Source organism: Nelumbo lutea, chromosome 2 (assembly GCF_056320005.1).
Source record: "Nelumbo lutea isolate HS-2025 chromosome 2, American lotus-T2T, whole genome shotgun sequence".
Lineage (NCBI taxonomy): Eukaryota > Viridiplantae > Streptophyta > Magnoliopsida > Proteales > Nelumbonaceae > Nelumbo > Nelumbo lutea.
This window is the reverse complement of record NC_142685.1, coordinates 10,354,577-10,498,755: the sequence shown is the minus strand read 5'-3', so window position 1 is coordinate 10,498,755 and position 144,179 is coordinate 10,354,577. Positions and strand designations below refer to the sequence as shown.

General features: G+C 38.4%; 4 protein-coding genes, 2 long non-coding RNA genes and 1 pseudogene across 8 annotated transcripts in view; 3 read left to right on the top strand and 4 right to left on the bottom strand.

Moving 5' to 3' along the window:
- The window catches only part of LOC148868506 (ARM repeat superfamily protein), a 96,827-nt gene extending 41,144 nt beyond the window's left edge, over positions 1-55,683 (top strand). For all 3 annotated transcript variants that reach the window (XM_088969289.1, XM_088969288.1, XM_088969290.1), the window contains 17 exons: positions 282-681; positions 11,199-11,346; positions 11,481-11,641; positions 12,402-12,501; positions 16,151-16,225; positions 16,412-16,546; positions 23,205-23,294; positions 24,614-24,796; positions 24,893-24,997; positions 33,298-33,456; positions 34,351-34,395; positions 34,894-35,115; positions 52,941-53,047; positions 53,154-53,210; positions 53,349-53,421; positions 53,521-53,787; positions 55,347-55,683. In XM_088969289.1, coding sequence (XP_088825415.1) covers positions 282-681; positions 11,199-11,346; positions 11,481-11,641; positions 12,402-12,501; positions 16,151-16,225; positions 16,412-16,546; positions 23,205-23,294; positions 24,614-24,796; positions 24,893-24,997; positions 33,298-33,456; positions 34,351-34,395; positions 34,894-35,115; positions 52,941-53,047; positions 53,154-53,210; positions 53,349-53,421; positions 53,521-53,685 — 2,225 coding nt within the window. In that variant the 3' untranslated portion in view covers positions 53,686-53,787; positions 55,347-55,683. The remainder of the gene's footprint in view (positions 1-281; positions 682-11,198; positions 11,347-11,480; positions 11,642-12,401; positions 12,502-16,150; positions 16,226-16,411; positions 16,547-23,204; positions 23,295-24,613; positions 24,797-24,892; positions 24,998-33,297; positions 33,457-34,350; positions 34,396-34,893; positions 35,116-52,940; positions 53,048-53,153; positions 53,211-53,348; positions 53,422-53,520; positions 53,788-55,346) is intronic.
- A 3,364-nt stretch (positions 55,684-59,047) lies between these two features.
- LOC148868504 (ran-binding protein 1 homolog b-like) lies at positions 59,048-65,455 on the bottom strand. The gene is made up of 5 exons (XM_088969287.1): positions 65,322-65,455; positions 64,722-64,995; positions 64,433-64,584; positions 64,195-64,320; positions 59,048-59,777 (listed from the first exon to the last, which is right to left on the bottom strand). The coding sequence occupies exons 1-5, from the start codon at positions 65,389-65,391 to the stop codon at positions 59,545-59,547; spliced, it is 855 nt and encodes a 284-aa protein (XP_088825413.1). The 5' UTR covers positions 65,392-65,455; the 3' UTR covers positions 59,048-59,544.
- LOC148868505 (uncharacterized) lies at positions 60,084-61,313 on the bottom strand. The gene is made up of 2 exons (XR_016107127.1): positions 61,175-61,313; positions 60,084-60,255 (listed from the first exon to the last, which is right to left on the bottom strand). It is a non-coding gene; the product is annotated as an uncharacterized LOC148868505 (long non-coding RNA).
- Positions 65,456-70,275: 4,820 nt separating the features above from the next.
- Positions 70,276-74,215, top strand: LOC148868503 (uncharacterized). Its single transcript, XR_016106943.1, has 2 exons — positions 70,276-70,715; positions 74,006-74,215. It is a non-coding gene; the product is annotated as an uncharacterized LOC148868503 (long non-coding RNA).
- Positions 74,216-82,967: 8,752 nt separating this feature from the next.
- On the bottom strand, positions 82,968-91,863 carry LOC148868502 (ERBB-3 BINDING PROTEIN 1). The gene is made up of 10 exons (XM_088969286.1): positions 91,493-91,863; positions 91,274-91,391; positions 91,020-91,104; positions 90,725-90,874; positions 90,453-90,606; positions 85,006-85,221; positions 84,774-84,910; positions 84,555-84,646; positions 84,239-84,421; positions 82,968-83,253 (listed from the first exon to the last, which is right to left on the bottom strand). The coding sequence occupies exons 2-10, from the start codon at positions 91,365-91,367 to the stop codon at positions 83,171-83,173; spliced, it is 1,194 nt and encodes a 397-aa protein (XP_088825412.1). The 5' UTR covers positions 91,368-91,391; positions 91,493-91,863; the 3' UTR covers positions 82,968-83,170.
- Positions 91,864-97,678: 5,815 nt separating this feature from the next.
- On the top strand, positions 97,679-98,529 carry LOC148868501 (uncharacterized; annotated as a pseudogene).
- Positions 98,530-104,651: 6,122 nt separating this feature from the next.
- LOC148868500 (clathrin heavy chain 2) lies at positions 104,652-121,906 on the bottom strand. The gene is made up of 30 exons (XM_088969285.1): positions 121,508-121,906; positions 120,754-120,958; positions 118,331-118,419; positions 118,132-118,210; positions 117,843-117,970; positions 116,601-116,699; positions 116,398-116,506; positions 115,953-116,032; positions 115,640-115,867; positions 115,474-115,539; positions 114,863-114,979; positions 112,455-112,652; positions 112,149-112,265; positions 111,873-111,932; positions 111,402-111,488; positions 111,132-111,215; positions 110,909-111,043; positions 110,763-110,825; positions 110,574-110,678; positions 110,381-110,493; positions 110,046-110,298; positions 109,785-109,921; positions 109,428-109,706; positions 108,336-109,338; positions 107,558-108,043; positions 107,250-107,420; positions 106,940-107,125; positions 106,025-106,147; positions 105,803-105,913; positions 104,652-105,317 (listed from the first exon to the last, which is right to left on the bottom strand). The coding sequence occupies exons 1-30, from the start codon at positions 121,550-121,552 to the stop codon at positions 105,171-105,173; spliced, it is 5,103 nt and encodes a 1,700-aa protein (XP_088825411.1). The 5' UTR covers positions 121,553-121,906; the 3' UTR covers positions 104,652-105,170.
- Between the last annotated feature and the right edge of the window lie 22,273 nt (positions 121,907-144,179).

The window sequence follows — 144,179 nt, the reverse complement described above, 5'->3', positions numbered from 1 at the left end:
ATTTGGCTTTTATTGGATTCATTTTGCTGTCTATATCTAGTTTGCATTGTGGTATCTATGCTGATTGATAGTCTTATGTTGTGAATCTTGTAAAGCTCCTGAAGGATGCCTTTCAGTTGGTCAATTTCTGTTGCAGTGGCATATCTTTATTGACTGAAAAAAATCTTAGAATTGTATCTTTGTTAGCTGCATGTAATGATTCAGTAACTCATTTTGACCAATATGAGGTGTCTATTCATTGAAACCAATTTGAATTGCTATTCTTTGTCTTGATACTGCAGATTCGTCTTTCCAAGAGAAACATCATAAATTTTGGGAGTTTACAAGGAAGGCATGCACTAAATTGATGAAGATTTTAGTGACAATACAAGGAAGGCATCCTTATTCCTTTGGAGATAAGTGTGTTCTTCCACTTGTGATGGACTTCTGTTTGAACCAGATTACAAATCCTGAGCCATCAATAGTATCGTTTGAACAATTCATGATTGAATGTATGATCATGATGAAGTCTATAATTGAGTGTAAAGAATACAAACCAAGCCTTACTGGTCGTGTCGTTAATGAAAATGGTATTACATTAGAGCAGATGAGGAAAAACATTTCTAGTGGAGTTGGTGAGATCCTTGCTTCTCTTTTGCCCAAAGATCGTGTAATACTGCTGTGTAACATATTGATAAGAAGGTAAGTGAAATTTCATCCTTTATCTTGGCTTCTTTATTTTGACCCTGGATTCATGTCTATCCCTATTTTGTTATGTACTTATTCTGGTCAGTCTTGGATCTCAAAGCATGTATAGTCTTTTGGCATTTCGTATAGAGTCTTATTTTGGGAGACACGTGTATATTTTTTACCATTTAGTATACACTTCATTTTGATACCCTTTTCCTTTTCTGTTTATTAAAGCTCTTTTATTTACTATTTGGAAAAAAATTATCCCAGTAACTTATCAAAAAAGCTCCCTTATCCTATCTTTTTATACTCTTTTCGTTTTCTGTTTATTAAAGTTCTTTTATTTACTATTCAGAAAAAAAAACTTATCCCAGTAACTGGTCAAAAAATTTCCTGGTCATACTGTTTTGGAGTATTTGGATTTGTTGTAGTTTTTTTCCTACCTATTATGGAGGCATTAAGGTTGTGATTGGAGTTGCTTTATGATTCAAATGCTGTTAAAGAGTACTTAACTGAAGCTGTGTAAATTAATGGGCTATGAGTGTTCATTGATTACTTTATGTAAAAGAGGCTTCTATACATAAATGTTTGAGCAGAAACATGAGAAATTTAGTGGTAGAAGGGGGATTCTTGGAGTATTGTTGAATGGCTAGAGGACATCAAGGAACATGGCAGTATAGGCATCCAGCGAGAGTAATCAAACAACTCTAAGGGGAAATTGTTGTTTTGGTAAATTGGATACCTAGATCTGCAAATTGATTACCTGATTCACTCACTAAGAAAGGAAAATTTGTTTTTGGGGGCTAACAATGGGAAGAAAGGAACAATCATATCTTCTGAGGATTAACTAAGTTGAAGGAAGAATTGATTGAAAGCATTACCATCAAATTAGCACATCGGGAGGAAGTTGTGGGTGCTGATAATTTTGTGATTAATGAGATTCATCAGTTGGATAGGTCCTTTCCTAGTTGCTAAAGTTTTCCTCAACGAGATGCAAATGGCCAAGAAGCTAGGTCTCTTCTTGGGAGGAGATGATTTTGCCAAGTCTGCTTTTTAGAGTTTAGCAAGATAAAGTTGTTCAATTTTTAGAGGTTGATGTGATCAATCGACAATTATCTGTCCATTGGGGACAATTTTAGTAAGTGAAAGCGGAAGTCCAGGCTTTGTTTAGTGGTAGTCTAGTGGAATCTGGATTGGCATGTTGTGGGGGCTGTAATCATTCATGGAGAGTGGGAGACGAGAGAGAGAGAGAGAGAGAGAGAGAGAGAGAGAGAGAGAGAGGGAGAGAGAAAGATCCTACTGGCTGCTGCCAGTTCTCTATTTTTATTAACTTAATAAAATAATAGAAATTACAAGTGTGCCTCCGGCGGCGCACCCTAGAACCAAACTAATAAGAAAAAAAAAACAAGTAACTAACTGATAGTATCTTAAGAAGTCAGCCTACTAACAACAACTATAAAGTAACAATTAAATAAGCCTTACAACACTCCCCCTCAAGTTGGGCTGAATATGTCTATCATGCCCAACTTGTCACATAACTCATTGTGCCCGAGTATGGAAGCCCCTTTGTGAGGACATCAGCAAATTGTTCCTTGGAGTTGACATAAGGGATGTAAATTTCCCTTTTTTCCAATTTTTCTCTTATGAAGTGTTTGTCCACCTCAATGTGCTTGGTCCTCTCATGTAAGACATGGTTGTTGGCGATGTTTATTGCAGCCTTGTTGTCATAGTAAAGAGACATAGGACTATAAATAACAACTCCAAGCTCCCCTAGAAGATTCTTTAGCCAAAGGACTTCAGCCACCCCATGTGCCATAGCTCTATATTCAGCTTCAGCGCTCAACCTTGCTACCACACTTTGTTTCTTGCTCTTCCAGGTCACTAGATTTCCTCCCACAAATGTGCAATACCCACTTGTGGACTTTTTGTCATCCACAACTCTTGCCCAATCAGCATCTGTAAAGACTTCCACCTTTAGGTGATTGTGTTTACTGAATAGTAGACCTGTTCCGGGATATTTCTTCAGGTATCTAAGAACTCTCTTCGCTTCCTCCATGTGTGGTTTCTTAGGAGAGTGCATGAACTGGCTTAGGACCCCAACGGAATAGGCAATGTCTGGACGGGTCATAGACAAATAAATCAGTTTTCTCACTAACATTTGGAACTGTTTCACATCTTTCAGAGGTTCACCAACACAATCACCTAACTTGTGGTCAACATCCATGGGAGTATCTGCCGGCCTTGCACTTAATTTGCCTGTATCTTGTAATAGATCAATGGTGTATTTCCTTTGAGAGATAAAGATACCCTTTTTTGAGCGGGCAACTTCAATCCTAAGGAAATACTTCAGGGGACCTAGATCTTTCACTTCAAATTTAGATGCAAGGAATTGATTCAATTTTTGTATCTCTGAGCTCTAGCTTCCTGTAATGATGATATCATCCACATACACTATCAATATAGCAACCTGTTCCTGACATCTCTTCACAAAAAGTGTATGATCAAACTGACACTGTTTGAAGCCCATCTATTGAACCGCCATGTGAAACTTACTGAACCAAGCTCTGGGAGACTGTTTTAAGCCATAAAGAGACTTTTGCAGCTTGCACACCTTATTTTCACTTCCCTTGGCACAGAATCCAGGGGGTTGAACCATGTATACTTCCTCCTCTAAGTCACCATTCAAAAAAGCATTCTTTATGTCCAGTTGATGCAATTCCCAGTCAAGATTAACAGCTAAGGACAGGAGAACCCTAATTGAGTTCATCTTAGCTACTGGAGCAAAGGTCTCATCATAGTCAACCCCGTATACTTGTGTGTACCCTTTGGCTACTAATCTTTCTTTGTACCTTTCAACTGTTCCGTCTGCCTTGTGCTTAACCGTGAACACCCATTTACACCCCATGGGGTCTTTCTTCTTTGGAAGATCCACCAATTCCCAAGTTTGATTTTTGTGAAGAGCATTGACCTCCTCCTTCATGGCATCTGTCCATTCAGGGCATTTTAAGGCTTCTGCAACATTTCTGGGAATAGGGATGCAATCAACTGCAGATGGGAAGGCTTGGTATGAGGGGGAAATGTGATCATAGGAGACAAAAGTGGGTAATGGGGTGTTTGGTAGTGCATGACCCGAATCCCTTTCGTTGAGCAATAGGAATGTCAATGTCATCCACAGTGGGAGTAGGGGTATCAATAGGTGCAACAGGGATTGGACCTCTTGGGAGTTTAATGGTGTTGGTTGCTCAGTGTTTGGCTGCTCCACATCTCTATCACATCGCTGATCTCTACGGCGTGTACGTTGGAAGATACTGAAGGGAGTATGGTTCGGAATAGAAGGAAGATATACCTGAACCTGCTTCTCCTCTTCCATACTACTACTCTCCCCCTGAGGAGAAGCAGGGAAGAATGGCTCAGACTCAAAGAAGGACACATCCATAGACACATAAAACTTATGACTAACAGGATCAAAGCACCGATACCCTTTTTGAGAGGAGAGATACCCCAGAAGGACACAAGAAATGGACTGAGGGTCTAACTTACCTTGAGATGGAGACAAATCATGGATAAAGGCACGACAACCGAAGACTCTCATTGGAATGGAAAATAAAGGAGACTGAGAGTACAATAACTGATGAGGGGCCATGTAGTTCAGCACTTTGGAAGGCATGCGATTGATGACATAAGCAACTGCAAGTATAGCATCCACCCAAAACCTTTTTGGAACATTCATATATGGCATCATCCCATGAGCTACCTCGAGGAGGTGTCTATTTTTTCTTTCTGCAACACCATTTTGTTGTGGTGTTCTGGCGCATGAGCTCCTATGAATGGATCCGTGGGAGACAAAGAACTCATTGAGCTCCCCATGGAAGTATTCTTTTGCATTGTCAGATTGGAAGATCTGTATTTTAACATGGAACTGCGTAAATACCATCCTCTAGAAGTCTTCGACAATCTTTGGAACTTCGTCTCTACTACGCATAGGAATTACCCATGTATAGCGAGAGTAATCATCGATCAATGTGATAAAGTACTTATATCCGCCCTCAGGGATTACAATGGTAGGCCCCCATACATCAGAATACACAACATGAAAAGGAACATTTGATCTTTTATTACTTGAGTGTAAAGTTGTCCTACATTGTTTGCTCAACTGACACGTTTGACACTTAACATGACTTAAATAAAACCGGAAACAAAGACTTCATTATTTTGAAAGAAACATGACCCAAACGACTATGCCACAAAAAAATTTGACTCTTATTTGACTGACTATGTGACTCTGAGGATGACACCAAGAAACCAGCTTTGTTGTTGAGAACGTAGAGACCATCCACTAGGCTCCCTCTACCAATCGTCCTCCTAGAAGTTAGGTCCTAAAAAACACATGAGTCAACAAAAAAGGTTACACTACGGTTTAAAGAGCTTGTAATGCTACTAATTGAAAGCAAATTTATAGGAAGTTGAGGGACATGCAATACACAACTCAGGTTAAGGCCATGGGGAAGAGATATTGATCCTTGGCTTGCAATGGAGGAAAAAGAACCATCTGCAAGTCTCACTCTATCCCTTCCTGACAAAAGGCTATAAGTCTGAAACAAGTTCGTCTTACCGGTCATGTGGTTGGAGGCTCCTGAGTCAATGATCCAAGGGGAATCCGTGGGAGTGACATGGAATGCAGAAGCCGTATTACTTGAAGTAGATGCGAATGAAGTAGAGGGAGTACCAGTGATTGAGCTGTCCATTTGTCGCAAAGCCCTACCATAAGATTCCAGGTGCTCTCTGAAGGAATTCATTATATCTTCCTTGAGGTCAAACTTATTAGGGTGGTCCCGGGTACCACCGGCAACCTGAGTATCTTGGGTTGCCACATGTGCTGCATTCTGTGTTGTGTTCATCTTCTTCTGACCTTGACTTTTACCCTGTTCTTGATTCTTCACTACCCACATGGGTTTCCCGTGGATGTCCCAACAAGTGTCACGTGTATGCCGTGAACGCCGATAGTGGGTACAGAACAACTTATCTTTATCATCAGTCTTCTTAGTGTCACTTTTCTTCCCCGTGGAGTTATTATTCATTGCAGCTAAGCAACTTGTTGCTCCCCCTCAGCTATAACCATCACACTCTGCCTGCTTTCTTCCGATTGAACAAGGGAGTATACCTCGTGAACCGTCGGCAACTCTTTGCTTCCTAGGATCTGAACCTTCAACGGTTCATATGCAGGGTTCAGTCCCAACACTAAGGCAAACACACATTGCTGAGAGACCAACTTCCTGTAGGCCTTAGCATCATCATCATGTTTCCACTCTATAGCCTGATAATGATCCAATTCTTTCCATATGGAGGTAAGGGCTGAATAATATGAAGACAAACTATGGTTTCCCTGTTTATAGGTTGAAGATTCAGCTTGTAATTGGTAAACCTTGGCATAATGCCTTTGCTCAGAATAGGTAGTTTTGGCCTGTTCTTATATCTCACTAGCGGTGTCTGCCCACATAAAGTTCTTCTTCACATCAGGTTCCATGGCTGCGAGGAGCCAAGACATCACCATACTGTTTTCTTGGTCCCACCTATCGTGTTCAGCTGTCTCACCCTTGGGTTCTTTCACCCTTCCATTAATGTTACCAGCTTTACTCCTTGCTGTTACATAGAGTTTTACACTTTTAGCCCACTCCAGGTAGTTCAGACATTTTAAAGGGGTAATTGGCATGAGAAAAATCATGTTTTTCTTCTCCCATACCAGCTGCGCTGCGGGTTGGTGTAACCCCGATGAGGTTGATTCATAATTCGCCATACGATACTGTTGAAAAACAATCCAAACACCACACAACTACACAGTAGCCACAAACAGAATACCAACCCTCAAGGAATTTACTTCTAGGATGTGAGGAAGAGAACAAGACACTGCTGAAATCAACTCTGAGATGGTTCAGTCATTAAACCAACCCGGTAATCAGTTCAACACAACCAAGGTAGACATTACTATCAGTCCGACTGCAGCTCATACAGTCTAACATTCCAACATCCAAACAAGTATATATAACCAAGGAATAAGCCCTTCATACCATTGGCCAAAGAGACAAAAACAAGAACACACCTGTCCAGCACCTGTACGAAGGTGCCAACCTGAAATCGACTTCACAGCATCGAACAGAGAGTCTCTATCAGCATCGCCCTTCTCCGACTAGGGTTTTCTTGGTATTACGACCAAGAAAAAACATAGGAAGTGCCGCCAGAAATCTGCTAGGGTTTCCGCCAATAGCCTACTAGGGTTTCTCTGTCTTCCACGTCCAAGAATTTAAAGAAGGAAACCTTGCTCAAAACAGGAGGGATTGTAGGTCTTTTACAGCCCAGAAAACCTGCTCTGATACCATGTAATCATTCATGGAGAGTGGGAGACGAGAGAGAGAGAAAGAGAAGATAAGGGAGATACGATTAAGAAGGGGAAAAAGATCCTACTGGCTGCCGCCAGTTCTCTATTTATATTAACTTAATAAAAGAATAAAAATTACAAGTATACCCCTGGCGGCACACCCTAGAACCAAACTAATAAGAAAAAAAAAGTAACTAACTGACAGTATCTTAAGAAGTCAGCCTACTAACAGCAACTATAAAGTAACAATTAAATAAGCCTTACAACAGGGGCAAAGGAATTGAGAGAGTGCTTTCTAAACTTGAAAAGAAATTTTCTAAGAGTGGAAAGGATCAATCCGAGAGCACCATAGGAAAGGTAAGAGGAGAAGTTTAAGTTGGGGCTGCTTTAGGTGGTTATGTTTGTCAACAGTTTTCTGACAAGTTGGCAATATTGATGCTTTAACGTCTTTTGGCTTTGTTGGGTGGGGTTTTAGGCTGGTTGGTATTTATCTTCCATGGCTTGGCTTTGATGTGTGTTTCTTGCAGTTTATCTAGCTTTTTCTTTTCCTTTCTTTTCTGTAGGGGGGGGGGGCATACAGTGGCTTCATAAAGGGGTGTTTTTGTATGGTTGGTTCCTTTTGATGCTGCTCCCCATGGAGTGTTTTTCTTTCTTTTTCTTGCCTTTGAGCCTAGTCCCTGGGGTGAATGTTTTAAAAGTGCACTTGTGCCTGAGGTGCATGCCTTTTTGAAGCAAGGCATGAATTTTTGACAAATTAAAAAAAAATAATAATGATACATAAGAATGCATACCTGAACATGGTGGGATGGCTGGAAAGCAACATGCAAGGAAGTGGCATCAGACAAGGTTGATAAATGGTTCTTCATGGTTTTCAGAGTTGATAAATGGTGAAGCGAGAGGCTATACTTAAAGGCTTGTAGGGGTCTCAGACAAGGTTGCCCGCTTTCCCCCTTTCTATTCACTTTAGTAATGGGCATCTTTAACTATCTCTTTGATAAGGTTATTCTCCTTAACTTGGTGAAAGGACTTGAAGTGGGAAGGGACAAGATTCACATTTCACACTTACAGTTTGCTGATTACATAATTTTGTTCTTTGATGCCTCCATAACCAACATCACAAAGACTAAAAGGATAATTGAATGTTTCGAGCTTATCACTGGTTTGAGGGTTAACTTTTGCAAAAGTAATATAGTAGCTCTTAACTCTGTGGAAGTGGAACTTTTAGAAAGCTTCAAATCTTTGTTGAGGTGTAAAGAAGAGAGTCTTCCTATTTCCTATCTAGGGATGCCTCTTGGAGGGAATCCAAAATCTCTCAACTTCTGGAGACTAGTGGTGGAGAAATGTGTGAAGAAACTATCATCTTGGAAAAAGTGTTCTCTCTCAAAAGGGGGAAGGCTTACTCTCTTGAAGGCCTCCTTGGCAAATTTTCCAGTCTACTTCCTTTCAGTCTTCCAGATTCCAACCAAAGTTATAAATCAGATTGAGAAGCTTCAAAGGAACTTTCTTTGGGAAGGAGGTGGGGAAAAGAGAAGCCACTTAGTCAGTTGGAAACAAGTATGCAAGCCTAAAGAGGAAGGTGGTTTGGGAATTGGGCACTTAAAGAGAAAAATTCTTCTCTCTTAGGTAAATGGCTGTGGAGGTTCCCTGAAGAATTCAATGCTCTTTGGATGGCTGTCATCTCAAGAAAATATGGATCAAATGTAAATGGGTGGGATAGCAATCTCCATTTGATCAGGATAAAGTCCACAAATCCTTGAGAAGGTATCGTCTCCACCCATACTTCTTTCTTTCCTTTTATAAGATATAAAGTGGGAAATGGTTCTAAAATAAAATTCTGGAAAGGCCTTTGGTGGGGGGAAACTACCCTTGCGGCCTCTTTCCCTATACTTTTTAACCTTACCCTTGGCCAAGAAGCCACTTTTTCTTCCTGCCTTCCAGACCAAACTGTTGAGAACACCCTAAACTTTCGACTTAGAAGACCCATAAGGGATTCAGAGATTTTTGAATTAATAGACTTTATTCAGACCCTTAAAGAAGCTTACATCCCCCCCTCCTATTCTGACAACCGAATCTGGACCCTGCACCCTATTGGCAAATTCTCTTCTAAATCTATGTTAAAGGTTTTGATTGCTGATGAACAACATTCCTCCTTTCCTTTTAAAGAAGATCTGGTGTAGCCACATCCCTTCAAGAGTTTGTTTCTTTGCCTGGGAAGCTTGTCCCCAGAAATTAATTACTTGTGATCTCTTGCAGAAAATGTTTTTGGGAAGACTGTCCATCTCTCCTCATGTTTGCATTTTTATGCTTTAGTTAAGGTGAATCAGCAGATCACATTTTTCTTCATTGCAAGTTCTCCCAAAAGATTTGGTTCCATTTCTTGAAAATGGCAGGTTACAGCTGGGTTATACCAGAACAAGTTATGGACTTTCTGCATCAATGGCAAGGAACAGGTTTAAGTAAACCAGGTAAAGTTTATTGGCAATCAGTGCTACATGCAGTGTTGCGAGGAGTTTGGGATGAAAGAAACAAACGCCTCTTTGACAACAAATTCAGGCCCCTGGAGGAGTTAATTCAGACATTACTTACCTTCACAACCTTTGGACGGTGAACTCAGATCTGTTCAAAGGACTCTCAGTCAATGATCTCAGTAGAGATGCTTACCCCTTTCTGTTTCTCCCTAACCTCCACCAAACATCCTTGAGACATCCCGACCCCATCCGTGAAGGAGTGATGACCCTATACTTCGATGGAAGTGCCTTAGGTAACCCTGGCTTAGCTGGTATTGGAGGCACAGTATGGGATGAAAGGTACAACATTTGTTGGACTTTCAGCGGTCCAATTGGTTTGGCTGATTCCACAAAGGCTGAAGTGATGGCTGCTCTCACAGGAATCAGAATAATAAAAAAATTGGGAATCCAGAATTTAATCGTTGCAGGTGATTCAGCAAATACTATGAAATGGTTAAGAGACAAAGAGGGAGGATGTTGGAGATTGAGTCACTATTTGGAAGAGGCTAGGGACTCTTTGGACTGTTTAAATGTAAAATTAGTTTGGATTCCTAGGGAACACAATCATACAGCAGATGGCTTAGCCAAATGTGGTGTGTATTTGGAGCATTTGTATAGCGACAAGCTTCCTCTGTAATTTGTAGGGGTTCTTCCCCTGCTTTGTACATCTTCTCATGTACCTCTTCTTCCTTTAGTGAATCCTGGTTAAATTTTCTCAAAAAAAAAAAAAAAAAACAGAAGTGGCAACACAGACATTCTTTGAGGGAGGCAAGAAATCTAGAAAAGGAACTGGCTGTTGACTTCAAATGGGTGCATAGATCAGCAAAGAGATATGCCGATCCCTTAGCAAAGCATGGGATTAATTGGGATGAACTATTCTATAGAACAACCATCTAAATGGTTTTTCTAAAAAGTACTTACAAGTTACCTTTCAATAAAATGCAAACCTGAATTTCAAAAGAAATTAAATGTTTTAAAAGGCCTATTACCTTGAATTAAACTACATAAGCATAACATATAAAACATATTCAAAGTGAATGTGGAAATGAAAGCAAACATACATGGATCATGCCAAAGTGCATCAAGCACTCAACAATTTAAGCTTGTAAAACTTTGTTATTTGAGATCCTATTTGGAAGAACTAAGGCTTTAGGTATTTGAAAGGTTCTTTTCTGTTTGTTTTAAAAGTTAGCAGACCATTACTGGTGTACAAATAGCAATCAAATGTAATTTAGAACTTGATTAACCATTTTAAAGGTGCAAAACACATAAGAATCTGCAAAAACTGACAAAAAAGAAAAGACATTTAAAAAAGGTGTGTGCCTGGGCTGAGAAGCAAGGCACACTCCTGAAAGGGACAGTGCCTAGGTGTGCACCTTTCAAAACACTGCATTTACTTGTATACAGGATTCATGTAGACAATCCTATATGGTTGGGACGAGGCTTAGATGATGATGTTGATCTATATATTTCTTCTGGTTAATAGTTTAGATAATTAGATTGTAGATTTTATATATCATTATTCTTTTGTGAAGGTTCACTGTGAAAGTGACTTTTTCTTGTTTACACAGACTCCTTTAGTTATAGGAAGCAGTTTTCTCCATTTACATATCTCTAAGGCAAGTTGTATTTTGGTGCTTCCATAACAGGTATTTTGTTTTCACAGCAAGTGATCTGGAGGAATGGTACCACAGTCCTGAGTCTTTTCATCATGAGCAGGATATGGTTCAGTGGACAGAAAAACTAAGGCCCTGTGCAGAGGCTTTATACATTGTTTTGTTTGAAAACAATAGTCAAGTAAACATATCCACTTCTTCCATCCATTTTTTAGTCAGTATTATTGTCATATTGTCAATGTATTTCTACCTAAATCCTACAATATAGTTTGGTACTGAGATGCTTTCTTATATCATCTTAATTGCTCTTTTCAGCTGCTAGGTCCTGTGGTTGTTTCCATTCTTCAGGAGGCAATGAATGGTTGTCCAGCTTCTGCAACTGAAATCAGTCCGGCAATGCTTCTTAAGGATGCTGCTTATGGAGCTACTGGGCATGTATATTATGAACTTTCAAATTATCTGAATTTTAAGGACTGGTGAGTTCTTTTCATGCATTGGCGTGTATCTTTTAGTTGCTGTTTTGATTCTTTCACAGTGTTCCATATATTTCTAATCTTCATTGTTAAAACTTATAACAGCATTTTAAAAATTTGGAATACTGTTCTTCTGTAACTGCTCATTGTTGTTTGTGCATGGTGGAAATTATAAAATAGTGTTAGTTTTGATGTGATAATAACAAACTTCATTCATTCTATTCTACAATGTTGGAGTATTCAGATTGTTATGTCTACGGGGAGTGGGAAATTGGGGATACTTTAAGGATAAAACCAAATCCCAGAACACCTATGCCTAAAGAAGAAGTACCTATACAAGGAAACTAACAATAGAAGCCTTGCTTGAAGAAATCAGAAAAACTCCAAAACCCTCCCTTGGACAATGCACCACCAACACCCAATCTTTAAGATTCCTCATAACATGCTTGGTCCTTGGAGTTAATTTCTGAGGGGACATTGTCTAGTCAGTTCAGTAATCCTATCATTTCCATTTCATAGGCTTGAAGTTCCAATTTGTTCAATGCATTCTATGATTGGCAGTTAACTCCTAATTAATCAGCAAATCTTCAGCATCTTCCTCATCATTTAAAACCATGAAACTTCAATCTATTGTTGGCAGTTCTTGTGCAAGTCAAGTAAGATGGCTTACATGATATGAAATGTGTGCCTTTAATTTTATCCTTGTTACTTCTAATTTGTATGTTAGCAAGGTATTGCATTCTTTTGAACTTTTTATTTGCAGGTTCAGTGGTGCTTTGTCTCTTGAATTCACAAATGATCATCCAAATATGCGCATTATCCATCGAAAAGTTGCATTGGTTCTTGGACAGTGGGTTTCTGAGGTAAATATGTTATCTGGTTATCTGCCCATGTTTGGTTCTTGTTTTCATTTTGGGTTCTGGATGCATTTCTGTTTGCAATCATTTTTTTACGTTATTACCTTTATTTGCTGCATCACTCATCACATAATACTTAGTAAGGGGCTGCGTGCCAATATCATCATCATCATCCATGCCTTATCCCAACTGTATTGGGTCAGCTACATGAATCCTGTTTGCCAATATGCATGGTTTTATTTTTTAAACAAAAGCAATTTTCAAGTCAGTAAAAACAATTTTTTAAACAATCATACATATTAGCTAATTACCTTTTTGTTGGGATTCCTGATTTTTGCTTCTTCCCAAGTTTGATTTTGTTGGGATTTGGAAACAGATAAATAATATGAATCCAGTAGTTCTTATTTAAAGTCTTAATATTGGACCCCCAATAACCCATCTATGGTCTTCTTGTAATCTTCTCAGACAAAACCGTCGCCATTTCTGATCTCTAGTGCCCATAGTAAGAATGGAGTCACTTCATCAAGCTCTTTGTCTGGTGTTGGCTAATTCCAGATAACATGAAAATCCCTCTTCACAGCATGGATGGCAAGAGGCTTTTCAAAAAATGGTAGAATCTTGTGGGATTTATTGTCCTTTTCCATTTGTTGGAGTCCATGGAAGGAGCTAAACACAAGATTTTTCAATTAGTAGAGCTCCCCCATGCTCCATAATTAACCTTTTGCAATTCATTAACCTGTTTTGATGGTGCACTGCCAAAATTTCTTCCCGTTTAACAGAGGACTTAATTTTGTAACCAATGAATTTTTTGATGTACTGATAAATCTTGTTGATTTGGTTTTGGAATTGAATCTAAAGCCTTTGATTAAATATTAGTCTGTCAGAATTGATTTTCTAACAATGTGCTAATCTACTCCTGTTTATGTGGTTGTAATTGATGCTTTAGCTTGTAGCATTCTTGCAATAGAGACCAAGACCTTATGGCTCATAACTTTGTGGCAACAATTTTTTTTTTTTCCTTCGATTCACAGCGTTGTGGTGGCATTGGTCATATACTCAAGAGGGATAAGTTGAAGGGGAAGATGTAAATTGGTGTAGTAGTTTCTTAGAAAATAGCCTTGTGTCCCCCATTTAGGCTTCTTAGAAAATAGCCTTGTGTCCTCCATTTAAGCTTCTCTTACCAAAAGTAGTAGTTCTTGGCTGGAAAGAAATTGGGTTACCATTGGTCTGAGAATTTGGTATCCTACACTAAAACTTTTTTATGACTGGTTTTGACTTCATAAGCACTTTGTCTGGGAGAAGCACCATTTCCTTGAATACTAGTGGAAGTTCCATGTGGCAGTAGTACTATGAGAAGCAATTCCTTGTCCTTCACGTTGGCAGCATCTTTGGTACAATGAAACTAGCCTATTTTGCAATTCATTGAGTTGAATGTATATATTATTGTGAAGTGATTGCCTGGAAAGTTCTCAATCAATAATAATTTATTATTTATAAGTAAATGAACAAAAAACATAAGAGGGCTACTGGTGCAGATGTCAATTGGAGTTTATAAAGAGAGATTGAAACCATATGTTGATTGATAGAATATATTAACATTGCATGTATTTTAGGTGCTTTCTTTATTTTTCCTCTCTTCTTTTCTACCATCAAAGTTGTTGCTAAAGTTTCTATTATCCTTTCTGTGAGTCTCAGGTGGGCAAGTGGTCTTATTCTCTAGACCTATAATTTAGTTACCACTCACCTAATTGTTAGGACAATCTTCTGCCTATCCTACATCGAATACATGCCGTGGAAATTTCAAATCCCTCGGGTCCTTAAAAGCTTCTCCTATCCTTTTCCTCAAAGATTTTAGACCATACCTATTTTAAGTTATCCGCCTTTTTTTTGCCTTTTGATCAGTAAAAGTAAGCAATTTTATCGATATAAAAGGAAATTATGAATGATACAAAGCAGAAACTAGCATTGCCTAATGCCCACAATAAAAGAAAAAGGCAGATAAGACTCGCTTTGTATTTCAATTCCAACTTTTTTTGTTGTCAATAGATACCTTTTTGTACATCTCTCTCGTCATGTATAGTGCCTTGCTGTACATGGAGGGATTTATTCCCCTATTTTGAATAGAATTTCATTTCATTACCTCCTCCCCCTTCTTCTTCTTAAAAAAAAAAAAAAACAGAACAATCATTTTGATCCCACTTTTAACCAGATACACCTTCTTCAAAGGGATAGACTAACAACTTGAACAGCATAGCATTTGATTAGTGAAGTTAAGAATGGACCTCAATACACAAGTTTCCTATTCATACTACCTGTGTCTGGCCTATATTATGAAAGGAGTTGCCTATCTCTGGACCTATCTGCTCATGTTGTTGACATTAGAAATCAGATCTCTTGCCTCTCTCACAAGATATCTTAATTTATAAGGACCGTCATTGCCATTTCTGAATAAGCCAACTACCACAGTACCACTTGGGAATACCATTCAAAATCCACATTCTGCAGCCTTAAAACTATTATAAAAAGCATTCCCTATTGCAGGGCTTTGAACTTAGACCTGTGTAGACTAGAATCACCAGAGCCAGCTAGGCCTGAGAAAGCTAATAAGATCTCCCTTGATGCATCCCTGAAAACCCCCTATAAGCCAACTACCACAGTACCACTTGGGAATACCATTCAAAATCCACATTCTGCAGCCTTAAAACTATTATAAAATGCATTCCCTATTGCAGGGCTTTGAACTTAGACCTGTGTAGACTAGAATCACCAGAGCCAGCTAGGCCTGAGAAAGCTAATAAGATCTCCCTTGATGCATCCCTGAAAACCCCCTACCCTTGATGGCCTTGGGTTCCCTAAAAGCATCCAATAAAATTTAGGTTCGTTGTCCTTACTAGAATGGGCTTTTGTCCTGGTCAGATACATGTTTTGTGTGAATGAATTTGCTACATAAGTCCATCCTTGTATCAGATGACTTATATGGGACTCTGTAAACTCATCTCAAGTCAGTAACCAATAAGCAACTTCAATAGTTATAATGCTTATCTCCTCCACCAGGTGACCCTTTCCTTTAAAGATTCTGACATTTCTTTCCTTTAGAATGGACCATAAAATGGCTTATCTCACACTCCAGACACAATTTTGCCTATTTTCTTTTCCGCCGGGGGGGGGGGGGCAGGGAAGGCTAGCAAAGAACAGGACCAAGATATCTGCTAGCTTCTACCAAAAAAATATCTCTTTCCCTGTCACAAAATCACACTAGATAAAAAGATGATGGGTTGTCTTAACATTAGTCTCACCAGATAAAAAATCTCCTAGACACTGTCACATCCTACAGGTATAAGATTTTTATGCATGAGCTCCCAAAAAAAGCTTTAATTTTGTGAGAAAAATATATTTCATGTGCATAATCTGTGCTCAGTAAACTCATGGTTGTGGTGCAGAGTAAATTGTACTACAGGGTCAAGATCAAGCTTTTCTTCTATACCTTTTTTTGGGCATTCAAGCAAATATCATAGGTTTTCTTGCTATATATTATGAGGGCAACCATATCCGCAAATTTTGATGAGGATAACGTATTTTCAATTAGGTGCTTGAATTTGACAATTCTCTATAGGTTTATGGATTATTCAACTTCTCATCATTTTCTTCCTTGCAGATTAAAGATGACACAAAAAGATCTGTTTACTGTGCTCTGATCAGATTGCTTCAGGACAAAGATTTTGCAGTCAGAGTATGATGCTTGCATCCCCGGTGTTTCTTCCAATTTATTTGCTTAATTATTGCTATGGCTGTTCTTCCTCTTCATTGCTTTCAGATTGCAGCCATATGCATAATTTGCTTCCACCTCATTTTTAGCAGAATTTATGTTGCTTTAATATGCTGCTCTTTTTCCTTAAGATTGGTTTTATTGTTTCAGCTGGCAGCTTGTCGGTCTCTCTGCTTCCTTATTGAAGATGCAAACTTCTCTAAAAACGATTTTGCTGATCTGCTACCAGCATGCTGGGATTTATGTTTTAAATTGGTAGAAGAGGCTCAGGAGTTTGATTCAAAGGTTAGTTGTTGTCAATAGTTTATGTTAATTTCCATAATCTAGGGAAGTAGTTATGATATGCCACACTGCACTTATACCTAGTCCTCTTTTGATTGGTGGCTGGGTCAGACTTTCTCCAAAATGCTAATTTGGAATTGTACACCTGTAACAAAGGTGTTAGTTCAATATCTGAACCTGACTTTAACGTGGTACAGAGCCAAGATGGCTATATTTTTTGAATTTTGGTAATGCTGTTACCTGGATAAAGCATGGACACGGCTGGTTATGGTATTGGAAATGAAATTTACACCAAGAATTGAAGTATTTGATGTGATACAGCACTATTGTACTGGTATCTGGGTATCATAGATGAAGAATTTACAGCTATCAAAAGTAAATATATAAAAATCCTTGACCAAAAGGCAGGCAAGAAGAGACAAAGAGCCTCCATTATCAATATGGGGAAAAAGTATGGTACAAATTGCTACATAGAAATGCCAGTGGCATGTAAGAATAAGTAAAATTAAAAGACCAGTATACTTTACTCTCTGCACTGCAACTATTAGTTGCAGAGATTAAAAATAAAAGTTGTTTAGTTGGTCTCCTTTAGTGCGCCTCGAGGGGTCTGAATAGTAGAGGCACGGTCCTCTGGAGTTTCCTACCATTGCTGATCTAAGATTCCTGGGTATCTGTATATGCCTAGTTTACCAGTGTTGGATATCGGATATGATACCAGATACTTCATGGATACTCCGAGGTGCTTAAAATATGTATAGGGTATGCTTTAACAGATTATACCATAAAGAAATCTGCACTTGTTAGAAATTTAATTGAGTTTTGCAAGAAATAAGTCTTGACTCTTAAAAATGACATTTTCTTTAAAAAACTATATATAAACACATGATATAAGTATATTACATGAGATACATGTACCTCTCCGTGCCCTGGAATTATTTGCTGATTTCTGGGTGGTCTGGTAGGAGGTAAACTTAAGAATTTTTTAGTCTTAAGTCATCATTCAAGGAGAAGGTTCTTTAAAAGGAAGTAGCTACTTGCCTCTCATGTTTGGAAGTTCACAATCACAGGTCCTTTTATGGTGTATCCAATCATCCATGGTTTGACTATGCAACACCGAGGCAGGTGCTGGATGGATATTTTGTGTCACTATTTTGATGTAGACTATCTTCATTGTATGGCTTGCCACTGTATACGAGCTATACATGTACATGCTTTCAAAGTTTATTTAATACAACGCATTACATAGTGCTTTAAGAAAAATATATGCATGTATATCAATTGCTGACTCCAGATGATTGGGGCAGCATTTGGTGGAGTTGTAAATCACACCTGCAATAATCTGAATTAAAAGAAAAGAAATAGGAGAAAAGAAGGAGATTGAAGTGATAGAGGAAGAAGATGGAAGAAAAAGAAGAAGAGAGAGTTGTTCTGAAACCTCTCTTCAGCCCCCAATGATCTCTTTTATTTTTTTTGTTGTAAGAAATAAGAACAATTACATGGGTGCCCTTAGTAGGGCGTCCATCACTAAAGATAGCAATCAAAATTAATAAAAAACAAGAAAACGGGCCCATAACTAAGGCCCACTACCTATTAACACAAGTCATAAACATAACTTAGAGAAAAACAAAGATGCTAAGGCCCATTCGACCCATTATCTCTACACTCCCCCTCAAGTTGAGCATGGATATTAGTCATGCCCAGCTTACTTTCACAATATTGTAACTTTGCCTTGGGGACACCCTTGGTTAGAACATTTGCTAACAGTTGCTCGAGGCAATAAAAGGAAGGCAAACTTCTTTGGAAGCTACCCTTTCTCTTATAAAATGCCGATCAACTTCAATATGTTTTGTCTTGTCATACTGAATAGGGTTGTGAGATATGTTGGTTGCAGCCTAATTATCGCGGTAAAGCATTAATCTCTTGTAGAAGTGACCTGAGCCATAACAACTTTAAAACTCCATGTGCCATTGCCTTGTACTATGCCTCAGCCAAAGACCTGACTACTATTGACTATTTCTTACTCCTCCATGAGATAATGTTCCCTGCAACCAAGGCACAGTAACCCGATGTAGATATCCTATCGTCAATACTACCATCCCAATTGGCATCTATGTATCTAACTTAATGTGTCCATGCCTAGAGAAGAGGAGACCCTTTCCTAGAGATCCCTTTAAGTAACACAAAACTCGTTCTGCAGCAGCCATATGTGTGTCTCTAGGGGCATGCATAAACTGGTTGATCATACTAACAACATATGGGATATTTGGTTGTGCCATGCAAAGGTATATCAACTTCCCCAAAAGTCTCTGGAACACACCCCTGTGTGCCAAAAGCTCACCATCATCAACTAAGAGTTTATGCCAACCCAGAGTTTTGGCACCAAGTTTCCCAGTCTCTGTGAGAAGATCTAACACATCTTTAGACCTAGCAACTTCTATTCCTAGGAAATATCTCAATTCCCTTAAATCTTTAATTTCAAATTCTAAGTTAAGGAATATCTTGAGTGCCTAAGAATTCCTTTGAATCACTTCCTGTAACAACAACATTATCAACATAAACAATGAGGAAGGTAACCTGAGTGCCTCTCTTCTTCACAAACAAGGTATGATTAGACTGGTTGTGTATAACTAAACTCATCAAGTGCAGCTTTGGATTTATCAAACCAAGCTTGTGGGAATTGCTTGAGGCCATAAAGAGATTTCTTCAACTTGCATACCTTGCCCTACATTTCCTTACCATACATACCCGATGGAAATGGCATATAAACTTCTTTAGTGAGTCTCCATTTAAGAAAGCACTCTTCACATCAAATTAATATAAGAGCTAGTTATAACTCACTGCCAAGGATAACAGAACTCTCATTGTGGTCATTTTTGCAACTAGTGAGAATGTCTCCATATAATCAACTCCATATACCTGAGTATAACCCTTGGCTACTAGTCGAGCCTTATACCTCTCAATGGTGCCACCAACATGATACTTGATAGTGAACACCCACTTACATCCCATTGGTTCTTCCCATGAGGCAAATCCACAATGTCCCAGGTATGATTTTTATGAAGTGCTTCTATTTCAGTTCTCATAGCTTCCCTCCATTCTAGCTTAGACAAGGCCTTTGTAACTGACTTGGGTATAGGCTGAGTAGAAATGGAGGCTAAGAAAGAATAATAAGATGTGGATAATAGGTTGTAAGACATGTGTTTGGAAATACAATGTGTTGTACATTTCGTCTTACCTTTTCTCACAGCAATAGGTAGGTCCAAGTGTGGGAAGGGAGGTTTTGGAGTAGGTAGTGAAGGATGAGGGGTTGAAAGTGTACGAGGCTCAATTGTAGATGAGGGAACAACCTGATCATGCCATAGCTTTTGTCTTTGGTACCGCCTCTAAACAATAGGATGAGTAATGAAAATTGGAGGACTAGTAGGAGGAGCAACAACATGAATGATAGAATTGGGAGACGAAGGCTTTGCCATTGGAAGTCTGGAACAAAAGGAACCATAGGAGACTCAACCTCAGGATCAACAAGAGAAGGCAGAGGAAGTGATGGAGAAAACAATTCAACGGAATGTTCCCCCTCAGAATAATGACCATAAAATGGAAGTGACTCTACAAAGGTAACACCCATGGAGACAAAACAAGTTCCACTAGTGGGATCAAAACAACAATATACCCTTTTGTGTGGAGGTATACCCTAAGAAAATGCAATTCTGGGCCTTAGGTTCAAACTTATGTCTCTGAGAGCTAGGGACATGAACATAATACGTGCACTCAAAGACACACAAGGGAATAGGAAACAATTCACTCTCAAGAAACAAGATAGCAAAGGGAGATTTGAACCCCAAGACTCGAGAAGGAATGCGGTTAATAAAGTAGGTAGTTGTCATCGTTGCATCACCCCAAAATCTCACTAGAACATGGAAGGCAAAAAGGATGCTCTTGGCTACTCCAACAACATGTTGATTCTTTCTCTTTGCTACCCCATTTTGTTTTGGAGTACGAGGACAAGAACTTTGATGTATAACTTAACCCCAAACTTCTCAAAGTATGAAACAAGATCATTATCAAAATATTCCTTTGCATTATCTGATTGGAATATCTTGGTGCGGGCATCAAATTGGGTAAGCACAAATTCATGGAACTGTTTTAAAAGTTTAGGTATGCATAAGATAAAGCCAGGTAAATGGTATGGCTCCCACATGTTGGAGTGAACAATATGAAAAGGAACTATAGATTTTTTATTACTTCCAGAATAAGAGTTTCTATAATGCTTTGACAACAAGCATGAGTCACAATGTAGACTTGACAACTTAGTTTCTTTAAATAAAGTTGGAAACAAAAGACTCAACGAAGAAAAAGAAATATGACCCAAACGATAATGGCATAACATAATAAGACTAATTGACTCTGACACATTTGAACCAAAAGCTACTCTCAGAGGTGATACTTGGCTTTGTCCAGGCATGTCCAGCAGGTATAACCCATTCACCTTCATGGCCACTCCCAATTGAGAGTCCATGTCCTGAAAAACATAGTAAGAAGGGAAAAAGGTCACACTACAATTCAAAGATTTTGTCAAATTACTAACTGAAAGCAAATTAGTGTTTAATTTAGGAACATGAAGAACTGAGGATAAGGTGAGGGTTTTTGAGGCTCTGATGTTTCCCTTGCCAGAGATAGGAGCAAGAGAGCCATCAACAAGGGTGATCTTATCTCGGCTAAATAAAAACTGGTAAGTAGAAAATAAATGGGACACACTAGTCATTGGTCATAGGTTCCAGAATCAATTATCCAAGAGATCCTACGATTACATGAGATAGAAGCATGAGCAATAGCACAAATACCTGAATGGGCATATGTAGATGAACAGGGAATTGTCTCTGATGAAGTAGGTGTTGTAGTAGTAGACTCTATGTGACTAATTGTTCGGTCATACTTCTCATACTCAGCCCTGGTGGGCTAGCGGTTGCTCTCCCACTGACTTCTCACCACTATGCTCCTATTCACTCTATGAGGAGGCGGTTACATTTGCATTTCCGCCTTTTACATTCTCATTCATTTTTCCATTGTTTGCATTTTGAGTTTGGCAGGTATAAGCTTTGGATGTAGTTTCCAATAGGTGTCTTTAATATGTTTAGGCTTCTTACAGTATTCACAAACAACATCTTTCTTCCCAGTGCTGTCTTTTGGCTTCATCCCAACATTAGCATAGTGATCCATTTTTGGTCCACAGATTGAACTTGTCTCTTGCTATCCTCACTACTCATCATAGCATAAGCATGAGATAAAGTCACCTCATCCTTCGCCAAAACATTTTGTCTCACAATATCATACTCTAGGTTGAGTTCGGTAAGGAACTCAAAAGCCTGGCTTCTTTCCACTAGCTTCCTATGTGTTTCAGCATCCTTTGTACACCCCCAAGCCACAATCTCTATCAAATCAATCTCCTGCTAAAGAGATTTTAGCATGGAGAAGTAAACAACCAAGGGCTTCTCCCCCTGTCTTAGATTATTCACATCATTCTTTAATTTGTAAGCCTGGGAAACATTCAATTTTTGGGAATAGATCTTCGTGACATTATCCCACGCCTCCTTTGGAGTTTCCATCCACAAGTTGTGTTGGCTAACATGTGGCTGCATAGAATTCACTAACCAACCCACTACTATGTAATTCTCTTGCATCCACGTCTCATAGTTAGGGTCATCCTCCCTAGGTTTCTTCTTGTTCCTGGTGATATAGCCCCATTTCCCTCTACTACACACATATATCTTAATAGACTGAGACCAGGCTAAATAATTGGTCCCATCCAGCTTCACAATGGTCACTGCCCCAAAAAGATTCTCCATTGAGCCCCCATGTCCAAACCCAGAATCTGTGTGATATGTTGTTTCTCCTCCAATTTGCTCCATTGAGTGAAACGAAAATCAAAATAAGTCTAAACTAAGCTAGAATTGCTATCCCAAGCAAAAAAACTACTCTTCAAACAACCAAATCTAGAGTTTCACAAGACCGGCCTGAAGGGGAGAAGAGGAGAAAGTTCAACCCCTCTAACCAGAGGTTCCAAAAACCTTCCCACCTGGGCTACATAAGCTGCTCCCTAATCAGCTGATCAATTCTCCATACACAGTGTGTATGGGCAAAGAGAGAAGAAAGAAAAGAAGGTGAGAACCTGCTCTTATACCAAGTTGTAAATCACACCTGCAATAATCTGAACTAAAAAGAAAAGAAGGAGATTGAAGAGAGAAAGAGGTGATGGAGGAAGAAGATGGGAGAAAAGGAAGAAGAGAGAGTTGTTTCTGAAACCTCTCTTCAGCCCCTAATGATCTCTTTTATTCTTTTGTTGTAAAAAATAAGAACAATTACATGAGTGCCCTTAGTAGGGTGTCCATCACTAAAGACAGCAATAAAAACAATAAAAAACAAGAAAACAGGTCCATAACTAAGGCCCACTACCTACTAACAGAATTCATAAACATAACTTAAAGAAAATTAAAGAAACTAAGGCCCATTCGGTCCATTATCTCTACAGGTGGGTTACTATCTCCTTACAGCATTTATTGTGTTTCTAGGTTATTTTTACAACGAAGTACTTATATACCCTTTCCATCTAATGCTTATTTGCTGTCATCATGTTGAGAGGTCACAATTTGATATTTATTTTCAGGTTCAGATCCTGAATTTGATTTCTGTACTTATTGCACATGTTGATGAAGTCACTCCATTTGCAAACAAGCTGGTGGAATTTTTTCAGAAGGTATTAAGTTGAATATTTATCTCCTTTCATATGGATGACTTGGATGAATAAGTTTGGAATAAATTGCTATGTCTACCATTAAATGACTTGGATGTTCTTTCTGCTTTTAGAAGTTATAGTGTATGTAATAACCACACCAACACTGTTGCAATGCCCAACATGGATATATGTGGATAGGTGTCTACAATGAGGAATCCAGTAATTTGGATGAAGACAGATCTGTTAGGGTGTTGGAGTTAATTTGTAGAGAATACTAGATAACTGTGGTACAACTTGTTTGTATTCTAAATAAGATAATATTGTGTAATGTTCCTAAAATTTCAAATACAAGTCCATGTGTATAAAGGGCTGTTTTTTGGTGAAATGATAAAATTCTTGGGGTGACAAGCATGAAAATACCAGTTTTAAGTTTTAGTTTGAGAGAAGCCGCTTTCCGTTAAAGTGTTTGAGGTTAGGTCCACATCGAGTCAACCCCTCCCAGGACCCTGGATAACTGGGACCAACATAATTTATGGCTTTATTTTTAATCTATATGTCATATGGGCAATTGCTTAGTGCAATTGTAAAATCTCTGGTTGACAAGCATGAGATTACAGATTCAAGTCTGTGAGCGGCTAGTTTGTGCTGAAAAATGCCAAAGCTCCATATCCAGTCTCCCCCTCCCAAGACCCTAGCGCTGGAGCCAACATTGGATAATGGATCTTTATGTGTATAATTGGTATATGCATTGCATGGTTATGGATTTATCCTTTGGTTGTCAGGTGTTCTAATGTCTGCCTCTCATTTATTGTCTACATTTTCAGTAATCATAGCTGTACAAGTGACATCAAGACTCCATAATTGGCATTTGTCTGTTCAGAAGTCTTGCTTAAGCATGCCCTTCTTTGATGATTGTCTACAGGACTGCACTTGCATGGTTGCATCTAGGTTAGTGTCAAGGTTCAAAATTTTGATACGTATCAGGCCGTATCGGCTGATACACATCATATCGGGAGGCCACTGATATGCCTCTGCAGGAGGTGTTTCGGGGTGTAACCTGGTTCAAGGGGTAGACGGGCCTTAAATTGACACCTCTGAACCAGTTTGAAAAAAAAAAACTAAAAAAAAAAAAGTAAAGGCGAGCAAAGATACAGGCCGATATGCTCCAACCGGCATATCAGCCTGTATTGATATTTTGAACCTTGATTAGTGTTTCCTAGGTGGTTAGTCTCCTATCCAGTTGTGTACCTGGTCATCTATGCAACTTCCTTTGACACTGATTCGTTCCGATTTATTAACTGGTGGTACTTAATTTGTTTGTTCCTTTTTAATTCAACAAGGTCTGGGAGGAATCCACTGGTGAAAGTTTACTGCAGATTCAACTTCTTATTGCACTTCGAAACTTTGTGGTTGTTCTTGGTTATCAATCACCCATTTGCTACAACATGCTCTTGCCCATTGTGCAAAGGGGTATCGATATAAATAGTCCGGATGAGCTCAACCTTCTGGAGGACAGTGTGCTGGTGGGTTATTCAGTTTGATAGTTTGATTTTGTCTATTCTTCACTATTTTTATTTGCAAATTTTCCATATTTGTGCCATTAATGGAAATTTTTGCAGCTATGGGAGGCCACACTCTCTCATGCTCCCTCAATGGTGCCTCAATTATTAAGATTCTTCCCATATCTAGTGGAAATTATGGAACGAACGTTTGATCACCTGCAGGTCAGAAATACAGAAAAGGCTAACTGGTCATTCTCATCTAGAATATATGCCTAGTAATATTTCTTTTTGTCTTCTATATTTTTATTTTTCTTAATATCCTGGCAAAAAAAGTGGTAGTTGGGTTGTTTTCCATATAGATGCTCTCTTAGACTCTGTGATACAGTTGTGATCTTATTAAGCTCTTCTATTACATGTAGTTTTTTCTTGCAATATTGGTCAACTATTATTGAATCTTGTATTGTTTTCTTTTTGCATGTACAGTAATATATAACGGATGCTGGATGTGATGTAATGTTAATAATGAAAAATCAATACTGAAAATCAATTGAGAAGAGGTTATGTGCCAGAATGGTAATGTAACTAAAATTGAGAGAGAGAGAGAGAGAGAGAGAGAGAGAGAGAGAGAGAGAGAGAGAACAAAATCCACAAAGCAAGGCTTAAAGATGTTTTGAAGTTTAACCGGTTGACAAAGCTAAAGGTAGATAAAAGGTACTTTTTTCAAACGCTCAGTGGATAAAAGAGTTGGGGCTTCGAGTAGAATATTCCGTGTAATGAGTGAAGGGGAAATGAAGAAAATTGGGAGTGGGGATAACCAAATTTGACAAAAATGGAAAGAAGTTTGTTTCGAAATTTGACAAACCCTTCCTCTCTTTTCCCCTCTAGTGAGACTTAGGATTGGTAATGAAAATCTTATAAGATTTTGGACTGATACTTGGTGGGGTCCTCAACCTTTGTTTGTTACCTACACTAATCTTTTCAGTCTAACCCTGGACAAGGACATCTTGGTGTCTGCTGTTACCTACCCTAATCTTTCCGTAGTGCTTTGTCATTGGAAACAGCTTCTCTGTATATGCAGAGGTAAGGTTACGTACATCCATCCCTCCCCAGACCCCGCATTGCTCTCCTGCAATCAGTTTAAAGGTTTCAGGTATGCTGATCTTGAAAGGAACTTAGTTGAGACTCTGCACTCATGCCATGCTGACAGTCAACCCTGTCACCCTCTCATTCCCAGTCCAGATCTAGATTTCCTCCTGATGTTTGATGGTAGCTGTAGATCTATCTCAGGCCTTCCTCCTGCAGGCTGGCCTTGGGGGTCTTATTCTGAACAGAGAGCAGTATTTTAAAAGTGAAAGGAGCACAAAAAGCGACAGGTTCCAAATGCACCTGAGGCGCAAGGCGAGGCACACACCTTTTTAAAAAATGCGTACAAAATTTAAAAAAAGAAAAACTTAAAAAATATAAAAAAAAATCCAAAAAAAAATTAAGAATGGGGGGAGCCCCTGTTTTAGTGTAAAAACAGGGGGTGGAACCCCTGTTTTCAATGTAAAAAGTGAAGAAATATTTGGAAAATAAATAGATTGAGCAGAGCCCCTGTTTTTCTGTGAGGAAGAAGAAGAAGAAAAAGGGTGTGGAACCCCTGTTTTGAATGTAAAAAGTGAAGAAATATTTGGAAAAAAAAGATTGGGCAGAGCCCTTGCTTTTCTGTGAGGAAGAAGAAGTACCTTGTCCTTGTGCCAAACTGCTTAAGGCCTGAAGACACTGCAGTTGTCGTTTGACTGAGAGATGGCCTCCTGATGATCGAACTTCGAAGGTGGCCTGAACCTGCTGATCAAAGAAGAATATGGGGGCTGAGGGGCTCTGAACTTGCCGTTCGACACTTTGACTGAAAGAAGGAAATGAAGGAAAGTTTCACCGCTCTCCTCCTTCGAATGGAGTAGGGTGTCAGGGGTAATCGTTGGGGCCCTGTGCGGCACTCGAAAGGGGCGAGTAAGCCTACGCAACAAAGCAAACACACACAAAAGGCAACAAGATGTAACACGAATTAGCAAAAGGCTATTTGTATTGCAATAATCAGTGGCAAGCACAAGCACACAGTACAGTGTCGAGGGGATCTCGTGCTTAACCTTTACACGCTTATGAGCTCACTCGACTACCTACCTCCCCTCCAAGAGTATGTTAAGCTTTTGGGGGAGTGACAATAAGAGCCATCAAAAAGGTGAAAAATCATACTACAGTATTACAATAATGCCATTGGCAATCCCTCCATACAAAAGTACATGCATAGCTTCTGCTTGAGGCTGTAGGCACGATGGTTGGCACTTGATGGCGCGGCGAAGAGAACACTTGTTACAGTCTACCCCACTCAATTCAGTCTTCGTCCTCGAAGACTAGCTTCTGCTTGAGGCTTGAACTTGTTGGTGAAGGAAGGTTCTTCAACTTCTCCACGAACAGGGTTTCTTCCAAGGCCCAGATAGGAGGTTGGGTAGATGGCTAGTGGATGTTCCGGATGGTGGGAAAACCTATGGCTAGTCCCTAAGTTAAGCCCTGCCTGGCTGCTTCGAGGTAGGATTTTGGATGGTTTCCGATGGTGGTAGGAAAATTGGTGGCCAAGGCTAGGTCAAAATGGTATTTTGGATTATTAGGGTGTTGGTTCCCATAAATTTGTCTCCAAGGATGACTCACAGGGCTACTACGAGATTTAGCTTGGGGGATGATGTGAATGTGGTCCCTAAATGGTTTGGGTGGCACTTGCTCTTCCCAGTGGTTGTGGTAGTAGATGTGGGCAAAGTTTGACACGGCCTTGGGTCTTCTATTGGGCCCACCAGTTGTGGGTGTGTGCGGCTTCTGCTGCAAAGGTGGCTTCCGCTGCTGTTGTGGCGGCATTGGCACCGATGCTGGCGCTGGCGCTGACTTCTTCCTGGAGTTGCTACGATCACTTCTGGTTGCACTGGTGGTAGTTGTAGATCTCTCTGCCATCAATGGTTGAGGTGAGGCGCCGGTGCTGCTTTTGCCTGTATCATGAAGTCCATTCCAAGGACAATATCAAAATCATCTATGTGGACGACGGAGAGGTCAATCTCTCCATCCCAGGTGCTGAGTTGTAGTCTTACTCGGCGAGCCATGCCTTCAGTAGGTTTGGCACCTGTGTTAACTGCTTTGAGCCAGCTAGGCTCTTTGGAAAACGACCAAATTAAGTCTCTTGGCCTCTGCAATGGATATGAAGTTGTGAGTGGCCCCTGTGTCAACTAGGGCCCTGGTTGGCCTCCCCCCAATGGTTACACCAACATACCTCAGTCCTCTCTTGACTAAGGAGGGTTGTTTGGAGGTAGCCCCTTTCTTCATCATGGCATTGAAAAGTTGGAGGGCGCCCACTCTTGGCGCCTGGGTACTCCGTTCCCCATCACTCTGCTCATCATCACTTAGCTTGGCAATGAGGACATTCTGCTTTGCTCGCTTTGGGCAATTCCTAGTGAAGTGCGCCTCCAAATGTAGCAAATGGGAGGACGGCTTGGTCTCCCTTGATATCTGTTGTTGTAGTAGCTTTGACTTCCTTGTGGCTGCTTCCCTTTATGGTGCTCGACTGGTTTGTGGTTGAAGGGTGGCTTCTCTTTCGGGGGACTTGGTTGTCTATCTCCCCCACTCGAATGTGTGGTAAGCGACCATGGCGGAGGCAAGGTCCTGAACGTTGCGTCGTTGGAGCTCGAGCTTGGCCCAAGGCTTTAGGCCATCCATGAAGTTGAACAATAAGTCCTTGTCTGACATATCAGTGACTTCTAATGTGAGGGCTGAAAACTCTTTGACATAGTCATGAAGGGAGCCGCCGTGCTTGAGAGTCTTCATCTTTCGACGAGTGAGGTATTCCACGTTCTTTGGGTAGAACTCTCTCTTCAGCTCTCTTTTAAAGTCAGCCCAAGTACGGATAACACAAGTACCACGTTCTATATCAACACATCTTCTACGCCACAACAACATAGCGACATCAGTCAAATACATAGTAGCAGTACGTACCTGAGTCATTTCATCAGTTACATTGGCGGCGGCAAGGTATTGTTTCATTTGCCACAGGAAGTTGTCGAGCTCTCGTGCATTGCGGGTACCCGAATAGGGAGTTGGCTCCCTAATCTTGATGTGGGAGGGAGTATGTGTAAAGGAAGTGCTGGCTGGATTAGCGATGACCCTCTTCAGGATTGCACATTCTGCTTTGAGCATGGGTGTCGGAGGAGGCACATGCGGCGGACTTCATTGAGGCCCACTCTGCTCTCACTTCATCTAGTTGGGCCTGGATGGCCATTGATGTGGAGGTGCTTCTTCTCCACATTGCCCACTCGTTCTTCATCTCATCGAGCTAGGCTTGAAAACTGTCAAGCCTGTCTTGGACCTGCGAGTTGGAGGAGCTTGCTTCTTGTTGGCGCGTAGTGCTGCAAATTTGCTTGAGCCTGCCATTGATTATGTCTCGGACCTCGTCCATGACTCCACTCAAGCGACCTTCAATCTCGACCAGTGTGTTGTCCATGACTTCCATGTTTTGATGCAGCTCGTCTATCGAGTCTCGCATCTCACCTACGGTGGCTTCGCAACGCAGCATGCGCAACTCAACGGCTGCATGCTTGTTGGAAGATTTCTCACGTTTGCTGGGCTTCGGTTCCTTGTCCTTGCCGATGTCACCGACGGGCGCATCATCGGCCTCATGGGCTGTGGAGAGTTCATGCTCGATCTCCTCCGCGATGTCTCTGTTGTGCTTCATGCTATCACTCGCGTCGCGGGTCGAATGGCCTAAAAGGAGCTCCTGCTCTGATACCAACTGTCACGAGGGTAATCGTTGGGGCCCCGTGCGGCACTCAAAAGGGGTGAGTAAGCCTACGCAACAAAGCAAACACACACAAAAAGGCAACAAGATGGAACATGAATTAGCAAAAGGCTATTTGTATTGCACAAGCACATAGTACAGTGTCGAGGGGATCTTGTGCTTAACCTTTACACGCTTATGAGCTCACTCGACTACCTACCTCCCCTCCAAGAGTACGTTAAGCTTTTGGGGGAGTGACAATAAGAAACATCAAAAAGGTGAAAAATCATACTACAGTATTACAATAATGCCATTGGCAATCCCCCCATACAAAAGTACATGCATAGCCCACCCATGACACACTTGGGCACTGGAGTGGCGGCTATAGGCACGATGGTTGGCACCTGATGGCGCAGTGAAGAGAACACTTGTTACAAGGGGGCAACGAACATTGACAGAGGAAGCCAAGAAGAGCGCATCAATGAAAACAGCCGCAGAACAGGGGCGGCAACAAGAATGGCCAAAATCGACTTCCCCATCTTCTCAGGCGGCGATCCAACTCCCTGGATTCTCAGAGCAGAAAGGTATTTCGATTACCATGAAACACCGAGGCAAGATAGGGTAGCTCTGGCTTCTGCGCATCTTGAAGGGGGAGCCATCCTTTGGTTTCAATGGTACCAAAGGGGGCACCCTCACCAAACCTGGGCAGACTTCACCAACGCCATGACTGTCTGTTTTGGGTCATCTAGGCTCGAAGATCTTGATGAAAATTTGGCAAAGCTGTGGCAGGTAGGATCAGTAAAAGAATACCAGATGGAGTTCAGAAGGCTAGCCGTGAGAGTCCAAGGGTGGACGGAGAAGGCATTGGTGGGAAGCTTCGTTGGCGGCCTAAAAGAAGAACTATGACTGGAAGTGAAAGCGATGCAGCCCACTTCGGTCATCAATGCGGCAGCACTAGCAAGATTGTATGAGGACAAGTTTAGTCGAGCAAGAAAGGTGCAGCGACCATGGGGTCCAAAAGCAAGAAGGGAGCAAGAAAGGACGACAGCACCAAACAAGGAGGAAGGAGTACTGGGCCCAGGCCCACTGGTTCCTTTCAAACGGCTGACCTGGGCAGAGATGAGACAAAGGTCTCTGTTACAACTGCGAAGAGAAATTTGAGTCGGGCCATCGCTACAGGAAACAGCAAGCGTTTCTCCTACAAACAGATGGCGAAGAGGAAGACGACATCACCGGTTGCACAGAATCTAACCCAGAGTGGGAAATACAATCCAATGGCACACCTAGAATATCCTTACAAGCCCTTACGGGACTTGCGTTCCCTCAAACAATGAGAGTTGCAGGGCTGATTCTAGGACGCCAAGTGTCAATCCTCATAGACAGTGACAGCTCCCTTAACTTCATAACTCAAGTCTTGGTGGATAAAATGGGACTTCCGATGCAACCAACAATGACCTTTACGGTTCATGTGGCCAATGGTAACAACCTATCTTGCAATAGCATTTGCATGGGCCTACCACTAAAGATTCAGGGTCATCAGTTTGCAGTGGACCTATATCCTCTCCATCTCAGTGGAGCAGACGTGGTGCTAGGCATTCAATGGTTAAGGCAGCTAGGACCCGTGGTCTGTGACTGGGCCCGTCTCACCATGGACTTCACATCAGGAAACTCTACAGTCCATCTACAAGGGCAGACATGCAAGGGCCCAAGGCCCATCAGTCTTGCAACACTGACAAAGCAAAGAGGAGACCCAGATCAGCCCATATTCATGCACATGGACTCAAATTTTCCTACTTAGATCTGCAATCAAATTTCCTACATTAGACCTTGAGGGCAAGGTCACTCTAAAGGAAGGGGGGATTGTCAAGACTGTTGGAACAGACCAACAGAAGGCAGTTAGTCAGTTTTACAAGAGGAGGCCACATCAGCTCAACTAACCAGCCAGTTGTAATAACTGCCATCCAATTGTAACAACTGCCATCCAATTGGATTGTCAAGACTGTTGGAACAGACCAATAGAAGGCAGTTAGTCAGTTTTACAAGAGGAGACCACATCAGCTCAACTAACCAGCCACTTGTAACAACTGCCATCCACTTGTAACAGCTGTGACAGTCAAGATTGTAGCACTATAAGTAGTAGAGCAGAAATGGAATAGAGGAGGACTCTTTCAGCATTAAACTCTCTCTCTCTCTCTCTCTCTCCTTCCAAGAATTCAGGAGGTTGGCCCCTCGAAGAGCCCTGAGTTAGGCAGGTTCCTAACACTTGCCTGTTGAGAAAATTGCTGAAAGAGATGTAGAGATTGGCAAGAGGATTGGCCTGTTTTTCTGGAGTAGTGAGGGGTTTTCTGGGAGAACCTTTGAGGATTTTGAGAGAAGGAAAGAAGAGAGGTTGGAAAAATTCAAAAGCTATAATTGGGGAAGGTGGTGAGATTTGGAATGAGGATGATGAAAGGGCGGGAAGAAATGTTCTAGGGGGAGGACTAAGGGGTCGGCTTTTGAAAAGTGTTGCTTGGCTTCGGTACAGGTGGAGGTGTGCGGGATTCTTTGGGCTCGAAGGTTTGGAGTGATTCAGTGGTCCTTGGATGAGGCTTGTGACATCTTGGTTTTTTGTTTCCTTGTTTAAGTTTTGTTATAAGATTTCAATAGTTGTTTTTTGTGTCTTAAGCATCTATCTTTTTCCCTCAGGTGATAACTTATCACCTTCTTTTTTTTTTTGGTGATTTTTTTATTATACAAAAAAAGAAGGGCACTCAAAAATTGATGATTAAGTTAGTTGTAGTAGGATCAGGAAAAAAAAAACAATATACTATTTTCAGTAATTTCTAGTGTCTTTACAATATATTAGTTGTAGTCGGATCCGAAAATGTTGGTAGAGTTGTTTTAGGAGTTAAGAGTCCTTATTTGAATGTCCCTATGGGTTACCTATTTGCTTTCCTTGATTTAAAAGTAAATAGAAATTTAGAATATTTTTTGGGTCAGTTTCCTAGTTTAAGTTGGAGTCTGCAAATGGATAGCCTAGCTCTCATGTTTAGTCTATAATTAGGGTCATAGTTATTTGAATTTAAGAGTTGATATATTGGAATAGAGGTTTAGTTTTAAGCTATCTACAGGTAATAGTGTGATATTATTTCTCTCATTTCTTTTAGAAGTGCATTGTTTCTTCTCTTTCTCATTTGTGTTCAGATCTGAATCTCTTCTATAGTGGATGCCCGCCATATGTATTGATGAAATTTAGACCATATGCTCATATCAAAGTTTATCCTATAGATAGATATGTTATAGTGCATATGATAGTACTTGGAGAATCTTACATCTCTTCAAACAATGCACGGCATAAGAGCAAACTCCCTTGCAATGCAATCAATATGGATTAATGGTAATTCAACCCTTGTTACTAGGGAATTTTTTTTTGTGGATATCAGAGAAATTGTAACTATTAGTATCACATGCGGGTGCCTCCTAATTGAGGTTGGCTTATTGTTCCTTACATTTTCTTCCACTCATTTCTAATAAAGTTCACCTGTTATTGAAGAGAGGGAGAAAGAAGACTGCACATTTGACCTGCCAAATCTGTTGTTGGAGGAATATTGAGCATGGTTAAATTTGTTGTTGGTTGACATATTTTTTACTTACATTCTTTCAGATCATTAATTAGTAGTTCTTTATTATGACTTTTTACTTTCTATTTCATATTAGCATCATGATGTCAACACTCTGTACTTCTTAATTATAGGCTGCTGTCAATATCATAGAGGGCTACATAATTTTGGGTGGAACTGAGTTCCTGAACATGCATGCTTCAAGTGTGGCTAAGCTTCTTGATTTGATTGTTGGAAATGTGAATGATAGAGGACTGCTATCAATGCTTCCAGTCATTGAAATTTTAATACAGGTGCTGCTTTAGTTTTATTTATTGTATACCAATGAATTGTTGTAGGGTTCTTGCATTTTGATATTTGGTGAATCCTGTTAGAAGTCATATTTTAAGTTGCAACGCTTCTTTCTTTATATACATTTTGTTGTCAATATAGAATGATAGGCTTCATGATGGACCTCCCCTAATGCAAGGCCAAAATATTTTTGGATACTCTTATTTGATGTCACATTTTTTATGTGTTTAGTTACCATAGTACTTGCTCTTATATAATATATTTTACGCTTGTAATCTCATTGGGAGTGACTTGAATAGTATTTAGTGAAAAAAAGAACTTTTTTTGTGCTTTTTTTTCTTTATAGAACTATAGATATATTTTAGTTGGTAAGTTCTGGGGGAGTGAAATTTCAGACCTGTGTTCAAACCATCATAGTCTACATTTTCTCATTTTATCACCTATTGGAGGCTTGGAGCTACTCCTAGGTTCTTTCAAATGACTTCATTTCTGACCCTGTCCTTAAGTTTATCCACTCATCCATGTCAGCATACACATTTCTGCCATGCTCATTTTACAAAACTTTATATTGCAACTACATTATTATCATTTGGTTTCTAGTTAGCTAAGCTCAAACCTTGGCCCACTAAAATTAAAGAAGACTACCAAGAATCCCCAGGCTAGACTACATATACCCTGATGTGCCCCTTTGATCAAAAGGTCGAACTTATTCTTCATATGATTGCTAAGAATGCCCTTCCATTTCTTGAATTGATTTAAATTTTTGGCATAGGTAGTAAATACATTGAATTATTACAACATTGAACATAGTTGCATGAAATATCCACATATGCTTGTCAATGTCCTCAATTTAGATATTAAGAACAACAGTTGATTATTTGGTGCTGCTTTTGCAGTGTTTCCCTATGGAAGCGCCCCCATTAATTAGCACCACTCTTCAGGTATTTGAATTTCTTAGCCAAGTAGAATTTGATGGAGGATGTTCTTAAGACTCTATTTGCAGTGCAAATCCGAACTGGGTGCAAATTATGCACCCTTTCAACTTGGAGGTGTTTGTTTGTAGTGAAGCTTTGCACTCCTACCTGATGACTGGTGTAGAATTTGCAATATTTGGTGATGCAAATTTTGCATCCAAAAACTGGTGCAAATTTTACACCACTTTGTCCCACCTTCATTCTCTTCCATATGATGTAGAGACCACATAATTTTACTGCACATTTTACTCAAACAAATCAAAATTAAACCTGAAGCAAAAGTGAACCAGAATTTGCACTTCCATGCAGTTGCATGACAAATAGAGCCTAATCTCCATAGTAGCCAATTATTTGTATACTTATTTAAGACGGCTTCATTGTTTCACCTTTCCTTTTATTTCTTCTTTTTATTTATTTATTTATTTTTCCTTTTGTTTGGGGATGGGTATCTTTTGATGTTGATAGAAATTAGTTGTAATATGTTTGAGTGGAGGGGATGATCGTGATCCTTCTAAGACAGCAGTCAAAGCATCTTCAGCAGCTATTCTAGCAAGGATCTTGGTTATGAATAGCAATTATCTTGCCCATTTAACGTCAGAGCCATCGCTTTTGCAAACACTCCAACAGGCAGGCATTTCTATGGAAGAAAATGTCCTACTCAGTCTTGTTGATATATGGCTTGATAAGGTAATTATATGACAAGCATTAATATGTGATAGGTTCTTCTGAAACTTGTTGTAACCTATGTACTTTTAATTAATTTAACGTTTTTACTTGCATTTATTAGTCATAACTATTGGTTATTTTGAGATGTATTTGCTTACAGTTTTATGATTCTTATTATATATTCTAGACATGAATGCATACTTATATTTGATGCATAATGTTTGACATTCATATAGCTTACCAGTCTAATGAGAGTTTTGGAATAAGGAATGTATATTTTTATATGATATGTGTAGAGAACACTGATGTGGGCTCCACTGCAGTGGTCCCCACTGTGTTCGTAGGACAGCATGTGTAGTTATTTGTTCCAGTTATAGTAGTGTCAGTTTGAGTCAGTTTGTTAATCCAGTTGTTATTTATTTCAGCCTTTATTTACTTTATTTTTTATGTAAGTACTAAGGGCAGATGTGTCCTTTCCATTATGTACTAAACATAACCTATAAATAATAAGAAAGTGGCGGCGGCAGATTAGTTAGAATCTGTTTCTCCTTTCAACCACTTGTGTTCTCCTGTTTCTCTTCTATTCTCTCTCATTTCTCTCACTTTTCTTCTATTTTGTAAACCTAAAACCTATTAGTATTCAAGACTGATTACAGTCTTGATCTTCTACTTGGTATTAGAGCCTATCTAGGGTTTCTCATGTGTGTCTAGTCCAGCTGACCACATGAGGACTAGCTAGGGCTGGAAGCTTTGAAGAAGTATTCGGTGGCTGAATCTTGGAGATTACCAGGAGAGGTTCGCAGCAGTTGAAGACTTGTTGCGGCTTGCAGAGAGTTGGTAATCAGGAAGAAGCAGTGAAGGTTAGGGTTCAGGTAACCCTAGAAGACAGTAAACCGAGGTACATAAGTAAGTTTTTTTTAAGTTTCAGAGACTGCAATCAGTCGAGATAGGTTGGACCTATCTAGAAGTACGGGTCGAACTGTGTTCAAGTTTGTTTGTAAGTTTTGACTTGCCGAACTGTGTTTAAGTCTGTTTTTAGGGTTTGACTGTTGGGCCGAACCCCTTCCCTCTCAAAGGTGATTAGTTTTAGGGTTTCATATTGCCCTACGACAAGTCCCACTTGTGCGGACTGCTTGGAGAGTGCAGATGAGCACTTATTTCAGACCCACAGTTGAAACCCTAATTTTGCTCTCGCAGCAGTGGTCCCCATAGTAGTGATTTCAGAAAATAGCATCTTAGATTGACAGGTTGCCTGGTACTGTGCATGCCGATTGATTTCAGATCAGATTTGAGTTGATTCCTTGCCTATACTGTGATAGGCGATTGATTTCAGATCAGATTTGGGTTGGTTTCAGATCAGATCATATCAGATTTGTGGTGGTTTCGGATCAGTTTTCAGACCTGCTTGTTTGACTCAGTTTTCTTGTATGGTGACTCTAGCAGTTTGTAGCCACTGAATCTTGATTAAAGATGGAGTTTAAGGGTCAAGGAGAAAGTAGTTTTGGAAACCACAGTTATGGTAGTGTATCTGAAACCGGGTTTCAGATTACAACTATGAGATTTGATGGGTCAAATTATTTGGAGTGGCCTCAATCAGCCATGATGGCTATTGGAGGAAGGGAAAAACTGGGTTACCTCTTGGGGGATGTGAAAGAACCTTCCAAGGAGGACCCAACATACACCAAGTGAGTTCAAGAGAACTATTTGGTTATGGTGTGGCTGTGTAATTCTATGCAGCCACATATCAGTCGAAATTACTTGTGGGCAAAGACAGCCAAAGAGATATGGGATGTTGTGAAAGAAACATATTTCCAACCCCTTAATGTTGCCAAAGCCTATGAACTGAAGTGTGAGGTGAACAGCCTTAAACAAGGAGAGTAGCCAGTTTTTGTCTACTTCTCTACCTTGAAATCTTTATGGCATGAGATTGACCATCTAGAGACCCTTGAGTGGGAGAGTCCCAAAGATGCACAGACTCACAGAAAGCAAGTCGAGACGAATAGGGTATTTGAGTTTTTGGCTGGTTTTAATTCAGAATATGACATTGTGCGACAACAGATATTGACAAGGGATAGTGTGACCCTTTCTCAAGCATACTCCCTGGTGCATAGTGAAGAGACAAGGAGGAAAGTCATGATGCAGCCTCAGCCCTCTTTCCCAACCTTGACAGCTATTAAACCTAAGCCAGGGGGTGACTCAGAAAGGGACCGGAAGAAGGAAGATAAACAGGATCTGGTATGTGAATATTGCAAGAAACCCAAGCACACAAAAGATACTTGTTGGAAGCTACATCCTCACTTGGTCCCCAACAAAACTAAGATATAAGAAGGGTAATGCTCATGTGGCCATGAACACTGATTCAACATCCTCATCAGGCACTCCCTAGAGACTTTAGCTGTTGTTCGAGCTGCCTTCATACAGTTGGAAAAGGAAGTTGGGAGTTCAGCTCATCCATCTCAGTCACCATCAGCTCCTACCACATCTGCATTTGCACATTTAGGTACTCGAGCCTCAGCTTACCATGCTTCAGCTCCAGGTAATACTGACCACTGCTGGGTAATAGATTCAGGTGCATCTGACCATATGACTAGCTTGCCATCTTTGTTCACTTCTTATCACTTGTCCTCTGGCCTCATTGCTGATGGCTCCCTTGTTCCCATTTCGGGCAAAGGGGACATCAAGCTATCGGATACTATCTCTTTATCTTCTGTCTTGCATGTTCCTAAGCTTGATACTAACCTGCTTTCAGTTAGTAGTATTACCAAACACATGAACTGTTCAGTAACATTTTTCCCTGACCGATGTGTTTTTCAAGATTTGGAGACTAGGAAGGTGATTGGGACTGGCCGTGAGACGAACGGGATCTATCTGCTTGGAGAGAGTTCTCGTCGGGAGGAGTCAGTGGATAAGAAGTCTTTTGTTTCCCAGTCTGTGAGTTCGGTTATGTTTTGGCATAACCGATTAGGTCATTTGTCTTTTAAGTCTTTGAAGAGTATGTTTCCTGCTTTATTTGAGTCTGTTGAGTTATCAAAGTTGAGGTGTGAGAGTTGTGAGTTTGCCAAACATTGTAGAACCTCTTATTCTTTAAGTAATAAAAGGAGTAATTCCTCTTTTGATATTGTGCATACTGATGTTTGGGGGCCATATCATATCTCTTCTATGGGTGGGTACAGATATTTTCTACTATATGTTGATGACCATACCCGTTTTTCTTGGGTCTATCTTATGTGTTCTCGGGATGAGGTTCCTGCTCTGACCCAAAACTTCCAACAAATGGTTCTCACTCAGTTTGGGACCAAAATCAAAGTCCTTAGATCTGATAATGCAAAGGAATACTTTGCTCAGCCATTGACCTCCTACCTTCTTAGCCATGGAGTTATTCACCAGAGCACTTTACCTCCAATGTACCTATTCGCTTCTGGGGTGATGTTATCCTCACGACAGTTTATCTCATTAATCGAGTTCCTTCCCGGATTCTTGATATGAGAACCCCCTTTTCCCTTCTATACCCAGACGAGGAGTTATTCATTGTTCCCCTTAAAACCTTTGGTTGTACTTGTTTCGTTCAGCTTCTCGGGCCTCATCATTCCAAGTTTGAACCTAAGGCCTCCAAATGCATTTTCCTTGGTTATGCACAAACTCAAAAGGGTTATTACTGCTATGATCCGGTTTTAGGGAAACGGTTTGTCTCCATGGATGTCACCTTCTTTGAGGAGACACCCTATTATCCTAGGGTTTCTCCTCAGGGGGAGAGTAGTGAGAGTGGGGTTGTTTTGAGTTTCTTTCCTCAGGGGGAGAGCAGTGAGAGTGGAAGTGGGGCTGGTAGAAGTGGGGATGTTCCTTCACCTATTCCACTAGATAATGAAGGCTGTAGTGGTGAGGGTGGTTAGAGAGAGCCGGAGTTGAGAGTCTATCACAGGCGATGCAGGCAGGTTGATCCTAGTCATCAGCAGTCCCGGCCAGTTCCAGTTCCTTCCGCGGCTCCAGATCCAAAGCCTACTGAGATACCTCCCATTGTTGCCACTTCCCCTCTTGTGGATGACCTTGATCTCCCTATTGCCATCAGCAAAGGGAAACGACATTGCACCACTTCTTCAGCTCACAGCATCTCGCAGTTCTTATCCTATGATTGTTTGTCTCCATCTTACCGGTCCTATCTCACTTCCATTGCTGATGTCCCTATTCCAAGAACAGTGCAAGAAGCCTTATCAGTTCCAGAATGGAAAGATGCAATGCAAGTCGAAATGGATGCCCTGTTGAAGAATAATACTTGGGCACTGGTTGACCCACCAAAAGGAAAGAAACCGATGGGATGCAGATGGGTGTTCACTGTGAAGCATAATGTTGATGGCTCTATTGAAAGGTATAAAGCCTGGCTGGTTGCAAAGGGGTTCACTCAGACTTATGGTATAGACTATTTGGAGACCTTTGCCCCAGTAGCCAAGATGACCACCATCCGAGTTTTGTTGTCCCTTGCAGCAAATCATTCTTGGCCCCTGTTTCAGATGGATGTTAAAAATGCCTTTCTGAATGGAGACTTACAGGAAGTGGTTTACATGCGGTTGCCTCCTGGATTCTATGATACAGAGATAGGTAAGAAGGCTTGCCGATTGAACAAGGCATTGTATGGTTTGAAACAGTCACCTAGAGCCTGGTTTGATAGGTTCAGATTAGCCCTTGGAAAGTTTGGTTATGTACAGGCCCAATTAGATCATACACTATTCATCAAGAGGGTGGAGTCCTCTCTGACACTACTTGCAGTATATGTTGATGATATTGTGGTGACAGGAAATGACAGTCATGGAAGTCCCTTAAACAGCTCTTTCATCAAGAGTTTGAGGTGAAAGATCTTGGTGCACTATGGAACTTTTTGGGTATTGAGGTTGCTAGATCCAAGCAGGGGATTTTTATCTCTTAGAGAAAATATGTTCTAGATCTGTTGGCGGAAACTGGAAAGTTGGGTGTTAAGCTGGCTGATACACCCATCGAACAAAATCACAAGATTAGTGCAGAGGGCGGGGAGCCTTTTGAAGACAAAGTTATGTTCCAATGGTTGGTTGGAAAGCTCCTATATCTCTGCCTCACTCGACCGAATATCAGCTATGCAGTTAGTGTTGTTAGCCAATACATGCACTCCTCTAGAACTTCTCATATTCTTGCAGCAGAGAGAATATTACCATATTTGAAGAGATGCCCGGGTAGAGGTATACTGCTCAAGAACAATAATCACATGAGGGTGGAAGTCTATACAGATGCCGATTGGGCTGGGAGTGTTGATGACAAAAGGTCTACCTCTGGATATTGTGCCCTTGTGGGAGGTAACCTTGTCTCTTGGAGGAGTAAGAAGTAGAGTGTTGTTTCCCGCTCCAGTGCTGAAGCGGAATACAGGTCAATGGCTAATGGAGTGGCTGAAATCTTGTGGCTGAGGTCACTACTTGAAAAGTTGGGTATTGACTATTGATAGAATTCAGGTCTGCCTTAGAGTTTGGCCTGACTGAGTTCAGTTATGTAGAAGAAGAGAGAATGATAGAGAAAGAGAGAAAGAGAGAAAGAGAGAAAGAGAGAAAGAGAGAAGAGAGAATTCTGGTTCGAACTGAAAGAGTCAACCTATCCTCTCCCATTCGGCCAGTAAGAATTTATATTAATATTAAAACATAACTGAAAAGACCTATGTGCCCTTAAGTTAAGAGCACATATTTCAACACAACATTACAGATCAGCAACATCAATCAAGGTATAAAGACAGAAATACCCCTACGCTAACACTCCCCCTCAAGCTAGTGAGTATATATCATCATATACTCACCAGCTTGTTACATATGTAGTCCACTCTTCCCCGACTCAAACCTTTTGTAAATAAGTCAGCCCATTGATTTCCTGTATTAACATGTGTAGTGTCTAGCTCTCCATTCAGCACCTTCTCCCTCACAAAGTGACAGTCAACCTCAATATGCTTGGCTCTTTCATGAAACACTGGATTCGATGAGATATGAACTGCAGCCTGATTATCACAGTAGAGCTTCATTGGAGTGTTAATGTTGTACCCTACTTCCTGTAGAAGGTTCCTTAGCCACACTAACTCACAAGCGGTATGCGCCATAGCCCTATATTTTGCCTCTGCACTGCTTCTTGCCACAACCGTCTGCTTCTTACTTTTCCATGTCACCAGGTTACCTCCCAGAAACGTGCAATAGCCTGTAGTAGACCGCCTATCAGACATAGAACCGGCCCAATCAGCATCAGAATACCCTTCTATTTCAAGTTTTCCCCCACTCTTGTATATCAGACCACGACCCGGGGCCCCTTTTAGATACTTCACAATTCTCAGAACCGCATTCCAATGAGGAGTCAGAGGTTTTTGCATGAACTGGCTTACCACACTAACTGCAAATGAGATGTCTGGTCTGGTAATGGTTAGGTAGTTCAGTTTGCCCACAAGTCGTCGGTATTTGCCAGGGTCTTCAAACACTTCACCCATATCACTGCTTAGCTTGGTATTTGTGTCCATGGGTGTTTCAGCTAGTTTGGCACCCAACAAGCCTGTTTCGTCCAGCAAATCAAGCACATACTTCCTCTGGCACAGATTAATCCCATACTTGGATCTCGCTACCTCTATCCCCAAGAAGTATTTTAGTTTACCCAGATCCTTTGTCTGAAAGTGATCCTGCAAATAAGTCTTCAGCCTATCAATACGAATGTTATCATTCTCAGTAATAACAATATCATCTACATACACCACCAACAGTATTTTTCCTCCCTAAGAGTCATGACTAAATACAGAATGGTCAACCTTGCACTGTTTCATGCCAAACTTCTTTACCACCTCATTGAACCTACCAAACCATGCTCGAGGAGACTGTTTAAGCCCATATATAGCCTTCCTTAGTCGGCACACCTTACCATCCTCCCCTTGAGCAACAAACCCTAGAGGTTGCTCCATGTAGACCTCCTCGAGTAAGTCACCATGCAAAAAGGCATTCTTGATATCAAGCTGATATAGTGGCCACTCATACATGGCTGCAAGAGAGATCACAACACGAACTGACCCGATCTAAGCAACCGGTGAGAAGGTCTCTGTGTAGTCAATGCCATAGGTTTGGGAGTACCCTTTTGCAACTAATCGCGCTTTCAGGCGTTCAACACTATCATCAGGCAGGTACTTAACCGTATAAACCACTTACAACCAATAGCTTGCTTCCCAGGAGGAAGAGCAGCGAGGTCCCAAGTATGATTATGATGAAGGGCTGAGAGTTCTTCTTCCATGGCACGACACCACCCTGGAGAGGCAAGGGCTTCCTGGACATCTTTAGGAACAATAACTGATGATAACAAGGTAACAAACTAGCGATGGGAAGCGGAAAGGTGAGTAAGAGAAACATAATTAGAAATGGGATGAAGGGTGCAAGTACGTTTACCTTTCCACAAAGCAATGGGTAGATCAATCTCAGATGCCAAGTGGGGTTCTGGTGTCGGATCCGTCGACGGAGATGTTGCTAGAGGAGTAGTAGCCGATGCACGTGGGCGATGTGTATACACATGACGAATAGGTGGGCGTTCAACGGGTGGTGGCACCGGAGGCAAGGATTTGGTCACAACTGGAACAAACTGAGGATCGACAATGGGAAGTGGAAGGGGAGGAGGTGATGAGAAGGAAAGAAGCATCACCAGACCCCAAAAAGAACGGAGTAGACTCAAAGAAACTGACATCAGCACACACAAAGGACCGTCGAGAACCAGGATGGTAGCACCTATACCCTTTCTGGGTCCGAGAATAGCCAAGGAAGATGCACTTGAGAGAACGGGCATCAAACTTGTCGTTCCCAGGACCCAGATGATGGACAAAACAGACACACCCAAAAACTCTCGGCGTAAGAGGGAACGGAGACAGAGGGAAACAAGACCTGAAACGGAGACTGACCATCAAGGATTAACGTGGGCATCCGATTAATCAGAAAACAAGAGGTAAGCACTGCATCACTTCAAAAAGGTTTGGGAACATGCATGTGATGCATTAGGGATCTTGCTGTTTCAAGGAGATGGCGATTCTTTCTCTCAGCCACCCCGTTTTGTTGTGGGGTGTATAATGCCGTGTTGGTCCAGGTATTCTTGAAATGATGAGGATAAATATTCGCGGCCATTATCAGAATGAAAAACTTTGATATGGGTACCAAATTGGTTACGAATTTCAGCATAACATTTTTGGAAAATGGTAAACAATTCACTTCTTTCTTTCATTAAATAGAGCCACGTCATCCTTGAAAAATCATCCACAAAAATGACAAAATATTTGTATCCATTATATGACATTACTTTATAAGGACCCCAAACATCTGAATGAACTAAAGAAAAAGGACTTCAAGACTTTGAGCGACGGATGACCAAATCGGCAGTGCCACTGGAGAGGAGAAAGAGATGACTGGAGAGCTGTTGAAGTTCTACCACCACCACCGTCAAGATAATACAGTCCACCTGCTCATGCCCTCCACCAATCTTCATCCCCGTCTTGAGATCCTGAAAGACACACATAGAAGGATAAAAGTTAATGGAGTAGTTAAGCGATTTGGTCAGCTTACTAACAGACATAAGGTTAAAAGGCAATTTAGGAACATACAGAACTGATGAGAGGGATACAGGATCTAGGTCAACATTACCGACACCACAAATTGAGGATGTGAAACCATTAGCAAGGGTGACAGACTGTGATGTTGAGCAATGAGACAAGGAGGAAAACACACCTGGAGTTCCAGTCATGTGATCGGAGGCTCCAGAGTCAATGATCCAGGGATTGGGTGTAGATGCCAGACAAGCCATACCTGAGTGAGCAAAAGTTGTCGTGTTCTGTTGTGATTGGATAAACCTCTCATATTCATCACGGGGAACACTCACCATCTCTTTCATGGGACCATCTGTGGATGTAGGAGGCAACTGGTCAAATGAATGATTCTCCTGTTTAAAGCTTGAACTTGAGTCACCGGTCGCGGCATGATTGGCCCAGGTTGAGGGAGGGCCATGTAAATCATAACAATAGTTGATGGTATGTCCATCCATACCACAATGAGTGCACTTCCTCAGGCCTGAGCTACGTCCTCTACCACGGGCTCCCCCTTAATCTCTGCTCCCAGTACGACCACCACCACGATTATAAGTAGACCCACCATTGCCACTTCGGCCATATGCAGAATCACTACCAACACCACGGCCAAACTGAGCTCCCCAAGCTCCACCTCTACCACCACGGCTTCTCGATGCAGCAAAGGCCGATCTATCTAAGATATTAGAGTTCTCAGTAGATCCGATAGAAATCCTCCGAAGTCGAGCAAATACCTCTTCCAGGGACGGAAGAGCTGATCCCCCTAATATCTGAGCCCGTACTGGTTCATATTCAGACTTTAGTCCCACAAAAAATCTAGTCACATCAAGCTGCTCTCTCTGTTGTTGCTGAATCTTGACATCAAAAGTGAGAGGATGATAGACATTCAACTCATTACGTATGTTCGTCATGTTGGCATAGTACTCCTCAAGACTCTGATTGCCCTGTTGCAGATTAAAGTACTCTTGATAAAGCTGATAAACTCTAGTTGTATTGTCCTGCCCCGAATACAATTTTTTTGCATGGTCCGACACGTCTTTGGCAGTATCAAGGAACATGAAGTTCACACTAATCCTAGGTTCCATACTGTTCCACAACCATGTGATGACCTGAGCGTCCTCTTGCTCCCAATCTTCATACTCGTGAGAGTCAGAGGAAGGTTTCTCCTCTCTGATATGTTTTACCTTCTTCTTTGCCTTTAGAAAGACTTCAACGGATTTAGCCCAAGGCACATAATTCTCTCCATTTAACTTAATGGAGGTCATCTGAACATTCAGGTAGTCTGTAGGCACCATCACACTAGGTTTATAATCATTACTGTCTCGCATTATGTTATCACCAATACTGCACACTTGCTGAATTCTATTATCACTAAGATCTGCACACTACACACCACTAGGTCATACCTGTCACACTAATTGCAGCACTAATTGTTGTTGGAATGTGTGCTCTTTACACCACAAACCCTGCTCCTACAACTACCTGAAATCTCACCACTACATGATCATATCTCTTCCTTCAACATGCGTAAAGAAACTAGCATAAACCCTAGCACTGACTGGCCGAAACACTAGCAAATGATCTGAAACACACCTCCTATTTAATCCATAAACCAGAACTGAAATCTCTTACCTTATCGCTGAAGTAACACCCATTCGATCAGGAGAGCAGTCCACACACAACAGCCACACACAGTTCGACCCTCTATTCCTCCTCTACTAGGAGAGGGCGATCTCAGAAATCACAGCAACCGACCACATACGACCTGATTGGAGGCATAGAGACCCCCAAGGGAAGAGGGCGATCACTCCTTTTCAGCCCTTTCCCTTATCTCCAATCGAACACAGAAAAAAAAAAAGAAAACCCTAGATAGGGTGCGCAGAGAATGAACCCTAAGCAAGCAGAAATCTAGGCAGATTTAATCTGCTCTGATACCATGATAGATATCAGGTCTGCCTTAGAGTTTGGTCTGACTGAGTTCAGTTATGTAGAAGAAGAGAGAATGATAGAGAGAGAGAAAGAGAGAATTCTGGTTCGAACTGAAAGAGTCAACCTATCCTCTCCCATTCGGCCAGTAAGAATTTATATTAATATTAAAACATAACTGAAAAGACCTATGTGCCCTTACTTAAGTTAAGAGCACATATTTCGGCACAACATTACAGATCAGCAACATCAATCAAGGTATAATGACAGAAATACCCCTACGCTAACAACTATGAAAACCTCTTAATGTTGTATTGTGATAATCAGGCAACTATTAATATAGCCCACAACCCAGTGTCACATCACAAGAAGTGTGTCTTCTGTACATCACATCTAATATGCAGCTCGCGGATATCCTCACCAAGGTTGTACCAAGGAAGAAGTTAGAGACAGACCTATCCAAGTTGGGAATGATAGATATCTACTCCCAACTTGAGGGAGAGTGTAGAGAACACTGATGTGTGTTCGTAGGACAGCATGTGTAGTTATTTGTTCTAGTTATAGTAGTGTCAGTTTGAGTCAGTTTGTTAATTCAGTTGTTATTTATTTCAGCCTTTATTTACTTTATTTATTATGTAAGTACTAAGGGCAGATGTGTCCTTTCCATTATGTACTAAACATAACCTATAAATAATAAGAAAGTGGCAGCGGCAGATTAGTTAGAATCTGTCCTCCTGTTTCTCTTCCATTCTCTCTCTTTTCTCTCGCTCTTCTTCTGTTTTGTAAACCTAAAACCTATTAGGATTCAAGACTGATTATAGTCTTGATCTTCTACTATATGTAAGTTAAGTAATAATAGGAGTGCAAATCAGGGTACTTAGGATTGGAAACTGTTGAGTTTGGGCTGATTTTAAGTTATTGGGCCCAGCTTTGTTTTATTTTTGTTTAAGTTATTTAGTTAGGAAGTTATTGGGCCGTAGGCCCATTAGTTTCTGTTAATTTTAAGTTGTGGCTGTTCAACTACTTAAAGTAGCCACCCTACTAAGGGTATCTTTGTAATCTTTCATTCTTTTATTTAAGTATATAAATCAAGAGGGGTTGGCGGCCAGATCTATTCAATTCTAGCTACATCCCACTCTCTTTTCTACTTCTCTTTCTTTCTCTCTTGTTGAAACCTTTCAGCTTCTTCTACTTTCTTCACAAATCATATATCTGAATCAATTATCAGCAACTTCTACTTGGTATCAGAGCAGGCCGAAGGTTTCTTAAGTTGCTTCGTCATTCAGCCCTAGATCGGCCGACTGCATGATGATTTGAGAGGCTGATCGAAAACCTCAGGTAAGCCTAGTTTTTGGATTTTTTGGTGGATCTATTTTGCCTTGTAGCTGGTCTAGGGTTTCCTATCAAATTTAGGAAGAACTGGAGAAAGGGGGAGAGTCCTATTTTTGTAGGACTTCAATTTTGACCTAGGAAGTGGCACCCTAATTTTTTAGGGTTTCTTGGAGTTTTCTGAAGGCGGTGGTTCAAGTCCCACCTGTTTTGGAGGCCTCTAGAGGGAGCAGCTGCTTCTTCTCTCTCTTCTCCTACTCCCGCGGAAAGGGAATCTTTTGTGAGAGGACCATCTAGGGTACCATAAGGGTGTTTGTGGTGCTTGAAGGGAATCATTTCATATTTCTTCATCTCAAAGTGATTTTCTAACCCTTTTTTGGCAATAATGGAGGGTCACAGAGTTGAAAACAATGGGACAAGGGGGAGAAGGTGTTGGAGACCTTTTCAGGGTTAGGACCATCACTACAATTTAAGTTAGATGGTACAAACTATTTAGAATGGTCACAATCTGCAAAGATGGCCATTGGTGCTCGTGGGAAGTTGGGATATATCACTGGTGAGGAAGTGAAACCCGAGACTAACTGCTCCCGGTAGGTACAGGAAAATTATATGGTAATGACTTGGTTGTGCAACTCTATGCTGTCCCATATAAGTAAAAACTTTTTGTAGGCAAATACAGCTAAGGAAATTTGGGATGGGGTTGCAGAAACCTATTCACAGAGTGAGAATGTTGCTAGGGCCTACTAGTTGAGGAACCAGGTTATTGCTACCAGACAAGGAGATAAACCTATTGTTGTTTATTTTTCAGCCCTTAAAACCCTGTCAGGAGATTGACCGTCTAGAGACAATGGTTTGGGAAAGTAGTAAGGATGCAGCTACCTACCAAAAGCTCTTAGAGAAGAGTAGTCTTTGAATTTCTTCCTGGCCTTAATCCCGAGTATAACATTCCAAGGCATATCCTTTCCAGGGTTAGTGTTACTCTCTCTCAGGCATATGCCTTTGTATTAGGGGAAGAGAGTAGGAGGAATGTGATGATGAAGAATTCGAGTCTTGAGCATTCAGGCATGGTTAGTACTGTGAAACCTAAAAAGAGTGGAGATCGAGGTGGCAATGAAATCAGGAAGGAAGATAAGAAGGATTTGATCTGTGACTACTGTAAGAAGCCTAAACACACGAGAGATACTTGCTGGAAGCTTCACCCTCACCTTGTGTCGAATAGACTCAAAAAAATAAGGGAAATGTTAATATGGCAGTAACTGGTGACTTACTTGGACCCCCTACTACAACTACTTTGGAGTATATCGCAGCTGCTGCAGTGAGGACCAAACTTGAGAGATATGGGCAATTACTTAATCAGCGAGATACAGTCAGCCCTAATCCGTTACCAGGTGGATAGCTAGGTACAGGTGGATCTGGTGGTGGACATTCTATTTCCTTTACTTATATAGGTAGTTCACATGCCACTGCAAACTATGTTTCTACTACAGGTAAGGAGGGACCTCCTTGGATTATAGATTCTGGAGTCTCAGAGCATATGACCCATAGTTCCACTATTTTCTCCTCTTAACAACTCTGCTCTGGTAGAGAGAGTTTCCACATCCGAAGGATCTCATGTTCCCATTGCTGGAAAGGGGTCTGTCAAGATAACTGGTTCTATTTCCCTACCCTATGTTCTCCATGTACTCAGATTGAGTACTAACTTGTTATCTATTAGTAGTTTGACTAAGAACTTGAATTGATCAGTGATTTTTTCTCCTAGCCATTGTGTTTTGTAGGATCTGGTTTCAAAAAGGACGATTGGGAGTGGTCGTGAGGTGAATGGAATCTACTTTCTGGATGCGCTTCCCAATCATCAAAGTTATCATGTTAGTAGGGATTTTGAGTCAGAGTCTGTGGGTCAGATTATGCTTTGGCATAATCTTTTGGGACATTTGTCTTTTACTTCTTTGCGTTTCTTATTTCCAAAGTTATTTGAGTCTGCTAATTTGTCTAGCTTAGAGTGTGAAGGTTGTATGCTTGGAAAACATTGTAGACATTCATTTAAAACTAGTAATAAAAGGTGTTCATTTGCTTTTGATGTTATTCATATTGATGTGTGGGGACCATACCATGTTCCTTCTATGGGTGGCTACCGATACTTTATTTTATTTGTGGATGATTTTTCTTGGTGTTCTTGGATTTACTTGATGAGATCCTGTGATGAGGTACCATCATTGGTTCGACAGTTTCATCAGATGGTGCTAACACAGTTTGGGGTACAAGTGAAAGTGTTCAGATCAGACAATCCAAAGGAATATTTCGAAAAGAATCTTGTTTCGTATCTATCAGAGTATGGAGTAATTCATCAGAGCAGTTGTTCATATAGTCCACAGCAAAATGGTGTAGCAGAAAGGAAGAACAAACACATTGTTGAGATTGAGAGGAGCATGATGATCACATCTATTGTTCCAATTCGATTTTGGGGTGATGCAGTTCTCACAGCAGTCTTTCTGATTAATAGGGTGCCTTCTCATGTTCTTGGATTTCGCACCCCATTCAGCCTCCTTTTTCTTGAGGGGGAGATGTTCCATATTCCTCTCAAGGTTTTTGGTTGTGTTTGTTTTGCTCATGTTCTTGGTCCTCACCGCTTGAAGCTTGATCCAAAAGCAAAGAAATGTGTTTTTCTTGGGTATGCAGAAAATCAGTAAGGGTATTGTTGCTATGACCCAGTCTCTGGGAGTCAGTATGTTACTATGGATGTCACCTTTTTTGAGTCCACATCTTTTTTCCCGAAGGGTTCTTCTCAGGGGGGAGTGTTTTGGGGACGGAAGTGAGCAGTCTATTCCTCTTCCGGTTTCAGTCCCTGTGTCCACTCTTGTGTTTGACCCTCCCATGTCTAATCCTCCTATATCACCTACCTTACCACTTCCCTTGTGTCCTGTTTCTCAGTGTTACTCACGGCAGTGCCTATGACTTCACAGGGAGGTTGATTCCACTACAGAAGAACCCACACCACTTACTATCGATTCCTCGGAGACTCCAAATTCGGTTGACACTGACTCAGGTATTCCTCTTGATCCCTCTGGTGTTTCAGTTCCTATTGATTCCACTAACCCCATTACACTCAGATGACCTGGACCTTCCTATTGCACTCAGAAAAGGGAAGAGAAAGTGTACTGCTCATTGTATCTCACAGTATCTCTCCAACAATGGACTTTCTCATTATCGAGCCTTCCTTTTTTCCCTCGCTCCGTGTTTATACCCAAGGGTATTAGTGAGGCTCTCTCCAAACCTGAGTGGAAGACAACTATGCAGGAAGAAATGGCAGCTTTAATTAAGAATTAGACGTGGGAGATTGTGGATCTACCAGAGGGCAAGGAGACTGTTGGGTGTAGATGGGTTTATACAATAAGGCAGATGGAAGTATAGAAAGGTATAAGGCTAAACTGGTTGTGAAGGAGTACACTCAAACCTCTGCATTGATTACTTAGAGACTTTTGCACCAGTTGCAAAAATGACTTATGCTCGGATTCTTCTCTCTCTTGTTGCTACATATTCTCGGCCCCTTTTCCAACTTGATGTAAAAAATGCCTTTCTTAATGGGGACTTGCAAGAAGAAGTATATATGGATCTTCCTGTTGGTTTCTACAGTGATGCTAAAAAGGGGAGGGTATGCAGATTGAAGAAGTCTCATTATGGTTTAAAATAGTCTTCCATAGTGTGGTTTGACAAGTTCAGGGAAGTCTTGATTGCTTTTGGCTATACTCAGACTCAATCAGACCATACTTTGTTTATGAAGCGAAAGGGGTCCCTGGTGTCAGTTTTGATAGTTTATGTGGATGACATTGTAGTTATAGGGAATGACCTGAGTGAGATTGACAGTTTGATGAAGAATTTGCATAGAGAATTTGAAATTAAGGATCTTGGGGATCTGAGGTATTTTTTGGGCATTGAGGTCACAAGATCAAAGCATGGAATTTTTATTTCTTAGAGGGAAGTATGTTCTAGACCTTTTACAAGAAACAAGGAAATTTGGAACAAAGGCAGCTAGTACTCCTATTGATCAAAATCACAGAATTAATGCATCAGAAGGTGAGATAGTGAAAGACATTGGAGGATATCAGAGACTAGTGGGGCGGTTGCTATATTTATGTATGACAAGACCAAACATCTCTTATGCAGTGAGTGTGGTGAGTCAATACATGCATGTCCCATGAGTCCATCATTGGGAGGCTGTTGACAGGATTCTTACTTATCTAAAGGGACACCCTAGTAGAGGAATACTATTTGCTGACCATGGACAGTTGAAGCTAGAGGCTTACGTAGATGTTGATTGGGCAGGATGCCTAGATGACAGGAGATCTACATCAAGAGTTTGCACTTTTGTTGGAGGCAATCTAGTTTCGTGGAAAAGTAAGACAGAGACAATTGTGGCAAGGTCAAGTGCAAAAACTGAATACAGAGCCATGGCACATGGAGTTTTAGAGCTTCTCTGGATCCGTTCCTTGTTAGGAGAAATTGGTATTGAGGCAGAAGAACCTATGATGTTGTATTGTGATAATCAGGCAGCAATTAACATTGCCCACAATCCAATTTAGCATGACAGGACAAAGCACATTGAAGTGGATAGACATTTCATAAGAGAAAGGGTGACCTCGGGGGAAGTTTTTCTTCCATACATTGCTTCTGATTTGCAGCTTGTTGATGTTTCTTACAAAAGGTGTTACAAGAAACAAGCTAGAGCGTGATCTACACAAGTTGGGAATGTGTGACATTACTCCCAACTTGAGGGGGAATGTTGAGTTCCGGCCGATTTTTCCCAATTGCATTACTTCAATTAGCTAATGTGATGTTAAAAATTACGCATTCTTGATTATACGAGCCGCCTTTATACCAAGCCCCTCGAGGCAAGCCCAAACAAGTCCATATTAGGGTCTTCAAATTCGCTCACTTTGCTTGTTCACCGAAGCTCTAAAAACCCCATATTTGCCAATGTTTCTCATTCATTCATCTTAATAAAAGATATTTTTAGAAGACATTTAAGACCCTAATATGGAATTATGGACTTGTTTGGGCTTGCCTTGAGGCGACCAGGCACACTCCTTTTGAAAATACTTCGCCTGGGACCTAGACGAGGCACATAACCCTAAAATGCGCATTTCATGTACACATACCCTAAAATGCACCTCGTCTGTGCACCTAGGCACACCTTTTAAATCACCAAATGAAATACTAGCAGATGATATCTTCATGTTCTGTGCTGCATTAAAGATCATGCATCAGAATGCCCTCTCCAGTCTCCACAACCTAGCTTTCATTAGAGTTAAGTTCAGCAAATCCAAAGCAAAAAATATCACCTAAAAGGTTTCCATTTTCATGAGGGACATTATGGCATTTGTCTAAACATTTTTTGGTAGACAAGGTGCACTCTTTTGTGCTCTTGTTCAGTTGTTTTGTGACTTGGCAAATGATCTATTCTATGGTGTCTTACTGATGCTATATATTTGTTTTAACTGTTTATTAAATACTAGAGCACTTTATCCCTTGTTTATCAATTTGAAGTGCCACACAGCACTCTCCAGAGTGACTCTGGCTATAGATAGGTCAACCGTGAAGGAAAATTGACTTCCTTGAAATTTCATTAGTCACTGAGATTCAACACACCTCCTGGTTCCAACTCTGGCTTCAGGACATTGCTCTATGGGTCCCCACGGTTGGACTGGAAATCTAGGAGAAATTTGTACCCTCATCTTAGTGTGTTGATGTAATAGCTTATTTGAACTTTATCTTTCCAGCTCTATAAGATATTTTTTGTTTCCAGTAAAAGATAAGAAGCTTCTTCAAACTTAGTTTTCAAGCTCTATAAGACAAGAAATTCTGCATATGCTAATCCTGATAGTTGAGTTACATTTGATTGTATTGATGATTCATCACTCTTGACTCCTTAATTCGTCCTGTGTTGGATTGTTGATACCGATACCAGTATCATTGAGTTCTTGTGTTCTTTTCTGCATGGACACAGGTTGACAATGTAACATCCATTCAGAGAAAAACTTTTGGTTTAGCTCTTTCAATTATTTTGACCTTGAGAGTACCTCAAGTCCTTGATAAACTTGATCAGATCCTCAGGTATCACTTTGATGCACTATAACATGCCATGAGTTAATTAATTATATATACCAGCATTCCTGTTTTTTAATTCATGTAGTGTCACTTACCAAAGCAATTCATGTAGTGTCTGTACAAGTGTGATATTGGGTGCAAGTGAAGACTTTGGTGAGGAAGAGTCAAGGTGAGATCTCCTGCATAGATTCTATCTTTATCAATTGGTATACTTCTGTAAATTTTAGTGGTATTGAAGGGTTAACAACTTCACTCTTTCAACCTTTTAGTTATAATATCTTTTTTTTTTCTTTGTTCTAAATGACAGTGGTGATAACATTAGCTCTACTGAATCTCATTGTGAAGGCACCATTTCAAGTAAAGAACTAAGGAGGAGACAAGTAAGATTTCTTGGATCTTTTCCTGACCTTGGGGGTTATAGGTCAATGTCCTTAAACTTTTCTTACTATAACTTTAAATGATTTTTTTTCTATCATCAGATAAAAGCTTCAGATCCTATCAAACAGTTATCACTGGAGAGTTCAGTAAGAGAGAATCTTCAAACCTGTGCTGCTCTTCATGGAGATTCATCTTTTAATGCAGCCATCAGTAGAATGCACCCTGCTGCATTTGCACAAGTACAGAAGGCACTGAAGATGCCATAGGCAAGCTTGATTCCATATGTAGCTGTTCTTTCTCACAGCTTGATCAGATTTTTCTTGTGGTACAGATTATTCCATCTTTCCATAAATTGCAAGTATGTGGAGGTAAGTTACTTGGAACCCTTCTCATGCAGTCATATGATTCGTAAGTATATTAAGATATATAAGTAGCTTTACTAAGTGCAATGTAGTCTCATCCAGACCATACAGTCAATAACTTACCCACTCTATGGATCATAGTTCATCGTCACACCATATGAGTCTTGCCTGAGCTATTTGAATTGGCTATGTGAATAATGTTTCATTGTAGTCGGTAGTCACTGTAGGCCATGTCTCATCTTGAAACTTTTATTGCCCAGATACAGCAAGGGCACAGCTTGGCAAAGTGCCAGATATTGAATTTACACAGTTGATATATCTGACATTTAGTGGCACACTAAAATAGGTAGTCGGGTATAGCTTGAAACTTTTGTCTTGAAATATATTCTCTTGCCTCAATAAATGTCTTATAGACTGCACTCCTTTTTGACGTTTTAGTGCCTTCAATCCTGAACCTGTTCAATCCTTGTTGATGCATTATTAGTCTCCATTGTACACAACAAAGCCATGTCACCGTTTTCTCCCTTATTATGTTACCCAAATCTTCTCCTAGTGTGATTCCTTTTTCAATCAAATGAAAGATCTTTATCAAAGAAAAATTGTGGAGATTGTACAAGTGGACCAAGGCAGTGATAAAATTAGTAGACAATGGGATCCACCTAAACATTATGTTCACTCTAGATGTCGGGCTCTTGCCTCCCTCTTATTATATGCCTTATACTGTGGGAACCTTCGATTGTTCAACAGCCTGTCAGACTTCTGGAGAGATTAAATTCTCTAGGGTTCATGTTTATAAACTAAGAAAACAAAGTCAAAAGAGAACAAGCAGAAACCCAAAACATTTACAGCTTCTAAAGGGTTCCTTGAATCAATCAACTTCTACCCGTCCCCCCAAAAGGCCAGGTATTTTGGTAAGAGAGACTTCTATATATTATTACAATATTGCCCCTCTAAGGTAAGTAATAAGATGAAGATACTATGTTATAGGAGTGTACTAATATTTGAGGATGTAATTGCATCTATATATAGCCCCTATTTTCACTCTCCCCCTCACTGATGTGGTGACATAAGTTTATCAGCATTAAAGGCATGTCTGGTTCACGTGATCATGTCATTGTTTAGTACTTAAATTTATTAAGTGGGGGACAGGAATCATATCAGTAGTCTTTTGCCATGTAACATGAGTTGCTAAACTGCATTCAAGAATGCCCAACCATGTACGTTAATCATTTTAAAAAATAAGATAAAAGGACGAAACCAATTGTTTCCCTTCCACATGGGGCTATTGGCCTAAGATTAGAATATTGGGAGAACTACTGATATAGGGATGCGAGGATTGAATCGAATTGGATATAGTTATATACAAATTTGATACATTTATATTCATATTTATAAGGGGATCTTATCCAGGCCATTTCGTTGACAATGCTGGAAAGGGGGTGTTTAAAGATTAATATGACCTGACCTGTGCGGGAGACCTAGTCTGTGCACCCCTTCCCTTCCCATTCATTTGTTAAATGTTGATCTGTTTCTTTATTGCATCTAATCACTGCATGTTTTTCCAGGTAGAGAACGTTCAAAGCGTTATGCCCTAGAAGGTTGGCTCTGAGATGATGAAGGTTGGATTCTCTCAAGGATTGATGTTTTGGTTGCATATTATGTGTTTTATTTTATTTTTCCCCATTTCGGTAATGTGGTTTATTCCATTTTTTCTAATTTCAATTGTTGAAAAAATACTGAAATGAGTGCAGCCTTGATGTGGTAAACTCTGTAAATATTCGGTTGACCTTCTGCCCTGGTATTTAAGGCTTGGAGGTCAAAAGGTCACAGGTGTTTTACGGATGAGTGAAATTTTGCCCAAAACAATAAGGAATCAGGAGTTGGCTTTGCTGCTTGTATCAAGTACGCTAGGTCCTATCTTTTATCAAAAAAAAAAGAACGCTAGGTCGTACCATTATTGTGAACCTTCCAATTCCACCTCCGGTTAGGGGTGTCAATTGAATTGGGTTTAGTCCAATCCGATCCAATCTAATGCAAGTCCATTTATAGATCAGGTCCAATCCAATCGAATGAATGTTTTAGACCAATTTGGACCAGTCTAATTAAATGTCTGGACCGTCCAATCTGTTCAAATTCATTTTGATTTAGATTGGTTTTAACCCAAACTCGATCCATTGACACATATTCTTATCTTATATTAATAGACCAGATATTTGCTTAATCCAATCCAATCCAATATAAATTTGTTATGGATGGACCAAGTCCAATCCAATCTGATAAATATTTTGGACCAGATTGATCTGATCCAATGTCTTGTTGGTCCGTCCAATTCATCCATATGGGGCCAATCCAAGACTGGTCCATTGACATCCTTACTTCTGGTGCATAATGTGTATATGTACACAGCGACTTCAAAATCTTTTTATAGGGGTGTCCATGAAAAATAAAAAAATTGAACTGAACAGAGAAAACCAAACCGCAAAATGCGGTTAATCGAACTAGTTGGTTTGGAATTTTTGAAAAATCAAAGGATTGGTTCGATTTTTGGTTAACCTATAAAAAAAACCGACAAGTATATAAGTTAATGATCTATTTTTAATGTCATATTTTCTATGTATTTTATATGAATATATACTTATATTATATTTATAATGATCTATTTACAAAATATATTATATATTTTAAAAATATTTATAATATATTATATATCATTTATTATTTATAATATAGTATTATACATATATTTATATAATATATATTATAAATATAAAAAAAACTGAAAAACTGTATTCTAATCGGTCAAAATTTGAAACTGGCGGATCGGTTAACCAGTGGTACCAGTTCGGTTTCGGTTTGGCGAAATGAAAAAAATTGGTACCATTGGTTTGGTTTACAAAAAAGGGCCATGGTTCGGTTAATTGATCCATGGACATCCCTATCCTTTTATGCTAGTAAAAAAATGAGAACGTTGGGGATCATCTTAGTTATGTCAATGTCTGTAGAGAATCCAAAAAAAGGAATTGGGATTTGCTCCTCACACAGGGTTCTTCACAGGCACATCCCATCATGTATTGGGGACATCTCCCATAAATAATAACATATAAGTACAAAAGATGTTCCCAATGGTGGGATATGCTTACGCAGTTGGTGTGAGGCATCATGTGTGATCCAGTCTCTAAAAAAACAAGATGTGAACAATATCACAAATGAATCAGGCAGTTGATCTCATGAAACATGTTGGATCTCATAATAGATGTCTTGTTCGAGTGAGGTGATATCAATAATTTAATCTCTGCACTTTTTTGTTCGCTTTGCAGATGCCAAAGATGGCTTTAGTTGACACTATTACCCTAATAATCATTTTAAACCATTTGATCATCTACTAAGAATTATGAAATGAAAAACCAAGGTTCAAAATTTCGCAACATATTGGACTATATCAGTCGATACGTATCGTTCCGGTATAAGTCCGATACAAGGAACGCATAGAAATTATTTGTAGTGTTCCTTGTATGTATTGGTCTTTATCCGACTGTTTCGGGTTTGTATCGATCGATACAATTCCAAAACAATCTGGTACAGGCTATTACAAGTCCACTTCTCTCTCATTAATTTCATTAAATTATATTTAGGATCGAAGTACCTCTCATTAATTTTATATTTACTCCTATAGTTAAGTGCAATTTTTTTCTCATTAATTAGTTAATTACTCGTGTAATTAATGCATAATTTTAAATTTGAATTTCAATTTTAACGCCTAATTGGAATTCTCTTCTCATTAATTCTGTTAATTAATAACCTTCTTTCTCATTAAATTCGTTTTGTTAGTATAAAACTACAAACTTAGCAATAGAAAGATTCAAACCTTGGATATTAGGCTTTAAGCCTTTAACAACTAGAGATTCACCACTAAGCCGCACCCATTTGCTAGTTATAAGTTTATGCATTTATTTTTATATAAATTTTCTTTTTTTTAGTGTATACTTATCAATAAATGTTAAAATTAATTATTAAAATTTATGTATTAATAAATATTAAAGAAAAATTATATTGATTGTTTTAAAACTAATATATATCAAATATACATTTTAGTTTTTTTTTTCACGTTTTAGTTATTCCATCATTTGTGAATAGTTACTAAGTGTGTCCCAATACCTTGAATTTTATATAAACCATTAAATTATAGTCTTTTAGTTTTAAATAACTTATTTAGAATCATATAAAACATGTAACTATCATTATTAATATATTTTTAAAATTTATTTGAGTTTTTTAGCATAGTTATGGGTATCTTGATTTTTCGCCCGTATCTATATATATCCAAAGCGTATCCCAATACATCTCTTAAAATTATCTTTCTAATACAGCTTGCGTTTCCGATACCTTATACCCTTGACAAAAATAGAATCAATCAATAAATCCCTTTTTTCTGAGCTTTCTTAGTAGTTCTAAATCAGTGGAGATAAAGTTCAGTTAGAATCTTACAATGGGGGGGCTTACTGGCTTAGAATTGAAATCTGCTCCTCACACAGGGCACCTCACAACGACCTCACATGCATATCTCACCATGTATTGGAAAATCCCCCGTAAATAATAACACAAATACAGGAGATGTTCCCTATGTACGTTGGATGTGCCATGAGGTCAGTTTGAGGAGCAGACCCAGTCTCACTAGTTTTATAGGATATGTGGTTCTTACCATCTACAAGACTTGAGAATCCCATGGTGAAGCAATTGTTTTTCTAAAACAAATGAAGTACGTATTTTGGAATTGTTGAAGTCATGAACATTTTCATCATCTTTTCATCTGGGAGCCTGGTCTTTTATTTTTTTTTTGGGGGGGGGGGAGGGATCTGAAGCCTGCAGTCCCAGTAGTTAAATAATAATGAAGAAAAGCATACAAGATTGGCATTCTTCTGGGAAATTTAGGATCAACACGGTCTCATTACCCAGCGGAGAACGGACCTTTTCACCTGTAAGTAGTAGCTTAAAAAAAGTAGAAAAAAGCTCTACCCGCATGACGGCACGAGAATGGAAAATAGGATCAGAAACCGGCCAGGAGGATCGATGAGCCTATTGGTACATCCGGCATTACTTGTGAAATCGTGTGTTGAATGGTTTTCACGAATTGGTGAATGGTAATGGACCTAATAGTCCCTTAGGCACATCATCCAAAAAGATATTATTGTTTACATGATTTCAGTCCAAAACATCGGAAACGGCATGGCATGCTGAGATTAGCGTTTTCATCGGCTATGGCAATAGCTAGAGATTAATCTTAGTAATGTTTACCATTTAGAAATATAATTTTAGCGCAGACAAATTGCAGACCTAACTCCTAAGCGGCCAAGCCCTTTGGGAGGGGGGAAAGAAAACACCATAAGACCAAGTAACGAACTATCAAAAACCCTAACCCAATTGCCGAATCCTCTCAATCTCTCATGAAACTCTCACAGGAACAGCGTAACCCAGACCCCCGACCCTGACATGCATACTGGACCCCAGTCCGATGACCTTGATAAAACTTATGATCGACTGACACCAGTTCAGAACCAGATCCCTTGACTTGACATGCATACTGGACCCCAGTCCGATGAACTTGACAAAACTTACTGACCGACTGACACCAGTTCCACTTTCACCTACAGATCCTTGTCCACTCAAAGCTAGCTCTTCTTTAAATCGGACAATTTGTATGGAAAAGTGGACAAAATCACCACCTCAGAGGGCAACCCAAAATATGCAAACTCCCTTCCAGCAGATCTAAGCCGAAGAAATCGGCTCTTCTTTCTTCTTCTCGTCTGGTTTCGCATGCTCACTATCATCTTCCTTCTCCTTCGATGCATCAGTTTTTTCTCCAGCTTTATCCTCAGTTTTTTCCTCTGCAACACTTAACTTCTCAATAAGTCCAGCAGTTGCAGTTGCTTCTTCGTTCTCCTCTTTCTTCCCTTGGGATTCAGCAACCTCTTGAACCATTTCCATGAAGGTCTTACAGTCTGCAATAAAAACATGGCGTCACTAAAGTGTCTAATGTGCATACAAACAGAACTCTAACGCTGATTAAAAATATGGCACCATGATATGATTCACCAGAATAAAAGCAAGCATGGCACCATAATACACTAGAAATATAAAGAATTAAAGAAATTACATAACTCTTTTCACACCTCATCCTGAAGGCTTTCTGGCATTTTTTTTAACACCAGAAAGTTTCCAATTTCAATGGATATTGTTTTTAACGTGTCTAAATGATAAACCCACACGCAACAGAACAGCCAACTCGATCAAAGTACAGAAGCAAATAGGACTAATACTTCAAAAGTTTTTTTATTAATACAACCTGATTTTAACATGCTGGACAAAGACAGTATGTATACTCTCATAAGGATTTGAATAATTGGATTTCCACTGATTCTATATCCCCAATAAGTGGAATAGGTTTCAGACGAGTGCAATTGTTGAGCCCTCCTAACCCTACATGACCAATCAATCATTAAAAGATTAAAAAATAAAGAAAATAATGCCAATGGAACGAAGAAATGTTAAAAAGTTCAATAAAGACGGAAGAGCAAAAATATTGCTTGAACAAAATTGTTTTGGAAAGATCCACAATAATACAAAAAATAAAGACAATCTTTTGATGATGATAAAACCTTTAGATAGAGAGAAAGAGAATCAGGAAACAAGAAAAATATTATTGGAACTTTTTAACCCAAGACCCTTTAGATGTTAGGCCATAGTGGGTGGAAAGGGGGAGTGAGGCCAAATAACAGAAAAAGGATCCATGATCCACCCAATCAGATTTATGGCACAAGCTGGCCCACCTGAGAAGTGGAGGGAGGGAGGGAAAGGCAAAAGTTGGATTCACAAAAAGTTGAGGGTAGGCCGTTAGTATGACGTATAGGAATAGAAGGGTATATTTCAATGATTTCGTCTTGGTGCAACAAAATATACAACCTAGCTAACATGCATTTATAATGGTACAATGGTCAGGCTTGTAGAATATTATGGTCAAGTTCTTGATGTTTCAGATTGCTAAGAACTCAAACAAAGCGAAACTTCATTATAAATTGAGTCAAACTTCAACAACCAAAACCTATCCTATCCATGGAAGACTAACTGCACATAAATTGTTCACACTAGAAACAATCAAAATTGCACCAACAATTGAAACAGACTGTGCCCAGAGCCAGCTCAATCCTAGCATATCTAAGGGTAGAACCAGATCTTCTGGGTTTGAGGAGATATTAGAAAGTAATAAGATATCAAGGGATTTTTTCTTTCTTTTTTTTTTACAAAAGAAGGGAAGGGAACTACACGAGGAGATTACAATCTGATACGGCAAAGCAGCAAAAACTAAGTAAAAAAAAAAAAACAGGAAAAGAATCCCTACCCAAACCAGATTTAGCCAAAAGATCAGTCATGAACTTCATGTAGGAGATAGGCGAGCCTCCATGGACCTGTCTCATCAGATTTAGCCTAAGCAAACGCATTCCTGGAGTACCCTCAACCACAATAGAAGAAGCCTGAATAAAGCAAGCAATCCGCATTCCAGTAACAAGCATAGTTGTCAAAGCAACGCCTAGGCAACAATGCACCCTTAGAGGCTCGCCTTCAAGCAGTTTTGTATGCTGTCATAAAATACTATTATGTTCTTAATATTTTGAGATTCTAAATATAAAATAGAAACTATTAAATTAAAACATTCATTTTGTGTGTTTATATATTAATTTCTTATTTGTTAGGGTTTAATCAACATAGGCATTGCTAACTGCTGTATTTTTTTATCAACTGCTGTATTGAACACTCAAGGACTTCAAAACCTGAACCAATAAAGAACTTAAAATTTTGTCTAATCAACCCCTTTTCTTTTCTTCTTTTCCTATAAAAAAAATAGGGTTTCAGCCCCTGTATTTTTTAAATTTTCTTTTCATTCTTCTTTTTTTTTCTCATGAATATGTTGATTTTCTATACTTTAATATGAAGTTTATACTTTTATGAAAATTATGGATAGTTATTAAGGAAATATGATTATGGAACCCAGGGAACTACCCTAGGATAGATGTTTTTTACATTGAAAAAGAAAAAAAAAATCCATGCGCCTAGGCAACTCTCTCTCTCTCTCTTTTCTTTGTTCTCATTCTCAGAATCTCAAACTCAGGCTCACTTGATTTGGGAGAGTTTTCTAACGAGAAATTCGATGAGAAGAAATGGATCAATGCAATCTGCCAATCTCGGCACCCTCAAGACCCAGTGTAGAAGCACTTGGCGGATCTAGAAATGAAGTTGCAAATGATGTCCAAAGGGATTGCTGCGTCTCTGGAGGAGCAGAGCAGTGCCTCTCCTTCAAGTCCCTTGTGCTAGTTGTGATGTCATTCGCCTCCGCAACGGCGCCATCTCTCTCTGGAATTCTATCACCGTCATCTTACTCAAGCTCAAAAAGGTACCCAGATCTAGTGGTGGATTCAAGCTGAGCCGAGCCAAATAGTATGAGGCTCGAGCTCGGCTCGTCAAGGTTGTATAAGGCTCAAGCTCGAGCTCAAGATCGTTTCGAGCTAGAACATTGAGCTCGAACTCGATTTGAGGAAAAATACTTTATAAAAATAAAAAATTATATATAAAAATAATAATTTTTATTTGATATTTAAAAATTAAGAATTATAATATTTTTATTATATATATTATTTTCTATAATTATATATATGTATATTCGAGCTCGACTCGCGAGCCTCATGAGCCAAGCTCTATTAGGCTCGAGATCAGCTCGTTTATTAATCGAGCCTCTAAATTGGGCTTGAGCTCGGCTCGAAGCTCAGTTAAAACCAAGCTTTTTACGAGCCGAGCTCGAGCAGCTCGTGAAAAGCTCGGCTCGTTGCCACCCCTACCCAAATCCATCCTCTATTCTACTAAATTCCTCATCTTAGTAGAATTTTAGTTCGTTTAAAATAGCAGATCCAAAGTGGAAATTTGGTGGCATTTCTCTTTGGTTATTTAACGCAAACAACCTGAATTGAATTTGTTGGAGATTGATTTGTATCCATCCAGCCCACTTTTTACAAAAAAAAAAGGTCGGGCTTCGGGCCTTTTATGAGGGTCGGGCTCGGGCCTAAAAAAATCCTATTAATGAAGAGTAAAAGCACGGCTCGACCCGACCCATGAACAGGTCTAGTGACAAGCCCCCCCCCCAATGTTTCCTAGACTCGCCTTGGTGCTTTCAAAACTATAGTAACAAGGGCTTGGACCTCTGATTCCGCAAGCAAGTATTATGAGGTGTTTCTAAAGATCATGAAAACCAAGAAAATATATTTCAGGTAAATTACAAGCACCCACCCTGTACTTAGGGAGTCATGATACTTAGCACCCCAAACATTGTTCTACAATAAAGACCCCCCCCCCAATTCTAGCACGTCGCCTTTGTTGTTGCCATTCCCTCAGTTAAACATGGAATATTCCCATGTCATTGTTATATGCAGTTTATACAAATTTACAACCCCAAATTAACCTCATTATTTTGTGAGACCATTTTTCCCTTTTAATTTAGTTTTTCTATAACCCAAACTCTTGCATGTTTCCCTTAAGCTTCTCTCAACAAAAGCTGGTAGCAACTTACACCCTTGTGGAAGTGCTGCTGATCAGGTAGTCCATCTTCAATGCTATGAACAAGTGGTTCATCTTCATATTTGGATTTATCCATAGGTAGTTTGGCATCTTCTTTGACAAGGGTTTCATCCAAACCATGTGGAAAGACAGTAACGGTCAATAGAAGATATTATTCTTTAGAATAGGTATTTTAGTATTTTTTTTTCCACTCACTGTTAGTCTATAAAATCTCAAATGGACAATTTGGTAATTTCATTTTCACCATTAAGGTATCAGAAGCAAAGTGCTGGAATCTATAAGTACAGGGGTGTCTTTGTTGCAAAACAAAGAGGGGGGGGGGGGGGGGGGGGGGCTAAGTAAACCTACCTTACCTAGGTACTAGTCAGAAATGTTAACACATGGTAAGAGTCAATAATGAGATTTCTAGCGCTTTATGTTCAGTCTATAAATATGAGTTCTTATAATTTCATTTCTTAAGGTTCTGAATAAAGTTATCCTTTGCTGAAAGATCATAACAATTAAAAAACAATCAGTCCGCTAACCACCAAATCCCTCTAATTTAATTTAGGATGAATCACAAGGAAAGGTAGCACCTAAAGACCACGTCTCCTCACGCCCTCAAAAAACTAAACCCGTAATCGAAGCCTTCTATTGAAACAGTTGTTCTGTACACCAGGCTAGATATTAACTCAAAGCAATATTTACTAATGATTAATATCTAAAATGAAAACCCACAACAGCATAAGATAAAAATAAATAAATACATAAAAACAATAGCATACAAGAAAAATACCCGATCAGAGAAAAACTTACTTTCAACGGATGCAAATCGGATACAAAAAAGTTCATCCTTCAATTCACCATCGGAAAAATCAGTGGCGTGCCAGACGCACGACTTTTCGTTCCCAGCATACTCTTGCACCGACATCGTGGGCGAAACTGTGAAGGCCACAACGAAAATCAAATATAAATCAAAATAAACCAAAAAACGCCGATCTGCAACCGAAAGAAGAAACGCAAATAATCGCGACAATTGGAGTAAGAAAACGACCTAGATGATTAGCGCAGATCTTGAGAGTCTTCGATTGCCGCATGACCAACCTGACCTTCCCCGTTTCTTTGTGCTTCAAAAGCTTTACAGTTCCAGTGCCTCTTTCTTTCCATTGACTTCCATCTTTGTCGAACCGGTAAAGCTTCGCTTTCCTGCATGTTTGTCCGGCAACACAGAAGCAGACATCGAAAGAGAATCAAGCAATCGTCATACAAAAATGAGAACAAAAAATAAAGCACTGGAAAGGAAACAATCGCAAACCCTAGAAAGCAAACAAGCGAGAGCTTACAGATCAAGAATGGCATCCTCTTCTTCTTCACCAGTGGTGATGGCGACTTCTTCGAGCTTGACAATTGGAGCAACCTGTGCCCCGGTATCTTCATCTTCGCCTCCTGCAGCGGCCTCGTCGTCTTCTCTGTGCTCGGGATCGGTACTCGCCATTGCAATCGAAAGAAAGAGAGAGAGTGGTGGGGAGAGAGAAGTTCCGCTAAACAGGGAGAAGAAATACAGGAGATATAACTGAAAGGCCGAGATTCCAAGCTTTATATAGTGATCACAAATGACTGCAGCAGAAAAAAGTTAAGTGGCAAATTTCTTAAAAGAAACCCTAAGGTTTAATTGAATAACGCTAACCTTATTGTAGGACTATTGTCTTAAGAGAAAATTAATCCTACAATTTGTTCAAAAACCCATAAAACTTTAGTATATTTTAAATTAGGGTAAAATAGAAAAATCTCCCCTAAAATTTCCGACAATTATAAAAACCTTTCGTTTAACTTTATAAAAATCTGTCTTTTATTTTCAAATAATCGATAAAAATCTTTATTCCGTTAATGATTAAGACGAAAAACGTTAAAATGATGATAATTTTTTTCAAAACCTATTTTACCCCTCCGGCTGTGATCACAATAGAGATTGTCGGTGACGGTGTGCTTCGATCTTAGGCATATCAACCCCATCTCTTCAAGTGATGGGATTTACTCCTCACAAGTGGGCTCTTCACATGTACATGTATCGTGCATTGAGAACATCTACCGTGAATAATAATTAATAAATACGGGAGATGTTTCCAATGTGTGTGAGGCGCCAAATGTGAGGAGCAGATCCGGTTTATCTCTTCAATCTATTCAACCCGGGGAGATTCCAAATGTGGGCCACAACAAACAGCAATCCCCATCTAGTCTCCTGCGAGGGAGTATAGACCGTAATTAATCTGTAAATACCCAATTTCTTCCTGTCATCAAAAGAGATCAATCACCATCAAGGAGATCGATCAATCGTTTCAATACTAACCGCGTTCTATATCTAATATCCAATGGCCATATTCTCTTGCATGAAGCGCTCGCTCATTGTCGTATGGTAGAACGTTTGTTCACAAACAGTAATATTACCATATGAGGATCTATCTACTGTACTTGCATTTAATTGCTGACACATGTCCCATTACACGTGTGATGAAACACGTGTCACAAATTAAACGCAATTGTACAACAAGTATAGAGAATCTGAAACTCAAAAAACTAAAAATGGAAAGAAGTTGGAGAAGAACTCACCACGAAGAGTCGAAGCCAAGTTGCCATTAGAAATGAAATCAAAGATGAGAAGCTTTTCATCAGAAGCCCAGTAATAAGCCCTTAATCTCACAATATTGGGGTGCTTAATCCGTCCGATCGCATGTATTTGCGCTGCAAATTCTTTATACTTTTGCCTATAGATCATCAAGCGAAGTAGATTAAAATCGCTACCAGAGCCTAAAGGCTAGAATACCGAACTAACAAGGACTTCAGCATGGGCAAACAAAGTGCTAACAGCGAACTAGTAAGGACATTGGCATCTCAGAGGCCAAGTGTTGACACCATAACAGGCCGCACGAGTGCAGTAACCCGGCCAAAAAATAGATTGGGCATATGGTCAGTTCGGAAGAAAGAATGACAACAACACTTAACCAAAAGAAAAGCATTCCATTACAAGATACTTTGTTTACATTCAAAAAAAAAAAACAATAGAAGCGAGCTCACAGGCCCGGAGGTACTTGTTCACCACCGGAAGGCACTTCAACGATACCCAAAGGTCCTGCCTCGTCCTCAGAGTCCGGTTCACCGTCAGCAGCATCGGTCATCTCCTGAGTAATGCGTGAAGTGGTTATGGCACTAATATCGAGCTCGGGGTACGTATTCCGGATCATTCACAGGCTCAGTTTAAAACCCCTTCTGTACGAGCCCACCATCAGGTCGTCAAAGTGCGGCAAGGCGATATAGTCTTCGACGGCCTTCTTCTTGGCATCCTCGATGCCTTGAGAAAAGATCCCAGTCTTCTCCTGAATGTCCTCTTGAAGGTATTCGACCTAATGCTGCAAGTCCAGCCTCATGTCTGCCATGTGCTTCACCACCACTCCCATGGCCCTGGTGTCTCTCTGAGACCTCGCCAGCCTGGCCTGTGCAACGCGAGAAGCCGCTTCGGAAGCCCAAGAAGCCACTTTGGCAGCACGGGAAACCTCTTCAGCAGCTCGTGCCTGCCTCGAGCTCCTTTCCGCTTGGGCCGCTAAGGCATGGATGGAGGAGCTCACCTACCAAAAGGAAAAATAACAAGAATGTTCAAAGAACAATAGCAAGAAAGGTAATGACAAGGAGCCCAACAAGAAGTCGTTGACTTACCACCATGGCATAAAAGGCAGCACGCCCGACTACATGGTTCAAAGGAAGCTCAGTCTACGTCGTGACCTCCTCAGGGTAAACAGGCTCCCTACTTTTTTGAAGAGAGTGGTTCGGCGACAACATGCTTCTAAACTCGCCTTGGCCTCCCGAGCCTAAAGGCCCAGCTCGCGTATAAGCAGTCTCAGTGTATGGAGGAGCCCTCGTATAAGTAGCCTCGGCATAAGGGGGCCCCGTCGCTTCTTGTACTAGACGGGCCATCTCGAGCTCCCTGGACGGATCCACTGGCGGGTAGCCCGGTACCTCGGGCTCCGCATCTCGGGGCAGTTCGGCATGAGTCCGTTTGGCAACTCGCTTCATCCTCTTCATGGCATGAAGCAGGTTCCCACCGCGAGTCTTTTCTGCGTCCATCACACCTACACAAAGAGCTCGACATCAGGAAAACGAAAGAATAGAAAGCAAAACAAAAGGCAAGCCTCTAAGCAAGGAACCTACCCGAACTCAGGCCGGCCTGGATGAGCTTGGCCTCCGTCAGACAATGGTGGCATTTTAGCCCAAGCCGGGCCCTTCGCCGTCTCCCTATCTAGCATAACACTGGGATTGGGGGCAGCCATCCCCCACCCGGTTTGGAATGGCCTCCCCATTGCACTTCACACCCCCGAAGTAGTCCCGTTTCAACGTCGGGACCTTGTTGGGAAGATCGTGTAAAAGCTTGAAACCCGGTTTGAAGTACGGGTCAAATCCACCCACCACCTCGCGAACTCCCCGCGCCAGGGCAAGCCCCTTAGCACGAGGAGTGGGGGACAATTGATGAAGGAAGATTTGGCCTGACCTGTTGACCACCCAACACGTGGCAGAAGCAACAGCTCGGCATGGCAGTACGCTTAAGGCGCGAGCTCCAAGAGGAGGAACTAGCGGTCCGAGCTCCCCAAAAGGAGCCCGAACTCTCCCTTTGACCCCGAGGCTTACAAGGAGCGCAAAGGGCAACAACCTGAACTAGCCCACCCAGGGCAGTTCGGGCCACACCTTTATCCGAACTCAATACCACCTCGCACACCACTCCAGCACTTTGTCTCCAGGCCGCCGAACTGAACAAACGTACTTGACACCAAAGGAGTCCGTACCCTGAGGCAGCGCACCTGACTGACTTAGGATCTGACGCTTGACAGCCGCACTTCAATGGCCACCTGCCACCGCCACCTCTAGTCGCAAAGACGACTCCGACAAAGAGAGTAGTGACGGTTGCCTGCCCCAATAGAGGTGATGACGCCCGAACTGGCAGAAGTGTAGAGGTAATGATACCCGACCTGACAGGAACTTGGGAGTGAGTGCGCAAAGTGGTTATAAAAGGCTCTCTTCCCCCCAAGAAGGAAGGAGGTGACAATTTTGCGTTATCTGGTTTTGATCTTGCTTTTGAGAAAATACTATCTTGAGCTTTGGAGCAATCTCATTGGGTTTCTCCCCGGAGACTACTCGCTTTCTTCCCCGTTTCAGGTACCTTTTGCTCCAGTTAGAGGCAAAATCGTTGACAGTTAGGTTCGACCGGATTGCGCTACATCAAGAATGTAAAAACTTTTTTCTCAAATTATATGATCGATGAACAGGGAGAGACAATTGTGAAAGTGAGAGAATGGGAGAGAGATTAAAAGATGGAGGGAGTGGGAAAGAAAGTGAAAAGAAGGTATCAATCATTTTAAGCACATGTAAACAAGCAAGCAACTTTTTATTCCATCTCAAAAATATTGGATACTGCAATAAGAATTCAAATCACAAAGTCACAAGCAACCATTCTGGGTTCCGAGAAAGGAGTCGAGGAAGGGTAGAGTGCCGGAGAGGCAGCTTGCTCCTGAACTTGGGTGGCCTCAAAGGATACAACCCCACAAGGCCACCACCATACGAAATTGTATGGCGTAGAAATTAGAAACCAAAGGCAGCAATCAAAGCCTTCTATTATTTGGAAAAAGTAGTATTTTGTATTATTTTGAATGTATTTATATTATAGATTTTTTATATCTATACTTTGAAAGAAATATAAATACAAATATGTAGAATGCAAAACCTTGTATTTTATATGTACTAGCAAAGTCTTGTATTTTATATGTATTTGCACAATACATATTTGTATTTTTACTCCTTACAAACTGAGCCTAATTAACAAAACTGATAAAGTGCATCACCTTTATTACTGTTGTATTTTTTCTGTTTTATCATGACACAAAGAATAGCTCCAATTGTGAATTCCATCTGCAACTTCTATTTTTCTTTTAAATTCAATCTTCTCAAAACTGCTTCCATCTGCAATCCTATAAGGCTGCAACTTTTATTTTCTCTTAAATTCAACGTTCTCAAAACTGTAAAACCAAGTAGCCTCATACCTTCATTAATCCTGTCTTTCGCTAGAAATGCCATTTAAAACAAAGATATATAAGGAAGATGGATGTAAAAATGGCAGTGGTGATGAAAATTTTTTACCCATTAAATTTTATTTTGAAATTTTAAAAAAATAATGAAGAACAAATTCCATATTTTATTTTTTTCTATTACGATTTAATAGAAGAGGAATACTTTAACAATACTAAAACAGTTGTAATATGCTTCATCAATTTCTTAAACCTGATTAATTTAAGAAATTTGCCCAAAATTAAAAGTTAAAACAGATAACAGATTACTGATTTGAGAGGAGTGAGGCCCTGGGTAATATTAGAGAGTGGGTAAATTATAATAAGTTAGGTTCTCTTCTAGCGAAAGAGTGATAACTGTTAACCCAAAAATACAGCCGCCGGGAACATATGGGAAGATGTTCCCGATGTGCGGATGGATTGCTTTGTCAAAAGTGTTTGCAGCAGATTCAGACTCTGTAGTACCTTCAAGTCTCCCTGCGCTGATTTCTGTGACATGTCTCTTGCATAATCATAATTTACCCCTGACGGTTTCCATGGGTTATATCAGCTAAGGGCAATTTTAGGATTTTAATATCAATAAAAATAGTATATTTAATAAAATTATAAAAATAAGTTAACTTTGTATTCAGAGCCGCCCACCGCAGCCTTCAATACGCTTTCGACACGCCTCCGGCAGTGTCTCCGACAGCTGCCTCCGACTGTCGTCTCCAACAATCGAGAAAGCCACCTCTCTCTCTACCCATTTTTTCTCCTCCTTCCTCACTACCTTCGACCAGCCCTGTTCACACCTTCTAGAACACCGAAATTTCAAAGGCAGTACTATCCTAGCATTCTCACACAACTCCGGCGTATATCTGATATCTCAACCATCGCTCGGTTTCATTTTCTTCCTGTATCATTTCTCCTCTTCACCCCACTGTTCAAGGCTTTTTGTAAACAATCTACGAAAGCTTTGTTCCCGGTCCTCATCATTGGTTAACCCAAAAGCTCTGTTCTCAGTCTTCATCACCGGTTAATCAGAAACATTAGCAACGACGGAAATCTGACCTTTCCATCCTTCCTTTCCATTTCGAAGGAGATTTACAGTTAAGAAGTTAAGGGTATCGTCCTTTCCCATCAAAATTTCGATCGCAAACCGTTTGGCCACCGTTGATTGAGAAAACAGTTCGGAGCTGAGCTAATTGAAATCTCTCGTGTACATCGTCCTCAGTCAGGCCAAAATCTGCCCAGGTAAGTCCTGCTTGCGTCATTTTCTTTTATATATATCCGTTTCTTCTCCTAGTTTCTTGCCATGGAGTTATAGGCATTGGACTGGCCCTCGGAACCAGTGAAGAAGCTCCCTGCCGAACCAGCTTCAGTCAAGTTTCTAACACACCCACCCCTACCGTATTTCACATACTTCATCTATGGTTAACTAGTTATTTATCTTCTTTTAGTTGTGCTTATCTTTTGCGGTTCTGAATGAATATATTTGTTAGAAGTTTCTGAGAAAGAATCAATCAGTTCTCTGCAACTTTTTTTTATCTGTTTTTGTTTTCTCTTCCGATGATGCTTTTGCTTGCCCACGGTGCGTTAGTTTTCTTTTTTTTCTTCTGTTCAAGGCTTAAACTCTGTTCAAAATAAGAAGTCTGTGAAGTTTCAAATCCTGATGTATCATTCCCTTTCAATCAGTAGTTCTATCGATCTGTTATTCGTTAGGTTTGCTTTACTTAAACTTGATACTGGCATGGAATTTACTCTGATTTTAAGAGTTATATTTCCTGTTGTGTTAGTTAGATTTAATGGTCGTTTGGTTGGATCTTTTGAGACTGAGATGAGAAGCACGAAGTCTATTTAGTTGTTGCATGTCACTGAATTATGATCTCGGAGGCGATTGTTGGTGTGATACTCCCGATTCCCATTGTTCCTTTCATCTGCCTCCGCCCACCTCCGATAACGTTGTCGGAGGCGAAGGCAGAGGCGGAGGCGTTGCCGGAAGCGGCGGCGCTGGTAAACAGATTACAAGAAAAAGGAGATAAACAATGATTTTATCCTTAACTGATATTATTTTTAAAAAGTTATTTTCTTTTAAATATTTTTAAAAATATTACTTTTATTAATATTTGAGCCCAAAAATTGTCCTTATATGCAATATCCCAAAAAAAATGAATAAGTACTCAACTTATAAAATTACAGCCCCTCATAGTAACCCTCCCCCTATAAATTGCATCATGTCCGTGATTTTGACATCAATTCATGGTTAAGATTCACGATAGAACTAAAAATTTTTAGGTGAGCTGAATATTAATTTTCCTAAAAATAATAATTTAACAAGAAATAAGAAATATTAATTTTATCATGATGGTGATTGGTGATATCTCATCATGATCAATGGCAAATTAAACTGTGACAAGGAGGTGACTTTTGATGGCTTGATTTTTTGATAAATTACTTGAACAGTCTTCGTTAACTTTTAAGCCTTAATCCTAAAAGGTTGTCATCACTGATTTCATTCCACAAGTGTATTTTATTATTATTATTAATTTCATGCTTTTAGATTTTCAATGAAATAATCATTATAATACATAAGACTGATCATTTGAAACATTCTATTTTTTCATTTATATATTAAAAAATTAATACAAACATACCAGTAAAAAATCTGATCAATTTATGATTATAAAAAAAAATTAATGTAGGTTTCTTAATCTTTAAGAAATGTTGGATTAGGCCCAACCTAAGCTTAACTTCAGGTTGGGTTGGGGTTCAGAACCTCAGGTTGGGCTAGGGTTGACCTCAACCCGCCAGACCTATCCTGACCCAATTTGCACCATTAGATTTGGTACATTATTTGTATATGTCAAATTAATTGAAATTTGGTGGTTGGGATTGATTTGCTTATCATAGGAAAAAACTTTCATACCCTAAATTTTTATGTTGAGCGATACTTATTTGGGCTAGATTGGTTGAAGTCTTTGTACACTAATTGGATGACTGATATCACTTTATTTGGCTTATATGTTAAAAGAATGGTGCACTACTTAAATAGTCTAGATTATTTCAAATTTTATTACATGATTAAGATGACTAAAGTGTCGTTTGATTGCACTTTTTAGAGGTCTGAATCTGAAAATGTTATTTTTCAAACCTCACCCCTTGTTTGGTTGTACCTCCTAAACTAGGTCTAAAATTAATTTTCAGATCCAAAAATCATAGACCTTGGGTCAACTCTTAATGTGCTCAAATGCATTTCAGAATCGGCCCAACGTCCAAAATATTCTTACAACCCCCAAACCCAAAAACATTCAACCTCTCTTTCTCTCTCTCTGCCCTGTCTTCCTGCCACCGCCACTGCAAGTTGCGGCGACTCTCTCTCTCTCTCTCTCTCTCTCTCTCTCTCTCTCTCTTCTCCTTGTCTTCCTACCACCACGGCTCTCTCTCTCCCCTTGTGTTCTCTCTCTCCCCTGTCTTCTCACCACCGCCATTGCCGCTATCTTCTCTCTCTCTCCCCAAGAGCAACTCTTTCTCTCCCCTTGTCTTCTTGCTCTCGCTCTTTCCCCCTGTCTTCTCTCTCTCTCTCCCTCCCTTGTCTTCCCACCATCGCCACCACCACTGCAACAAGTAGCAGTGATGGTTCAGTACTTCGGTGAATAATAATAATACTTTTATTAATTATTAATTATTAATTATTTTTATTATTATTGTAATATTTTTTATTAAACATTAATTGTTTTATTAAATTTACTTGTTTTATTTATTAATTATTTTTATTAACTAGAAACCTTTAATTATTTCATTAATTTTTAAAAAATATTTTATTTTTTTTGTAAATTATTAATTATTTTAATATTTTTATAATCATTAATTCTTTTTTTTTTTAATTTTAATCATTTCATTTATTAATTAGTAATTAGAATTTATTATTTTTTATTTGTATTGTTTCAATATTATTTTGATGTTGAAAATTATTTTTTTGAGATAATGTAAATTGAATTCAACATTTCCAAATTGTATGTTTTAGGAATAAAATAGTAAAATCAGCAAATTTCATATGGTAAAGGGTTGATCAAATACAAACAAACTTATGGATTCAGATCCTCTAGAAAATAGAAAAGCAAATATGCCTCTTTTCAGATTTCAGACACATTTAATATCTTTTTAACTTTTCAGATCTGAATTTTCAGATTTATCAAACGCCACCTAAGATTGATTAGTTGCCCTAAATTAATTTGATATTCTAAATTTTTGCATGATTTGGTACATTTTTAAAAGGGTTAGATTAGTTCAATCTTGATACATCGTTTCGGTCATTTGGATGGTTGATATAAATACGCTAATATTAAGAAATCATTTTGATGGTCCAGATCTTTGAATTAATTTGGTATATTATTTACATAGTTATTTTCTTATTTTTTATGAAACTTGGGTAATTTGGAACTTCGTATACTATACAATTCCCCCATTCCACGTTACTTGGATTTTCAGGATTAGTTTATTAGTATCGAGCCATGAGTTCAAAACCTTATATGTTGGTTTTTCAGATTATATTTTTCGAGGCGGAGACCGGCTTCAGTCCTTAAAAAAATTGTTCCCACACCGTCCTTATAGCTTGTGCAAATATAAATATGTATAGTATATAAGGTTTTGCATTCTACATATTTGTATTTGTACTCTTTCTATATAGAGCCTATAATGTATCTTTTCATCCACGGAAAGATGTTTTAAATGCATGGATGCAAGTGTTATTAATACGATGTGAAGATAAATTTTGTGAGATTGAACTAGTTTATTGTTTCGTTTAGTTTTTAGAGTAGGAAATCAGACTAAACTGTAAATTACAAGAATCACAAACTAAATCAAATCACAAATTTTGCTTTGATTCAGTTTGGAAGGAATACAAATACAAATATATACAATGCATATACATACAAAATAATACAAAATACAAAGTTTTGCATTCTATAAATTCCAAACTGAGCCTTTAATTCAATTCAGTTTAACTGTCTGGACGGTATAATCGACACCCTAAACACGAACACTGAAATGGGACAATATTCCTACAGTTGATGTATGGTGCAAGATATAAGAGAACATATTTGTAATTTTGTATGCCTAAAATTGCTTTATTGCCTGGTAAGTGGTAGCTAAGCAAATGCTGCTTAATTAGAGTCAAGCCAAAAGAAGCAAAAGGCAAAGGTGACCATCTGAGAGTTCAAATCAACCCCCACAAGACTGTGCCCCACAACATCTCCAGATGATGAAATCACCATTTATGATATTATCACCGGAAGATTTGAATTCATCATCCGATCCCTATACACCAATTGAAAGTCAGTTTGCTGCTGTTGTTTTTATTTTCAAAAATAAAATCAACCTTGTTATCGAACACTCCCTTCTAGTTATACATAGATATTCCAATTTAGAAATTTTGACCTGTCAGTGCATAAGCCAAAATCGTTCTCCATGCCCTCAATTCTGCTTCCGAACGTCAATTCTTGATTCGACGAAGAACACCATCCTGATTGGAGAGAATTTCCCTGGTGAGATCAAACAAGAAGCCAAAGTATCGGTACTAAGGGGGTATTCGTCAATGTGTATGGTTTTGATTTGATTATAATCCAGAAACAAAAAAAAAAAAAACACCCCAAATAAGGAAATTGATCAAGGACGTTTTTTTGGAAAGAGGGTAAGTTACAAAGTTCAAAAATACCATCTACAAGGTTTTTATACTGTGCATATTTGTATTTACATTCTTCGCAAACTGAGTTAATTACTCCTAATACAAATAAAAATTATTAAGTAAATAGTTAAAAGCTTAAATTATAATTTCTACTTCTAACAAATCACACGATTTAACAAGTGGTCATCATAAAAGTATGGATAACAGGATATATTACAGTGTCACCTTGTATATTCAAGTAGGCTCAGTTTGAAAGGAGTATAAATGCAAATATGTACAGTGCAAATATATATAAAATAATACAAAATATAAGGTTTTACACTCTACATATTTGCATTTGTATTCCTTCAAACTGAGCCTAAGTGACACTTTGCCCCCCTGAATTTTCATCATTTGTTACAAATACCCACATTATTGGGTTTAATGGTGAAGATAAAATTATGAAAATGCCCAATCAAAGTTTTGTAATCGTTTGTGTTTTTCTTCTGTACTTTCCTATTTTTTCTGTGTACAATTTGTGTTTTTTATATATCTTCTCAATTTTTTTTTTGTCATATTTTTTTTTTCTTTTGCAATCTTCAGCTTTTTTAAATTGAGTTTAATTTCTCTTTTTCTTCATTTTCTTTTGTATTTCTTTTTTTTTTTTTTTTGCAATGTCTTACTTTTCTTAATTTTTCTATTGCAGTTTGAGATTCTAGAAATGTTCAAACATACACAAGAGAATCTTTTCCAAAGTTAACTGGGAATACTGCTGAAATCCGAAAGTTTCGGTGGTAAAAGGTGAAGGCACCTTAGGGCAAATTCATTCATCAATAAACTCGGTTTACATCTCTTGTACAATAGTATTGAGAAGGAAATCAGGCACTTGATGCCAAGTTTTAACTCTTGTACAAGTAATAGCAAATTTGGCCAATTTATGTATTGCCATGTTAGCTCTTCTAGGAATGTGATAAACTAAGTAACTTGAGAAGCAACGCAACAGCTGTTTGCAATCGGCAACTAAGACACTAATAGACCATGGTGGATCCAATGAATCTACCAACAAACATCTGATTAATGTGAGGGCGTCGCTCCCAACCAGGATGCAAGAAATACCTACCTCTAAAGCCAGTTTCAAACCCTCCACCAATCCCAAAGTTTTAGTGATCAACAGGCTTTCTTTTTCGAAGGGAGTTGCTCTAGCAAAAAGTTCTCTAGCACCATTGTGAAGAATCATACCGCCACCAGAAAAATGGTTCCTATAGCACCATCTATGCTGAGTTTCACCACTCTTGCCGATGGTTTTGACCACCTAGTTGAGTTGACAATCAAAGGGGAGTGAGGCAAGTTGTGAACACTGGATTCATTGAGTGTGTTTTGGATAATCATATTTGCAAAGATCTGGGCCTGATTAATAATGGAAGGTGGGTGGAATATTGAACCCTTAGACTATGTTTGGTTTGAAGGAAAAGGTAGGGAAAGGAAGGGAATGGTATGAAAACCTATACAAGGTTTTTAAAGATTTCCCTACTTTTTCCTTTAAACCAAATACAACCTTAAATACCAAATCATTACGAGCTATCCAGATGAACCATAACAGGCTTGTGCTTCTTAGGAAAATATAATTTTCACCATTTTGTTCCTTGTCCAACTCCATCCATCGTTTTATCCAGTTAATAAGGTGGGCCAACTTCATTGTTCATATGAATATTCAACCTGGAACCCAACCAAATACAATAGATCATCTCACAACCAAAAAATAAGTGTTGAACCATTTCCTCCTATAAATTGCATATGGGGCATAATTTATCCGAATGCGGTGGAGCCTAAAGAGATTAACCTTAGTGGGTAGGAGATTAGAAACACTCTTCCAAATGAAGAGTAGAATATTTGGTGGCAGTAACTTGATCCTTCAAAATGAATTCGAACTTATGTTTTCAAACAACAAATCATTGTTAGAAGATGAAGAAAGTTCATTTAATAAGGATTTCATGCCAAATGAGGAGTAATTACCGTTGGGCATAGGGAGCCAAACTAATTTGTCGTTAAAATGAGCTTCCAGAGCAGGCAATCGAATTGAAGAATTGATTGGATAGTGTTGTGATCAAAGAAATGGGCCAATTTGTCGTAATCCCATGTTCTCCTCTCGTGATTAATGAATTCAGTTACTTTGATCTTGGAGAGGTCTTCACTTACTTGGGTCCAATCAGTGTGGATGCCTAGAATCCAGTTATCCACAAAAGCATTTATATCCCATCCTGACCCTATTAACCATCCGTTGCCTTGATGCAGAAATGATTGCAAGCCATTAAGCTTTTCCAAGTGGTAGAAGTGCTGGCTTTTGATATTGCTAACCAAAAATTTTGGTTTCTAAATATTTGGCCTTGAGAATTTTTACCCAAAGTGCATTACTTCCCTTTAAAAATCTCCAACATAATTTTGATATTAATGCCTTGTTCCTAATTTCAGTATCATCAAGACCAATTCCACCATGATCCTTGGGTTTCAACAACAATTTCCACTCCTTTTAATTGAACATTGTTTTTCCTTCAGTTGGGCCTCACCAAAAGTCTGATTGATGAGCATATAATCTTTGGTAATAAGAGAGTTTGCATATGATAATTTGGAATGACTTCTATAGTTGATTTTATAAGCACTGTACGACCAGCTTGGGAAAGAGTTTTAATTTTCCAATCTTTTGAATTTTCTCCACAATAAGGTTCCAATGCCTAAATAGCCCTCATTTTTGTTCATCTGTCTCACCCTTAGGAATATTGAAATAGATAGCTATAGAATTTTATCATTTTGTCCTGACCATCTACGGGAGAGATCAAGAATCTGCTTAAGACGATGGATTTCAGTCCAAGAGGCCTTACCAAACAAAAGCAAGTCATTAGCAAAACTAAGATGGTTGATCCTGATGCCCAATCTTCCGAATTTAATTCCATGAAGAGTATGGTGCTCTAAGTTATCACAAAGGAGAGAAGAGAGAGCCTTAATGCACATTATAAATAAGTATGGAGACGACAGACATCCTTGACGAAGTCCTCTCATTGGCCTAAATGTTTGCCTAGAAACGCCATTGACCAACACTGCCAAGCTAGGAGTGGAGATACAAGCTGAGATAAGTGAGCAGAAACTATACTGGAAACCCAGTGACTACAAAATCTTCAAGAGGAAAAACCATTCAATCCTATCATAGGCCTTAGAGAGATGCACCTTTAGCATGAAGTACCCTGTTTTGCCCTTCTGTTTCTTTAATTGTATGGACAACCTCATGTGCTATTATGGTATTATCAGATATTTTCTTCCTGGGAGTGAAAGCATTTTGAAAAGGAGAGATGATTCGAGGAAGAATCTTTTTGAGTGTCAGAGTGATGATTTTGGCAATTATTTTATAAGTTACATTGCAGAGTCTAATGGATCTGAGGTCATTTTCTTCCTCAACACTATATGATTTTAGAATTAAACAAATTGAAATTTGGTTTACCTCTGCGATTTGAGAAGGATCTCAGATTGGATAAATTGAGTTAACTCCAGGCCAATTAGGTGCCAAAAATGTTGATAAACTATAGCTTGAATCCATCAGGTCCTGGAGCGCCTTAGTAGTTCCAATGCTGAAGACAATGAGTTCGGCTGGGCTACACATCCACATGCTACAATGCGGGCAGCACTTCCATCCGCATTGTAACACCTAAATGGATTAAGTAACGTACAAAAAAAAAAGTAAAAATGGGAGTGTTAACTTCCGTTACTTATTTTTTCTACACTTTTTCAACCTAAAAAATAAAAGAAAAGCTTTAAGTTTATTTATGGTTTTTGAATCGTTGTTGAACCGGACGGTGAGACCATTTGGCCCAAGAATCGTTTAGACAACTGGTTCCGTTTTACTTCAAACCCAGTTCTTGGTCAAAAACCTTTGAATCGGTCAACGATCCGTCGATCCGTTCAACGATTTTTTACCATTTTTATTTTAACTTTTTAAAAATTTTTATGTCAAAACGGGCCAAAATGGACTACAAGACCGGTGGCCAAAATGGACTGGACTAGACCGGATGGTCAAACCAGAAAAACCATCCATTTTACCCCAGAACAATTATTTTGCCAAAAACCATTAATTTGGTTAGCAAACCGCTAACTTGGGCGTTCGAACTGTCCAACGGTTTTGGTCGTTTTTAAATTTTTTTTAATTTTTAATTTTTTGTCAGAATGGGCCATCCGTTAGATTTGAATAGTCAGACCGTTCGACTCGGACCAGGGTCCAACGAACGGGTCATTTATTTGAATCAGATAACGAACTGGTCAGGGGTCCGGTTCTTGGGTCGAACGGTCCGACCATTTGAATCAATGGTAAAATGGATGGTTTTTTAGGTCTGACTGTCTGGTCCGGTCCATTCTGGCAATCATCTTCAAGTTGACGGTTCGATCGCTTGATTCAAACAAATGGTCCATTTTGACATAAAAATTTAAAAAATAATAATTAAAATAAAATGGCCAAAAACCGTTGTACGGGTTAATGGATCGTCGACCGATTCATAGGTTTTTTGCGAGAAACTAGGTTTGAGATAAAACGCAACCAGTTGTTTGGACAATTCTCGGGTCAAATGGTCTAAACTTCTGGTTCAACAATGGTTAAAAAACCATGAATAAAATTGCATTTTTTTTATTTTTTAGGTTGGTTTTAACTTTCTTTTATACGTCACTTAAACCATCTACGTGTTACAACGCGGATGGAAGTGCAGCTGTAACATGTAAATGTGTAGCCCAGCCGAACTCAAAGACAACTTCCTTGATTTCATCAACTTATAGAAGGCGACACAAAATGTTATTTTCATGAGGGGTGATTGAGGACGTCCAAGATCCATTCTCATTCTTTAACCAATGGACTGATGTTCTTCTTTTGTTATTGGAGGCCAACATGTGAAAGTAATGGGTATTAGAATCCCCCTCACGTATCTTTGAATCCCGGGATCTTTGTTTCCAATATTCTCTTTCTTCTTTGTCCAACCAACGTTCAAGCTCGAGTCGCATAGCTTTTTCCTCTTCACCCATACCGCAAGCCACATCAAGGCTTTCTAAATAAGAGAGCTGATAGATGTGGTGGTGTAAACAACCGTATTTACGTTGGGCCCAAGAGACCATTCCTTTCTTAACCGTTTGGCATTTATCAATGAAAGATCCTGGAGCAAGAGTCCACTTCTCAAAGAACAATTGTCGTATAAGTCATTGTCCTTGAACCAAAAAGATTCAAACCGGGTGTGTCCAGTTCTTTTTTGCTTTAGAACAAAGTTGAGTGATCACTGGCGAGTGCTGGCAAATGGAACACAGTTGCATTTGGGAAAATAAACCCCGATCCAAACTAGGTTCTAGGTATTGCGACGGTTTGACCAAGTAAAATGAGGACTAGCACTCTTACTTTTGGTCTACCTCCACCGCTTTTACCGAATATTTGGTAATCATATTCAAGTCACCAATAAGGTTCATTATTGGCTCTATTGAAAGATCTAACAAAATCCAGAAAAGATCTGCGCCCTTCAACTGATGGATGCACGCAACAACAAAACAAAGAAGGTCCCAGGTGGCATAACGGGAAAAACCGTGAATTCAACAATGGATTATAGAATCAGAACTTAAATTTGTCTCAACATTTATGTTACAATCCCAACCAAACCACAAGCTTCGATAAGGCTTGTTACAGAAACGTAACAACCTTGTAAACTTGTCTAAAGAACTCTTTGTTTTATATCAAACGGGATTTTCTACTCACTTTCCCTATCAATTCTTTATTTGCCTTGGATCTCTATTTTGAATTGAGAGATATGTGACTGCAATTCACGATAGATAGAAAGTAGATAGAAAAGGTGAATGAGAAATCTGGGTTCGTTTCAGATTAAAAAAAAAAAAAAGGGAAAAACGCTCCATAGAGAAAAGTCTGTTAAAATTTTCAACTGTAAGTTGACTTTCCGCACATTTTGAATGCAGGGTAAAGTATAAAGTATAGAATGCAAATCTATATTTTACTCTTAACAGTATCCACCTTATTCGGGAGTCTTATCAGTAAACAGCCAAGATTTTCAAATTATTAAAATAAGCAAGGAGTTCTTCCTTCTCTCTTTGTCAAATTTAGTGCAGAGATAGAGGCCTTAATAATGCAATACATTATTATGTTAGAAGACTCGGACCGAACTGAATGCTCTACACGTGACGGTTTTTGACATTTTTCAGTTAACCAGATGGTTAGACTGTCGAACTCATAAAAAACCATCAGTTAATTTAGACCCAAAAGGCCCATCAACTTACGATTTTCAAGTTCGACAGTCTTACTCAATTCGAGCCTCGCAACATGAGTACGTTACGTCTATCAATTACCCTCATGAAAAAACAGAGCAAAACCTACATCATGTATCGGGAATATCTCACCTTGAATGACAAAGGAGATATTCCCAATGCGCAGTTGTCACGTCTCATGGGTAGAAATGTGGGAACATCCCGTGGGTAGCAGATCCAAGCTCGCTTTCTTCAACCAGATTAGGACCCACAAAATGGTTAAAAACATTATCTTAAAACAAAATACAAAAAATGGGTGCTTGGTTGTACAATGATTTCTTCCCATAAAGCGCATCTCGCAAGAACTATGTACCGATTGCCCTATGTGTTTATCCAATGAATAAGCAAGCCATATAAACCCCGCAAATCCTCACTGGAAAAGTAATTTGTTAACAAGATAATTGAGACGACAGATTTTAACCGGGGAATTTCGATTTGGTCCTCACAGAACCTCCTCTCTAGGAATAAAAACATACCATTACAGACATATTTCCAATGCATGGCAGAAAGGAATTGGGATCTGCTCCTCATAAGCCACTCCTCATATGAACCTCACGGCTTCCCATAAAAAAAACACATACAAGTACTGGAGGTAATCCCAATTTCATCACTGGGGGAGTTGAAATCTGCATCGATGACAGAGGTGGTAACACAGGCTTAGAGATACCTACACCAATCATAAAGGTTCACAACCATTAAACCACTATGCATTTTATGGCTAATATGGGGTATGATCATTAGTTCCACAGACGGCTACACGGATATTGCATTCATCTAATCCAAATAATGCCGAGTGACCATACTGACAACTGAATACCCGGCTTTTGACCAATGAAAAATAGGATGCATGAACTGCCTGAATCTGATTCCAACACTTGACTAAGCTTACTTGGAACATAGGTGCTACCTGTGACCTGTGTTCCAAGTTTCCAACCAATTTGAGTCAAATGGAGTGTATCAATGGTATGACAGTGGTTTCCCAGTCGGTGTAAACGTGTAATGAATATAACAGGGAAGGACGGTGCGTTGCTTTTGTTTCGAGGGGGGATCTGCTGCTGGCGACGCTTCAGCAGTAGATCACGGTGTTCAGACATGCCATTCATAAATGCCGTAATCGAACCTTTCTGGTTTATGTAATAAAGATCACGTTCTCTTCTTTTTGCCCTTACCAAACCAAAACAAAACAAAAAAAGAATCGCAGCATTCGTGTATCGAATTCACGTGTCCTTCCAGGATTACGAAGACCTGATCAGTAAATTCTTAGACCGCCTGGAAGGACGCTTGCCTGAAAGAACGAAATCCCCATGAAGCTTCAATATCAAATGGCGACCTAAACTTGTCGCTTATGTGACGCCTTGAGAAAATCTTAACTTTCACTTGATACCAAGAATTGGTATCTCAGTAACCTATTTATTTGATAAATGAAAATCTCAGTAAACCATTGTATTGACGCATGATCCGCTGTACCTTAATATTTTTATGGGTTTATTCAAGAGAGCCAACAGAAGCGAGGAAAATATAGATGCATCTCTTTGTTTCCCCATTGTTACCAATGAAAAATGTAAGAACAGGTACAGGAACAGGGAACAACATGCATGTGTGCATCAGAATCTTTTCACCGCACACACCCAACAGAGAGGGTCGTAGCCCTAATTAACTTATAAGCAAGCCAATACACGGTTTAAAATAAGGGGTAACAAAATTGGAGGAAAAAAAAAACTCATTCCTGCAATGGAGCACCATTTGATGACACATCCATAGGTTCGGCTTCAGCTGACTCCTCAATCTTGTCACCCTTCTTCCCTGCAAAATAAAAAATACATATCCATCAATGAAGACCGTTAATATATTCCCAGTTCTTTTCCAAAACACACTCGTAATAAAAACAAGGTCCAGATGAAATCCGGTTTGGAGCAGATTAAACCATTTGGCATTACTGCATTAGCATATCAAACATCTTAACTAAAATCCAATTCTTCCCTTTCTGATGATTTGTTCTTAACTCCCATGTAGTGATCGGAACATGGAGCCCAACTCTTTCCAAGATACAACGATTAAAAGGGTGGAAGCCTACTATACCAATTCCATAGTTCAGATGTCATATCCTTATGGGAGAAATCTAATGCCCTTAACGCTTTCTAGACCATTAGCCATCTCAGCTAATCAATAGAACAAAAAGAGCAAACAATTTGCAAGCAGCCAGTCTACCAAGCTATGCGTGTGGACAAGTTGATGCAACTAAACTGACTAGAACAGCTTCAAGAAATGGATTTCATTTTTTAATACATTTCAATTACGCTGAAGGTCAAAAAAAGCAATCACTTTCTGTCCACCTCGGTTCTACAACTACCAAAAAGTGTCACAATAGAATGTAGGGCTTTTTTCAAGTTTCAAATCACCTATCGAATGGCACCAACCCCACAAACAACTAAAACTGTACAAATCACAAGAAACCAGGGAAAAAACATTATCCCTATAGGCAACTCCATTCCAAGTCCAGCATAAGCCAACAATTAAAACTGATGGCTCTCTAACATCTAGCTGATGCCATGATCCCAATCAAGAACGAATACAATGAATGATAACTGGACGTAGCTTACTAAATGTTACCACAAAAACTTGGCACAGAAGTATTACTTAGCTTTTCTAGCGGGTCACACACCTTCATACACCATATGCTTTTTCCATTTTAACACCACTAGCTGGGCCAACTTCTTAAATCGCAATTTATCCAGTTAGATAAGTACAATTTAGTAGATTTTATTAACTTATCATTTTATCAACATACCTTTCTTCTTCTTCCCACCACCTTTCTTCTTTGTCTTTGTGCCCAGAGCTAACCAGGCCTTGATTTCAGGATCATCATCTATTGTCTTTGTGGGCTGCAGCTCCTGCAGAGCATGGGATGTGATGCGGTCTGACCCATTTGGCATTAACAAAACTGTGAATTTAATATGGGCAACAAAATCACCTGCAGAGACAAACATAAAGTACTGGTCATATACTATAGCCCTGTAACATCAGTATATGCATGATAATTGCTAGCGTGATGCTCAGTTTCTGAAATTTCTAAATGTCAACACGGATAGACAGATGATGCTCACCAGGTTTCTCATGAAGAACAGGGTATGGCTGCAAGAGATCATGATTTACACATTCCACTAATCCCAGCCGGGCCCGCTTCTCCTCCAAAGCCCTGATAGGAAAAAGTCCCTTATAGTACTAATTAGTAACATATAAAGGCAAGATGACTAAAAACATCATAATTGCACTAGAAGTAAACAATAGGGAAGGCTAAACAATAGGGAAGGATAGTAGCAAACCTTGCTGAAAATGGCATGATAGGGAATTTCTGATTTATTTCACTGAAGATGAACCTGGAGGATTTCATCTTCAAGTGGTAATTCTTGTCAACAGCTCTTTTGTAAATTGTTGTTTGTCGCTCATCCAACAGCTTGGGCTGTGAATTATTTTACCCCAGAAATAGAAAGTCAAGAATAAGATGGCATATCATTGAGCAAAAATAACATCATGGTCAATTGCACATTTATATACCTTACCATCACCGGTGCTGGTGACTATATCAATTGCATAGACTTCATTTTCCTCAAATTCTGCATCATCAACTCTGGTCTCCGGACTGGATACATTCAGTATGACTTTGTTTCCATCAATCACAAACTGTTTAAGTTGGTGACTGAGAACACCTTCAACAATCTTGCAGTCATACGCAGCAGCAACCTTCTGAATAGCATCTGTAACATCCTTGTTCTGCCAAACCCAGAGTGACTTGGTAAAGAATTGCAGAAAGCTTGGAAGTAAACTTGATAAATACGTGTCCGGATATAAACTCATGATGGAGCTAGCTAAGTAAAGAAATGATAAAAACATGGAAGCAAGAATGATAATAGCAAATAAAAAGAGAAAAATGGTTGGTTTAAGTGCAGACAATCTTGTGGATGCCAAGGTTATCTTATGAACTTTCTTGACAGATTAATCAACAACGATAATTACAAGCAGTGACAAAAATATCAGACCATTTAGATCCTATTATAAGCATTGGTCTTTTAAAGGATAGTTTCAGAATGTTGTTTCCTTTTCAGAAATCATCCTTTCACCATGACTGCAGAAGAAGCTTATGAACTTTCTTGACAGATTAATCAACAACGATAATTACAAGCAGTGACAAAAATATCAGACCAATTAGATCCTATTATAAGCATTGGTCTTTTAAAGGATAGTTTCAGAATGTTGTTTCCTTTTCAGAAATCCTCCTTTCACCACGACTGCAGAAGAAGCTGCATAAAAGATGACAGCCCAGAGGGATGCAGAAGAAACTGCAAGCATGTGTATGCACACAAATATACAAATATTTCAGGGCAATAAATTTAATAACATAGATAAAATCAAAAGAGATAAAAATGCACCTAGTAGCACCTACAAAGCAATAAAACATTGATATGCAAAAGCATACCTCAAGAATAAAATGAAAAGAAAATTACATCAAATTAGAAACATTTTGAGAAAAGGCACTCCTTTACCCACATTGAAACAAATAAAAAAGGGATTAACAAGAAATTGATCATTCCCACACTCTCATGCCCTAGTAAAAATTTTGTGGATGAAATTCGTATTTTCTTTGCCAGTGGTTTCTGGCAGCAGGGATCCTCCTTGTACTTTGAATAAAACTTCTAATTTGGGCTTCCAATAAAAAAAAAAAAGACATGCAATAAAGAGAATATTGAAAATATTCCATCTAGTTTCTATGCAAATATCCCACTTATGCTTCCAGCCATATTACTTTCCTCATAATTTTAACATGGCAATTGGTAGTGACCTAGAAATGCACATCATTAGGTCTTCATCTCCATGCCCTTTCAATTAAAGGAAGGAGGAAAGGCTTCTAAGGTAAACTCCACATCAATTCAAAGAACCTGACCCCATATAGACACCATGTAATTCTATTTTTGTGATCTAACCTGTAATAAGATATTTTGGCTAAAGAAGGATGTGCACAACAGCAAAGGTATCAACTTATGCACCCAAACATAGCCAATTACAATATGGGCAACAGGGAAAAGAGGTGGAACAACAAGGCAATTGTTCACCTCGGCAAAGTTGCCTACAGGAACACTGCCTCCTCCTATCTAAACAAGTTGGTTATTTCAACATGCTAATTGGCAGTGACAAAGAAATGCGCATCCTATGATTTTTACCTCAATGCAGGAAGGAAATTTTTCCAGAGCATGCATCAAATCAACTCAGAGACACTAGGCAACGAACAGACACCATGCAGTTCTATGCAATTACTCTGTAAGCTTTGACATATTTTTAAGGAAGGGAATGCACGTCTATCAAGACGCCACAAAATGCATGCAGAGATGGCCAAGTACCATATGGAAACACCTTGTGCTCCACAGAAACCATACAGATTTGTCTTTGTAATATGTAGACTTTAATAATATATGTTGGCCAAAGTAAGGAACGTACATCAATCAAAATATCAATCAATGCACCCAAACATAGCCAAGTACTCAATATAGGCAACAGGGAAAAGAGGGGGAACAATAAGCAATTGATCACCTCGGCAAAGTTTCCTACAGGGATGTCAGTCCATTCAGTCAACAGGAATACCACTTTATTGTATCTCATGGGTATAATGACATCTTTTAGTATCACCAGAATGAAAAAAAAAATACATGGCAGAGAACAAGATATTTCTCTATCTATGTAACCATAACAAAAGCTTTGTTTGGATATTAATGAAGAAATATATATGATGCTGGAAAGGCATGACACTAGAAAACTTTGGCCAATCAAACACCCCAGTCCCCACCTGGTGAATTCTGACGAATACCACCTGATTGGTTACCACTTTTATAATATCATTTATCGGTTATAATCTTTACCGGTAATCATAGTCAGACTGTATTAAACCTTTACAAGTATTTTATAAATCAGGCTAGCATATCTACTTGAAGATAGAAGAAGGTATAGGAAAAAAGATCAAGGAAAGCCAAAAATTTGAAGGATCCATTTGGATTGCACTACCTTTTTTTAGAAAAGATAATTCAGCAGAAAATAATAGAGAAGCAATAGAGACATTAGCTTAAGCCATATGTTAGTGTACTTCATTCAGCATTTACAGTGACAAGCAAGCATGCTAGGTCTCTAATGCCATCCGGAAACTACCTTTTGTGCAGAGAAGTAAATTTCATTATCCACATAACTAGAGTTGGCCAACTCAGACACAAAAAGAAACAAAAATAAGCAAAAAAAAAACAAACTTACTTCACCAAACAAATAGGGAATTGAAGGGACATGAGGTCCTATCAGTGTAACTATGACTAAAAGCTTCATCGGAGCTTGCTCCATAGCTCTGATAAGTCATCATATAGGGAAATCATGTCCACTAACACATAAATAAATAAATAATGCTACCTGGATAATCTCTCCGCAGTAAAAAAAGAAAAAAAATCCATAAGACTACTCAAATTCATCATATATGAATGAGAAAAGGCAAAAAAAATGAAGAGTATAATCAGTTTCCTCAGAAGCTGATAGCAAATTACATAAATGGAGCAGCAATTCACAAATACATTCAACAAACGCCTTAAAAGATAGCAATCAATCTCAAAATACAGAAAAGAAACAACAAATTAGTCAAACAGCAAGTATAACTTTTTAGCTTATTTCATACAAACAAAGCATAGTACTAATGAACTGTCCTTGTTTACAAAGAGAAAGGGGGATCGAAACCAAGAAAAAGCCCACACAATGGACTCCAAAAGACATGTAGGCCAATAAAGGATGCCAAATATCAATCAACAGAATATAGAATGACTAAAAGCACCTATGCATGGCCAAACAATATAGGCAACAGGGAAAAGAGGGAACCAATAAACAATTGATCGCCTCGGCAAAGTTGCCTCTACCACTTCAGTTTAAACAATTACCTGGTGGTCATGTTGTGAAATTATATGAGAAAAAGCATTCGACAGTGCCATAGACCCATAGGAACAAGAAATCAATTTTACAGTGGCAAAAGGTGAAACACCACGTTAAATAAGACGTATATACCCATTAGTATAATAAATGAAACTCAACAGAAGTAGAACCAACTGATTATCAGCAGTTTTTTGGGTAACACAATTAAATAAAGGGGTGAGGGCAGAGAGAGTACAGAAAATGGCAGCAAATTTTGACTGAGAAGGAATAAGAAGAGCACTGGGTGTGCCCATACATCTTCCCCATCCCCTCACCGCCCCCACAAAAAAAAAGGTAGAGAAAAGGGGCTCTGTGGAACATGAAATCTATCAGTGTAACTATGACTAAAGCTGCATTTGGAGTTTATTCCATAGCTTTCAATGAGTTCTCATCATCTAGTAAATCATGTCCACTGAAACTTCATAACAGAAAGTGTAAGCAAACGGAAACTTGATTTTACTTGGGGGTAAGCATCTAAAAGGCACTTAAAAGCACCTATACCCTATTTATTGCTTGAACTGCGAAATAAAATCAAACAGGTTTAATATATCAACTGAATGTGTTAAACTTAGGGTTAAGCATTTAAATGGCATTTCAAAAGCACATACACCATATTTATTGCTTGAACTGCAAAATAAGATCGAACGGGAGTAAATATTTCAACTGTCCTCAGTCCTTTGGATGGTCATTTTTTAAGAAAAATAGAATCTATTGATTGCATTCAATTTCCAGCATCTCAAACCAAGTAGAATTGAGGTTTGGCATTCATGCATGCTAATTAACATAGGCATTAGGTACCCACTGAAATAACATAATGTAGAAAATATAATATTAAAAGGTATTTGCCACATAATACAAAAGAATATTAAAATTTAGGATTGCAGGCTGCAGAACTTTAGTTGTACAATTACGGACTCAGTATCATGCCAGAGATTCTGGGTTCAAGACTTTTGAAACATTCAAGTACCATATTCAAGAAAATTATATTAGGGTAGCAGACCAAAAAATATCAACAAACAAGAATTAAAACTTAAAAATAAATCATAAGGAGAAAAATAATAAAGGGATTAGAATTTTTCTTAGAAAAAAACCTTCCCAAATGGAGCTCATAAATATTTTTAATATTTATCCTTCAATTTTCTGCTAGTTAAGGCAGTCACTGAAGACATGACGATTCCTCCCTGCTTCAATTTAAAAACAATAGGATGATCCCTCTGTCAGGGTAACTATGACATAAGCTTCACAAGGACATTGATCCATAAGCAAAGGTTCATAATACATCATTCAGATGAACCATGTCCAATCATTGAAACAGTGAGACTAGTTAAAAAGTATTTGAAAAGTCAAATGTCACATGAGTAATGCCATTTAGTGAATTTCCTCGCTCAGAATGGATGTGATAATGCAAAGACAATAGAAACCTAGATTATACAACTTTTTTTCCGATCAGCCACATAGATTACAAAACTAACAACATCAGATAACTTCAATTGACAAATTATTGAATTATAACTTGTAACTTAATGTTCCTTTTCCTATGTTGACATAGGCCTGCCACAAAAAAAAAAATACAAAGGGAAAGCTCCAAGCAAGATTTTTTGTCGAATGAACTCCTTTAGGATTAACTCACACAGAACCACTCACTAAGCAAAAATGATACATAGACGAATTCCAATTTGTTAACCATGGAGTTGGCAATTTGACACAGTAACATAAGCAATCATATTATATCATATGAAAGATATACCACATGGAATCTACAGCTAATCAACAACATATAAAATACACAAAACAAGAGGAAAACATTCAAAGAAATACTATGTTTTCTTTATCTGCTTTTCCTTCCTCAACAGGAAAGACATATCGCATCACGTATTATTGAGTGCACTCCAAAAACAAAACAAGTAAAATATAGCAGCACTAGAAAGATGATCAAGAAAATATAAGAACTGAAGCAGATGGAGAAAACAACTAAAAATAAATTATAAACTTATAACCCTAACATGTATTATTACCTTTCTTCCAGGCCTCACGAGCCTCAAAGCAACTTCAGCAGCCGTATTGGCAGCTGCCATAACATCAGCTGCCCTACCTGTCACTGGCCCTTCCTTTAGGACGTGAGTGTGCGCAACAACAGTAATAAACCCGTCAATGTGACAACCCATGTCTCTGCAACAAACCAGTAAAAATCTCACTACAATATTTAATAACTTCATTTCGCATTTAAAGAACTATGCATATGGAAAATAATGTACTCGAGGAGATGGAACTTGAAAACTGAACTTACATCTTTAGCATATCACCTTCTTCCAAAACAGTTTCATCACTGGCAAGCGGAGAAAAGTGGCAAACGGTGTTGTTTACGGAAATACATGTTGGGAAGGCGACACCCCTCTCGATCTTCCTCTTAACATTCTTGTACATGTTCCCAGTTTGCCTATATACACAACCCAAGGGCGCATGTTCTAACATAAAACCCACCAATATAACCAACTCACTTAAAATTAAGCAAAATATATAAGTAGATAAGAACAACCAAACAGATGAATAAACATGATAACCCAAGCAAAACAAATTCTTACTCCCTGATAAAAGCATCTCCCTTCTCACATATATCTACAATCTTAGCTTTCGGTTTGCATTCTGATAATACCAGCTGCAATGCCTCTGCAATTTTTCAAAATTGGATTTTCACCAATTTTCAAAAACACAACCGCCAGGAAATCAATAACAAGCAAACAAATTTTCAGTTTTCAATCTCTAGGGTTACAGAGCTAGATAAAACGGAAAAGAAAATAAAGACAGGACAAAGGGAGATATTGAGAACGATATTAACTATTGACGATCTCAGCTGCGTTCTTGTATTTGGTGACGACTTCGGGGGAAGTGAGATCTAACTCCTTCTCCTCCTTCAATTCTTCGTCAGACATCACTACAACACTTTGAATCTCTCACTGCGATTAAATGAAATGTCAAAACCAAAATTAACAAATAAATGTCTAAATGAGCAATAAGACGCAGAGATCAGAACAAAGAAAAATATATGAATACTTACGAGAAGGGTATAGAAGATGTAGGGAAACACAAAAACTGACCGAACAACACCACTTGAACCAATTACTAGGGTTTTAGTCAACCCGTTCGGAAATAGGGTTTTAGGACTGGGGAGCTAAAGCGAAGCCGTCTCCATGTCTAGATAGAGTATACAGCTTGTACATTGGGGTAACTAGGGCATCAACCCTGATTTATATAGAAGCGTTACCGGTCATGAGCCACACTCCCTTTTCTTGTTTTTACTCCTTTTCATTGGTTACTTCAACCTATGTAATAATGGGTAAACAATTTTTTTTTAACCAGAATTGATTTTTTTGGAAAACGAAAATATTTCACTTATCATCTTCATCGGAAAAAAAAAAAAAAAAAAAGCAGAATAAATCTAGACTTCCGCTAAATTTTCTGATAATTACAATTAACACACCATATAACTTGTAAAGATGACAATTTTTCCATTCTCGCCAATTACACGACCCAATAAGAATAGGATAGATACTTTGGCAGGGGTAAGGGACAGGGATGAAAAATTAATAGAGATCCCAATTTAGGGATGAGAACAATGATGGGCTGAAGTCCCTCTCCCACCCTGATCTCAATTATAGATATATTAAATATTAGGGTAAATTATAAAACCCATTTGCACTATAGAGTTAGCGACAAAGACCTCCTTGAACCTTAGCCTTTAGACAAAGACCCCGCTCTAATAGTGTTTCATCGATTAACCTTAAAAGAAATTTTCATCCAACTGTTTAAATATTCTTAAATGCAAATTATCATTTTCCAATTAATTTGGTTTTCTTTTATTTTCACAAGAATCGCCTCCCTTCTTCCCTTCGTTTAGACTCCAACAATATTAACTCTCCACCTGGAGTTTGTTAAAGTGTTAAACTATTATGTTCCCACTTGTACAATTGGGTTCACTTGCTAACTCTCTTGCCAAGTGTAAATTAGTTGGGTCTATGCTATGTAATCGCTATTTATACCCCTCCACTCATTAATGAAATACAATAAGAATTTTTCCTCTTGTCAACATTTCATATGATATCAGAGCGACAAGTTGCTTGTATCCTTGGCATCTCCTCGTTTTCTCTCTAACTCGATGTCTTCTTCATTTTTTTTCATAACTTTTACAAGATGGCGACTGAAGCAAGTATTGGCAATGTAGCCAATAACTTCTCTTATCCTTCATTTATGTATTTCCTCAATTCCTCTGGTAACCTTGGAGTTTCTCTCATTTCGTCACCATTAACCAGTGAGAATTATCCAACATGGAGGAGAGCAATGATCAATGCGCTCTAGCAAAGAATAAAATAGCATTTGATGATGGCACGATCTTGAAACCAAATCCAACCAAGAAAACAGAGCATCTTGCTTGGAAGTAGACTTGTTCATGGGTCGGGTTGGGTTCGGGTCAGGCTTTGTATATGTATTAACAGAATACACTCATGCTTGAACCCGAGCCTGGCCTGACCATCGATCCAAGGTCTTGAGCCCGAGCCTGGCCCTCATATAAATCTTAGACCCGAGCAAAATCTCGGCCATAAATTTGAAAATATAATTTTTTTCTTTTTTATTCGATAAAAAAATATTTTATTTATATTAAAAACCTTCAAAACTAAAAAATAATAAACATCTCACTATTACTTGAAAAAAAAAAGAATAAGAACATAGAAGAAATATTGTGTGTGTGTGTGTGTATATATATATATATAGTATCAAGTCGAGCCCAGTGCTTTAGGCTCGAGCCCTCAGACCTAAAATTATGACAAAGCCTGACTTATAATGGGTCGGGCCAGCCCGTCGCGCTCGGGCTACCCAGCCCATGAACAAGTCTACTTGGAAGAAATGCAACTCAATGGTCATTTATTGGATTTACAATGCTTTGGCCAAGGAATTGCATGATGGTGTACTTTACATGGGTGATGCTTAGGCAATCTGGTTGGACTTGGTGGAGCGATTCTCACAAAGCAACGAACCTTGTACCTTTCAACTAAAGCAAGAGCTATTGAGCTAGCATTGCTCAGACAGCACAATCTCTATCTCAATTTACTACACCAAGCTGAAAAGCTATTTAGGATGAACTTGCAGCTTGTGCACCAACACCAATTTGTTTTAGTTGTTCCTCCGGTATGGCTAAAGATCTTGTCACAGAATGTGAAAGGGATCGTGTCTACTAATTCTTGATGGGGCTTGGTGATTGATTCAACACCATTCGCTCTAGCATCATTGGAATGGATCCTCTTCCATCATTTAGCAATGTATATGGCTTTATTCTACAAGAAGAAAAACACTAGTTAGTAGCTGGTCAGCATTCCCCTTCAGTAGAAGCAGCAGCCTTCCATGTGATAGGTTAGTCCAAGAATTCCAAAGATTGACCAAAATTATTGTGTGGCCACTATAAAAAGATAGGACATGCTAAATAACGCTGCTATGAACTTGTTGGTTATCCTCTTGGCTGGGATATGAGAGGTAGAACTGGTTCCAAGAACGGTGGTGCTCCAAAGAAACCAAATCCATCAGAATTTTTTTTTCTTCACAAGCTTCGACATTACCTATAGATTCATCTCCAATAGATGGTTTATCAATGGAGCAATATCAACAAATACAACAACTCCAACAATATGTTTTGAGTCTTCTCAACTCAAATAAGTCTATAGCTTCATCCAACTTTGTTGGTAAGACTTCTCCCTTATGTTTGATACTAGAATCAGGATCTTGGTTACTAGATAGTGGAGGGTTAGATCATATGGCACCTCCCATTGCAGATCACATCACTCACACTTCTTCCACATCTACTAAGCCAGTTCATTTACCTAATGGTACCATGTTACCAATCCAATCATGTGGTGATCTGAAATTACCTTATGGCTTACCTTTACGGGATGTTTTATTCATACAAAATTTCAAATGTAAACTAGTATTCATAAGTAAGCTAACCTCGTAGCTTAATTGTGTGGTCATATTCTTTTCAAGTTTTTGTGCAAACAAAACTTGAGCTCCAAGAAGGTGATTGGACTTGGTTTGATGCATAACAGACTATACCATCTCACAGTTGGTACATCATCAGTGGCCTTACATATTGTGCATGAAGTCGAATCCAAAATAGTGGCACTCCAAACTAGGACATACCTCTTATCATTGATTGGCTTTGATTTTTTATTTACATTTTAGCATTCCCAATAATGCTTGTTGCGACATTTGTATGAGAGTTAAACAAACACGTTTGTGCTTTCCCCATAGCCTTACACACACTAGTAGTTGTTTTGAACTGGTGCATATTGATATTTGAGGCGAGTATCGTACTCCATCTCCTTCCGAAGCTCGCTACTTCCTCACCGTTGTGGATGATTACTCTCGTGCCACCTGGGTTTACTTGTTATAGTGTAAGTCTGATGCCTATGGTTTTTTCCTCGTGTTTTTTGTCATGATACACACTTAGTTTGGTGCCCAAGTTAAATGCATACAATCCGACAATGGGTTGGAATTCCTCTATGGACCTATATAGTAGCTTTTCACTGAAAATGGCATTATTCATCAGCAGTCTTGCATCGACACTCCACAACAGAATGGAGTGGTCAAATGTAAGCATCGTCATATTCTTGAAATGGCTAGAGCTTTACAATTTCAAGTTGAACTTCAAATCCAATTTTGGGGTGAATGTCTCCTAACAACGGCATATCTAACTAATTACTTGTCTATCCCAAATCTCCCATGAAACTGACCATACGAATTATTGTTTCAGAAACCTCCATCTTATGCACATTTGCGCACATTTGGGTGCCTTTGTTATGCTACCACACAAAAGCATGGAAGGGACAAATTCAGCTCCCATTCTAAACGTTGCATTTTTGTAGGGTATCCACGAGGCCAAAAAGGTTATTGTGTCTACAATTTGGACACAATTTAGATATTTGTATCTCGTGATGTGGTGTTTTTTTAGGATAAATTCCCTCTTTTGAATTTTGGAAATACTTCTACAATTGTGATACCTCTACTAGTTATAAATGATTAGTCATCCCCTTGGAATCAACCACATTACAAGACACTGGACCAACAGGTCATCCTCCACTTTGGGCCCACTTCAGGCTCAAACCAATTCTTAGATTTCAGACAATGTTTTGACAATTTTTGTCCATGATACACAAAATCAAAACATACAACCTCATGTTCCAGACCCATCTCCATTGCAAGATGTTGTCCACAATACTAACACAACCATCCTTGAGCCCAGGACTACTAGAGTGCATCGACCACCACGCAAACTAAATGACTTTGTGTGTCCTACCTTAAAGATGGGCTCAAATACTAGACTATATTTGATTTGTAGCACACAACATCCCACTTGTAACTACCCCTCTCACCCTGACCCATCATGAAATCCAATTGACCATATGGCACCTTCTGAAACCACCACCTACCAACCAGCCCAACAACATCCCTATTGGTGCAAGGCCATGACAACTGAATTAGTCGCCCTTGAGTTCACTAAGACTTGGACTTTGACAGATCTTCCCGGCAAAACTCCAATTGGTTGTAAGTGGGTCCATAAAATCAAGACCAATCCAGATGGCAGCATAGAGCATTATAAAGCGCGTCTTGTATCTAAGGGTTACACACAAACTGAGGGTGTGGACTACACCGAGACGTATGCACCAAAAGCCAAACTTGTTATTGTTCGGTGCCTCTTTGCTTTAGTTGTAGCACGACATTGGCATTTACACCAAATGGACGTAAACAATGCCTTCCTCTGTGGTGCTCTTCATTAAGAAGATTATATGCAGCCTCCTTCGAGCCTCCTCCCCAATGGTGACAAGCGTGTTTGTAAACTTAATAAATCAATATAGGGCTCAAACAAGCCTCTCATAATTGATTTAAAACTTTGGCCCATGCTCTTAAGCAGCAAGGAATCTTTCAATCTTCTGTAGATGATGCTCTTTTCACTCTTATAAGGCTTTTTGGCATTCTTATTGTTCTCGCCTAAGTAGATGATTTGATCATAGCCAGTAGTGATTATGGTGGCATTGCTTCTATCAAATAATATCTCAACAATTGTTTTCTCATTAAAGATTTGTGACCCCTTAAATATTTCTTGAGCATTGAGATTTTTCGGTCTTCCTCGGGCATCCTTTTAAGCCAACGAAAGTATACACTCAACATTCTTAAGGAAGCTGGCATGCTTGGTTGTCACCCAAGTTCTTTTCCTATAGAACAACAACATCACCTTGGACCTAATTCTGGTCCACCAATAACCCAGCCTTATCAATACAAGAGATTAGTTGGACGCCTCATATATTTGACTATCACCAGATCGGAGATCACATACTCAGTTCACATCCTCAGTAAATTCCTAAGTGATCCATGACAACGTCATCTAGATGCAGCTATGCACATTCTCTGGTATCTCAAGTCTTCTCTTGACCATGGAATATTTTTTCCTCCACCATTTGATCTTATGCTTCAGGTTTACTACGATTCGGACTAGGCTAGTTGCTCAATTACACGCTACTCTATTACTGGATACATTGTAACCTTGGGGACTTCACCTTTATCATGGAAGTCCAAGAAGCAATCAAATATTTCACACTCCTTCGCAAAAGCCGAATATAGATCTATGGCAACAACTACTAGTGAACTATTATGGCTCAAACGTTTATTTGCAAACCTTGGGCATCAACATCCTCAGCCCATGAAGCTCTTTTGTGATAACCAAGCTGCTCTTCATATTGCTACTAATCTGGTGTTTCATGAGCGGAAAAGGAACATAGAGATTGATTGTCACTTTATTCGCACCCATCTTCAGTTTCGCGTCATTACTACAACTGACATCTCATCCAAGCTTCAACCAGTTGACATCTTAACTAAGGCTTTAGGTCGGGACCAGTTTACTTTCTTATTACCCAGGTTGGGCGCTCAACCTCCTCCGACACCAACTTGAGGGGGAGTATTAACTCCACCTGGAGTTTGTTAAAGATCTGTTAAACTATTATGTTCCCACTTGCTCTCTTGCCAACTATCAATTAGTTGGGTCTCTGTTATGTAATATCTATTTATACCTCTCCACTCATTAATGAAATACAATAAGAAATTTTCCTCTTGTCAAAATTTCATAAGCAATGGAGTTGAGTCCAAGAAAGACTGAACCATTGACGTTAACAAGTCCAACCTTGAAGAAGAATGTCCGGCAACAATGTCTTGCACAGATTCAACAAACGTCTATAAAATTTGGATTTATCACAAAACAATTCAAACAGATTTACATGTGGGCGCAAATTGTAGCACAGTTACATGGAATTCATGCTTGAAAAAGAAACTAAGGCAATAAAGAATTTACCCAACCACCCACAAGCTGCGCGTTAAGCGAAGCTGAATTACAGGATGACAAGAAAAGCATGGAAGAAGCCTCTTTGCAACCGTCTCAGCTTGAAAGGCCTCAATGCACACAGAACTTAGAGGAATTTGGGCAGGCATTTTCCATTAATAGTTCAGGCTACCATGTTGTTGGACTCAATGGAACCCCAGAAGAAATTTTTCTAACAAAACAAACCTTTGATCCCTTTCCTTTGTTTGAATTCTAGAAGGATACTAATCCCGTTTGAACAAATTCCAACCTTGTGTCTCAACATCATCAAAATTTCAAACCTTTCAATCAAATCCATCTGGCGACCACCTTTGATTTCGAGTTTACTTTGATGCCTCAATTAACGAGTGTGAATGAGATAGATACTTACGAAAACAATTCAACTTTGAGGCTGAGCAACTTATTCTACAACGAAACAAAGGAAAGTTCTAGTAAACAATTGCAACATGAGCAATCGGGCATAATTTCATATGAACATGGTTGACAATGCAAGCTTCTACCAGGTTGGAACCTATTTTCCAGTTTTAGTTCAACGGGATCAAATATGAAGAACTGGAGCTACATTCATAGCAAGATGAGCAAAAACAAACACAGAGATATGTGATTTCAGTTGCTTTCCATTGACGTCACTATCCAAGGACCTAACTGGAGCGAGTTCTTGTATGTTCCAACATATATAGAATCTAAATCTGTCACCGAGCTCCACCAATTTTTCTTCTTCTTCTTCTTTTCCTTTTGGAGTTTAAATCCCCTCGCTCTTCGTTTGAACACACATATAGATGTTAACAATACATAGAGATATCCTATAGATAAAGGTTTGAGTTGGTGATACTTTGGGCTTTTCCCTTTCCTATTTTTTTAGGGAAATTTTCCAATCAGTACCATGTACTTTGGCTCGTGACAATTTGGTTCCCAAACTTTCAAATGCAACAACCCAACACCCGAACTTTCAAAATGTGACAATCCAATACCTACCATAACCAGTCCATTAATCAGCCATTAAGTGACATTTAAAAAGTAAAAAATACCCTTCAAATGCCATCTAATTCTCTTTATCAACCATCCAAAGGTTGACAAAAAACTGAACAATCCCAAATCATAACATCTTCTATTCAAAAAAGTTGGTGATTCTTTAGAAGAAACTACAATTTGGGACTATTCATTTTATTTTCAATGTTTGGATGGTTAATAAAGAGAATTAGATGCATTCTTAGGGCATTTTTTACTTTTTCAAATATCACTTAGTGGCTGGTTAATGGATTAATTAACGACAAGTACTGGATTGTAATATTTTGAAAGTTCGAGTACTGGATTATCACATTTTAAAAATTCAAGTACTGTATTGTCACATTTTAAAGTTCGGGATCAAATTGCCACTTGAGCCAAAATACAGGGTACTAATCCTTAATTTCCCCTTTTATTATCCTTCTTTTCAAGAGAAGTCATGAAATAATATTGTTATTTAGTGAATTAAAATGAATTCTTATTCTATAAATGGATTTTGCATAAATAAAGTGGTGACTGGTGAGCATGTTTGTTTGAGCCCCCATTAGGAAGTAGTTTCTAGCCTCTAATGAGTAATCTCGTGATAAAATATGATACTAGACTACTAGTTTTGGCAATAAAATGGTAATGCTTATCAATTACTACTATTACTATTCTTATTGGTTTATGGTTTGGGTTAACACTAATTACAAAATAGAAAATCGTGGCCTTGACTTTCTCTTCGTTTCTTTTGTATTATCATTATTATTGGTTTTCTCCTTCCAATCATTTTCTAAGTTTCTTCTCTACCCAATAGTTTGAGTTCATATGGTGTTGCGTGGAGGGTGGTCAAGAATTTTCTTCAACACTTTTTCCAATGGTGAGTGTCCCTTCTTAATAAACTTACCAGAGATTTTTTTTTCGGCAACGATCATCGATGATATGACACAAGTACTTTCCAATGGAAGCAATGAAGGTATTTTTGCATAGGTTTTAAGAGAAAATGGCGAGAAAGAAAATATAGAAAGTTTAGTGGGGTGTTTTGGTAATTTATTGCTTTCTATCATCTTACTTAATGGTCGGGGGTATTTGTTGCAACATTAATGTATAGGGGGCTTTTGTAATTTACCCTAAATATTATTTATATTAAATATATATTATATTGTAAATAATATTATATATACCAAAATATACTTAAAATATTATTTATATTTTAAACTTTTCAATTTATTTTAAATAAATATATTTTTCAAAAAATACTTTTATTTAAATTTTTTTCAAGGATTTAGGTCCCCATAGGGAACCCATGTCCAATAGGGAGAAAGTATGGAGTGTAACTTTTATCCCTAATGAGGATTGAGGTCAATGATGGATATTTTTTTAAAGTCAAGGTTGGAGATGGGAAATATGGTCTCCACCTCAAACTCAAGCAAGGTTTAGTTGAACGACTTAGTTGTTCAATGGGATGAGGAACCAATGATAAGGTTTCATGCCATTATTTACATGCATGGGTCCGCATCTTTTATAGTGGGGCCCATGAATTTATTACTGGTGTGGAACCTCATCATTGATTCCACAGCATGCTGAACAACTAAAACATTCAACTAATCCAAATTCCCCAAACTTGCCCCATTGCTATTTTTAAACATGGGTAAGCTACTACCTAACACCTATTCATGAATGGGACTTTCGGCTCAATTTTACAATGTTTTATGTTTGGGCTTCAAGATGGACCCATTAGAATTTTGGTAAAAGCCAAGCTCAATCCCAACCCATGAATAGTTTACTATTTCCATCTTTAATTCTTTTCCAAATACTACATGGCCCATAGACCAATTACTACAATTTAAGTAAAGGCAAAATCTATGATGCATTATATAAAAATTGATGCAAAACCAATGATAAAAGGTGATAATGCAATACATCAAAATGGCATTTTCAACAGGATATATATTGTGAATGGGTCTTATTTTTTGGAATTCTCATTGGATAGGATTTATCCCTTAATCTTGAGCTATCATGGGGGCAAATCTGTATTTTAATAAAAAGCTTTAATTGAGACAATAAACCAAATGAACATTTATAAATAAAAAATTTAAAACCCCATCTATAATGCTATTAATAGTGTGAATGAGTGTGTGAATTTTTTGTCTAACTAAAATACCCCAACTTTTTAATTTGGTCCCTCTCTCATTGTAAAAATAGAAATGTGATTTGAACAACCATTTTTTTCTCATTCTCATTAATTCTTATATCTAAAGTATCTGATAACACTCAATAACATTCATTGAATCATATTCTTAATTAGAATACCCTTATTTTTTAATTTGGTCTATCTAACTAAGAGGGCCTAAAATATAATTTGAACTACTACATTTTTCTTCATTCAATTCCCTTTCATTAAGAGTTTGTCTATTTGCTCTAAAGTCTAACATCTGAAAGTGCAATAATTACATTAAGAGGTATATTGATATTGGTCATTACACTTTAAGAGATAAGGGATAAGAGGAAACGAAAAACCAATTTTCTCTTAGGCCCCGTTTGCTTTTCGATAAGTTACTTACCAGGTAAATGCAGTTATCTTGGTAAGTTTTTTTTGGGAAACACTTATCCGGGTAAGTGTATTTACTCATGTTCTTTTATTTCTCATGTAAATAAGGCAATGATCATTTTAGCCACAAAAATCTCAAAAAAGAACATGGGATTCTTGGTAAATGGAAACCAAAATCCTATTAAGCAACTTACCCCCTATCAAAATCCGAAAAAAGAACGCCCCTTAAAGTTAAAAGATTCCTCTTGAGAGATAAGAATTAAGAGTAAACAAGCCAATTTTCCATTAACTCCTACATTAATTGACCATATTAAAAAAAGGTAAAATACAAAAACCTCCCCTGAAGTTTTTGACAATCATAAAAACCTCCCTTATAGTTTAATTTTAACAAATGCCTCCCCTGGAGCTTTGAGGAACTCAACAAAAACCTCCGCTACTGTTCTAGATGGAAAGCGTTAGATTGATGCATCATTTTTTCCAAATATCCATTCTACCCTTTTATAAATTATTTTACATACAAAATTACTGAAATAATTCTATTTTAACTCAACAAAAAAAACATATTTCAGTAATTTTGTATGTAAAATTGCTGAAATGATCGTTAAAAGAGGTTTTTGTTGAGTTAAAATGGGGTGATTTCGGTAATTTTGTATGTAAAATAATTTATAAAAGGGTAGAATGGGTATTTGGAAAAAACTAGTGCATCAATCTAACGTTTTCCATCTGGAACAATGACGAAAGGGAGGTTTTTGTTGAGTTTCTCAAAAGTTCATGGGAGGTATTTGTTAAAATGAAACTATAGGGAAGGTTTTTATGATTGTCAAGAACTTCAGGAGTGGTTTTTCTATTTTACCCTAAAAAAATAAGTGTGCCAAAGAATAATTATTTTATTAATGATAGGAATAAAATACAAAATTAAAATCAACCAAAAATGGAGTTATTTTCCTATTTAGTAGGAAGTTAACAATTTAACCTTTTAGGTTAAATATGTACACCATTAATGTCATAATTAAATAATAATAATAATAATAATAATAATTAAAAAAGATGAAAACAAATAAAAGTAATATGTATGTGTGTATACTGTTATATACATCTTTTGAAATGTATATGAATGAAAATGTAGTAGACCATTTGACCTCTTTGATGCGATTGGTTGAAATAGGTGTGATGTAATAAAAATTTTGACACGCACCATAGTTTCCGTCGAAAGTAAATGAAATACTACTTACCATAAAATGCGGGTTCGAGAAAATACGTATAAAGAATGTAAATAAAATATATTTTTGTTATGTTTTTCTTGAGTCTAGTTTAAGCCCATGGTCAAAATCATATTAGATGGATAGTGGACCTATAGCTTTTTAACTCTAAAACTATCTTAGTATGTTTTGGTACCTATGTGTTCACAAGTGCTCCATTTCAGCTTGCGACACAAGGACAAAAATAGAAATGTTATTTAATCATAAAAGAAAGAAAATAGAAATCCTTTTTTTTTTTTGAGAAAACAGAACAGCAGGATAGCAAACATAAATCAAATAGAAATCAAATTTAACAAACCAATTTTTTTAAATGTTACTACAAAGGTTCACATTAGGGTTTTTGAGAGGGGAGGTTTTTTGATTTGCCAAATTGATTCTTTAATCACCTTGGTGATCTTGGATCACCAAACTGATGTTGCACTGAAATTTGAAAAAAATTGACTGCTTATCTGAAATGTCATACAATTGTCATGATAAAAATAATGTCAAGCATCTTAAGCACTAGGCCAACAAGCAACTGCATTATGGTTGGGCAGGCTTGGGTTGAGCTTTTGATAAATTTGGATGGGCTTAACCCAAAGGTCCGAGTTTGAAGTAACGTGAAATTCTAACTAGCATAAAATCAGTTTTTTTTTTTGGTATTTTAAATCCTTTTATAGAAAACACAGGAAAAACTAAAATCAGGTTGGGTACCATGTTTTTATGATTTTTCATATTTTCTCGTAAAAATTGTGAAACTTTATCCAAATGTTAGATCAAGCATACGATCTCACATTTCTCATAACTGCAGGCCAACTCTCTCGAAACTCTTTTTCTCCTACTGTCTCTTTCACTCAAAAAATGTGTTCTCTCTCTCTCTCTCTCTCTCTCTCTCTCTTACAGTCTTACTTATCTTCTCTCATATCCACCCCCCCACCCCCTAAAAAAATACGTAAGTTGCACGGGCTCTCCTGCAACTTACGTATCAATTATCAAAGAAAGAGTCGATTAGGTGGCAATTCCTCTTTTTTTTTTACTATTTCTTATAAAAAAAATCGTTGCTAGACTGTGATTATTTGCATTTAGGTTCTTTCTCTTTTTTTTTTTTTCATTTTTATTTGCTATTTTTTCTCTTAATCAATGTGCGCTATTTTTCTCCCCTCAAAAGCTTTAGACCCACATTTGCAACGACAGTGTCTTAGCTATGCACTGAAACAACTAAATCGAAGCCTTTTATTTGCTGCTATGGCCCCACATTGAATTAGATGCAGCGACTTATTTTCTGTTACGACAGTATCTTAGCAAAAGTGAATTCAAGGGCTTTTCTATGTCTATATCACTTGCCCTCTATAGTTTATACCATCTCATGAGTTCATGACTTATTTTTTATGAATTTTCATTTTGTCAAAGTATATTCATTTTTACTATTATAAAGAAGACATTTTTACTATTATAATGTTATGTCATATGCCATATTTGTATGATAATAAGGTACCCCTGACAAACCCTCCAAACCCAAAAATTAATAAAACAATAAAATATTTTGAAGGGAAAACCTCATTGAAACTCACTTCAGAAATTTTAACTCCACGGTTTTACAACACCCCCGGCTAAATACGAATACCCCCTTAAATTGGCAACAAATTCCCCCCATCACAATTCCCCAACTATACAAAAGGCGAGTACTAGCCTGTAGGAGCACTGCGCATTCCATATGACAGCCACCTTTGTATTGGCATGCATGCAGCAGCCACTATGACCCCAGGTCCCATTTTATAACCTCAGCAACCATGAAACAAGAGGGGTGAAGCATTTCTATGGTTTATAGACTGAGCAGTGCTCCTACACGCTAGGAATAACCCTTTTGGAAATCCTTGCTATACATTTTTATAAGAATGCATATTTCATGTCTCTCATGTCTTTGAATAATTTGTTAGGCATAACATCTAATACGGTTTGTGAGCATGCCAAAAAACCACAACCGCAAATAATTCTCATATCATCTGGCCTATTTGATTGATGCAAGAAATGAACCAGAAAAAAGGCATCATGCCAAGAGCGGAAAAAAGCCCAAAACAAGGGGAAGTAATCAATTACATCTATAAAATTGAAGAACGAACAAAAATATCTAAAACAACAAAGACCATCGACCTATACACGTGGCAAACAAGCCACCACCATGCCTACAACATTCGCCAATGTCAGATTACATCGACTGCACAACATCGACTGCACAACATTTTCCCGGCGCCACAAAACACAGTTCGACAGGCAGAAAATGCTCAGCTCGGCCTCAACGGCAGCAAAAAATAAGCCTCTGCTACCAAAAGAATATTTGAGAAATATATATTTTTTTAACCACACCCTACAACAAAAATAAACACGACAAAAGAGCTTATTCGGGACCTGAGACCTTCACATTCCCCCAACATGAAACGAAAAGAATTCCATCCGCCCCAAGTGCAATTGGATATATCCTAGAGACCGCAAACTTCCCCTTTGCTCGTTGTGACTACTAACTCTATTCCTTACTCGTTGCCACTCTCGATCAGTAGGTGCCCATTGGGGGCATGCCAAAAGCTGGCATTGGAGGCATACCCATCCCACCCATTGGTGGTGGTGGTGCAAAACCTCCACCCATCCCTGGCATTGGTGGTGCAGGCAAAGCAAGAGGCAGCAACTGGGCATACATATTCTGCAACCAAAATGCATAAACAATATTTTAAACATCACTTCTTCACTTCATTAAATCTCCAATAGCTTAGAAAATTATCCAACAAAAAAGAAACAGCGCCAGCGGACACCTGCCTTCCCCTCCTTGGCTGCAGGACTAAAACTTTACTGTCCACTTTATATGCATGGCCAAAAATGACCTCATAATGAATCAGACAGTAAACATTTCCCCACCCAAAGGTAGGAGAAATTAATGAAATTGACAATCTAAAAATAACTATTTCTGACTTGAGATACACTGTATCTCAACAACACAGTATTTCTGACTTGAGATACACTGTATCTCAACACAGTATTTCTGACTTGAGATACACCGTGTCCCAGAATAATCCACACAACCTGGAATTGTGCAAGCGCCGACAGGTAAACTATTCTTTTCAGAAAAGCTCCCCACATGTAAAATAAGAGAAGCAATAGAAATATGATAAAAGGGTTCTCATGGCCAACCTGCCGTGCAACCATTTCCTTCTCCTCCTCCTCCTTGGTCTTCACTTCACTAAGAGCTTCAAGTTTGTCCTTGATAAGTTCGTCAACTTTGCCTGTGTACTCACGGATGAACTGCAAATAGTGTGACAGAAAGGCAGAAAGGTGAGAAATACATTTGTAGAAGTTCTAACATAAAATTCAAGAATGATGGGAGATAACAGATGGTAGTAACAAAGAGATCACCTGCAATAGATACGGGAAAGCGAAGTCGATCATATTATTCATCCAGGCAAGTTCTAGCGCAACATCTGGCCGGATCAATTCGTAACAAACAAATAGGCAAGAAGCAAAGCATTCTTTCTTTTCCTGAACATACAGTATAAACAAAAAATTATCATCTTCAAGTTCACTAAACCCAACGGAAGGCATATCGGGCACTTGCAAAGCAGGTGCACCCAAGCAAATGGGTGAAACAATGGTTTATTTGTCCGAAATTCTTAAATCTCTATCAAGGAAACCATGGAAAAGTTTTATAAAAAAAGATTCATAAATGATCTGTTGTTTAAAAAGGATTTGTAGAAAACCTAAAACAGTCTCCAGATAAATGATATTACTGAAAGTAAATACAGTTCATCCATATCCCTCTGCTGGAAAACTGCCCTCACCAAACGCACATGGATTAGCTGCCAATCCAAATGTCCTAAAGATAAGATAGGCAACTGACTGAAATTTGGATTGCCCATGAATTCATAGCCCTATTGCACTTCAGCGCCATAGACCCCAGAAAATTCTTTTCCTTTTAAGTTTTAACCAGGTTTTGATTTTCTTTTAGTTCCAGCAATCCTTTAAGAAAAGGATGCATTTCCTATTCATGTCATAAGTGGTCTTAGCGGTCACATGGCAAACTTTTAAGATTGTGTTGCAAATATGTGGAGACCTTCCAGCATGCCATCTAACGTGTGTAAAAGATTCACAAGCTGTGTTGGATATCCTTGCTTGATGACTAGAAAAAGCATCTCTTAAAAAACATGATATTTTTTTAACATAAATATCATAACAAAATAGATATCTAAACACAAAATGCAAACAAAAAATGTGAATGTAGAATAAGACGATGAAAACAAGAACAGTCAGGTAAAAGATGAGAGGCTCAAATACCTGCTCAATGAAATAAACAAGCAACTCCTCTGAAAGTTCGCGATCGCCAGACTGTGAACATGTTTCCATGGCATCTTTATAAAGGTTGTCTTTCTTTGACAATGCAATGGATTGCTTCCATCTACCTGCCTTTTTATAGATATAAGCCGCAATACGCCTCATCTCAAGAAGCTCATGTTTCTCAACCTGTTCAGACACATTGCAATGTAAGTAAAAGCATAGATTTTGTAACGAGTTTGCTTTTTTTTTTCTTTTTTTCAGGGGGAGGGGGTACAAGTTTGGGAAACGAGGAGATCAAAATTATGCTGACCTTCTGGGCAAGGCCTATCTGATCAAAGTTATCATGCATATCAATTGATTCTCGCAGTCTATCATAATCCTCCTCCTCAACATAGATCTCATTCAAAGCTTCATTGACTGCAGCAACATTGTTGCTCTGAACTGCAACCATGTAAGGCTTCACCAGGTGCAGGTGACCTGCCTGAAACTCGCAAGAAGAAATCCAAAACCAGGACAAGATTGAATCAGTATAATTTATTCCAACCTCCATACACATTTTGAACCTCATTGAGGAGACAAATGTTGATAATAGCATAAAATTCATAAATAAAACCATACCTTCCGCATTATGTCTACTACACGTGTATGGTCCACACGAAGGGCAAGAACATTAAGAAGATCATTAATAAGATCAGGATGTTCCTGCAAGTAGAAGTGCACGGCCTTATAGTAGAGCTCCACATTTGCAACCTTGACTGCAACATCTTTGAATTGCATGTGGTCCCATGCGTCTGGAGAATGGTTCATGATGGTAGTTGCAGCATTGTCAAACTCATCATATTGTATATACAGATAGGTGAGTTCTTTCCAATGCTGTTGTTCATCACAAGCTCGTATAAGCTTAGGAATGTTGAGACGGGTTGAGAACAATTTGATGTGTTCCATAAGCTTTTCAGGACGGTATCTGGCATATAGAACTCCCAACTCAGTGAAGATGCCCATATGTGCACGCTCCAATCCTAGACCACTTTCCATGAGAGAGATTAACTCATTGAAACATCCTCTGCTCTGGTAATAATCACTGACCTCCTCCAAGTCATCCACCTAGAACGGTCAACAACATATTGTGATATTAATGTGTATTAATGCCAAGCATTATCAAATTCAAAATTTGAGAAAGAAGAAAATGCTAGGGTTGGACAACAAACAATGATTTGTGCAACCTTTCCACATGTCGATACAGGAAAGTCATGGATAATGATGGACAAATCTCTGTTCACTTTGGCCTCTATATTCTAGAGATCCACATAACCCAGGGCCAAAACTAAAGAATACACTAAAAACAGACCGTCAAAGTAAGCAACTAGACATCAAAGAAAATGTCTAAAAATGTCACCTGAATAATGATGTTGAGCCCACATATTTGTGCCAAGCGGAACTCCTCAGCATCAACACAAGCAAAGCATACTTCTTTCCATGTCTTTGAGCTGTTTGCCTTCCTAGCTGCATCAACTGCACCTTGGAACTGCCTCAGCTTCACTAGTGTGATAGCCAGCTTGGCCCAGTTAGAAATAAATGCAAAAATAATCTTTGCAGCCTCATACAGGGCTTCATCATACAAGCGATCACCAACATTTTGGAGATTAGCAACATTTGGCATAAGGATAAATTCCTCAATTTCACCCAGCCTATCAATCTTGGCATAAGCATAAATAAGTTCACTGTCCACCTTGGGCTCCTTGGACTTTTGTCTCACCATCAAAAGATACCTCACCAAGTCATGATATACATTGGCATCCTCAGCAGCCTTGATGACATCTAAAAATTGAGCTGCATCATCTGCACGGATAAATGATTCAATTGCATCACTCACTAGCCCTTCCCTAAGTTGGGCCTTGGCCACCTGGCTCCAAACAGCATCTTCTTCAACACGGAATGCAAACTCCACAGCCCGTTCAATGCTTTGAATATTATCCAAAAGGACATTCACAGCTTGAACATTCAAGTTGAACTTCTTGAAGATGGCAAATGCTTCTTCATACAATTGTGCTTCCACAGCCACCTCCCCAACTGCTGGTCCATCAAAGTTGTCTAACCGATTAATGTAATCCATTACTCTTGATGCATCTGCTTTAATAGCTGTCAGGATCAACAGATTCTGCAAATTGAAATTTCCACTGAAGGCAGAGTTCTGGAGCACAATTTTTTCAAGAAGCTCAATTAACTCGTGTGGGAGATCAGCAGTCATGAAAGCTTTGACAGCTGCAGAAACTTGCTCAGGACTCTTGCTTTCAGGCAAGGCAGTTGATACAACTTGGTCAATAAGCTGTCTTCTGTACACATTATCAGGGTTGAGAACTTTCTCCCAGAGGTCAGAGTCCATCCTCTCAACCACATATCTGAAAGAAAAGAATAAGTAAATAAACTTTGAACATCAAAATACCCCTGGATGCAATAACACATAAAAACTAGACAACAGTATACAAACCTGGCTTGTAACTTGAACAAGGAATTCTTATTTGTGACATTGATAAGTTCATCATCACACTGTCCTCTGCGGTAAGCGACCACCGCCAGGGTAGGATCTCGTTTCTCACAATATTTACCCACAACACGTGAATCATAGTATGGGTTAGTAGTGAGGAAATGCTCCGGATTATTGTTGCTGTCTATGATGATTTTACCAAGAGCATTATGAACATGTACATCCTGGCTTCCCTCACTCACAAGATGCTCCAGGAACTGAGTAAGCAAGCGAAGACGATTCCTACAAGGAACAAACAAATTATGAGACCAAGTGAGTAAAATAGGATAGAGATGGAGATAGAGAAGGGATCAATCACACCTTTTCTCACATTCCTCAACAAGAGGCTCTACTGGAAGTAGAGAGCGGACAGAAAGAATAAGACCTTTAATGAAATCTTCAGGGCACTCATCATCAAGCAGCTGACCTACAACTAGAGGAGCATTCGCAGGATTGACCTAGAAAGGAGATAAAAGACCTTAGTTGATTTTCCCCCTGCATCTCAGAAAATAACCGAACTTGACTAGCATATAGCATAGTTCAAGCATCCTTACAAATCAAACTCCTTGAACAAACTCTTACCTTTTGAACATAACCTTCAATGTATCGAAGCATGTTGTTTGAGTAGAGATAGTGCGTAAGATCTGGAACAAAACCAAAACGATCACAGACATTTATTAAGGGCCGTGCATCTGGAAGCTTTGCTTCCATTAGAAAATTCTTCGTCTTCTCAGCATCATAGAAGTTTGATTCTCTTGTGACACGCTCAACCTCTTTTATTTGTCCAGTTTTAGCAGCTGCCTCAATGTACTTGAAATGAATATCAGGATCCTCACTGGCCAAGTTACCCAAGATAAGCAAAAAAGTCTGCTGCATAAACCTAATAAGGGACAGTATTTTTATTCCACAGTGCATACCTAGAACTCAAATGTGATCCCAGGAAAAAGTATAACCCTTCATATGACTTAAACTGTTCAAAGAGTTTTATGCAAGAATCAATTCCCAACTGCTCACAATATTCCTTGGCGGTCTGCAGAAAACATACAAGTTAGCCTCAAGTCAAGAACAGGAGTGATAAAAAAAAAAAATCAACAACAAAATGAAAATTACCTGCACAATTATTTGCAGGTTCCCTCTAAGATTAACTAACAAAAGATCCTTCATGCACTCCAGTGCCCACTCTCTGGAAAGAGTCCCAAAAAACTCTACAAGTGACTGGAATACCACAAATAATTAAGTATCAATTATACACTCTTCCCTTAAATGAAAATATAAAATGTTGAAGTATAGCACACAAACCTGTGGTTCAATGGCATGTGTATTCACAATGACACGTTTAATATCTGGCAATTCGGTATAATGCTGCATCAAATACACCAGATTTATTTCAAGGAACTGTTTAAGTCATCTGTAATATATAAATCCCTTATGAGAATATATTTTACCTGAAGGGCACGCATATATAAACCAGCTTTCTCACAGAGTTGGGCAATTCGGGGACGATCATAGTGGCTGAACATTCCATTGGCTAAGATAGCATCTGCCACATTCGGGAAAGTCACTAGATTGATTTCCAAGACCTGGAACCAGCATTATGGGGGTCAAATACATGAGTACCAAAAAAAATGATGAATATGAACTATCAGCTTCAATGGGTAAATGGATAACCTTTGTCTGAAGGTATGCATGTTCTGGCAGATTTGGTTTCAGAACATCTAGCAGAAAAGCCGTTGCCTCCCGGATCATATTCCTCTGGAGTAAAGAATATCGTGTAAGACAATTATAAGAAAAAACAAATGGAGAAACAACAAAAATTGGGATGAACAGAGTAAACTTGCAGCTTGAATACACTTTGGATGGTTAAATGAATATAGCTGCATTTTACAGTGAAACTATTAAAAAAAAAAACCAAAGAAAAGGAAAATACAAAAGATTAACCTGAAGAAAGAGATCAGTAATAGTGTTGTAGTCAACTGGACAACCGCCCTCCATTTGCGACATCATTAGTGCAAAATTAACAGCTCCCTGCAATCCAGAGCTAAATGTTAGCTATTCTCTGAGAAATAGGTTTCAAGAGGCATTAGTATTAGTATTAATTAACACATTCTGCATGTGGCTCAAAATACACCATTTTCAAAGGTTAAACTCTTCTATGCATTGTGTTTGTACAAATGGAAAAGGGGCTTTTCTGTACAAGGGGAACCAAAAGAAGGAAAAAGATCTTTGGAAGTTCTTTTCAATGTGGGAAAAAGAAATGCAACACAAGATTCCTATTTTTGGATTGATAAGCACAGCATTCCTTTTACTGAAAAAGAATTATTAAAATTTAAACCCTTTAACAGTATATCCATAACATAAATCGAAACTCTTTAACAGTCCTGCAAGAAGAGAAATGGACAAAAGTAATACCTGTGGATCAGATCGCAAAATTGTTTGCAGAAGGAATAGATAGTCAGGTGTGTACCCAACCTGTATTAGTGCAGCAATCAAGTCTGGGTCAGAGACTTAGAATCGCAATTCAATAATAATAAAAAAGAAATCAAAATAATGATAAAATAATAAAAAATATGACAACAAAGAAAAAACAACTGTTTGTTAAGTGTAGCTTCTTTAACTACAAATACAAAAAACATGTTCACAAGAGATGTAGGATAGTTACCAGCATACAAAGCATACAACAATTACCTGCTTTGAGTATATGAGAATCTTGTCAAATTCTCTTCGTTCAGCAAAAGCTGCAACAACCTTTGGAGTAGCCCTAGCCTTGATGTATATTTTCAGAGCAAGATCATTATCAACAGTCTACAATAAAAACATACAAACATGATATGAGATAGGTGACAGGAATCATCAACTCATATTAAAAGGAAAGACCCACAAACTGGACTAATAGAAATAAGATCCCATTTCAAACATAAATGCTGAATGCAGTCTCATAAATTTCTTGCATAAGTAGTGTACCAAAGTACAATCTCAAATCCCAAATCAAACCTTCACAAGATCTCCAAGCTCTTCACTGCATTCAAGCTTGTCTTCAGCCAACCAATTCTCCAGAAGGTTCTTTTTGTTCTGATTCACAACAAGGCGTGATAATTCCAGTGATTCAAATGCATTAAGCTTTCCCTTGGTTAACAGTGTTCCAAAATACTGCAACAAAGGTGGTGTTTGCCCAGCTTGAACAGGAACACTCTACAAAACGTAAGTACCACAAGTTGAAATAGAGTTAAAACCTTATTCACAATTCTATGACACTCAAGAATACAGAGAACAAAAACAATCTCTTTCGTCAAAATATATACACAATATCCAATAAAGCAAATGAGAAGTCCTGGCACAAATGAAAAATATCTAGAAGATTGAATCCAGCCGGAAGCAGAAGAAATTACTAGCAGCAAGGAATGTATAACCCCAAAAAAGACGAAGAAAAACAGCAATGTTTCATTTTATTGAGGAATGATATCCTACCCAAAAAAAAAAACATATAGTTGGATAAGGATTAACAAAACATAAAAGAAGGCACATGCTTAAGGTTGAACCTAGTCTGAAACAGAAACATTTTTGTTGTAGAATAGAAACAATTGCTAGCAATGAGGTCAATATAACCAAAACAAAGGATGAACATAAATAGTAGTTTCTTGTTTTTTAACAATAAAAGCATTATATTTTCTAATAGATTTTTTATTACTATTGTATCCTGGATGCCAAATGAAAAATAGATAGACCTATGTTACCCAGTTACAACAACAGGGCTTGTTATGGTATTGCATATGCAATTTACAATAAAAGTTGAAATATCCAACATGATATAGCACCCTTATACAGGTATCAGAATAGACATATAAAAAACAGATATTCAAAGTGGCACTTTTTTTTGGACAAGAAAGGTAGGACAAAGAAGACAATCTCATCAGAGTGAAGGCTTCTTTATCTTACACTGCATCTAAATGCATGGAAATGCAAATGGCTGTGCAAAATTCAAGTTCACTTTTGCTTCAGGTTTGAATTTGTTTTGTTGGTTTCATGAGTACAACGAAAGTAAAGTGAAGTGGTCCCCAATTTGTATAAAAGAGAATGAAAGTGGAAAATTGTTTGTTCAGGATCCAGAGTAAAATAGGGAGTAAAATGATGCCCTCTACACTTTATATGAGAGGATGCTAAGGTAGAGAGAAGGTGGTGCAAATTTCACGTAAGTTTTTGGGACACAATTTGCACCATCTATGAGTGCAGTAAGACAACAGTACAAATTTTGCATCAGGTAAGAGAGCAAATAACAGTTACAACCATATACATATCTGATATCTGAACTGGGTGCAAATTTTCTATCTGGTTCAGATTTGCACTTTAAACAAACAGAGCTGAAGAAAATATAATGAGAATCAGCAAACCCATCTCAATATCTGAACCACATGCATGGCCTACGTGGACTCGGTAAATAACTTGTTTATTTCTTTGCTTCTATTGTTTTATATTCAGTTGTCTATTCCAAAGGATACAGACAAGCTTCCTGGGTGTTGGCACAGCACCTTGTCAAGCAAAAGAAGGAAGACCATGTGGAGGCATCTTTCAGTACAGAACCACTCTTTATAATAGGACATCATTTTGGTATGACCAAGTTCTTCACTAAAATTTCTATGATGGAGATATTAAGAAGCATAATAGTTTGACAGTGAGAAACAGATTTGAGATCTATTATACCATATTACATTTATCTGTGCCCCTCCCCACCCCTGACAAAAAAAGGATCACCATTGAATCGAGCCTTTACATTTGATCACTTTAGATTCTGGAGGTCTGATGGGAATTGGAGGTGCTTTTAGAGACTGTGAAAGTAACAATGTAACATGTTAAGTGCTTATGAACCCTACCTGGAAGAACAACTTCACCAAATCCATGGTCCTTGCACATTTTTTAGCCTAATACATTTTTCCCTTATCAGTTATGAGAGATTTATCATACAGGGGAATCCTCTTCAAGATAATGATTGCATAGTCCCTTGAATGCCTATGGTACACATTGCACGATATCAGAAAGGTTCCATCATTGCGGTCTAGATTGAGCATATAAAGTCAAGTAGTGAACTTAGTAGGCACTATTGCAGTGAGTACTATCACTACGTTAGAAATGGTTTTTTGATAGACAGGTTGGACATGGTTGGCTTGTTTATTTGATGTAATGTTGTCCCTTGGAGTGTTCTTGATACCTTGCTCTATTTTCTCAGTTTGCCTCATGTTTCAGGCATGCTTCTCTTTTGCATCTTTTTTCTACAATAGAACTCCTCTGCCTTCCCTCTCCTTATCTATATGCCTCTTTCTACAAGTGTGTATACAAATATAATTGAAAAAGCAGACATGCCAAAGAGTTTCACAAACAAAGAGAGGAGTATCATGTAAATGTAATACCTGAAATTTTGCAACAGTGTCAGGAGTACGAAGAATTCCCTGTGGTGACTCAGCAGCAAGCTCTGCAGCCTCCTTATATTTTGTCTGAGCAAACAATTCTTGGAATCGCTGGACAACCTGAGAAAGAAAAGATGGTCAATAACAAGCTTTTGACATGGAACCAAAGACCCTAGTATATAAACCATTTAATAGTAAGAAAAAAAGCACTTCAAAATTACAGATAAAACAGAAGTACCAAATGGCATCATGTTAATTTTTTGGAAGCATATTACAGAAAAATGGTAAATCAATGGAGAAAGGCCTAAAAATTTTTTACTGAGAATTATACTATGGTTATCCCTCTCATTCCCCACCCTCACCCCTCCTTCCATGTAAAGGTGACGACATGACTGGCCAACTCTAACCATCAAGTCCTAAATTATACCATGCTACATCCCATTGGTGGATCCAACCGAATTCTTGATCATATAAGAGATTGGATCTGGCACACAACAACATCAGGCATCATATTGAAGACTCATTGCCTGCCTGCTTGAACTTTTCAGAAATCAGTCACAGTCATGAATCTTGGTGGTTATGCGGATACAAAAAGAGAATGTGTTGCCACTTACCAAATTCTCTGCCCCGGGAAGATTTCCTCTTTTGGCAAGATTAACAGCAAGCTCCAGATTGTTCAACTGTAAGTCACAAGATAGCATTTGATGATTGCTTCAGCCAAAGAAAAAAGGGAATTACATGATTTCTTTAGTAGCACAATTTGGAAGCTCATAAACATACTTGACCACTGACAAAAGGAATAATTGTTGCTTCATTTACAGTAGCCAGTAAAACCTGCCCTCGCCGATTTATAGCATAGAATCCTCCTACTGATGACGCTTCAGTTGTCAAAAATATAGGATCTGGACTAATGCGGTTTCTATAAACAGCAGTTGCTGTTTCCAAGTCATATACAAATAAAAGTCCAAGCTTTGTAATCACATATATCAAACTATACTTGTGAGATATCTGTAAAATAAGAAGTCAACGATTAAAATGCCAGTGCTACATTTCACCAAGAACCAACACAACAATTAATTGGCTAAAGATGTACCTGCATTGCCACGGGGAAGTCATCAGCAAAATCGGGGGGGAAGAAAAGGTCTGCCTGTTTCTTTGAAAAAGATGGCTTGCCTGCTAACAAGAATTGCACATCAGAAGTGCAAAGAACAAAAGCTATAAAGAAAAACAGGTTAAGATATTTTGAACAGGAAAGTATGATATCACAGATGATGCGGAAAACACATTATTTCCCAAGTCCATACATGAACTTGAGTATATGCAGAGCAAAAAGGAAATAGAGAACCGATATATATGTTTTTTACAAACATTTTTGTAATATGGATAGTTAATCAAATGTATTTTGTTACTTCAGGAAGCACTGAGAGAAGATCCAGATCAAAAGCACATGAATAAAAATAAATGCTAAGCATTGGTTTAATTAGTTCAGTCTCAAGTGTTATAACAAGGGAGACAAATGCCAAGGAAGAAAAAAGGACCTGGCTGAGCACCAAGTTCAATCACATGCATCTTCGATGTAATCTGACCAGCATTTGTGGTCTTTGAAGCAAAACAAATAAGAGTAGAAGGGTTTTCATTTCCAGGAACCTGTAACAAAAACAAGTATGACGCCTCAATACTACTGAGTGTATATATTTAAACAATCACAGCTCTTTGATGGATTATAGGGAAAGGTTTGCACCTTAAATGATGCAAATGATGCAGCATGTGCTTCAAGAGCTTGACTGCGTTGCTGATCTACAGAGAAAAGCTGCATGTTTCCTTTGACCAGCTGGGGCCTCTGCAATCAAGATTAGCAAGAAGAAGTAGAATTAGATTTCTAGAAGTCTCAAATAGCAAAAAAGGAGCATAGTTAGGCAAAAAATAAAAAAGGAAAAAAATAGTACTAGCATCTTGTGAAACTATGCAATTACCGGTAATAGATCATAAAAAGGGGTATAATTAGGGAAAACAAAAAGCAAACTCAACAGCTGTAATTAAACACATTTTATACTCAAAGTAAGTGGATGTTTGTTAACATCTGAAGTGGCTGAACTGAATGACTTGTTGTTTTGTCTTTTAGTGATTAAGTCATTTAGAAGGTTGAGAGCCCCTTAATGGCTGAAGTTGAGTTGGGTTGATTATTATACCATTTATCATTTAATTATACTATCCACTACAAGTCAAAGTAATAAATTATTCAAATTGACCACTTCAGCCATTACCAAATGCCACTAAGATCAGTTTGTGGTACACATAAGATAACTAACAATTTCAATTAAAATTCTACTCACGCAACTACACATCAGTACAATAACACTTCAAGCTTTATAACTGGCATGGTATACCACAATTATGGAATCAGGATTACTAGCTATGGTTTTCACCAAGGAGACCTCTCAGGCCAAAATTCAACTCAAGCAGGAAATATTAAAGGGGAGTTCCATATATTAAATAGGTGCTACCATCATTGACAGCTGGACCTTTGACCAGCATAATTTTCAACACATGCCACAGGTTCCAGCATCAAATGTAGTCTTGATCCTTTATATATTACCTTAACAGCAAAGATATTGGAATTTTTGGCTGAAAAGTACTTTGTTCACAGTCACAAAAGCTCAGGTGTAACACCCTCAAGGTAATGAAATAAAACTGTTATTCCAAATTCCCTATTTTCCAACTTGTTCAACATATGCACCTCTTACACTGTTCACCAACTTGAGCATAAGTATGCATATGCATAATTTATTATAAAATTGTGGCATGATAGTGACTATTCTCTTGAAAGATCCAGGTCTTGAAACCAAAAAGGAACAATATAGGATTAGAGATGCAATTAGAGCTATCTTTTTTAACACAATTCAGCCTGCAAATAGCAGATTCATAGAGGCCTTGGTAATACAGCAGAACATGATGACACAGGGCATATAAAAAAAGCAGATACCTCAGGTGATCCAGGAGCAATCCCAATCAAAACCAACCACTTCTCTGAGGGATCACACCGGTAATTAATTATTTGGTTATTTGCCAAATTAGCAGTCCTCTCAAACATCTTTACAGGCTCCGAATCACCTATACAAGTAATATAGTTAGGCACAATAAAGCAAACAACCCAACCATGGACAGCATTACATGAAAACTAAAATATTTCAACAAACATGATAATTGGAGAAAAGAAAGAAATACAGTAGATGCAGATAGAACTGCAATGAAGAAGAAAAAAGGTGGCTCACCTTCAATAGACCAATGATATACTGAGGTCTGTGTGACAAGGCCCAACACTTTGGGGGTAATCCACTTCCAAAAGACAACCTAAACAAACAAAAAGGTTGGAAGTGTTGAAGACCTGAATGAGATCATTCACCTCAAAACAAGATAAAACTTCAGAAACAGTTCCTGTATCAGTACAGAGTGAAGAGGTCCAGTGTTCACCTGCTCAGGCATCTGATGTGATTTCATTTTTGCTTTCATTTCAATATTGAATATCTGTAAGTGATCCTGAGTAGTTCCAGGAAGTTGAGCTTCAAATAGAATGTCAATTCATCAGCCAGATAGAAGATAAAACAGTAAGAAGCACCCATAATGTGTACACAAATTAATGGAATCAGTAAGGAGTATATTGCCATTAAGAATGCAGATTATATTCTTCTTCTTTTTTCGCCTTTTTCCTAGAATTTTTTAGGACACTTTGTTCATGATTTTTTTTATCAGCAACTCAAAGAATTTTATTAAAATTTAAAAAGAAGAGAGTACAACAAGAAGTCGTTAGAAATAACACCCTTTACAACAAAGAGCCCCACCACCCAATTAACATTGAGCCCAAAACAAATAATGTATATTAACTCTTTGTTTAGTTAACCCATCCGCCAATCCATTGGCAGACCTTCTAACCATCTTAACTAAATTCGCACTAGTCTTGACAGCAACTTGACACTTTGTTCATGAATATCCACACTGAGAATGTGACATAAGCATCAAAAGTTCATGAATCAAGAAGAGAAATTGAACAATGGACATTTAAAGCATTCTATGACATCAGATTAATGGTTATTCATGTCCAGCCTTTTGTCCTTTTATACACAAAACAAGTATCCACAAGCAGAACAAATGTAGGAAGTGACCAAGACCTACATGATAAATTCAGAAAAAAAATGGGATCTTTTTATAAGCGGAAAAAAGGAAAATGTTGTAACAGTTCATACAGATCAAGTTACTGATCTAATTTGGTAGTGAAGGTCACATATCAATGGACATTTAAAGCATTCTATGACATCAGATTAATGGTTATTCATGTCCAGCCTTTTGTCCTTTTATACACAAAACAAGTATCCACAAGCAGAACAAATGTAGGAAGTGACCAAGACCTACATGATAAATTCAGAAAAAAAATGGGATCTTTTTATAAGCGGAAAAAAGGAAAATGTTGTAACAGTTCATACAGATCAAGTTACTGATCTAATTTGGTAGTGAAGGTCACATATCAAGGAGTGCCAACAGTCAACAATTCCGATAAGTGCACCACAGACATACCAAGTCCAAAATACATCAACTGACATCGTCTTGAAAAGGGAAGGTCTTAAGTAGATGAAAAATATATTTGAATTCCAGAATCCAGACACTACAAGGACGGGCAAAGTGAGAAAGGAAATGCTGGAAAATGCACTGCTATTGACATCAGAAACATAAGTCACTGAGAAAGTTATGATGCCAAAATTGAATTCTCATTCATATAAAAAAAAGCTATGATGCCAAAAGAAAGTTTTGACTTTTATAGTAATTTTCAAAATTCCGAAGTTCAGTTACAATATTCAGAAATATAAGTATTACAGAATTTGAATATGGGATTACATGGAAACAAAAATGGAGTAGGAAAAAGATACAATAGATAGGATAAGGGAAGAATATACAATTAGTGCTTCATCTTCTGTATTTTTTCTTCACCTAGAATATTCAGAAAGATAAATATTATAAAATTCGAATGTAGTAGGAGATTTATGTAGGAATGAAAATGAAGTAAGAAAAGGCTAGAATGGATAGGATAAGAGAAGAATATACAACTAGTGTTTCCTCTTCTTTATTTTTTGACCCAGAATTTGAACAAGAACAAGAAATAAGGAGATTTTTTTCAAGATTTAGGTTTGAACAAGCTGGAAGCAGTGATTTGGAACCACAAGTTAAAACTCCAGCCAGGACTAGCAAGTAAGGTGATCATCTGAATAAATCATGTAAGCCAGAAAATACAACAATACCGTGTAAAATAGAGAAACATTATACACCTTCCATTTAAAATTAAACAGGGAGAAATTATACACCTTAATCAAAATTTAACACACATCCTTGCATGCTTATTACTATCTGCAAGACCGCAACCTAGTTTATCCTATAAGAACATATCTCGAGGATAGTAGTATAAGAATATGCATTGATAGGAAATATCACATTGTTAACTTTAATAACATAAAATGTGTAATTAAAATGCTGATCAATATTTTGTGAGTGGTTTGACAGATATTAAAAGGACCTTGAATATTAATTTAATACGGTGCTAGTAATTCACCAGCTTTGCATAGTACAACTTCAAGAGTAAAAGGAAACCAATTGATTCATCTTCTAGTTTATCCAATAATTGGAGACAACAGAACACTGGCAAATAACAAATGGCCAATAGCTCCCAAACTTCACATCAAAGCATCTCAAAATTATGAAGAAAGAAACTGACATCATAAACACAGAACCTATTTGTTCATCGCTTAATAGCATTCTTAGTTATTTCATCTTCCGTCAAATGCAAGAATGCAAAACCAGAAGTTGACAATTCGTATCAACAGGAACTCAATGAAGTAAATATATCTTACCTTTGAGAGCAAGAATTCTTGTATTTGGGTTCATCAAAGCAGAATCCGCAGTAATGGGCCTTCTCAACGGCTGATTAGGCATGTTCATGTCGATGATAACAACACTATTCTGAGGGGATGTCTCCCGAACACATATGTACTTGTCCGATTCCATTGTGACATGTGTGAAGGTGATGAATTGCGGATTGATTCCTATACTTGGCAACTGTAAGAGAAGCAGAATAAGCAAGAGGTATTAGAACAATACACTTCACCCTCCCGGATCAGAACTTCAATCAAAAAAAAAAAAAATAGAAGAAGATCGTGCGCCACCGAACTTCTGGAATCCAGAGTAATGGGAGAGGCGAAATTTTCAAATGTGACCAGAAAGATCAAGCACTCGAGGACAACATAATTATCTGTCCGATAGATCTGAACAGATCCGGGACCTACCTGAGCTATGAATAGCAAATCCACCATACGTATTCCTATAAGTCTATTTCAAGTGAAACTACAGCCAACAAGCTCTCTCGGAAATTGATTACAAACCTTTTCAATTGAGAGGGACAAATATGACCTAAATTCATCAACGCCAGCAGTAACAAATAGAAGAAGACCAAAATCGAAAATAAACATCGGAACGTTCAGAACGACCAAAGCCACATCAAATCAATCCAAAAGTCTACCCTTATAACGGATTCAGCTTAAATTCTAGAACAACCACTTAATCTAGACAGGAAACTCTTGAGAGATGAAGAAATGAAACAGAACTAACCGTCAAGGCCTCTTTCATGGTGATCGGAGCACTTGCCGCAGCCATGGTGCCCAGATCGACGCTTCAAAACCCAAAATCTGATTTGCGAAGAAGGATTGAAACCCTCGACCGAGGGTTCAAAACCAGGGTTTCTACACCGAAGGAACTGCAAACCGCTGGGAGACTGATCCCTGTGAGATCCGGGGCGAGAAAACCTTTCCAGCTCTCCAAGCCAGAGAGAGAGAGAGAGAGAGAGGGGGGGGGAGAGAGAGAGAGAGAGAGAGAGAGAGAGAGAGAGACGGATCTGAAGAAAATATAAGCGAGAGACTGCGATAACTTTTTCTTCTCTCCTTTGTAAGGAGATTAAATTATATTCAAGTGCGGTGTTATATGGAATTCCAACAATTGACGAGCTACATCAAGGATATAACAGGTGGGGAAAATGTAAATAATTAACGGGAAGAACAAAAGCGTTAACGGACCGACGTGCTAAAATGTGCCTCATGCGTCGTGCGCATGCTTTAGAGTTTATTACAAAGATGATATGGTTGGATACACAATAGGGGTTTTTCCGCTGCGGTTTGGTTTGGTTAAGAGAAAATCCCACCAAATCAGTATGAGTATATAACAGTTTGACACATTTTTAGAATAAATTACACTATTTTAGTATAAAAATCAAATTAGACCAAATATTTCCATTACAATTAATATGGTTTTAGAACAAATTACACTATTCTAATATAAAAATCTAATCAGATCAAATATTTCCATTACAAATAATATGGTTTTAACCATTTTATTGGATTTTACCCATGCCCAAATAGCATGTATATCTTCATAAATAACAAATATAATTTGAATATCAATTTGAAATGTTAAGGAGTGCCCCTACTATTATTATATAAAGGGTAAATTTCTTAAATTACTCTTATGGTTCAGTTAATTAACTAAGTATACCGTTATTGTTTGAATAATGTCTAACACTACCCTAGTTCTACCCTTATCGTTAATATTTCCGTCAAAAATCATGTATAATTTTTTAAAACCCAAATTTACCTTTATTGTCAATAAATCGAGTTGGCTTGGACATTAACTAGAGACGACGATAGCCCCCCTCTCTCTCTCTCTTCGGTTGGTGATTGTCACCGCCTTGGAGAAGATACCGTTGTAGAACTAATGGATTGTCCTATGGATCACATACTGTAACGACATATAAATTGAAGCAAACATCATCGATGAACATTTCAAGTGTTCCATCCCAAACCGAGATCTGGTTTCGATCTAACGAAGTGGCTAATGACCCTCAGTAGTACTTGTTGTTTAGTATGAGCAGCAAAAGAAATTCCATGTCCGCTATCTCCTCACTTATTTCCATCAATAATATAACCTCCACTAGAAGCCCTAATGTTGAGGAGAAATACGAGCGACAATTGTTGAACATACACAAAGTATGAGAAACACAAGTGACATAGTAACTAGAGAGAGATTTTGCAATGGTAACGGTCAGTGGAGGCTCTGCCATCCCTTTAGTTGTTTCCATCAGCAAGACAAGCCCTACCAGAGCCCTACTGTTGAGGAGTAGAAAGAGGAGCATTGTCACCTGACGAGGGTGCTCCACCCCCAATAGAAGCAAAAAAATTGCTTGAGGAGGGAGCGCCACCGCCACCGCCTGACAAAGGGGGCATCGATTTTGAACTCCTATCTAGTGTCTTTCCTCTTTGAACTTGTTCAAAGCTAGCCATGGAACTCAAACCCAAAACAATAAAAGACAGCCGGTGGTTTTAGAAGCAGTTGCCGGTGATGCCAACGATTGGTCGCCGGTTGGAAAGCGAACAATGTGAACATGGGTTTTTGGCTCTGGATAGAGTGATTTGGGAAAGAAAAAAAAAAGAAAAAGAAAGAATCATACATGATATCTATTGCTAGTCGCCGGAGTTTAACAACCACCGATGATGCCCTTCTTCGCCATCGGTAGGAGAGGTAGGGAAGTAACAAAGATTTGGTGGGTTTGGAGAGAAAAGTGGGAGAAGCGATCTAAGATTCCAAAAATTTTTGAATGAAATGAGGGGGCTATTGCCATCATTGGTAAGGACGGAACTAGCTCAGTTTGCCCTTGTGAAAGGAAGAAGTTGAGCTGCTAAAAGGAAGAATACGGTAAGGGTAATATTGGGTTTTAAAAAAAAGTATACATAACGTCTATACGAGTTTTATCGGAATACTAATGGTAAGAGTGGAATTAGTCAATTGTTAAAAATAATAAGGGTAACGTTAGACAATAATCAAACAGTAAGGGTGGACTTAGTCAATTAACTAAACCATAGGGGTAGTTTAAGAAATTTACCCTTATATAAATTACATTCACACTTTCTCAAGCTCAAGCAGCTCCTTGGGCATCAAATTGGATGTTAAATTTTAAACAAACAACAATAATGCACGAATTGTTGATGTTTAAACATATGTATTATATATTATATACATTAATAAACACTATTAATAATTCAATTTATAAGTTGGTCTGGTTTCTGAATTTGTAAAAATCAGAAAAACCAAAAAAAAAAAAAAACAGTATAAAAGATTTTTAGACCAAACGAAAACATTGTAATGTAAAACCATACTGAACTGCAAATTTTGGTTTGGTTGAATGTGATTTGGTGGTCTATATCATATAATGAACACCCTTATATACAAACTTAACATTACAAACATTTCAACTAACATATATTGCTGTGAAAGCGCATATCATAGTGATGATAAATAAACTATGCAATACCTATGATGGCAAAAGGTATGATATGGATGAGTTTTGACCAATCAAAACCTTTTTTAATATGATTATTACTTGTATGATATCGGTTGATTGTTTTTTATCAATGTTCAAAGAACTGAAAAGTGCATAAAAAAAAAAAGTGAGAGGTTCCATGTTTAAAAGTTCAGCTAGGAGTAAATTGTGATGATATGGCATATATATATACATATATACATATATTGTATATAATATCATATATAATATATTTTATAAATATTATCATACTAAAATATAGTGGATGGATGGCAAGGTTTTTTTTTTCTTAAACAAATGAATAGGGTTAAATAGAAGGTTATGAATTCAACTATTGCCACATGCATTTTGAAATTTCAATTATTTAATGGCATGGGTGATTTCATGAAAAACAAGATTAATTCACCAATTTTATTGTTAAAGTTCCCAGTCAACTAGTTTTCATTGGATTTTTAGGCTACATTTGTGAAAAGTGCAAATGCTGGTTCAGTTTTGCTAGTATTTGCCAATAATGCACTTGTGTATTGACAATGACAAAAAAAAAAAATCATGAGCACATTTACACCTAAAACGAAAGGTAATATCTGTTTACATCCATTACAACTAAAAATTGTTTAATAAAAAAATATATTTATCAATGCAAAATAAAGCAAGTTTACATTTATATGAAGCAAAATGTATTATCCATGTTTGCATTTACACTATTAGCACTCTTCTTACCAATTGATCCAATCCGATTTACTAGAGACTGGTTACAAGTTTTCAAATATCATAATCTAGCTTATGTGATGTTTTTTTTTTTTTTTTGTGTGTGAAGATAGTAGGAGTTACACGTAACGGGGGTAGCTCGGCCCCCAACATCTACTTTACAAATAAAAATTAAATCATATAGTCATAAGACTCAAAACTACAAAAAATGGAGAGGAGTGTCACATGAGAGGAGAGCTTGACGAACCACCCAGGGACTTACTTAGGGTTCGTTTAAGTGCACATTTTCATATGTTTGAATCTGAAAATGCTGCTTTTTATACCTCACCCCTTGTTTGGTTTTACCTCTTAAACTTGGTCTGAATCTTATTTTCATATTTGAAAATAATAGAGATTGAGCTGGCTCTTAACGCGCTTAGACGTGTTTCAGAGCTGATGCATAGTCTAAAATACCCTTACAATATTTTGGAAATAACACGCGCTACCGCTATCTTCTTGCGCATGACTTATTTGGTCTCTCTCTCACTCACTCTCTCTCTCTCTCTCTCTCTCTCTCTCTCTCTCTCTCTCTCTCTCTCTCTCCCCCCTTGTCTTCCCATATCTGAATTTTCAGAATTATCAAACGCCACCTTAGCTTCTCAAAAGACGTGGCGGTAAGTGATGCGGCACTCCATTCCCCCTTTCAACTTGCTACATTCTTCGATGATGATGTTTAGTCTCCACAGGATATCAGTCTTCCTGTTTAGACAATAAATTATCAACATAGAATCGCGGCTACGCACACTATAGCATAAGACCCATCCTTGACATGAGAAGCATCGAAGTTTATCTTGATCCCCTCCCTCTTAGAGGATCCACCGGACTTGTCTCCAAATGGATTTTTTTTTTTATTAATTAGGGGAGGGGCATCATTTTATCATTGAAAACCGTTTTGTTTCTTTTTTTTTCCCAAAATAACTACGGCTGCATTTGGAAATGATGCAAATGGAGTGTAAATCCTAGTTCGGGGTAAATTAATTTGCACTCTGGTTCACTTTTGTCTGTGTTTGGCAAAATTACATTTATGCATTGACAAATGATAGACCAATGCATATTTATATTGATAATAAGATGTAAAAGTACATCAATAAAAAAGAAGTAAATTTGCATTCAAGTGTGCTTTTGATTAAAAAAAAAAGTATATGCTTTATTGAAATTCATATTTGCATCCATTACAACTTAAAGTCTATTTGGTAAGAAGGTAAATTTGTCGGTGCAAAACTAACCCAACCTTATAACTTATATGAACCGTTTTATACTCTACATATTTGCATTCACACTTATTTGCATCGTTTCAAATGCAGCCTAAAGGATAACCGCATGATGATATAGGGCACTTGTTGAGTCTAATCCAAGAAAGCACCACAAACCACCAATTTTTTCATGGTTGTTATTTGGACTGAGAATATTCTGACTTGCAGCCATCCCGCTAAACAAAATGAAGTCCGGATCAGGTAGGCACGTCATTGTAAGCACGTTAAATGAGTACTTTCAAATTTTGTTGACACATGTCCCAACTTACCCTTGAAAAAGATTAAAGACAACATTTAATAGTTGTTAGAATATTTATAAAATGCTCACTAAATGTGTTTCCTATATTGTGCCTATAGAATCCGGTCCCAACAAAATGGGATCATTGTCACATCCTTGTCCGCTTGAGTTTGGCTTCAGTCATGGCAAAACCCATTCCAACAGTTTTTACAGCCTAACATTAGAAATATCTTCGTACTTATGTGATTTATTTCATGGATATCAACTTCAATAAGCGCAATGCCTGTTCAAACAACATTTACAACCTTGCATTGAGAATATCTCCATCATGGTTTTCAAAACTGGACTAAGCCGAGCGGTCATATTGGAAAAACGGGAACCCGTCAGGTGACCGGTTCCATTTTACCCTAGAACCGCTATTTCGCTAAAAAATTGTTGATTTAGTTAGCAAACCACTGACCCAAATGGTCAAACCATTCGAACCGTCCAACAATTTTGATCGTTTTTTAATTTTTTGTTAAAACGGATCATCTATTTGGTTTGAATAATCGAATTATTCAACCCGGAAACTGGACCCCTAACATGTTTGTTGTCCAAGATATTTCCAATACAAGGCCATAAAGGCTGTTAGAATGGGCCTTGTACTGACTGAACCGAGTTCATGTATTCTCAATGCATGATTGCAACTTGCAAGGGGCTGCTCGAACGTGCGAGTACAGACTTGCCCCCAGCAGAAGCCGAACTCTTTCCGCGTGGCTTCAAAGCAAAGGATGGGCAAAAGATACGCATCCGGCGCATTGTAGCGCCTAGCGCGAAAACTAAGCCATTGGACGTTGTGAGTTATAGAACGAACGTGGACTGTAAATGCTGCGTGATGCGATCTCATCGTGGACTGCGATTATTTTTTCTGATTATGGACTGAAAATCTGAAGGACAGATTTGTTATTCGTCTACCCGTCGGAGACCTTGATGAACGGCTGTAACCATTCAATGTCATCAGATGTTCGTAACAATTGATTCGTGATGGCACCCACTAAAATGATTGCTGTACTTCATAAAAAAACTATTACAATTCTTAAGATCACAAGATTAAAAAAAATACTAGACAGCTTAATTTGTCACGTGGCTAATCATCCCTCAAAACGAATTAACATATTCGAGTCTAGATCTGCTTCGCACAGCAACCTCACAATATGTCAGAAACATCTTACATACTCATGTTTGTTATTTATTTATGGAAAGATGTTCCAAATACAAGGTGAATTCGATGTGCTTGTGAGATTGGTGTGAAATATGTTATATGAGGAGCAAATCTCAATTCAGCATATGCTGGACCATTCCGTCCATGAATTTCCTGGACCAACTTATAGTAACTGCCATGTCATTTCAACTGATGAGTTTCAAAATTAACGGAAATTAAACAATTAAAATCTGGATTTACTCCTCACAAAGTGCACCTCACTCAAATCTCACATTAAATTGCAACCATGCATTAAAAACATATCCAAATCCGATTTTAAGCAATTAATGACAGTTAAATCCGATTTCATTCTTCTGCAATGCATGGACAACCATAACGCAGGGAGACAACTCCTAATGTTTTGAACTCTAAAACCATCAACCGCAACAAGCTAGGGGAGTGAGGATGGAAGACTTACAAACAGGTTATATTGTCTAATGTTGCTCTCTTGCATCTTTCTTGCCTCAGTCTCACCTTTCTCTATACATGTCATATGAGGGACTCTCGAGGCTGGTTAATCTTTACAAGCATTTTCAACTCTTAGAGAAGGTAGAGTATGATGATTCAATTTAATTGTTCTTTCTTTATAGGGTACTAGTAAATGTCTACATGCATTTGCACGTAGCCGTATCTTTAAGACAAATCTTTTTATAATTCATGGATAGTTTTTAAATAGTTATAAGTGGTTAATTATTAAAGTGAGAATAAAGGACATTCATTCTACGTAATATATGACTTCTTTATGTCTATTATAGAAAACAACCAATAAAAATTCTAGAAAAAGGACATTCATTATAAGTAATATAAATTTAATAACTTAGACGACTTCTCGGAAATCTCGGATGCGGTGCATGAAGCCCACGCCAAACAATGCTTATATAAAGGCACCAACCCCAATGGCATGGGGGGGGGGGGGGAAGTAAGCATATTCTAGCTCTCATACTTTGTGACATTTAGCTCGCAGTCTACTATGAGAGTACTGACTTAAGCATTGGAGTGACATCGCCGAGTTAGCCACCCTGGGTCCTCTGACATTGATTCCTTGCAGGTCTCTAAAGAATTACGAAGCTCAACAATCAATCCAGTTCGCCACCCGTTAGCTCGGCACCTAGCTTGCCCCCAGCTCGGCCTGGTCAACTTGGTACCTAGTCCACTCCTAGCTTAGCCTGGTCAATTCAGCATCCAGGTCATCACCCAGCAAAATTATCCACTTTGGCCTCTGAGTCATCGACCACTTTGAAGCAGACCGAATGGCGAGGTACTTAGCACAAAAAATTGATTCATCAATTGGCGTCGTCTGTGGGAAACGCTACAAAAGCCTTTTTCCACCATCAATCACAGAATCAAATCCATGGCATCCTCCAGCAACACCGAACAAAACAATGAAGTGAACGTCTCTGGGGGGCAGCCTTAGTTCCCGTTTGTCAGCATCGGTCAGTTCACCATATCGCTTATTGTGGTTAGGGTCCCAATGCTAACCTTGCCCCAAGCGGCGACTCATGTAAACATGCCACTCCATCCAGTAGTTAGCGTAACCTTTGCTGAACCATCTATGGTTCCCCCTAGAGTTGGGCGATCCTAGCTTAACGACCTGGTACACTATGTTTGGGCCATTTAGGACCAAATGCAACAGGTCTAACAATACCAACACTATCAACAACAAGTCCTTTATCATTTCTACCAGCAACAATATTAGTAGCAATTCCCTCCTCTGTAGTAAAATCAACAACCGATTCCACCCCGACACCCAGAGGTGCAGAATCAATCTCGTTGGCAGAACACTTCCTCTCCCCGCCAAGGTGAGACCTCCCAAGTTCCACTTCCTCATAGGAGTCAGGTCTCGTCCTGCGGCAGGAGGGACAAACAAGTCATCCCGCCCGCTTCACAGAGCAACATTGTGAACAGGTTAGGAGATACTCAGCCCGCCAGAGCCATTTTACCCCGACCCTCCCATCATGAAGGCTCGCTTGCAGGGAACCGGTTCGGGGTTTTGGCTGCAGACTCGAAGCGAGGCCCTTCCGTTCATGGTAGTCAGCTTCAGCATCCAAAGCCACTTCGTGCCAGAACGGTACCCTATCACACAGAGGTCATTAGCACCAATGTGGAGCCGATCACTATAGCTCATAGCCAGCTCGCTGGGCCCAGCCAGCCAGAGTAGGTAAAAGGTAAAGAGGAGGCGAGCTCAGTAGGCACAAAGACCGCTCCTCTCCTCTCCGAGTCATCCCCTCTGTCCTTCGAGCTCCTAGCACCCTCGATGCCGAAAGACTTCAAAATGCCTTCGCTGGATAAGTACGATGGATCTTTTGATCCAAACGATCATGTGGATTCCTTCCAGTCCCAGATGCACCTAGTTGGGGCTGACAAGTCCTGCATGTGTGTGGCCTTCTCCACAACATTCAAATGAGTGGCTCGCACATGGTACAAGAGAACCTCGCGCCAGGGACAATCAAAAGCTGGGCGCAGTTCGTAGAGATGTTCACCTCGCACTTCTTCACCAGCAAGAAGTGCCTGATGTCCCAAGAAAGCCTCATCAACGTAGTCCAAAGAGTAGGGGAGTCTACCAGAAGCTACATTAAGTGCACCTGCTTACAGATCCCTGATCTAGATCTAGCTGTGAGGCTTACGACAACAAAGAAAGGTATTACCCACAGGGAATTCAAGTGGCATGTAGTGGCCAACAAGCCCAAAGACATCACTGAATTTCTCAAGCTCATCAATCAATTCATCGGGACCAAAAAAGAGATGAACCAGAAGAATGAAAATCCAGTGGAAAAGAGGAAAAGAGAAGGTGACAACGCGAGTAACAGTGGCAGCAAACGAAGAAAGAGCAAGTCCCCGACCAGGGGAGGAAACAAACTTGGGAGCCGATCTCATAAGTCAGGTCGGCGTTCCAGAACTCCGACGGTTGAAAAGAGCTACACGCCCCTCAATGCGAAGCGATGAGAAAATCCTTATGGCGATCAAAGACTCCTTCTACGTGAAGTGGCCACCTCGGTTGAGAGGAGATCCTGCCACCAGAAATGGAAATGTGTATTGCCATTTTCATAAAGACCACAGTCATAGCACTGAAAATTATAGAAATCTCCGCGATGAGATTGAAGAGCACATCCGTCGCGGATATTTAAAAAATTTCATACAAAAAGAAGACAGAGATCAGGCTAACTGCCAAACAGACCGGCAGGGGGAGCAAAGGAGAAATGCTCCCGAATCCAGCAATAGGTAGAGTGAGCAGCTGCAAAGGCAGTTACCAGAAGAAAGACTGATCTGCGGAGTAATCAACATGATTACTGGCGGGTCCATCATCGTGGGCTGCACCTCAGTAGCGGGTAAAACCTCAGTTCGCAAACTGGAACATGAAGAGCAGAACCCACCAAAGCGACACAAGCTTGAAGATCTCGTTTACTTCACAGAAGATGATGCACGCGGGATCCGGTACCCCACAATGATGCATTAGTAATAAAGTTGAGGATAAACAGCTTTGAAGTCAAGCGCGTCCTAGTGGATTCGGGCAGTTCGGCCGATATTATGTTCAAGGACGCCTACGACAAGCTCTAGCTCTAAGAAAGTGATCTCAAGCCGATAGATACACCCTTGGTAGGCTTCAGCGGCGAAGAGGTCAAACCGCTAGGGCGAGTCTCAGTACCTGTAGAGGTTGGCATGTGGCCCAACATTTTAAGGTTTGAGCACACTTTCCTAGTGGTTGCAACTCCATCCCCATACAACGCCATAGTAGGTCGACTCATTACGCATGCCCTACGTGCAGTAGTATCCACCTACTACTTGGCAATGAAGTTCCCTACGGACTATGGAGTAGGGGTTGTGCGAGGCGACCAGCTCGAGTCTCGCAAATGCTACATTGCCGCCATCAAGGGAAAATCTAAGCTAGCAGCTAACATCAAGCTCGAGCGACCTACAGAGTAGGCCAAGGAGCGAGCTATGCCAACAGAAGAGATGGTTTACATCACGGTCTTAATAGAAGATCCAACCAAGACTCTCCAGATCGACGCTTCAATCAAGGAACCACTCCGTTCTCAGCTACTAAGTTTTTAATTAAAAATTTAGATGTATTTGCATGGTCCGTGGAAGAAATGCCCGACATAGATTTCAAAATCCTAACTCACAAGTTAAATATTGATCCTTTAGTCAGGCCCGTTAGACAGAAAAAATGCAACCTTGCCCCGGAGCGCTGGAGGATAGTTGACGAGGAGGTCGGGAAACTCTTAGCGGCTGATTTCATCAGGGAGGTCCATTACCCGAGTTGGGTAGCTAACCCAGTTCTAGTAAAAAATGCCAACGGTAAATGGCGCATGTGCGTCGATTATACCAAACTGAATCAAGCCCGCCTAAAGAATTGTTTCCCACTGCCTAAGATCGACCGCCTAGTGGACGCGACCTCAGGGCATGAGTTGCTGAGCTTTTATGGACTTATACTCGGGATACAACTAGATTAAGATGGACCCTGCTTATGAAGAAAAAACAGCCTTCATAGCTGAGCTCGGCCCTCTGGTCAGCTCGACAACTAATAGGCAGCTCAGCACTCTGGTTAGATCGTGACCTAACCTACCTAGCTCGGCCCAGTCAACTCGTCACCTATCCTGCCTAGCTCAGCCCAGTCAGTTCGGCACCTAACTTGCCTAGCTCGGCCCAGTCAGCTCGTCACCTAACTTGCCTAGATTGGCCCAGTCTGTTCGACACCTAACCTGCCTAGCTTGGCCCAGTTAACTCGGCACCTAATCTGCCCCCAGCTTGGCCTGGTCAGTTTGGCATCCAGGTCCTCATCTAGCAAAAGTTCACTTCGGCCTCTGAGTCATCGACCACTTGGAAGCAAACCAAATGACGAGGTACTTAGCACAAAAAATTGATACATCACCAAAAATTGATTCATCAACCCCTAACCTAGGTGCTAGGTGAAGCTGTCAAATTATCTAGAGAGTTATAACTCTTACATCTATATCTATATACTTAAAGCATTGCGAGGATGTACGGAAGTAGGGGTGTCAATTGGATTGGATTTGGTCCAATTCGATCCAATCCAATGTGAGTCCATTATAAATGGACCATCTCTAATCCAATCCAATGAAAGTTTTGGACCAATTTGGACCAGTCCAATTCAATGTCTGGACTGTCTAATTTGTTCAAATTCATTTTGATTTAGATTTGTTTCAACCCAAACCCGGTCCATTGATACATATATTCTTATCTTATATCAATGGACCAAATATTGGCTTAATCCAACCCAATCCAATATAAATTTGTTACGAATGAACTAGGTCCAATCCAGTCTAATAAATATTTTGGACTGGATTGGTCCAATTCAATATGTCTTGTTGGTCCATCCAATCTGTCCAATTTGATTTTGGACTGGACATGGTCCAATCCAAAACGACACCCTTATACGAGAGCATTGTGAGCTTGTCCTTTATATGTTTTATGTTCTCCCAATTATTGACATGTTTCTCACACTCTCTCCCTTCTTTTATTTATTTTCTCTTTTTTCCCACCTCTCTTTGTTTGAAAATTTACAAGAATACCACATATAATACAAACCTCTCTATATAATTGCCTCTATAATATTCAAAATTACATAAAAACTTCCTTATATAATTAATATTTAAAAATTACAGCAATGCCACGTATAAGACAAATTTCCTTATATAATTGACTCAATGGCATTCGAAAATTACAGTAGTGCCGCATACAATTATGACATCCTACAAATAAAATGCCATTCCTCTCTCTCTCTCTCTCCTATTCTCTATCTTAACTTTTATCTATTCATTTATTTATTTTATTATTATCTAAACATTTATTTATTTAATAAAATAAATTGATAGAAAAAGAGATGTGACATTAAGAGATAGATTTCAATAAACATTTATTTATTTACTTTACTAAATTATTTATTTATTTAGAAATAATTTACTAACATATTATTCTCTCCCCTTGAGCCCAATATTTAATTTTGTCAACGAGTCGGGTTTGGTTCGAGATAGCCTATACTAGTCCCATCCCAATAGATTTTTATTTATTTATTTAAGAAAAACTAGGGCTGAACCAATGGGTTGGGTTTGTCCTAATGAAGCTAAATTGACTAAACATAATTATAATGGTTTTGGTTCCATGATTTTGTCTTGATTAATTATTGGATTTATTTTCATTCTTACTTGTCCATAATTGATTCAGCAAACCAAATATTTTATGAAATATATAATTTTTTATTTGCCTTGTATTTTTTATCATGTTTCATGTTTGAAATAGTAAATTTGATAAATAATAAATGCGATAACAATACTTCAAAATGTTTAACTTATTAACATAAAAATAAATTAGTATTATTTTGATTATTTTTTTTCAATATAATGAAGTCTATGATTTGATCCCAATTAAATAATCGGTTCAAGACTGGTTCTATGTGGTTGTTTATTATTCATAATAATATAGTTATAGTTATTTTATTTTTAAAAATATAACCTAATTTATTATTGTATCTCCCATGGTTTTCAAACTGTTGTTGACCCAGACGGTTGGACCATTCGGCCCAGGAACCGTTCAGGCAACTGGTTCCATTTTATCCCAAACCCGGTCCTTAACCAAAAACCATTGAATCAGTCAATGACCCGTTGACCTGGGTGGTCAAATAGTCAATCCATCGACCCGTTCAATATTTTTTTGGCTGTTTTTTTATTTTTAATTGTTATTTTTTTTGTCAAAACAAATCATCCGTTTAAACTGGACTATCGAACCATCAACCTAAAAACCGATGGCTAAAATAATTCTATTTCCAAGTCATTTTTTAAAATCATGATATCTCTTCAAATAAGGGTAAAAAAATTATAACTCCAAATGACATTTTCGCATCCCGCTAATATATATTGAACTTGGACATGCATATGATTATCAATTTCCTGTTGAGGTAAACATCTTATGTTTCTTTGCAAATTAATACTGTTTTAGCCGATTGTAGGGTGCTCTTATCAGATTTGTCCAACATTGTCAAGTAAATCCTGAGATAGCAATATTTGTATACTTGATCAGTTGAGCCAAGTTTTACTATGAATGATATGATAAATTGTTGTAATTCGACCAAAGTTAATTTGATGAATGCATTTGTCTTCAAAGAAAAAACATTGAATTTCTCACTTACAAAATAAGTAGGGTCAGAGATCACTTTAGCTATGTCAAACTTCCAACTTCGGATTGTGATACACGTGGGGTAATATTTAACCTACAACACAATCTAACTGTTAGAAACCCCGGGGTGAGGACTTTGACGGTGAGGTATGCGGAGAGAAGGTGGGAGTTGAGGAGTTTAGTGTGAAATAAGAAAGCGAGAGAATAGGTGTGGTGATTAGTCAAGGTGTGTGAAGTAAATGTATTAGGATTTATTAGTTTGTTTGGAGTAACTAAATGCTCACTTATTTATAGGGAAGATGTTCAAACTTCAGATTTAACAGATATCACAACCTTGGACAACCTGTCTTATTGAGAATTGACATGTTTTAATATAAGTAGATTAGATTAAGGCCCAATCTTCCTATTAAAGTGGCAATGATTAATCGATGCAGCTAATGTGGAAAAGATTGTTTTAACGGATCAAATTCGAATTGAATCAGTTAATATTTGAATGTGAATCTAACTAGAAGATGTGATATCAAAATTCAATTCAATATCCAATAAATATTAAAAATTAATCTTTGGATTCGAATTTAACTATATATTTGAATATTCGATTTGAATTCAATCAATTAATTATTTTAGATAATTAGTAAATATATAAAATAAATATTTTATTTATATAAAGTAAGAATATATAAATTGTTTATATAAATTAAATATTATATATAGATTATATATATTTAAATGTTTTTATATATTATATATAAGAATTAAATAATTGGTCAAATTTAGATATTTATCAAATCGAATCAGGTTATATCCAAATTCGATCCAATTACTTAAACAATATGAATAGGATATTCAGATTCAAACAATTATATATTTGAATTATCTGAATCCAATTTGATAATTTTTGCCCTATGGCCCATAAATCTCCATTTATATATTAACCATTCATGTATATTTTTGCCCTCCCCCACTCCCCCACTCCTCTACTCCTCCTTTGTATATCAACCCTTCATGTATATTTTAGGTTTTGGTTGCTCTCATTAAAAAAGTCCTTTCTCCACCCCTAAGGAGATTGAGGTTATCACCCAAGGTGAGATGCTTTATTGATTCATGTTAGAGATCAATGCTGCCATGTGTCAAAATCTAATAGGCGTATCATTACTTATTACCTTCCCACAACATTCTTTTCATGCACCCGCTATAGACAATAAACAATTTGCCTCTTCATATAATGTACATTAACTTAGGCCCCATTTGGTGCGTCTTTCTACACAGACTATTGGCTGTTTAGAAGCCCAACAGTTTGCATTTTGGCATTTTCTCATTTGATTGGAAAAAGATATAGTCACCAAAAGATGTTGCCTCGAAAAGACATGTGAAGCCCGTTTTGGACTATTTTTGGGAAGCTCCAAATGGAGTTTTTCGATTTTTTTTCACTATGTCTTCGCACGAAAAGACATGTGGAAAGACGCCTTAACCAAATGATTTTCAGACTGTTAAGATGTTAATGCAAAAGCTCATATTGTCCTTTGGCTGTCAGGTCTACTGAAAGATCTAAAAAAAACTTACCAAACGATACTTTATTAACTAGGGAATACAAAGATGATGCACCATTAATTTACACATCCTCATACATTTCTTTTTGAATCGTGGGCCACTTCATGCAATCCCAATAGTTTGCCTTAGACTCAGTTTAGAAGGAGTACAAATGTAATTATGTAGAGTGCAAAACATTATATTTTGTATTATTTTGTATGCATTTACACTGTACATATTTGCATTTATACTTTTCCAAACTGAGCAATTGAAAAGCTACCTTGTTAAGGTGATGTGTACATGTAATTAGTGCACAACACCTCTATATATATATATATATATATATATATTTCTATATATTCATCTCCTATGGTTGGATTTAGAACATTATCGGCGTTTGTAACAATAAACGATAACATGAAACTCATCTGTATTCCATATCTCAAAGCCCCACACCCCTTCCCCCAAACAAAATGAAAATGTATTCTATATCAACCATGCATGGACATGCATGTATTTAACGGACAGATATCGCCTTATTATTACCCCTCTTAAAGCCTTAAAGCCTTGGCAATTTTTTTTTTGTCTCTGACATAAAATCTCTCAATCTTACACTAATGAGCTCAGTAAGAGGAATTTGGATGAAGTGTTATTTTTTTTCAATGATTTTATTAACTATCACTCATAACAGTGAGGATATCTTCGTTTTAATTGAGGGTCCATTTGGTTCGCATCCGGAATCGAAATAAAAAACCTTCGAAATTAGAATTGAAAGCATCTATTTTTATAGTCTATTTGGTTCAGACAGAAATGAGAATGAGAATTGGAATTAGCGGGAATGAGATTTTATTCACAAGAAAGGGGAAGAGAATGACCATTCCCTCAAATGGGAGAATGCCATTCCAACAGGAATAGAAATGGGATTTCAATTCCAATTCCATTCAATCGATTCCGATTCCAATTCCAGACCTCTATTCCCACAAACCAAACAGCCTAACAAAACGAAACCTCCAATGGCCATTTGTTCCATATAGAGACTAGAGAGCATCACATGAAACCATGAGACCATCTGCTAGGTGTTTCCCAATATGTTAGGTAATTTTAATCCTTTGATTTGTTCTTTTTTTTTTTTTCAAAATTTCAACAATATTTTTATCCACATGTTAGAATAGTCAGATTAAGGTTGTATTTTGATAATGCGATTGCTGTTGACATTTTGGGTTGATACAAATTGGTGAAAGTATGTCCTGTCACATTACATATAAGAGACATCAATAAAAATATGTAGCCATCAATCCAAAACATTTAAGATAGAAAAAAATATAGGGGTTTTTATTGTTCAGTCCACCTCATAAATCTTAACTCTGTCATACAGTTAGGGTAGGTGTCAACTCGGAATTAATGTCAATACACATGCAGGTGTTAATGTTATAGATGGGGTATTTAAAGTTTTGAATTATTATAGATCTGCAATAGAATTTAAAATGGAATGCAGTATGGTTTTTACAAAAATGTATCTCTATCACAAAAATTATATTTATCAGCCTAGAAGCTAAAACATGTGAAATAAAATCAGCAATGGTATAAAAAATAATGTAAGTCTGCATTATTAAGATTAAGGTTTTTAAAACTGACCTGGAGAACGAATCAGTTAGAGGTTTGACTCTCGGGTCAAACAGTTAGCCCATTCTAACAAAAAATAAAAATAAAAAATAAAAAATGATCAAAACATTCGAACGGTTAACCACTCGGGTCAGCAGTTTGTTGACCAAAATCAACGATTTTTTAAAAAACCCGATTTTGAGGAAAAGCAAAAACTGATTCCCGATTTTTCTAATCCAATCATCTGGTCCAGTCCGATTTTGAAAATCGTGGTTAAAATCATTTGATATGTGTTTATTTTTCTGCATGGATTAACTGACATTGTGGGTTTTAGTCTTCTTCATTTAGACACGAGGCAGCATACGAAGGTACCTTCTTTTCTTTCTTATTGTCATGATAGAGCATTTAAAGGGTTTGGCCGATATGTATGACTTTAGTTCCTTTTTATTTTTGGAAGCATGCATGAGCTTACTTTTCAAGTAAAAATTTTCGTCCTTTCTCTCTCCACTTGCCCCTATAAGTATAAGCTATAGCACTACTCGCCCCACAAGTCATCGCAGTTTATTTTTCCACGCATATCCTGAAATATCTCCCTTTAAAAGAGGTCGACCAGCTTTATTTCATCCCAAGCAAAATCGTTGTCAAGTGTTCAATATAGGTCATGTATCAACAAAAATTACATCCTCCGTCTCTTGATGGATTACTCAGGATATACAATTAGGAATTTATCTCATAGTCATAGAACTGGCTACAGCAGCTAGTTACTCATTTTTGCCCCCCTCCCTCCAAAAAAAAAAAAAAAGAAAAAATCCTTACAGGGAAACAGATATGTGAGGTTTTCTATCTAGAACTTTTGTAGTCATTGGCAATTGCCCATGTTTTACAAGAATAGTTATTAGTGCTCTTTAGGGGGTGTTCCTTTTTAGGATTTTGAGAGGGGGAAAGTTGGTCAATCAAGAATTTTATGTTATTTTTTCAGATTAATGTGGGGAAAGTTTATTTTCACAGGTATTCTCCTAGGTGGGTAAATAACTTTTTCACTTGGGGAAAGTTTTTAACACTTGAATAAGACAAAAATGCCCTCTTAATAATGAATTTTTATGGTTAAAATGATCAATTCCATTTTTACTTAGGAAATAAAAGAATATGGGCAAATACCATGGTTTTTAAAACTGACCCGATGATCGAACTGGTCAGGGGTCTGGTTACCAGTTCGAACAAAAAAAACAAAAAAATTGAAAAACGGTCAAAACCGTTTGAATGGTTAACTGACATGCTCAGCGATTTGCTGACCAAAATCAATGGTTTTGGGGAAAAACGGAACCGGTCAGGTGACTAGTTCCCGGTTTTTCCAGTCTGATTGTTCGGTCTGGTCCGATTTTGAAAACCATGGTAAATACACTTACGTAGGAAAACTTTACCTAGGTAATTGCATTTACCCGGATAAATAACTTACCGAAAATGAACAAGGCCATAATGGTATTATTTTTTGGGATGTTGAGAGGGGGAAAAGTTGGTCAATGAGATTTTGATTCCCATTGACCAAGAAACCCTTTTTTTTCAGATTTATGTGGGTAAGTGATACCCATCTCCTACATGGGCAATTAAATAATTTCCCACTTGGTAAAAAGTTTTTATAACTAATAATAAAAGCTAAAATGGTCATTGCTTTATTTACTTAGAAAATAAAAGAGTATGGGTAATTCCCACTTGGGAAAAAGTTTTTATAACTAATAATAAAAACTAAAATGGTCATTGCCTTATTTACTTAGAAAATAAAAGAGTATGGGTAAATGTACTTACCTAGATAAATTTTTCCTGAGAATAAATAACTTACCAAGAAGTGAATGGGGCCTTCGTGTTTGAGTGATCATTTGGGAGTCACTTTCCACCTTCAGTCTATTCACCTTTGCTGCATCTAGCTAGCTGGATGGCCAATTAAATCCTTTCCCTGACCGCTCTTTCTTCAATCTCTAAGACAACAGTGAGGTGTACAGCGTAGAGCACTTCAGCAACTAACCAAGCCTCACTCCTGCCATCTTGGAAACGGCCTGATCCTCCCTCGCAGCTTTTCAAATTCCACACAGCAGAAAACTTGCATTGGTTCATGATTTAGCCGGGTCTTTTCAAAAAGGGTAAAATATAAAAATCTCCCTATAGTTTTGAAAAATCTTGACCTCTCTTCTATCATTGTTTCATTTCATTGTCAAGAAAAAATATTATTGTTTCCATAATAAAGACTTTAAATTACAAAATTTTCTTTATTATTTGTAGAAAATCTTTGAATATAATCAAAAAGCCAAATTTGTCCTTTTAGACTTCATTCAATCATAATGAGTTTATAACATTAAATTATGACCTAGGGAATTTTTTAGTTAAAAATTAAATGCTTTTTTAGAGTATTTCAGTAAATCTCCATTTGTATTAATAGACATAAGGGTAAAATGAGTATTTTTAAAAATTAATGCATTAAGCCAAAATTTTCTGACTGGGACGTTGATGAAAGGGAGGTAACTGAAGAATTTTTTAAAATTATAGGAGAAGGTTTTGTTAAAATGAAACTTCAAGAGATTTTTATGATTATTAGAAACCTGAGGAGAGGTTTTTATATTTTACCCTTTCAAAAATAACATGGTTCCAATGCTTTCCACCTTACATATGTACCACACAATCGCTATTACCATCCACCAGCACTGATTGATCGACCTGTCCATGTGGATAGGGTAGATCCTTAATTCCATATCCACGGCCATTCTTTCTCCCGTACTTTTAGGCCCTGCTACAATAAGATCATTTTTAGTTGATATTAGAATGCACGGATCATACGGCAGATAGGTCTGTAACATCAATTTCGTATTTCCAAATCAAGGGTTCGACTATGTTATTGGAAAGATATGAAAAAATTTAGAGCCAATTTATCAGTATCATAAAAGCGGTAACATGGTGTTCATCAAAATTAATTAATTCAGGGAGCGCCTTGATCGGTGAAAACTCTTTTAATATCTGTGTTTGGTTCCTATTATGTTTTTGACTTTTTTCATTTAATATTTGTATTTTATTTGTTTGTAAAACCAAAAAAAAGTAACAAGTACAATTGTTTATAACAATTAAGCATTACATCAGCATAATAATGAAAAAAATACTTAATTATTTGAGGAAGTTTTAAAAAATAATTTTCTCAAATTATTGGTGTACGTAGAAACTAAAATTACATTTTGTTATTCTCGATGCATATGAAAGAGAATGGGAGGGGAACCACTGAAGTGGCTCATATATGTGACATCATTTATTGAATAAATGCCCATAAAACCAAACACTCTCATCATGTTTTTCCATATAGGACTGTGTCTGGAAGGCTTCAACTTTGATTGAGTTACTTTCACTGAGCCACTTTTAAAAAGCTGTAAAAATGAATTTCATATAAAACGCCAATTTCTGTTTGAATTCGAATGGGAGCATATTTGAGCTTTCTGGGTTTTTCACCATATATGGCTTTTAGGCTGTTGTGTGAGGCCCACCTTGTAAAGCCAAAAGCCACAGTCTATAAGCCATGTTTGATGAAAACCACGGAGAGCCTAAAATAATTGTCTGAAGGCCAAAAGCATGAATTCCCGTCCAAACTATATTTTATTGGCTTCACAAAAACAGCTCCTATCAAAAGCACTGGGCTGGGCTGGGCTGGCCGTATGGGGTGCAACTTGGACAGATTTGGGATTTCTCAAAATTTCAATAGTCCCAATCCGAAGCCCAAGTTGCACCCCTGGCTGGCCGAGGACCAAGGCTGTGTGACTTGTGCCTGAGTGTTTTCCTAAACCGGGTGCTGCTTGGTGGCTGGGCCGAGTTTAGGGCTAACTGGAAGTCCAAACCTTAAGATTTCTACCCTCGGCCCAAACATAGCCAGGTCCGAAGTAAAGTCCAAGTGGGTTAACCCAATCCCAGATTGAACTAAATGGCGGGCCTGTCAGCCCTAAAAGATCTTCCTACTAGATTTGCCAAAGCCTATAATGATACCCATTTCTGCATCTCATCTCATGGGCAATAAATAAACAAAGTTTGTGTTTGATTTGACAGGAAAATGAGAGAAACTTGGCTACCATGAGGCTCATGACTACTACTTACTTAAAAAATTACGCAATACAATGTGGACAAATAGACAGAATTCAGACAAGAAGCAGTAAGGGAGTCAAGATCTTCCTACAGTGGGATGTGGCTGTGAGGAGTGCTCTGTGAGCAATAAATCACAATTCCCTCACTCCAAGCTTACAATACGTCCCAGCTGCACATTGAGAACATTTCCTGTATTTGTGTGTTATTATTCATGGAGAGATGTTTCTAATGCATGGTGAGATGTCCTGTGAAATTGGTGTGAAATGCATTTTCTGAGGAGCAAATCCTGATTCATGACAAGGGCATGAAGTATATAGTACATTTATTTAGGCAAAAGCTCTGGCTGGACTGGTGTCAAGATAGAACTCAGATTCAGTCCTCACAAAATGGTGCTCACATCATATTTACGGCCACTTGCAACCATGTATTGGAACTGTCTTCTTATTTGTATGTTTTTTTAATGAAAAATATTCCCAATGCACAACGGCAAGTGGCTATGAATATGATATTAACACCATTTTGTGAGGACAGAATCCTACCTAGTCAAGAAAAAAAGTCAGACTGGATTTGGGTTGGATTGATCCGACCTAAGTCAAGCTTGGGTCTAGTCCTAATACAAGTACAACCAAAGGCAAAACCTGCAGTGCTAGGAACCTGCAAGTACAAACCAGCCTATAAAATTAAGATTGGGCTTGCCCAAATTGTATCCTATCTTAAGATTTTTAGCTATAAATTATGTAAAAAATCTATGATGTATCCACTCCATCCGAAATATAATTGGTTGAAAGTGATGGCAAGTACTATGAAAATACAACATGTGAAAAATAAATCAATGATAAACGAATATATTTTAACATGTGAAAAGTATTGGATTTAATGTACATCCAATATTAATGAATGGATGGTAATCAAACTCAAATTATTTTTTCCTTTTAAATTATCTTATTTATTCTTTATATAAATTTTAATTAAAAATTATTATGAGAAAATATGGATAAATTACTCATTTTATGTTGTGACAGAGAAAAGTTATAAAATAAAGGACAAAGGCCACATGAGCTACTAGGGGTGTCAATGGACCAGTTTTGGGTTGGACTCTGTCCAAATCAAAATCCATGTGGACGGATTGGATGGACCAATAAGGCACATTGAATTTGGACGGATTAGATGGACCAATATGACATATTGTATTGGACCTGGTCCATCCAAAATGAATTTATATTGGATTGAGCCAATATCTGGTCCATTGATAGAAGATAAGAACATACTTGTCAATGAACCGGGTTTGAGTTGAAACCAATCTAAATTAATAGGAACTTGAACAGATTGAGCAGTCTCTGAACCAGTCCAAAATATTCATTGGACTGGATTAGACCAGGTTCATTTGCAATGGACTCACATTGGACTGGACTGGATTGGACCAAATCCAGTCCAATTGACACCCCTATGAGCTACTAGGTATTGAGAATTTCTTAAGAGATCAGGTAAGAATATGGTTTATCTGAGAAATTAATCTAATTCGTCACAATATACCATACCACCTCACTTCTATCTTGAAAAATGACGAGGTTTTTGATTAGGATGCCCGCTGTGGCTCTATTTACTGATCATGTGCATGTAGACTATTCTATCATCCAACACTAGGAGGAAAAAAGAGGATAGCAGATAAACCAATCAATATCTCCCTTTCTATTTGCTATGGCCTATTCATCTCTGGAAAAGCAATTAAGGCTACAAATTTGTAGATCAAATATGGAAAACGGCATATATTCAAATCTGATTCTATCTGGATATATGATTTGGATTTGATATTCGGCAAATATGTAATGAATTCATTTATGTGTTCTGATGGGGTATGGTTAAACAGATTAGAATCCAACTTGAACGAATTGGATTAAATCTAATCTAACTAGCTAATTCGACTTGAAACGGGATCGTGACAAGAGATCTATTTCCAGGACCAGGAGTTGGGATTTTGTTGAACAGGAATTTCCATGCAAGTCAGAAAATTTTAGCAATAGCCTTGAAAGTGAAAGATTCCAGAAGAAAGAAAAAGCATTTAGGCT

Coding starts and splice junctions, on each gene's coding strand:
- LOC148868504 (XM_088969287.1), bottom strand. CDS start 65,391: ATGGGGTTGATATGCCTAAGATCGAAGCACACCGTCACCGACAATCTC. Junction 64,996..65,321: donor TTGTGATCACAGCCGGAGGG/GTAAAATAGGTT, acceptor TTTCTGCTGCAG/TCATTTGTGATCACTATATA. Junction 64,585..64,721: donor GAGGATGCCATTCTTGATCT/GTAAGCTCTCGC, acceptor ACAAACATGCAG/GAAAGCGAAGCTTTACCGGT.
- LOC148868502 (XM_088969286.1), bottom strand. CDS start 91,367: ATGTCTGACGAAGAATTGAAGGAGGAGAAGGAGTTAGATCTCACTTCC. Junction 85,222..90,452: donor TCGTGAGGCCTGGAAGAAAG/GTAATAATACAT, acceptor TGGGTTTGGCAG/AACAAGGATGTTACAGATGC. Junction 84,911..85,005: donor CCAGCACCGGTGATGGTAAG/GTATATAAATGT, acceptor AATAATTCACAG/CCCAAGCTGTTGGATGAGCG.
- LOC148868500 (XM_088969285.1), bottom strand. CDS start 121,552: ATGGCTGCGGCAAGTGCTCCGATCACCATGAAAGAGGCCTTGACG. Junction 116,507..116,600: donor CATCATTTGCATCATTTAAG/GTGCAAACCTTT, acceptor TTTTTGTTACAG/GTTCCTGGAAATGAAAACCC. Junction 108,044..108,335: donor GGCTCAACATCATTATTCAG/GTGACATTTTTA, acceptor TGACCGTTCTAG/GTGGATGACTTGGAGGAGGT.